Raw genomic sequence first — 144,179 nt, forward strand, 5'->3', positions numbered from 1 at the left:
TGTTCGCTCTTTCACGAGCCTCGATTATGTATACAAAAAAAAAAAAAAGGTACACCCTTGGCTCTAATAGGTGCTATTGCCCCCTTTGGCAGAAACAACCTCAAGTAGGCATTTCTTATAACTGTCTACCAGTCTCTGACATCGGCTGGGAGAAATTTTTGCCCACTCCTCCATGCAGAATTCTTTCAGCTGTGCGATGTTTGAGGGGTTTCTTGCATGCACAGCTCGTTTCAAATCCCCCCACAACATCTCGATGGGATTTAGATCTGGGCTTTGACTTGGCCATTCCAGAACCCTCCATTTCTTTCTTTTCAGCCATTCCTTGGTGGATTTACTGGTATGTTTAGGGTCATTGTCATGTTGCAAGGTCCACCTTCGGTTGAGCTTCAACTCTCCGACAGATGGCCTCACATTATCCTCCAGCACCCTCTGGTACAATGAAGAATTCATAGTGGATTCTATGATGGTGAGCTGCCCAGGCCCTGATGCAGCAAAGCTGCCCCAAACCATAATATTTCCTCCACCATGCTTTACAGTTGGTATCAGGTTCTTGTGGTCAAATGCTGTCTTTGGTTTTCGCCAAACATGTCTTCTGGTACTGTGGCCAAAGTACCTTTGACTCATCTGTCCAGAGCACATTGTTCCAGAAGTGCTGGTCTTTGCCTAGGTGTTCATTGGCAAACTTTAGTGTTGCCCTGATGTTCTTTCTGGACAGCAAAGGTTTCCTCCTGGCACACCTCCCATGTAGATCAAATTTGTGCAGCCTCTTTCTAATGGTAGACTCGTGTGCTTTGACATTAACAGTGGCAAGAGCTACCTGTAGGTCCCCTGATGACATTCTGGCGTTCTTAGATCCTTCTTTCAGCATCTTGCGGTCTGCTCTCGGGCTGAACTTGCTGGGGCGGCCTGCCCTGAACAAGTTGGCAGTTGTTTGGAATCTTCTCCACTTGTAGATGATCTTCCGGACAGTCGAATGATTGATTTCAAATTGTTCGGAGATCTGTTTAAATCCCTTCCCAGACTCGTAGGCATCTATAACCTTCTTTCTGAAGGCCTCAGAGAGCTCTTTTGATCTAGGCATGGTGACGCCACACAATTCAACAACAAAGAGCAAACCAAACTAAATGTCTGAGGTTTAAATAAGACAGGTTCCTCCATGATCCTCTCTAACAATGTTCTAATCATTTGCACCTGAGCTGGTGCACCTGATTCTAATTTTAGGTATTTGAAGTTGTGATAAATGTCGGGGTGTACTTACTTTTTCCACATGTGAAATTTGCATTTATGTTTATTTAAATTATACAATGGACTACAAAATGTAAATGTTTCATGATATTTGTTATATTATATCACCTTGATCTATCAGTATTGTTGAAATGAAGATCAAATAGCTGTATGTTGAAATATGTTGAAAAAGTCAAAACTTTACATGGGGTGTACTTACTTTTTCACGTGACTGTACATACCTCTCGGCTATCCTGCCAACTCAAGATCAGAAACATATAACACTTTTGAAACTTCAGAAACATTTGGCTGGTTTGGGCAAAGTCAGCCCAAAATCTCTTCTTTCATGAATTTCTCTGGGTGGGTGGGGTTAGGTTAGGGCTTTTTTGGCAAGGAAGGGGTTTGAAATATTTTGGGGCCAAAAAGGATGATTTGGACAAGAGTGGATATGTTGTCATTATATCATTTGTAAGCAGAGTATAAACTGTAGAGCATATCATTTATTTGAAGAATAATTAAAATTTATTTTCTTTTACTTTATCAGATCACTACTTACCAATGAATGTTTATTAACGTTCAAGGAATGAAGCATGGAATGTGATGGAGGTAGGGTAAAGGAAAGAAAGGTGGGAAACTCACTTCGCACAAACTGCGCTGATCTTCGCAATCTTGAAGTTTCCTTTTCAGGGCCTTGTAGGCTTCCCACGACTCCATGAGGGTTCTCCTCTCCTCTTCGTGCACTCTCCCCAACTCCATGCGCACTCTCCACGAATCCCTGTGAACTCTCCAGAACTCCTTGCGCACTCTCCCAAACTCCCTGCGAACTCTTCCTGACTCCCTGGGAACTCTCCCTGACTCCCTGGGAACTCTCCCTGACTCCCTGGGAACTCTCCCAAACTCCCTGGGAACTCTCCCAAACTCCTTGCGAACTCTCCCCCAATCCCTGTACACTCTCTCCGACTACCTTCACACTCTCCCCGACTACCTGCACACTCTCCCAAACTCCCTGCACACCCTCCCTGACTACCTGCACACTCTCGCAAACTCCTTGCACACTCTCGCCAACTCCCTGCGAACTCTCCCTGACTCCCTGCGCACTCCCTTTGACTCCCAGCGCACCCTCCCAAGCTCCCTGCGCACTCTCACTGACTCCAATCACATTATCCTCGGATCTCCAGATACTTTCTCCAGATCCACATGAACTATCTTTATTATTTCTTTGGACCATGCCACTATTGATGTACGCACCTTCCCTTATTGACGCTGATAAAATAAAGTAAACGGCTTTAACACTTATGAAGTCTTTCGGGATTTGTTAAACTCACTCGAATCGCCTCCCTTGGGCAATCACACTCAATGCGCTTGCGCAGGCGGTGGTCTGCTGCTAAGCAACAAGGACCACGTGGTGTTTCTGTTCCCCAACTCTAATTTGTTTAAATCTAGCAGTGTTGGGGGATTTTACCCCTAAAAATTATATATATATATATATATATATATATATATATATATATATATATATATATATATATCATACCCTAACCTATAGTATTGATATTTTATTCAAACTAACTTCAATCGCCCTTAAATATCTTATGCACACCTATGCCCAGTTTATACAACCCTCGGCAATCACCACCACTCCACGCCAACAACAATGTTCGCGACAGTCTATATATTACATACTGTAAGGGGGTGAGGTCTGAGCGATCGGTCCAGTGGTACGTGGAGGTGGAGCTGCCGAGCTGGAGGCAAGGCAAGTGTTTCGCTTTGGTAACCCTTCACTCTAATTCTTGCTTTGCCAACACCATCATCATTCCCTGTACTACATCAAGGTACCGACGGGTTACGAGAAAGTTAATCCTGTAGTTCCCGATCTGCTTCAGTAAGACTTAACAACTTATTGAAGGTCCAGACATCCAGTGAAGGTTAAATCCTCCTTCAAGTGCTTGCGTAAATTAATTTTAAACGACTGGACCGAGCTAGCTTCTAAAACCTGATGCGGGAGACTGTTCCAGTCGTCGACCACTCGATTGCTAAAAAACTTGTTCCTAACTTCCAAGCGACTCCTTCCTTTGAACATCTTCAGGCCCCTTAACTGTAGTTAAGTAGTGGCTTGGAGTGAAAAGGTGCTCTGGATCTATTTGATACACCAATGTAATATCATACATATCTCCTCTTCCTCGGCTGAGCGAAGTGTCCCCAGTGGGGAAGGGGAGCGAGTTATGGTGAAAATAAAATATAAAAAAAACAAGAAATATGTCTTGAAATATTCCCAAAATAAGTTGTTGACCTTTTGGCCTATGTTAACCTCAAAAATAATTGGTGGTTTAATTCAGTGATCTGATATGCAAATCCTCTTCAAATTTCAAGTCAATTAGATGAAAATTGACGATTTTAGAAATTTGGCCCATATTGATATTTTGACTTTTAGACCTCAAAAATAATTGGTGGTTGAATTAGGTGACCCGATATGCAAATCCTATCCAAATTTCAAGTCAATTGGATGAAAATGTAGGATTTTTAAAACTTCACCTTAAGTTGTTGACCTTTGGCCTATGTTTACTTTTTGGCCTATGCTGACCTCAAAAAGAATTGGTGGTTCAATTTCAGTGACCTGCTATGCAAATCCTCTTCAAATTTCAAGTCAATCAGACGAAAGTTGAGGATTTTAGAAATTTAAAATTGTTGTTGACTTTTGGCCTGTGGTGATCTCAAAAATAGTTGGTGGTTGAATTCAGTTTGCTGATATGTAAATCCCATTCACATTTCAAGTTAATCGGATGAAAATTGAGGATTTTATAAAAAAAATTAAAAGGTGGTTGACCTTTGGCCTACGTTGACCTTTTGGCCTACGCTGATCTCAAAAATAGTTGACGGTTGAATTCAGTAAGCCGATATGTAAATCCTATTCAAATTTCAAGTCAATAGGATGAAAATTGAGGATTTTAGAAATTAAAAAAAGTGGTTGACCTTTGGCCTACTTTGACCTTTTGGCCCACGCTGATCTCAAAAATAGTTGGTGGTTGAATTCACTAAGCCGATATGTAAATCCTCTTCAAATTTCAAGTCAATCGGATGAAAATTGAGGATTTTAGAAATTTGAAAAAAGTGGTTGACCTTTGGCCTATGTTGACCTTTTGACCCCAAAAATAGAGGATTTTGTCGGACCACGAACTCTACCATTTGGTAAAGTTTCGTGAAGATCGGTTTAAAATTGTGACCTGTAGGCAAGTATAAGTGAGCGGACAGACAAACAAACACAGACACACACAAACTGGAGTGATCAACATACTTGCAAAAACAAATATTTTTTTTGGCCAAGTAACAAACAGACAATATGAAAAATCACTCATAGAGCGACACTTGGCAAAACAGAACAAAGTGGAATGGCACTCAGTAGAGCATCCTTTTAACCTAAAAAATAGTTGGTGGTTGAATTCAGTTAGCTGAGATGAAAATCCCATTCAAATTTCAAGTCAATCGGATGAAAATTGGGGCTTTTAGAAATTTGAAAAAAGCGGTTGACCTTGGGCCTATGTTGACCTTTTGGCCTATGCTGATCTCAAAAATAGTTATTGGTTCAATTCATTAAACGTCTGTTAACTGATGTGTATATCCCATTCAAATTTCAAGTGAATTGTATGAAAATTGAGGATTTTAGAAATTTGAAATTGTTGTTGACTTTTGGCCTATGTTGCTCTTTTGGCTTATGGTGATCTCAAAAATAGTTGGTGGTTGAATTCAGTTTGCTGATATGTAAATCCCATTCAAATTTCAAGTGATTCGGATGAAAATTGAGGATTTTAGAAATTAGAAAAAAGTGGTTGACCTTTGGCCTATGTTGACCTTTTGGCCGAAGCTAATCTGAAAAATAGTTGGTGGTTGAATTCCGTTAACCGATATGTAAATCCTCTTCAAATTTCAAATCAATCCGATGAAAATTGAGGATTGTAGGAATTACAAAAGTGGTTGACCTTTGGCCAACGTTGAGCTTTTGGCCCACACTGATCTCAAAAATAGTTGGTGGTTGAATTGAGTAAGCCGATATGTAAATCCTATTCAAATTTCAAGTCAATCGGATGAAAATTGAGGATTTTAGAAATTTGAAAAAGTGGTTGACCTTTGGCCTATGTTGACCTTTTGACCCTTTGACCCCAAAAATATATAGGATTTTGTCGGACCACGAACTCTACCATTTGGTGAAATTTTGTGAAGATCGGTTTAAAATTGTGAGCTGTAGGCAAATATAAGTGAACGAACAGACAAACACACACACACACACACACACACACACACACACACACACACACACACACACAAACTGGAGTGAGCATCATACTTGGAATTTTTTTTTTTGCCAAACACACACACACACACACACACACACACACACACACACACACACACACACACACACAACTGGAGTGAGCATCATACTTGGAATTCTTTTTTTTGCCAAACACACACACACACACACACACACACACACACACACACACACACACACACACACACACACACACAAACCGGAGTGATCAACATACTTGCAAAAAAAAAAAAAATTGCCAAGTAACAAACACACACACAAGCAAACACAGTAGTACAGCAGACACACAAACCAGAGTGATCAACATACTTGCAAAAATATATATATTTTGCCAAGTAACAAACAGACAGAGGTGAAAACATAACCTCCATCCACCTTCCGTGGATGGGGATAACACTAGTTATCCCCATCCACGGAAGTTCATCAAAAATGACGGGTTGAAACAGCTCATTTGACGATGCAGCTGCTTGAGTATGCCAAAGTCTGAAGCCTGGGCCTGATGTCAGGTGTGCTTATATCTTCTTCATTTATTAGACATCCTACAGACGTAAATGAACACTTGGTTTACTCTGCGCACGTTGGACATCACATGCAGCGAATTTCATCTCATCTTTCCTTTGCCTTGTATTTGTTGTGATTTAAAAAACACAACGCTTCTATACACCGACCTTGAGGCTTGGTTTGCAAGCCACCATCTACAATTCCAATGTAAGAGACAATTACTCTTCTTTTGGGTCTTTGGAGTCCTCAGGGTCCTCAGGGTCTTCAGGGTCCTCTGGGTCTTTTGGGTCATTTGGGTCCTCTAGATATTTTGGGTCCTCGGGTATTTTTGGTCCTCTGGGTCTTTGGGGTATTTTGGGTCCTCAATGTCTTTAAGGGTCTTTGGGGTCTTTTTGGTGTATTGGATTGTTTGGGTCTGTGGGGTCATTAAGGGTATTCAGGGCATTTTGGGTCTTCTGGGACGTTTTGGTCTTTGGCGTCTTCAGGGTCTTTTCGGTATTGGGGTTTTTTGGGGGGGTCTTCGGGGTTTGTTTTTGGGTCTTCGGGGTCTTTTTGGTCTTTGGTGTATTTTGAGTCTTTGGGGTATTTTGGGTCTTGAGATATTTTGGGTCGTTGGGGTATTTTTGGTCTTCTGGATGCTTATGGGTATTTGGGATATTTTGGGTCTTCGAGGTCTTTAAGGGTGTTTTGGGTCTTCGGGGTCTTTTTAGTCTTCACAGTCTTTTGTGTCTTCAGGGTATTTAAGGGCCTTTGTAATCTTTATGGGTCTTTGTAGAATTTGGGGTATTCAGGGTATTTTTGGTTTTTGTGGTCTTTTGGGTGCTTAAGGGTCTTTGGGATATTTTAGGTCTTCAAAGTATTTTGGGTCTTCGTGGTCTTTAAGGCTCTTGGGGTATTTTCAGTCTTTTGGGTCTGTGGGGTGTTATGGGTCTTTGGGGAATTTTGGGTCTTCGGGGTATTTTGAGTCTTCAGGGTATTTGGGTCTGTGCGGTCATTAAGGGTATTCAGGGTATTTTGGGTCTTCAGGGACGTTTTGGTCTTTGGCGTCTTCAGGGTCTTTTCAGTATCCAGGGTTATTTGGGGTCTTCAGGTTTTTTGGGGGGTCTTTGGGGTCTTTTTGGTCTTTAGTGTATTTTGAGTCTTTGGGGTATTTTGGGTCTTAACGTATTTTGGGTCTTCAGTGTATTTTGGTCTTCTGGGTCTTTTCGGTCTTCTGGGTCTTTTCGGTCTTCTGGGTCTTTTCGGTCTTCTATGTATTTTCGGTCTTCTGGGTGCTTATGGGTCTTTGGGATATTTTGGGTCTTCGAGGTCTTTAAGGGTCTTTTGGGTCTTTTTAGTCTTCAGAGTATTTTGTGTCTTGAGGGTATTTAAGGGCCTTTGGGATCTTTGGAGAATTTGGGGTTTTCATGGTATTTGGGGACGTTTTAGGGTATTTGGGGACGTTTGGGGACGTTTTGGTCTTTGGCGTCTTCAGGGTCTTTTCAGTATTCGAGTTTTTTTGGGGTCCTCAGGGTTTTTTGGGGGTCTTTTTGGTCTTTAGTGTATTTTGAGTCTTTGGGGTATTTTGGGTCTTGACGTATTTTAGGTCTTCGGTGTATTTTGGTCTTCTGGGTCTTTTCGGTCTTCTGGGTCTTTTCGGTCTTCTGTGTGCTTATGGGTCCTTTGGGATATTTTGGGTCTTCGAGGTCTTTAAGGGTATTTTGGGTCTTCGGGGTCTTTTTAGTCTTCACAGTATTTTGTGTCTTGAGGGTATTTAAGGGCCTTTGTGATCTTTATGGGTCTTTGGAGAATTTGGGGTCTTCAGGGTATTTTGGGTCTTCGTGGTGTTGGGGTCTTTAAGGCTCTTGGGGTATTTTCAGTCTTTTGGGTCTGTGGGGTGTTTATGAGTCTTTGGGGAATTTTGGGTCTTTGGGTTATTTTGGGTCCATTGGGTCTTCAGGGTATTTGGGGTCTTGAGAGTCCTTGGGATCTTCTCGGTCCTTAGGGTCCACTGAATCGTTTGGATTCTCGGGGTCGTTTGGGTCTTTTGGATCCTTGGGGTCTTTAGGGTTCTTGGAGTCTTTTAAGTCTTTTAACCAGTGGACACACAGTGGTGTTCAAAGATGGTCCATTAAAACCCCACTTAAATCCCTCCTAAAGCGCTACTGAAATTCTTTAGAACCTACCCTTATGAAGGGGAACAGATATCACAGAAATACACAAACACACATTGTGTTTTATATGGTAGATTGTAACAAAGCATATATTATTTAATACTGATAATAATACATCAATAATAATATTTGTAAAATAATGAGAATCCCCCTTCACACGAACACATCTCAGCTTGGTGAATGGCAACCTAATGCTCAATGAAAGGTAACCTAATTAGCACAGCAGACAGGTAAGTTATTATTCAATACCGTGAAGACCAATGGGAGCACTAGTTAAACAAGCGATGTCGAGCGCTCTGTTCCGTTGGAACGATTGCTTGAGCGCTTTGAATCAAGCAAGCCGCTTGGCAAGCGATAGTAAGCCGCTTGTTTAACGGAACACACTGCGGTCTCAGCTTCAAAACAGACGGAAGAGCGAAATGAAAATGAAAATCTGAAGTCAATCGTTTTGAATGTTCGTTGGGCTGCGAAGCGTGTCGGTCTCGGAGTGACGCTCCTCGTCGGATCGTCCAAAATGGAATGTTGTTCAAACCGGACGTTTTTAAAAATAGCCATTTAATACACGCATACGCATAGTGTAATTACGGGTTTCGTAAAGAAATACTTCGCAAGAAGAATAACGTTAACGATTTGAAGACTTTGCAAAATTAATTATTTACCATCCGTTGGAGAAAGGAAGCACCTTCATATCACGTGACTAGTCATTGCTCCGAGGAAGTGAGGTTTGTTTATTGTTCACTTTGTTAAATTGTTTCTACTTGTGTAGAATCTTCTGTTAAATGGATAATTTCATTGTATTTATATTAATAACGAAGAAAAACCCGATTATTCGTTTCTTCTGTGGGTCGAAGGTTTGTATAAGAGCGGCGGGGAATGGGCGGTCGGGAAAAACTCGCGAGTGATAACGACATTTAAATGTACGGATTAGTGATCGGCTATTTAAACCCGATATCGGCTATACTGTGTGGATATATGTTGTGGGATCAAGACCGAGTTACTTATACTTTCTTAAAACACCAAGAAGATTATCGTAAACAGCTGCTAATCGGGAGTGCAACACGGCAATGATGGGCCAAATTCATAATCATTATTATCATCATTATTAATATTATCATCTCCATCATCATATGGGATATGAGGTAGTATATATCCTGTAGTTGCCAGTTGCTACTTCAGCAAAAATTTATTTGGAGTGCAACACGGAAATGATGTGTCAAATTCAACATCAGCATCATCATCGTCAGCATCATCATCATCATCACATGGGATATGAGGTATCCTGTATTGCCAGTCTCTACTACAGCAAAACTTAGTCGGGGTGCCCTACATCTGGCAAATCGAATACAGCTTCATGCAGCTCTGTGAATCAAGTTGGCACCCCTTTACATGAACTTTCTTTACAAGGAGGGAAGGGGGGAGGAGGGAAGGGGGGAGGAGGGAAGGGGAGGGGAGGGATATAGATGGTTACTGGCAATTGATCACATCCACAAATGATGTACTTTACATAACGTTAATAGGAATACATGGCCGTGTAGATGGGAAATACAGTTTGTTTGAAATAAATCACAAATATCAGATGAAAGTGAAAAAAAACCTATGTGGTGTGAATGGCAATGTTCCTCGCTGAAATGTGAAAAAACTGAATTACGTGCGAACGCATAACTGTGAGATTATGGCGGCAAAGTTGGAACATCACGTGATCGCTCTGAGCGAATCAGCGCGCTGCTCTGCCACCGGCTGAGATTCCGTGTATAATGTTCCTCGCTGAAATGCGCTGAGGTAAATATGAATAAAAAATTCGATATATTTTCACTTTTACGTTTTGGCTAACTCGCTCGCGAACCTGACGAAGATCCTGAGCGAGGATCGCTACGCTACATTATGCTAACGCTACGTTAGCTACGTTCGCTACATTGTGGCTAAAAATATGGATCTAAAGATGAAAGAAAAAAAAACCTATGTGGTGTGAATGGCAATGTTCCTCGCTGAAATGTGAAAAAACTGAATTACGTGCGAACGCATAACTGTGAGATTATGGCGGCAAAGTTGGAACATCACGTGATCGCTCTGAGCGAATCAGCGCGCTGCTCTGCCACCGCCTCAGATTCCGTGCATAATATTCCTCGCTGAAATGCGCTGAGGTAAAAATATGGTAAAAAAATATTATGAATTTTTTTTTCTTAGGTCAGCCATGTTCTTCCCAGGCTCAATGGCCATGTCTATGCCAAATATCAAGCACGTGAGCCTCTCCGTTTAGGAGTCTATCGGTAACATTACACACACACACACACACACACATACAAACAGTGTTTTATATATATATAGATGTGTGTGTATATATATATATATATATATATATATATATATATATATATATATATATATATATATATATATATATATACATACATATATATATATATATATATATATATATATATATATATATATATATATATATATATATATATATATATATATATATATTGTTACGGATCGCGGATTAGATGTTATTTACCGAGCGGTGGTATTGCCGCGACCTAACAGTTCCCCCGATTCTTCCCCAACTCACCCGATTCCACCCGACGTTGACCAAATCACGCTATGCTAAATCAATGATTGGAAAGGACACAACGACTGGGATAGATGAAACGACGCAAGGGGTACAGTTCTCAAGACCTCCGGAGGAGGATATAATTAGTGGTGGAGAGAAGGGGTAGATTACAAGGTAATGAGGTAAAGACACAGAAGAGATGGGCACTTAGTTACAGTCTTATCTTATCCCCGACAGACCACAGACAAACGGAACAAGACTGACTTACACAGGGATTGATGGCAGGGAAGGACAGGTAGTCGATAGCACAAGGTGCACCTTGGCTCAGGGACAGGATAAAGCACGGTCCAGTCCAGAGATGCGGGGAGGTGTCACAGCGCTCGGAGGTGGCGTCCTTCTCTCTCCAAGCTCAGCGCGCCTCTGACGTCACCTCCCTCTTCCTGCGCATGCTCAGCGGGGAGTGACACGCCCTCGGCTCGTTGGCTCCGCCCCAGATGGGATCAGTCCGCCGCTTCTATTGGGTGCGGGGGTTACCGGGCTCTGCCCTTGATGAGGAGCTGACAGCGAGCCCCTACTTGGTAACCCCGTCGAGCACATGCTCGATGGCGGCTCGTTGGAAAGGCATGGTGCCCTCCCAACACCCCCTACCAACCAAGCCGGAGTGAGGACGCGCACTCCCCGCGCTGCCGCCGTTGTTGTTGTTGTTGTTGAACCGTGAGGAAGAGCTGTGGGGAGGTATTGGGAGGTCCTAAACTTCCTAACGGTGCCATACAATCACATTCTGGTGCAACGAAGAGTCAGAATTAATGGAAACGAGTCCTTAACTGACATAGACTAAGAATAACTAGCAAGATGTCCTATAGTTGTCTACGTGAGATGCGGTGGACCTGGATGCGACATTTAATGGGGGAAATAGGGGAAGGTCGGGTCTACAGAGTGTTGTTTACAAAAAATGGGACTAGGGAATGGGGGATTGGGGATAGTTGGGAAGTATGGAGGAAATAGGGGAATATTTACAAGCGGATATGGATGGATGCCAATCCCATATCCGCAACTATATATATATATATATATATATATATATATATATATATATAGGTTCAATTTTTTAAAATAAAAATGAAAGTGTGTAGCCCTAAAACATGTTTTTTCGTTTACTTGTTTCTATACTTTGCCACATGGCGCATACCCTTATATATCAAGGGGCCTTTTCTATGCCCCTGGCATTTTACCAAAGAATACATTTTAAATACGAACAGAATGCATTTGTTCATCGTACAAGACTTTATTCAGGACGATATAAAAGACTTGAAAAAGTAAGGGGAAAAAAATTATTCAACCCAAATGAGACTTAAACCCACAATCCCCAACTTGGGAGTCTGATGTTTTATCCATTATGCCATTGGGCCAGTACGTTATATTTTTTTGTAATAAGAGGTATAAAGTGTGTATATATATATTTATATATCTATATATATATTTTTCTTTTAAAGCAAAAACTATGGCACTTAGGTGGAATTTGTTTCAAAAGCCATTAATTAGATGTATTGGCTGATGTACTGTATATTCCAAGTTTCAGTTAGTTTCAATATATAACCTTTGAGATATGAGCACCAACACATTTTAGGTGGATGGACGGACTGACAAACAGCAAAGTGAATTCTAGGGTTTTCTAAATATAACTCAAGAATACAGAAACGGGCATTGCTGAAATTTGGGACATTACCTTGATGTACAAAGCATTTACTCTTGAAATCTGCAGCCAATTTCATCCAGTATAAGCCGAGAAACAAATTTTCATTCCACATGTTAAAGTTGCATACAGAGAAACGATCCCATATAAAGGGAGGGACGCTTTTTGCCTCCCTTCATATATCGGTTTTGACCCTATCTCTCAATTGTGAAGAATCACTTAAACAAGACCGAAAGTCTAATAGCGGCGTAGCCGGGCTTGCTTGATACTTTATTTGAAGATAGACGTAATAACGTAGCGTGACACAAAACTGCCGCTACTTTAATATACAGAAGATATATTTTAACCTCTAGTAACTTTGCAGTCACTACGAAGGGACACACACAGAGCCACACACACAGAGCCACACACACAGAGCCACACACACAGAGACACACACACAGAGACACAAACACAGACACAAACACAGAGCCACACACACAGAGCCACACACACAGAGCCACACACACAGAGCCACACACACAGAGCCACACACACAGAGCCACACACACAGAGCCACACACACAGAGCCACACACACAGAGCCACACACACAGAGCCACACACACAGAGCCACACACACGGAGCCACACACACGGAGCCACACACACGGAGCCACACACACAGAGCCACACACACACAGCCACACACACACAGCCACACACACAGAGCCACACACACAGAGCCACACACACAGAGCCACACACACGGAGCCACACACACGGAGCCACACACACGGAGCCACACACACAGAGCCACACACACACAGCCACACACACACAGCCACACACACAGAGCCACACACACAGAGCCACACACAGAGCCACACACACAGAGCCACACACACAGAGCCACACACACAGAGCCACACACACAGAGCCACACACACAGAGACACACACACAGAGACACACACACAGAGACACACACACACAGAGACACACACACACAGAGACACACACACAGAGCCACACACACAGAGCCACACACACAGAGACACACACAGAGACACACACACAGAGACACACACACAGAGACACACACACACAGAGACACACACACACAGAGACACACACACAGAGACACACACACAGAGACACACACACAGAGACACACACACACACACTCCTATAAAGTAAGGAAATGATACAATAATTTTTTACCAGAAGATGGCTATTCTGATTTTAATATCAAACTGAGTATTTTTTTTTTAATTCTTCATGAACTGAAATTAATTATCAAAGTAGTGATCAAAGCTCTCATTAAAAAATGAATTAATCCACCTCTATTAAAAAATGAATCGGGACTTCCTTCCACTTGTATCCACTTAACAGCACATTCTAGAAATTTCTTTACTCTCTTTTCACTGATTGGAATCACTCTGCTGTGCGTATTGACGGCATGCGTGAAGCAAAACCCCGAAGAACTAACATCAGAATCTTCACCTTCCGTAGCTGCATCTGACGACATGTAAGTCGCCATGACAGCTGTGCCAGTACTGTATGTACAGTCTGAAACGAAGTGTGCGATTGGCTAATTAGCGCTCGTGGCCTATGTTACACGTGCTGTGATTGGACAATATTTTTTAAAAAGATGGTCAACATTTTGGGTGTTTTTTCCACATTTTGAAATTATGTGCAAGTTTTGTGCTCGATGAGTTTCAGATATTAATTATGTAATATTTTTACACAACATATTATAAATGCAGGTAGATATGCGAGGTGGGTCACGAAAGTAAACAAAACAGGGGCTCGGCCCACGGTCTAATTGTATCTCATTTGGTTTGGTTGTAATAAAAAATGTAAACCGAAACAAGACTTTTTGGAAAGCTTGTACTTCATTCATATGCCTTAAGTGATCTTCATATCATTCATGGTAAGTTTACTTAATCAAATGTTTTGAATGAATCAATAAGTTGTTAAACTCATTTTACTCTCTTTTCTTTAAGCACCACGTGCACTCAACAACTCAAGACATTCTTAATTGAACCTCCCAATTTTGAGCTCTTTCAACCAGTGGCAGAATAAAAGGTGTGAGTGAGAATAAAAGGAATAAAAGGCAAAAAATGTGAGTGAGTTAGATTTTAGGCTGCGTAAATAGACCGCGAGAGTTTGGGAAAATTCTGGATACATAATCGTCTCGTAATTCCGAGAATAATCCCTTATTTTATGATACAAATCTAGAGGCCCAGACACTCTCACACACAAACCAGACAAGGAATCTTAAAAAGCCTCAAATGTCTTGACGGAACAGCACGGAGAGCAGGGCAGGCTTGTAACGGGGCAAAGATTGCTGCGGCACAGCCAGTGCAATACGTTGGAGCATTCCTTGAAAAAACAAAAAAAAAGAGAATGTCCGGCTTCACAGACTGCCCAAAGCGAAAAAGAAAGAATGAGGCTCCTGAAATATCTCCCCCTCCGAAATACTCTTGGCTTCACATGAAGCTGAATAACCACTAAGATGGCGGCTTCCCGCCATCGCCCCAATCGGGTCACAGCCAATGTCTCTGGTCTGTTGTGGCAATTCTTGCCAGTGAGTCTGACCAATAGCGAGCTGCATTGTTTCCGCAGTGGGAGGGTTCTCCTGGAGGCCCCTCTCCAGATGACGACATTGAACACATAGGCAGCGTTGTCATTCCCTCAGGTCTGCGTGAGAAGGGAGCAAACTTTATCATGCAACCTCATAATAATGACCCTTTCAAGTGGAGGGGAGGAGTGGCTGGTGGTCCCTCACCACACCTTGCTTGGCCTGGCCCTCACGGTTCGACAGTAATGACAGATCTCACAATGCCCTTATCCTAGCTGAACTTTATCATGAACAACACCATCTTCCAATGGCACACAAAAATGGACAACTTCACTTAAACACAATGTCCTTACAGGTAAAATTGTTTCCAACGCAAGTGCACAATCCATGCTGAGGAAGCACACACACACACACACAATATATTGTTGCAGACGCGGTTTAAAGATGTTATTTTACCGAGCGGTTGGTATTACCGCGTCCGAACAGTTACTCCCCGATTAGAACCCGATTCCACCCGACGTTGACCAGATCGCACCGCAGATATTCAATCGGGAAACCTCTAAAGCGACCGAAAGAGAAGGAAAAGAGAAGAAGACAGTACGGAGGAAGAACAGATTTATTATACACACACAAGCAAAAAGAAAGAGCGACCAAAATTATTTACAAGCAATGGATGGAAAAAGCAGTCACACAGTGCATCGTTAGCTTATTCTATTCAATTTACTTAATCCCAAGACAACGAGTAGGACAGACGACGTTCACACTTACACAGGGGATATTGCAGGCAGGTAGGGCTTGAGGTGGATTGCTGGAGAGGGAGGCAAGGTCGGAGGCAGCAGCTCTCAATTCCTCGCGGTTTTGGCGGGAAAACCCTCCGTCGCGTATCCGCTGCTGTAGACGTCACGCGCTGGCTCGGCACACCTGCTCCTCTTCTTCTGGTGGAGCCGTCTCCCTCCTTTCAGCGCGTCTCTCCAAAGCTGGTTTCCTTTCCGAGTACCTCTCCTCTTTGGCTTGGAGCGTTTCGCATCTCACCGCTCCTCTTGGTGTCGCCTCTTCGCTCCTCTCCCAGGTCATCTGGTAAAGCAGTCCCTTACAGTCGCTTTTATAACTCGGGGCGGAATCAAGCCGCCGGCTGCGAGGGCAAGCCTACCGGGTCGCTCACCGCGGTGCTGATTGGACATGCGACCCTCTGGCTCACTCCTCCCCTCTATGACGAGGTGGAGACACGCCTTTCTTCTCCGAGATTAGCACATGGGCAATGGCGGCTTGCGGGATTGAACACAACTCGCACCCTTTTGAAAGGAACTTTGGAGAGCGGAGATGTTTGGGGAAATTGCAAGGGCCTATGCTTATTTTGTTTGATACAATGCAAAGTCAATCTAGTGGGAAACACATATTTAACCTACATAGAATAAGGAAATAAACTATTTAAAAAGATATATCGTGGCCTGCGTGTAAGTTTCATGGAATTAACTAGGAGGACGGCTGCGACCATTATTTACATTACCAGGGTGTTACCATACTTTTGTAACGTTCACATTGTAACGTTTTCACATTCGTTACACTTCCTCCAAAATTGTTACACTTCTCAAAAACCGTTACACTTCTCAAAAAAACCGTTACACTGCACCCTCCTTTCTTCAGGCCCGTGCTCGGGCCTACTAAACTTTAACTTAGTGTGACACATAGGTGTAATTCCCTCTACAATTAACCTGACCCTGAGTGTGACAATCTTAAAACACCAATAAGTATGTCCCCCTATTGCATTGCACCCTGTCTAACAGACTCAAGCCCACAGCTAACCGAATTACGGAATTATTCTCAAACTATACATTTACGGTGGGGAGCATTATTTACAATGACGTTATTTCTTATTTACAACGCAACCCAGGACCTGTGTTTTTTTTCTTTTTTTCTTTTTAGGGAACAAGAAAAAAGAAATTCCTGTTGGGAGGGAGGAGACAGCACGCATTGCATCGATGCACCAGTACCAATACCACCAAAGCACCCAAAAGCACCAAAAGCACCACTCGGTGCGCAGTCACCATGGTTAATAATAAACACAACAAAACAACTGGTGGTGGTCTTCTCTTTCTCTGCTGGGCCGATGTTCTTCCCGACGTCTTCTGGCTTCATGCGGCCTACTTGGAAATATCAAAAAAGCACAACTTGTGTTCGTTTTTTTTATTTAGGGCCTCAGGGGCCAACTAAGGGTGGTCCACCTGTTTGGCATAGGTGCCACCTTACCGAGGTCCGCAAGCAAGATTCCCTGGCCACTATGGCCGGTCTCCAACAGAGGTGCCCTGCCCCAGAACCTGGGGTCCATCAAGTGGTACTTGGCCGCAGAACAGCGGTCCATAAAGTGGTACATCAACGCAATGCATGCTGGTTCTGGGAATCTCGGGCGCACAATGGCCACCTCACGCACGCTCCCCTCGGCGCCCAATGGCGCACAGGTCATGTGGGAGACAAAATAAAGACAATTGAGCGAGGGGTAAGGTCACAAGGGTACACGTCAATAAGGCAATGCAAGGCGAAATGCGTACGGAGGGCGAAGTGAGAAAGCTCGTCCCTACCGTACGTCACCCCCCTGTCACCTACACTACCCTTGCCCTTACCCCATATGTACAAAATCTACACATTACCAATTCGTCACTACTGTCACGTCTTCCCCATATTTCTCCTATACCAAATTCGTCTCCACAATCCCTCGACTTCAAAATTTGCCATCACCAAATTCATCATCAATCCTCATAAGGAGGAAGAGATTTTCTGGTCTTCATCAATGATCTCTCTGACTCTCTCGAAAATCCTCTCTATCTCTTTGCTGATGACTCCACTCTCTGCCGCTCCATTCCTCTTCCCTCAGATCGGCAGTCTGCTGCCTCCTCACTCTCTGAAGACCTGGACAAAATCACAGACTGGTCAAACAAGTGGAACATGTCTTTCAATCCTGACAAATCTCACACTCTTACTATGTCTCTCCGAAAAGATCGACTGGACAACCCTCCCATCTACTTTCTCAACAATCCTCTCCAAGAAGTTCTGTCGCTCAAGATTTTGGGTCTCACTATCTGCCATGATCTTTCTTGGGAAAACCACATTTCCAAGCTGGCCTCCAAAGCCAGTCGCCGACTGGGCATCCTCCGTCGTGCGAAGTCCTTCCTCGGCACACCTGAGCTCCTCACCACATACAAGGCTTTCATCCGCAGCTCAATGGAATACTGTTCTCCCCTATGGGCCGGTGCTCCTGCCTCACACCTAGCTCGGCTTCACGCTGTTGAAACCAAAGCTTTCAGAATTATTGGAATCTCCCGCGATGAAGCTATCTCTGAGGGCCTTTCACTCACTCACCGCAGGCAGGTAGGTGGTCTTTCTGTCTTCTACCGACTCCTCTCCGGCCTTGCACCCCCAGCTCTCTCTGTGCTCTGTCCCCCAAATATTCCTACAGGTCGCACAAGATCTGCCAGCAACCCTCTGATGGTTAAACTGCCGAAATCTCAGCTCTCCGCTCACCTTCACTCTTTCATTCCTCTTTTCTCCCGCCTCTGGAACAAACTACCTCACTCCCTTCAATCCCACTCCTCCCTCCAGGTCTTTAAAACAGCTGTTCACCACCATCTCTTATCTTCCCCCATCCAAAACCTTGATCTTTTCTACCCCCGCTAATTCACCCCAGATCCACCTTGTTTGAAATTCCAACTTCTTTCCTGGAAGTCCTGGCAGTGTCCATATGTTTTATACCTCTCCCACTGCCCCCTTCCCACGCCCCCCCCCCCCCAAAGCCCTCGCCCTCTCTCAGATCTCTCGATGTCTCCATGTCTCTCGGTCCCTGCTCTCAAATGTTGTGTTTGTGTCCTTCCCCCTCTCTCCCCATCTTGTCTACCGCTCCCTATGTTATATGTTTTATGTGTCGGTTTGTCTTTCTGTGTGATTAATGTTCGCTCTTTCACGAGCCTCGATCTTGTATACAAAAAAAAAAAAAAAAGAGATGGAATTACGCACAATGTCACACCCACGTCATGATGCGTCTCACAATCCAAACATTTGCATCATAAAAAATAATCAAACATGGCATGGTGCGGAGTACCTGTCACCTCAGGTGAGTGGATGCAGATGGTGCGAGGAGATCCTTCTTCCTAACTATCCTCTAAATGATTTTAACACACTTTACACTACCCGGGGTCTTTCCCTGCCAATCCATTGGCCACTTACACTATGGGTTCTAAAAACCAATTCCCATTGACCAAACTGTGGTGCTTCTCAATTTGGGGTCTCACTCCCCCGATTCATCTCCCGGTGCCTTCGCACAATTTCTGGGCTGCGACGTGTAGCTCTCCCAGCAGGTCTACCCACCTGCACACCTCCACCACTGCAGTTGCCACCCGAGCTTACCTAGCTCCTCACCCTAACCTAACTAACTGGGGAAGGCCCTCTCCTGGCTCTGTCACCCCACTGGTGCCCTCTGGCACTGGGCTACCCGGGTCCGTCCTCCGGATCCTCGGGCCCCATCCACAACAACTACCGGCTCCCAGAGCCCACCTGCGGCCTCACCTGGCCGCCATCCTCACAGTGGTGGAGTGCCCAAACCAACTACACACACTAACAGGCTACACGCCCAGCCATTTCCACAACACTAATGCACCCATCCAAAGACCATTCTTTCACCCGCACCACAGATGCCAATATCCAACCACAATTTACCTGTACCCTCTACCTAACACTTACTCTACCCGCCCCGGGTATCCGTGATGGGGGTCCACTCTTCCCCCATTCACACCTTCGCACCATCCACTCCACTCCACAATTTCCACCATTCTCACTCCACGACCATCCATTCCAATACTCCAGATATTCCACACTACCATTTATTCCACACAGCCACATACACCTGTTGTTGCACACCTGTGCCCTCACACCTGGTGCCACCTGCACCCTCCTTTCTTCCTGGACCATTTGGTCAACACAACACGCAATCACCACTACTCCCTCATACACTGCTCCACACACCTGTTCAGTTGCACACCTGTGCAATCACACCTGTTCAATCTTCAAACACACGGCATCATCTCAGCTAACTACTCCCCTCTGAAACTTGCGCTTCCCAGTCGTCCCTTTAAACTATTGCGCTCCCACGTCATTATCATCCACACTAAACTACCTGCGTCCCCAGCTACCTGTCCACTGTAGCTACCTAACCTTAACGTTACCTAATGTCATCTTCGCTAGATCCCTACACACAATATAACCTAACCCACCCGGGCTAGTTTTCACTGCCATCAACCCCATAAACTATAGCTCCTTTGCCCCACCTCTGTGAGGGATGGTGGATTTGCCATCCCTCCACATCGGGGAGGTCCTATCAATTTGGCACACCAAATTCCAACCAATTCAAAAATTTTCCCTTTACTGCCAATTCTACCCACTATTATAAATTTCGTATCAAATCACTACCATCATCATCACAGTCCGCTATATCCTAGCCTCGGTGCGTCATGACATCATTAAACTCGGCTTCGTAAAGCCGAGCAATGAATTCGGGTGGTTTGGTCGCCTGCAGGTTGAATCCGTCCGGCTTTCGGTTCAAGGGAGGTGGTTTGGTTGGACCGAGGTACCACGCACCATCTCGGCGCGGCACCTTGCGGTCCCGGGCCCGATGGCTCAATCTCCCCTGGTCGGAACCCCGTCCCCACGAGGGGGCACCGTACCGCTTCCTCCCACTCGCCCTTGAACCGGACCGGTCGCCTCGCCCTACAAGGCCCGGACTCGACCGTGCGAGGCGGGGCCAAGCCCGAATCGGCAACGACGCTTCGAAGAGAAGCGACGCAGCATCGACCCGCGCCGGGCCTCGCACCCAACAAAGCACCCCACGCCCCGAGTGCTCGCATCGGCTATCCGTCGCCCTAACCGCTAACCCGGTTACCGTCGATGCTTCACTTGCATGCTTACAAGCATACGCTACCCCTTTCACCCTCACAAAACCTGGCGTTCCAACGCCGTCCGTACATTCCACCAACGCTCTCCCTGTTACACACCACACTTCTCGCGCACACTCTTGCGCACACTTTGGTCCACACCTCTCCTCCGTTACGTCCTCCGTAACACTCACCATGGGCGTGCACTCTTGCATCCACCCACTAACGCGCTCGGATGGGCTCTCCCACACTCGCGCCATGACCAATTCAGGTGTGCTTTCTCACACACGTTCCACCACCACCTTACTCTCCGTGTCACACTTCGTACACCCCGACGTGCATTCTCGCTCGCACTCGGTTTCACACTCGCGCTCCGATGTGCCCTCTCGCACCTGCGCCATCACCAACTCACTATTCATGTCACACTCCGTACACCCCGACGTGCATTCTCGCTCGCACTCGGTTTCACACTCGCGCTCCGATGTGCCCTCTCGCACCTGCGCCATCACCAACTCACTATTCGTGTCACACTCCGTACACCCCGACGTGCATTCTCGCTCGCACTCGGTTTCACTCCCACACTTTATAACACACCCACTCGCCGACGCACACTTTTTCCTCCCACGCGTGCCATTTCCACTCACACGGGACCCTTCACCAACGCCCGGATGCTTCCTCGATCCCAAGCGCGCGAAAATTCTTTTGTCGCTAAACATCCTCCTGCAAAATCTACCCGCACAATATACAGCACGACTCACCTGGGGGATCCTTTTCTCCACGCGAACCTGCAAACTTCCATTCGGGTTAAGCACAGCATCGTGATGTGAGCAGGGACTTTGTACATAATCCATTTCTCCCTGCAATTCCCGGGCTACCTCCGTCATCTCTTCAATTTTAATTCCCAGCACTGCTTTTTCTTTATTAACCTCGGCGACTGCTGGCTTTAATAAAACACCCTCCTCTACCTCAGCGGTCGCCGGCTTTTCCAAACCCCGTGTCGCGATTTCTACCCCCGTCATTGTACCCGTGCTTTCCTCCGCTTCGCTCAACCGGCGCTTCTCGACCCGCGTTACTTCCTTGTGCACCCCTGGGACCCTTTCGCCCACCATGCGATCCATGGTCTCCCCACATTTTTGCATGCGGTCACCCATTCTGTTGGTTATTGCTTCAATTTGGTTTCCCAATCGCTCACTGTTAGCATCCATCCGGTTCCCCATTACCCACAATTGCTCACCCCGAGCTTTAATTTGCTCACTCTGCAGGTTGAGGGACGCCTGCATTTGTACCATAAATTGCTCCATGAGGGCCTGCATTTGGGCCGCGCTCATTGGTTCCGCGGCCGTGGCCCCCTCAACCACGTGCGCGAGAGCGCCATTTTGTGCGTCTGAAACCTCCGCAACCACATTGCCATTTTTCTCCTCATTGCTCTCCTCCTCCCTTTCTTCCCCTAAGTCCTGGGTTACCCCTAACCCGTCTATCTCCCCCACCGACATCCGATCGCCTTGATTGTCCATGGCGCGATCTCAAAATTCGGGTTTTATAAAACAAAATAAATTTCGGCAGCTTGTAATTTTGAGCGTGCTTCGGGTCCGATCTCACTCCCAGACACCAATTGTTACTTAACACAATTGGTGTTCCAAAATTTGGGCCTAACAAATTTAGTCCCAGGTCCGAATCCAACTCCTGACAACCAATTGTTGCAGACGCGGTTTAAAGATGTTATTTTACCGAGCGGTTGGTATTACCGCGTCCGAACAGTTACTCCCCGATTAGAACCCGATTCCACCCGACGTTGACCAGATCGCACCGCAGATACTCAATCGGGAAACCTCTAAAGCGACCGAAAGAGAAGGAAAAGAGAAGAAGACAGAGTACGGAGGAAGAACAGATTTATTATACACACACAAGCAAAAAGAAAGAGCGACCAAAATTATTTACAAGCAATGGATGGAAAAAGCAGTCACACAGTGCATCGTTAGCTTATTCTATTCAATTTACTTAATCCCAAGACAACGAGTAGGACAGACGACGTTCACACTTACACAGGGGATATTGCAGGCAGGTAGGGCTTGAGGTGGATTGCTGGAGAGGGAGGCAAGGTCGGAGGCAGCAGCTCTCAATTCCTCGCGGTTTTGGCGGGAAAACCCTCCGTCGCGTATCCGCTGCTGTAGACGTCACGCGCTGGCTCGGCACACCTGCTCCTCTTCTTCTGGTGGAGCCGTCTCCCTCCTTTCAGCGCGTCTCTCCAAAGCTGGTTTCCTTTCCGAGTACCTCTCCTCTTTGGCTTGGAGCGTTTCGCATCTCACCGCTCCTCTTGGTGTCGCCTCTTCGCTCCTCTCCCAGGTCATCTGGTAAAGCAGTCCCTTACAGTCGCTTTTATAACTCGGGGCGGAATCAAGCCGCCGGCTGCGAGGGCATGCCTACCGGGTCGCTCACCGCGGTGCTGATTGGACATGCGACCCTCTGGCTCACTCCTCCCCTCTATGACGAGGTGGAGACACGCCTTTCTTCTCCGAGATTAGCACATGGGCAATGGCGGCTTGCGGGATTGAACACAACTCGCACCCTTTTGAAAGGAACTTTGGAGAGCGGAGATGTTTGGGGAAATTGCAAGGGCCTATGCTTATTTTGTTTGATACAATGCAAAGTCAATCTAGTGGGAAACACATATTTAACCTACATAGAATAAGGAAATAAACTATTTATAAAGATATATCGTGGCCTGCGTGTAAGTTTCATGGAATTAACTAGGAGGACGGCTGCGACCATTATTTACATTACCAGGGTGTTACCATACTTTTGTAACGTTCACATTGTAACGTTTTCACATTCGTTACACTTCCTCCAAAATTGTTACACTTCTCAAAAACCGTTACACTTCTCAAAAAAACCGTTACACTTCTCAAAACCGTTACAATATATATATATATATATATACATACATACACACACACACACACACACACACACACACACACACACACACACACACACACACACACACACACACACGGCCCAGTGTTCGGGTTTACTACGAGGGGGTTAGCCTCCATTCCCTTCCGAACTTACCGGACCTGCAGCTGCCGCACACGAATAACTTCTTCCCTCGGCAGGTTGTGAACTAGCAACTACGAACACCAATTGGTCCGTCACGCGATAGCTTACCTGTACCACGCGACAGTCGCAATCAGGGAACATACAAATCGACATATACATAGATATCGTGCATATAGACATACAATACATAGTGTGTGCATATAGACATACAATACGATTATTAAGTAGTCGTTGAAAGGTAGCAGGACCGTGTTTTTCAACCCAAAGGGAAGAACCTTGTACTGATGGCGTGGCGAGGTCGTCCCGTACGTACCCTCCAGTGTACCAAATTTAGACGGCTGAGCAAAACTGTTGGTAACCACCGGGGTAATGCTAATTCTGTTACGGCCGATTGTTAACCTGGGTGTGAGCAATGGCAGATCAATGGAGGAAAAGACTTTCACAGACAGAGAGAAAGGAAACGTTTAACGATTTGATTTATTTACAAATATTTACAGTTTATTTTTTCAATAGGAAAGGAAAAAGGATGAGAAGCAGAAACTTAGCTTATTCTGCGCCTTATTACGATCACTACGAATATACACCACATGGGCCCAGCATACATACACGAGGGGGCGGGAGGGAAACGAACAAACGTTGGAAACCTGCTAGCACAAAGGGCTACGATGCTCCAGATGCCTCTCCTCGCGACGCCTTCGTCCCGGTGTCGCCACCGAGCAGCATGAGCAGGTAATGGCGATCGGAGCACGAACACGAGCAAGGAGTCCCAGCAAGAACAAGGGCAGGTAGTCCCAGTACGAACAATGGCAGGCGAGGTCGTTCGCCAGCACGGACTTGGGTAGGTGAGTGTCGATCGTCAGCACGTACTTGGGCAGGTGAGGCAGGAACGTGCAGAAAGAGTCCAAGTCATGCACACGTGCACCGATAGTGAGTCCAGCAGCCAACAGAGAACAATGAATACGTGCAGATTGAGCAAAGTCAAAGGCGAAGAGTAATGCAGGCACGTACTGAGTGAAGCCGGCAGAAAGAGCAAGATAATGATCATGCAGGCATGTGCTCAGTCACAAAGTCCAGGCCCAAGAGAGAGAGTAACACATGTAAAGGCCTGTGAAAGGGTCCGGCCTAGAGCGGAGCACAGGTGTACTGCCGACAGAGTACAAAAGCCAGGAGCGAGAATAATGCAGGCATGTGCTAGGTGAACCCAGTAGAGAGAGAGAGAGAGAGAGTCATAGAGAGAGAGTCAGAGAGTCAGAGAGAGTCATGCAAGAACGTGCTAGGTCAACAATGTCCAAAAACCAAGAGAACGTATCATGCAGAGGGGGCAGGGAGAGAGAGAAAAACGTGTGCAAGGCCTTTTGTCAGGCCCATATTGAGGGTGGGGGGGGGGGGGGGGGGGAATGTTCGAGGGTGTCCTGGCTCCCGATTGATGGAGCCCGTTACTCTGCCACACAAACCCCCCCGAAGTTCCTCAGGCCCTGATTGGTGGACTGTCGCTTCCCCTGCCCCCACAAACTCTCTCAAAGGGACTTTTACCTGGTGCTTGGATGGTGTGCTTTTGAGCCTGCATGCATTGCCTGGCAAATTACCCCTTATGAGTGGAGGACCTGTGTTTCCCTCCCCAACGCATAAAGACATACTAAACCGAAATAATGGGAAGGGGCTAAGATAATGGTCTGCTATGAAAAAACTTTTCTAAGGGACCTGCATGGTCATCATATCATCATGGTAGTTGCCATTACTTCTCAACGGTTTCCCAAAACCACAAATATATATATACATATTGTGTGTGCTTCCTTATTCTGTATATATAGCACGACAGTAGTGAGCACATTCCTTTTGTATGTTACCATTTATCAATGACAAGAAAAAGATATTTGGCTACAGTGAAATGCATTTCGTCACTGTCAATGAAGGTAACCAAGTAAATCCAGTGTTGGATTGTGTTTTTGTCGCACTCGGCCTTTGGATGATGACTATGCTCGTTATGAAAAATGTGTGTGTTTATCCTTTGCTTGTGATTATTTGCACGGCAGGTCCTTTTCTCCTTCATTTATTTTTAACACGATGGCATTCAACGCTTTAACTGTGTTCCTTGCTGTACTTGGAGCGACCGCCCAGCCAGAAGATTACTTCCAACGTTAGTCTAATACCACTCTTCTGATCTGCATTCCCACCATTTGGTTGAAGTTGTCATGCAACGCATTAATTTGCACTCTCATAAATCTCTTTGGTCTCTCTCAACCACCCCCCCACCCCCTCCTCCTTCCCGTCCTCCTCTCTCTCTCTCTCTCTCTCTCTCTCTCTCTCTCTCTCGCCCTCGCTCTCACTCTCACTCTCACTCTCCCTCACTCTCAATTATTATTTCACTTCATGTCCTTTTCACCTTCAGACCATCTTGAACAGGACAAAGCATTGGTCACATTTTCGCTGATATCTGCTGGCACTGCAGATATTAGCTGGGTGTCTGAAGATTGCTATCATGTGAGTTATCCTAAATATTTTCATCAAACTTGGCAAGAACGTTTCTGGAAATGATGATGATGAGGAGGAGGACATATGGTGGCATGTTCTCTGTGGTGTTAGATTGTCGTAATCTTAAGGACATGAAATTTGGTTTGCTCAAAATCAATGATTTCTGGGCTGACAGGATAGCTCAGAGGCAGCATACACGCTTTTGAGCAGTAATGTGGGGATAGAGTCGGTACCGAAGTCCATTTTTGGGAGGACTCGGAATCGACTCTTCGGGACTTAGACTCAGGGAGGTGAGGACTCGAGCACTTGACCCGATCCAAGCTCGCATCCAGAAAAATTTTGCGTATTTATTGCTCATTTCAAACCGAAAGTTTGTTGCATTTTCATAACGAAATGAAGCTCATGCATGCTGCAAGTGGAGGTACAAGATATGATTGCCTACGATTTATAAGGGGCCGTTAATAATATGATTTATTAGGTGCAAAAATACGTAATCAAACAGAAAACCAATTACTGCACTGGAGTCATCAGGAGGAACCCGAAAAGATAAAGAGCAAAGATGGAGTCATCAGGAGGAACCCGGATATGGTTTGGGTTTCAGCCACATCTCCACTACCCTCAAACCCATACAAGTACAGCCAAGTGAGCGTTATATAAAAATTCTGCAATAATTCACTTCTCCCTAGACAGATAGATAAAGAAATAGAGAAATAAAGAGTAAAATAGATAAAACTAGAACAGCACTCGGTAGAACGCATACTTCTGCCAGGCTGAACAGGATCATGAATCTGGCTTCGGACCTGAACCAAAATCGAATCGGCTTGTTCTTGTCACCAAACCAACTCATCCCCTAAGTCCGCAACTTTTATAAAACGTCCACAACTTTTATAAAACGTCCACAACTTTTATAAAACGTCCACAACTTTTTAAAATATCATGTTATATATCGCTTTTCGCCCGATCTCTCAATGGTGAAGAATCACTTAAGAAATTAAACAATTCTCGTATCCGAATTCATATAATTATACATCTTCACCAAAATCGAATTGATTCGGTCTTGTCACACACCCAACATGTCCACCATGTTTCGTCCAAATCCGTCCATAACCTTTTGAAATATCGTGCTTTAGGCCTTTTACTCAATGGTAAAAATCACTTGAAAAATTATCTGATCCGGATTCCCCCCCTTCCCCTCCCCCTCCCCACCTCTCAAACCCCACACCCTCTGCTTCCTATCCTCTTCCCCCACTCACCCTCCCTCCCCATTCATCCTTTCTCCATGGCTCGGAAGAGTTTTCAAAAGGGACCAAAAGTAATACTCACACCCAACAACTACAGATCAAAACTATGGCTGATCAAATCCCATATGCCAAAAAAATTCCAAACAACGCACAGGAATCCTCAAGGTTAATTCACTCTGGAAAAAGCATCGGCGGCGACATTGTCTCTGCCCTTTACATGCCTAATTTCCAAGTTAAATTCTTGCAAAGACAAGCTCCATCTCATCAACCTCTGATTTTTATTTTTCATTTTTTGAATGAAGGTTAAGGGGTTGTGATCAATGAAAACATTTATAGGAAAGGTTGTAGTTCCCAGATACACCTCATACAGTCACGTGAAAAAGTAAGTACACCCCATGTAAAGTTTTGACTTTTTCAAATTATTTCAACATATAGCTATTTGATCTTCATAAAGGTGATATAATATAACAAATATCATGAAACATTTACATTTTGTTGTCCAGTGTATAATTTAAATAAACATAAATGCAAATTTCGCATGTGGAAAAAGTAAGTCCACCCTTGGCTCTAATAGGTGGTATTGCCCCCTTTGGCAGAAACAACCTCAAGTAGGCGTTTCTTATAACTGTCTAGCAGTCTCTGACATGGCCTGGGAGAAATTTTTGCCCATTCCTCCATGCAGTATTCTTTCAGCTGTGCGATGTTTGAGGGGTTTCTTGCATGCACAGCTCACTTCAAATCCCCCCACAACATTTCGATGGGATTTAGATCCGTGCTTTGACTTGGCCATTCCAGAACCCTCCATTTCTTTCTTTTCAGCCATTCCTTGGTGGATTTACTGGTATGTTTAGGGTCATTGTCATGTTGCAAGGTCCACCTTCGGTTGAGCTTCAACTTTCTGACAGATGGCCTCACATTATCCTCAAGCACCCTCTGGTACAATGAAGAATTCATCGTGGATTCTATGATGGTGAGCTGCCCAGGCCCTGGTGCAGCAAAGCTGCCCCAAACCATGATATTTTCACCACCATGCTTTACAGTTGGTATCAGGTTCTTGTGGTCAAATGCTGTCTTTGGTTTTCGCCAAACATGTCTTCTGGTACTGTGGCCAAATAGCTCTACCTTTGACTCGTCTGTCCAGAACACATTGTTCCAGAAGTGCTGGTCTTTGCCTAGGTGTTCATTGGCAAACTTTAGTCTTGCCCTGATGTTCTTTCTGGACAGCAAAGGTTTCCTCCAGGCACACCTCCCATGTAGATCAAATTTGTGCAGCTTGTTTCTGATGGTAGACTCATGCACTTTGACATCAACAGTGGCAAGAGCTACCTGTAGGTGCCGTGATGACATTCTGGGGTTCTTAGAGACTTCTTTCAGCATCTTGCGGTCTGCTCTCGGGCTGAACTTGCTGGGGTGGCCTGGCCTGAACAAGTTGGCAGTTGTTTGGAAACTTCTCCACTTGTAGATGATCTTCCGGACAGTCGAATGATTGATTTCAAATTGTTTGGAGATCTTCTAACATCCCTTCCCAGACTCGTAGGCATCTAAAACCTTCTTTCTGAAGGCCTCAGAGAGCTTTTTTGATCTAGGCATGGTGATGCCGCACACTTCAACAACAAAGAGCAAACCAAATTAAATGTCTGAGGTTTAAATAAGACAGGTTCCTCCAAGATCCTCTCTAACGATGTTCTAATCATTTGCACCTGAGCTGGTGCACCTGATTCTAATTTTAGGTATTTGAAGTTGTGATAAATGTAGGGGTGTACTTACTTTTTCCACATGCGAAATTTGCATTGATGTTTATTTAAATTATACAATGGACTACAAAATGTAAATGTTTCATGATATTTGTTATATTATATCACCTTTATCTATCAATATTGTTGAAATGAAGATCAAATAGCTGTATGTTGAAATATGTTGAAAAAGTCAAAACTTTACATGGGGTGTACTTACTTTTTCACGTGACTGTATATGTATATATGGGATTTTAATTTGGGGATCCTGGAATTGAAACAAGTACTCAGTCTACACTGTCACCTTACTTTTAAGATAGTTTTAATTGCTCTTCAATAATCACCTTCACTTTCTGTGGATTAATTGCCCCAGTGGATGGCTTTTTTTCTTCTTTTTTTTTGTATTACTTTGTACATCAAATGGTCCCCATCCCAAAGCACATGAGGTTGGAACAAGCAATTTTTCATGGAGATAATGTTTATGGGATACGACAACTCTTATATCACCATGATTTGTTTGGTCATGCAGGTCAGTCTGGTTATCCTAATAAAGTTTCCTATTTATTTTTCTCTTCTCTTTAAAATTTTCCCAGTGTCTCAAACAAGAATTGATCTCTGAACTTCATCCTCAAAAATCATTCAAGCACATGATGGACACTCAGCATCCACTTACGATTTTCGTTACAAATCATCCAGCATACAGCACGCAGCAGGTGGAGTCCAGCACGCAGCAGGTGGAGTCCAGCACGCAGCAGGTGGAGTCCATCACACAGCAGGTGGAGTCCAGCACGCAGCAGGTGGAGTCCATCACACAGCACACAGTTCCAGCGACCTGCAGGTATTTCAAGTTCCTTGCAAAACAAGTAAAGATTGTGAGTGTTTGCATGACTTTGGCTATGAGAATGAAAAATGATGGCAGAGTGCGCATTACAGCGTGAAAACTTGGCTGGGAGAACAGGGGGAGTATACAGTAACAATTCAAGCAACACATGATGCCGGAGGTATTGGGCCAAATCGAATGGAGGTTGCTACTCATCCGTCCTTGAACTGTACTCTCACCCAGACACAGACGCCAATCAATTCTAACATACGTGAGTAGTAAGCTTATCTGTAAGTAGCTTCCAGGCTACTCAATCATCATTCCTTGCCCTTGCATTTCCTTTGAAAGGATATATTCTGATTCTGACCTGCTACAGACCGAGTTTGTCTGAGCAAAAATGTTGCAAAAGTGTCACAACATCACATTTGTCTCTCCTGGATTCTATGGATTCTAAAGCCGTTAACATTATTGGCATCTTTCGAGATCAGGCAGAAACATGGCTGGCAGAATAGCCTGGAGGTAAGCGCACTCGCCTCTGAGCTGTGTATCCTTGGTTCGAATCTCGACCCAGCTATAAACTGTCGTCCTCGTATTTCACAGGCAGGGCGAGGAATCGGTGTGTGCCATCCCTCAGATCAGGGGTTCCCAAACCCAGGGTAGTGACCCAAATTTGAAAAAGCCTCCTCAAAATCTCGGTTTTTGAGGGGAGGTTTTCACGTCGAAAGTGTCCTCTCCTACAATATTTATCATAGGTACCGAATAATTTCATAATTCATTATTTCATTATAATAATTTCATAATTTAAGTAGGTACCGGTACCATTTGGGTCATGAGGCGAATGTGATTTCAAATTTTGGGACGTGGACAAAAAAGTTTGGGAATCACTGCCTCAGATTTTTTTTTCTTTTGTATACAACATATGTATACAAAATGTTACCTGGTGTTGGCTTAGCGGTTAGGGTGCAGGCTTGGGATCCTAGGATCTTATCTGCCAGCATTAGTTGATGGACGTTATTCACGATGTCCTTCGCAAAGAGTAGGCGAGCTATCAGGGCCAAAATTCCAATTATGGATAAATCTCAAAAGCCAGGATTACTGCTCACCTCCACTCTTTTATTCATCTTTTTCTCTCTTTCTCTCTCTCTGTCTCTCTCTCTCTCTGTCTCTCTCTCTCTCTCTCTGTCTCTCTCTCTCTCTGTCTCTCTCTCTGTCTCTCTCTCTCTCTGTCTCTCTCTCTCTCTGTCTCTCTCTCTCTGTCTCTCTCTCTCTGTCTCTCTCTCTCTGTCTCTGTCTCTGTCTCTCTCTCTCTCTGTCTCTCTCTCTGTCTCTCTCTCTCTTTGTCTCTCTCTCTGTCTCTCTCTCTCTCTCTCTCTCTCTGAGTCAGCACTACACCACCATCGCAGGTCATCTTCCACATCACCCACGGCTATTCTCTCCTGTTCAATTATCCCTCTTTGGGTTGGGTTCTATTAGATACATATGGTGGATGCAGATCCAGGAAAAAGGGGAGGGATCATAAGGATCTGCATCTCCTGAAATCTCAAAAATTAGATAGCCGTTAGCATAGATGCATAGTAACATTTGACTTTTTCTGGCTGTAAACCCCAAACAAAAAGACAATATAATTTTAGCAAATAAGGTTGCACCTCTTGAATTAATTATACTAGGGCATGCCCGTACTATATATATATCTAAAATTATATCCCCCCCCCCCCCCTCTATTTACATGAAATGGTTTGGTCCAAAGCGAACGGCTTGCGAGTACGGTGACAATCCCCCCCCTCTATTTACATGAAATGGTTTGGTCCAAAGCGAACGGCTTGCGAGTACGGTGACAATCCCCCCCCTCTATTTACATGAAATGGTTTGGTCCAAAGCGAACGGCTTGCGGAGTTTGGTAAAGAAATCGCCATAGCATGCACAAACGCACAGGAAAGCGAAAGAATCGCAAATTAGTTTTAATTAGTTTTAAAACATAGTTTAACGGCAACATAGTTTGCCAACGTGAAATAAATGAATACGCTCTCAAATGTGCCGTCCGAGGCAGAGTCTGTTCGCCACGTTCGGCACACGTGATAGCTCGCTGCTCTCTGATTGGTTGAATCGTTTTTTGGACATAGCTCGGTAACTACTTGTCCGATTAATATGAAACCTTGAAAAGGCACATCCTCGGGTCCCCAGCAATATACCTGGCAAGTTTAAAGTATATCGGACCCGTGGTTGTCGAGAAACAGCGGTCACAGACATACAGACATACAAACATACAAACATACAAACATACAAACATACAAACATACACACAGAGATTACTGGAATTATAGATAGATAGTCAAACAACAGAGGGTCCAGACCATCACTACTCCCGGCCCACGATTCCCCCCCTCCCCATCCCCCGAATCAGGTCTCCTCCAAAAACATTGTGCGTGTGCGTCTCGTTGTTGAAGATAAGACAGGCAGGCCCAAATCAATCATAGATCAGTCCAAAATAACCTTACAACATGGCATTTCACAATGTTATACCTGGCATTTACCACCACTGAAGCTGTGCATATTCCCAAAAGCAAACTAACACGATATTAGGAATCCAATAAGCAGTTGTGAAATATTCACCCGACATCTGTTCTTGCTGCCACAATAATTGTGTTAATATGGTGTAGATGTTTCTTTAAAATTTGAGACCTGACGGCTGGAGTTGATGAGCTATCACAATCAATTAATGAGATGCAGTTATGCAACATGTGCGGTGGATTGAATGGATTATTTGGATTACATTTTCTTGTCTATGTGCGCTTCTTTATATTGAAGGAGCTGTGCTCCAACGCGAGTCGAAAGAATTGACGCGACCAAAGACGGAATTCGTCCGAGTTGCTTTATTGAAACAAAACAGCTCAGGTATTCTGACCAAAAGCCCGTTTATCGGGCAGCAATATATATACACATTTATGTCGGGAAGTTTGCCCGGCAAAAGCTATACCGGGCATGCCCGGGTGTCAAGGGCGAGCCTTGGAAAGGCGAGTCTGGACCTGCCCGGGCGTGTTCGGCTGCGGCCTGGCAAGTCGAGGCTGGGCGTGCCCGGGCGCTCTGGACGAGCACTGGAAAGGCGAGAGCGGGCATGCCCGGACGCTCTGGGCGAGCCCTGGAAAGGTGATAGCGGGCATGCCAGGACGCTCTGGGCGAGCCCTGGAAAGGCGATAGCGGGCATGCCCGGACGCTCTGGGCGAGCCCTGGAAAGGCGATAGCGGGCATGCCCGGACGCTCTGGGCGAGCCCTGGAAAGGCGAGAGCGGGCATGCCCGGGAAAGACGAGACCGGGCGTGCCCGGGAGGTTCGGGCGTGCCCGGGAACAGTGAGTCCGGGCATGCCCGGGAGAGGCGCGTCTGGCCGTGTTCTGGCCGGTGCAAGGCGATTGTGTGCATCCAGCGGTAACCGCTACACACGCCCCTCCAGAATCGACCTGCACCGGCAGGGTCAATTTAAGGGGGGTCCGGATGACCCGGCCGAAGCGACCCCTGGAGGGTCGTGGGGAGGGGTCCGACGTGGTGGTGGGTGGTCGAGCGGGGGGAACTGTGGACGGGGGGCGGCCTCGCCGTGGAGGAAGGGCCAACCGTGGTGGTAGCGTCGGGCACGAACTCGCCCGGGACGCGGAGCGGCTGGCCGTAGACGAGCTCGGCGGCGGACGCCCGGATGTCCTCCTTGCGGGCCGTGCGGAGGCCCAAAAGGACCCACGGCAGCCGCTCGGTCCAACCGTCGTCCTGAAGGCCGGCCATGAGTGCGGCCTTCATGGAGCGGTGAAACCGCTCGCACAACCCGTTGGCTTGGGGGTGGTAGGCCGTGGTGCGGTGCAGCGTGACCCCCAACGAGCGGGCGACCGCGCCCCAAAGTTCGGACGTGAACTGTGGGCCGCGGTCGGACGAGATGTCCGCCGGTGCGCCGAAGCGCGCGACCCAGGTGGCGATGAACGCCTGCGCCACGTCGGCGGTGGTGGTGGAGGTGAGGGGCACGGCCTCCGGCCACCTGGTGGTCCTGTCCACCATGGTGAGCAGGTGGGTGAACCCCCGCGATGGAGGCAGGGGGCCCACCAGGTCCACGTGGACGTGGTCGAAACGCCGTGCAGGCACGGTGAAAGGTGCCAGTGGGGCCTGGGTGTGGCAGTGGACCTTGGCCCGCTGGCAGGCCGTGCAGGCGTTGGCCCAGTCACGGACGTTCCGTCGAAGGCCGTGCCAGACGAAACGCGCCGACACCAGCTTCTGAGAAGCTTTCCGGCCCGGGTGAGAAAGGCCGTGGATGGAGGCGAAGATGCGGCGCTGCCAGGAAACGGGCACGATGGGGCGAGGCTGGCCCTGGGAGACGTCGCAGAGCAGGACGGTGCCCGCGAAGGGGATGTCGGCCAGGCGGAGGCCCGTGTCCGCCGCCCGGAGGGCCTGCACCGAGGTGTCGGTGGTCTGGTCGGCCGCCATGAGCGCGAAGTCCACGCCGAGGTGGACCGCGTTCGCGCTGGCCCGAGAAAGACAGTCGGCCACAGCGTTGTCTTTGCCGGCGACGTGCCGGATGTCCGTGGTGAATTCCGACACGGCGGAGAGGTGGCGCTGCTGGCGGGCCGACCACGGCTCCGTGACTTTTGCCATTGCGTAGACCAACGGCTTGTGGTCGACGAAAACCGTGAACGGGCGGCCCTCCAGGAGGTGTCGGAAATGGCGAACGGCCAGGAATAGACCGAGCAGCTCGCGGTCGAACGTGCTGTATTTTAACTCGTTCGGCCGGAGCTGCCGGCTGAAAAAAGCGAGTGGCTGCCAAACCCCGTCCACCCATTGTTCATGGACGGCGCCCACCGCGTCGTTGGAGGCGTCCGTAGTGAGGGCGATGGGCGCGTTGAGCACCGGGTGAGCCAGCAACGTTGCGTCGGCGAGGGCCCGTTTTGCGCTCGCGAAGGCCGCGTCCATGGCCGCGGACCAAACGATGTCATGCTTGGCCGGCTTGCCCCGGAGGGCCTCGTAAAGGGGCCGAATGAGCTGAGCAGCACGGGGCACGAATCGGTGATAAAAATTCACCATGCCGAGGAACTCTTGTAGGGCCTTGATGGAACGGGGACGCGGGAACGTGGTGATGGCCTCGACCTTGGTCGGCAGTGGCACGGCCCCGGTCTTGGTGATGCGGTGGCCCAAAAAGTCAACGGTCGTCGTGCCGAAGTGGCATTTGGCCGGGTTGACAATTAAGCCGTGCTCGCTGAGGCGACCGAACAGTGTTCGGAGGTGGAGGAGGTGCTCGGCGCGGGACGTGCTGGCGACGAGGATGTCGTCCAGATAGACGAAAAGAAATGGCAGGTCGCGCAGCACGCCGTCCATTAAGCGCTGGCTGCCGAAGCAGAGGGTGACGTTGCGCGGGCCGAAAGTGCGTATGGCCGAGCCATTAGCAGCGACCAAAGAGGGGCCGCAAACGGCGTCCCGCCTGTCCTGCTCGGAGGCGGGTATGACGCTCAGTTGGGCGCCGGTGTCACAAAGGAAACGCCGCCCGGACGCTTTGTCCCGAATAAAAAGCAAGTTGCCCGAGTGGCCGGCGCTCATGGCTGGGAATGAACGCCGGCCCGGCCGTTTCCCGACTTGCCGAATGTGCACGGGGGTCGGCACGTCCGAGCCTTGTGTCCGAACCTGGCGTGGTAATAACACCACGCCTGGTCAGGTGGAGGCCCCGGCCGTCGTGTCGGAAGCGGTCGGTGCGGCGTGGCGGCCGCCAGTTTCACCGGCAGTTCGGCCTCCAACCGCGCAGGGCGCTCGGGCGTTGCCTCGGATGGCGGCAGGCTCCAGGTAGCCGCGCCGATGTGTTGGCCCGCCGAGGAGATCTTATCGGCTTCCCTGGCGAGGGCGCGGGGATCGGTGATCGACGTGCGAGCCAGGGCGAGGCGTACCGGGTGAGGCAGATGGCGAAGGAACAACTCGCGGAACAGAAAATCCGGAGAGTGCTCACCGAGCAACGAGAGCATATAGTCCATGCGCTCGGACGGGCGCGTGTCGCCGAGCTCAGGCAGGTCGAGCAGGCGCCGTGCGCGTGCCGCCGGTGAGAGGGCGAAAGCGTCGAGGCGGAGCGTCTTCAGCGCGTCATACTTGTCGGCAGCCGGCGGGTGCTCGAGGAGGCTCAGGGCGCGGGCCGCGGTGGCGGAACCGAGCGCTGCCACGACGTGGTGGAAGCGGGTGTCGTCCGCGGTGATGCCTCGCAGGGCGAACTGGGAGTCCGCCTGGGCGAACCAAACAGCCGCGTGAGCCTCCCAGAAGGTAGGCAGTTTAAGAGTCACTGCCGTGTCCATGTCGGTAGGTCACCAGTGAAGGAGCTGCGCTCCAACGCGAGTCGAAAGAATTGATGCGACCAAAGACGGAATTCGTCCGAGTTGCTTTATTGAAACAAAACAGCTCAGGTATTCTGACCAAAAGCCCGTTTATCGGGAAGCAATATATATACACATTTATGTCGGGAAGTTTGCCCGGCAAAAGCTATACCGGGCATGCCCGGGTGTCAAGGGCGAGCCTTGGAAAGGCGAGTCTGGACCTGCCCGGGCGTGTTTGGCTGCGGCCTGGCAAGTAGAGGCTGGGCGTGCCCGGGCGCTCTGGACGAGCACTGGAAAGGCGAGAGCGGGCATGCCCGGACGCTCTGGGCGAGCCCTGGAAAGGCGATAGTGGGCGTGCCCGGACGCTCTGGGCGAGCCCTGGAAAGGCGATAGCGGGCATGCCCGGACGCTCTGGGCGAGCCCTGGAAAGGCGATAGCGGGCATGCCCGGACGCTCTGGGCGAGCCCTGGAAAGGCGAGAGCGGGCATGCCCGGGAAAGACGAGACCGGGCGTGCCCGGGAGGTTCGGGCGTGCCCGGGAACAGTGAGTCCGGGCATGCCCGGGAGAGGCGCGTCTGGCCGTGTTCTGGCCGGTGCAAGGCGATTGTGTGCATCCAGCGGTAACCGCTACAATATTGTCATTATTTATGCTTTCCTAAGGGGATTACTTGGTTCCTTTCCATGAATTGCATGTTGTGGATGCCCTGAGTTTATCGGGAAGCAATATATATACACATTGGGAAGCAATTATAATAACACTTATTATTGTGTTGTTGCAGCATTGTGGGTGCTCTTCGCTCTATTGTTGGGTTCCGTTCTTGCTGTTCTTCTGAAGGACTTTTTGAAGTGAGCCATCTGCTTGCAACGGCTTCGCTCGTTTACGAGTCCCCTTCCCTATCTCATGTCACATCTCTCTATAGTTCAACCCTTTTCTCTCATCGATGATCATGTTTTGTCCTCGAGTTTCTCAGATCTCAAATGAAAATTTATTTGCTCCAGTTTAACCCTCATTTTCTTCCTCTGCTTTCCTTTAGGATTCTTACAGGTTCTACAATTCCTTCCCTTTACCGAGACTGACACAATCACTTGGCAATATATTTGCTTTGACAAATAAATCCACTTGATGCTTCCACCTTGATTTCCCTTTCTAACAACTTGCTGTTTCCTTTCTTTAATAGATTCGCTCTCGTTATCCTCTTTGTTTTTGGTTTCTTCCCTTTTCTGGCTTCTCACATGGTACATCAATGATCCCTTCTTCTTTACCTCCACCACCGAAGGTGGATGGAGGTTATGTTTTCACCCCTGTCTGTCTGTCTGTGAACAAGATATCTCAAAAAGTTGTGGATGGATTCAAACGAAATTTGGCAGAAAGGTAGTCTATGTGACAAGGACGAAATTATTAGGTTTTGGTGAAGATCCGGATTCGGATCCGGCTTGTATAATTTTTAAGTGATGCTTCACCAATGAGACCTCATTCTTCTTCACCTCAACTTCACCTTCACCAATTCATTCATTCATTCTTCACCAATGAGAGATTGGGCCAAAACCGACATATAGCAGGATATCTCCAAAAGTTATAGACGGATTTGGACGAAACTTGGTTGAGAGATTGTGTTTGTGACAAGAAAGACTTGATTCAATCTTGGTAAAGAACTGAATATGGATTCGGATATGAGAATTATTTGATTTTTAAAAGTGTTGCTTCACCAATGGGAGATTGGGCCAAAACCGACATATAGCAGGATATCTCCAAAAGTTATGGATGGATTTGGACGAAACTTGGTGGAGAGATTGTGTGTGACGAGGACAAATCGATTCGATTTTGGTGTAGATCTGATTATGGATTTGGATACGAGAATTATTTAATTTTTAAGTGATTCTTTAGCATTGAGATCAGCTTCAGCAACGGGCGAAAAGCGATATCTAACATGATATTCAAAAAAGTTATGGACGAGTTATGAGTAAACTTGGTGGATGAGTTGGTTAGGTGACAAGAGAAAGCCGATTAGATTTTGGTTCAGGTCCGAATCCAGATCCGGCCTATCAGTGGGATACAAAACATAAACTGTTCAGCCTGGCGGATGTATGCGCTCTACCAAGTGCCGTTCTAGTTACTCATGTTATTCTTCATATTCACCCCATTATTGTTCTTCTGTTTGAACCTGATTCATTAGAACTACCAATAATTTTTACTCAAGTTCTTACACCTGACTGTCCTGCCATGGCCCTTAGGAGGCGATACCAAGACAGATTCCACAATTTTGAGCAGCTATTCAACACGGTTAGTGCATTTTTATGCCTCTGCCAACGAAGTCAGGCATTTTGTTGTCACGTTGTCTGTCCGTCCGTCCGTCCATGTCCGTGCATCCATCTGTGATACGTTTTCGTTACCGCGATAACTTCAGAACGGCTGAAGGGAATTAAGTCAAACTTGGTACAAGTATGTATCATGATGTAAAGATAAATGGATTCGATTATGGTGTCAAGATGTCAAAGGTCAGAGGTCCCATTATGTAAAACTTCTGTTCCTGCTATAACTTGTGAACCAGTGATGGGATTTTGACCAAACTTAGTATAAATATATTTTATGATGCAAAGATGAACTGATTCGTTTTCCGCGTCAAAGGTTAGAGGTCATGTCAGGTAAAAATGTGATACTTGAGAACAGCTGAAGGGATTTAAATCAAACTTAATACAAGTATGTATAATGATGTAATAATGTGGACGGAGGCATATCAGTTGACGTCACGACGTCGAAGAGTGCTGTTCTAGTTCTTGATGATGTTGTATTTGGGTTATTTTGTTTGCTTCCTTGAAAAGTGAGTGCATGTATGAATATATTGCTTGCATCTTGGAAAGAATTGGGACTAAATGTTCTGTTTGTTTCAGGAACCGGATAACGCAGATGCTCAAGAGGTTAATTTGGTTCCTGTTGATCGCACCACTATTTCCCGCTTTGTGTGTATGGATGCCTTCAGAGGGTGAGTTGGAGAATTTGAGTGTGTGCACATACATTTGTGCATGCATGTGTAGTGTGTTTCTACATGTCATGGTACACATAGCCAAACATAACCATTCTGGATAAAAGTTATTGAAGTTAGTGTTCAATTCCAATAAAACAATTAATTTTAGCAAATATTTTTTATTGTACTCATAGTAGAAATGGATGGCAGATTAAGGGAGTGGGGTAAATAACAATCATAAACAGGAGGGTAGGGTAGTTGGGAGAGCCAGGCTCATGCGATGTTTCTGTGACATAGTATATAATTAATATCCGATTTTTCACGAATATTTACACAGCACAGTGTGGGGATGTTTTGCCTTTATAAAACACATATCCCACACAGGAGACTCCCACCCCTTCCCACACATGTAATGTTTTTTGAATTGGACCATCAAGTGCACCGAGCCATTTCAAAAAAGCCTTATTTATAGAATTACAATTCTTCCATCATGCTTTGAATACAATAGGCTATGAGCCAAGGGGGTTGGTCAGTACCATACAGATGGAGTAAGGCTCATTGTGATTTTTAGCAAGATATATGTCCCTAGATATGAAAAAAAAGTGATAGCAGTGTATAACTCTCGGCAATCTCTGTGTTATCACCCGAAATATTATTATACGCCTGCTTCGCTTCGCCAAAAAATGTGATATTTGCTAAAATTGGAATAAATATGTTTTTAAGGACCACAGAGTGCCAATAATTTGCATACTGGATGCCAACTAATATAGTAATAGAAATATAGAACATTTGTGGGGGTTATTTATCAAAATATTGATATAATGACAAAAAATATGTTACATTTAGTAAAAAAGTGGTCGAAATCGCTTCGAGTTCAGAATTCACATTGTACATTTTTGTCAATATTTCAAAAATGAAAACTCCCAGAGTAACATTTGACCCCTCAAAATCTTCCCAAGGAACCACTGCATTGGAATATATCATTACTTTGTAATATGGTGGTTGTTTGGGGCACATATTTTGGCAAAGTTCAAAATATGTTCAACCATACCCCTTAATTTTGATATTTTGGAACGAAACATAGCTTTTGAACATTTTAGGTTTATTCGTCTACTACTTTTGGTATCTCAGTGTAATTTTTGGTATTAGCTAATATCCTAAAGTAGGTTTGTAACATCAGCTACATTATATTTCACAATGCATGCAAACTTGCTCCACACTCGAGGTTTATCATGATCTCTCGAACAAATACAGTACAACAAATACAAATACAAATACAACAAATACGATTCAGTATACAAAAAAAAAAAAACGATCTCGATCTCGGCACTCTGTGGTCCTTAAAAACATATTTATTCCAATTTTAGCAAATATCACATTTTTTGGCGAAGCGAAGCAGGCGTATAATAATATTTCGGGTGATAACACAGAGATGGCCGAGAATTATACACTGCTATCACTTTTTTTTCATATCTAGGGACATATATCTTGCTAAAAAATCACAATGAGCCTTACTCCATCTGTATGGTACTGACCGGTCAATTTGGGGGGTCTGGCTCATAGCCTACAAAGAAGAACCACCTTTAGAGGCCATTTTTCTCTGCAGAGAAAGGGTTGGCCTTTTTTGGGCACCGTGGTCCCCTTTTTGAAGCGATGTTTTACAGCCGGATGCCCTTCCTGCCGCCAACCCTGTTAGTTGCCTCTTGCGACACACGGGGAATTACCAGTTAGCTGGTACGCAATTTGCCGACCTCAGAAGGATGACAGGCTGAGTCAACCCACCCCCCCCCCCCCCACCCCCCCTCGGCATGAATTCAGCGATCGACCGGGATCCAAACCCAGGATCCTGGGATCCCAAGCCAGCACCCTAACTGCTGAGGCTTTGCTTTGAATGAGGACAGTTTTTTATTCCAAAGCAATATGATGTGAAAAGGATCCTAATGTTACTTTATACAATACCAGTTATTAAATGTATCTTCAGGATATTGATTTTGTGTTCTTCTATGCTTATTTTTGCAGAATATCTATTGTTCTTATGATATTCGTCAACTATGGAGGAGGTGGTTACTGGTTTTTCAAACATTCTCGCTGGAATGGTAAGCAGTTTGGGAGCGATGCTTGGAGAAGTGCAGCTTGAGTGCTGGCGATTGAAATGAAAGTATTTTATTGAACTAACTCACCTTTTACTCTTAGGACTCACATTTGCTGATGTTGTGATGCCCTGGTGAGTATGTGTAGTTTTAGTATCGAGTTTTTTTTTTTTGTGATTTGGGGTCGTATTTTCAATCAGAGTTGTTGACATGCATAAAAAGAGGAATAAGCAACATCAGATGAAACATAATAGCAGCGGAACATAGCTTCCATTAAAAAATGGCTTTGTGACCACTAGGAGGAGGTTGCAAAATATGAAATGCAAGGTTGTAGCAAGTCAATAACAACCAACAAAATAGGGGTTACACACTATTATCAAATATACATGAATGAAAGTGTTATAGAATATAAACTAGAGTGAAGCTGATGGTATCCCATTGCAAATCCCCATGCTTCCCACCTAAAGCAAAGTTGAAAGATGGCAAAATCTTCCACCAACAATGACCCAATATCAAAATTTGAGGTAAAAATGTTTTACCCGTTTTGACCACTGTGACCTTAAGTCCCCACCCCAGGGAATAAACCGGGAATCAAATCCAAAAAATCGTTACCTATTTCATGTGTCTCCCAATGTTAATTGCATATACAAAGTTTCATTACAAAATGTTTTAAAATGTGCCCGTAATTGCATTTTTTGCCATTTGACCTTTTGACCCCACTCCAGGGGCGGGGCCGAAAATGAGGCTGCTATTTCACCTTCATGGCATGTTGTGATTGTAGTTTGGTGAATTTTTAACAACTAAACAACGAAATTTCTCATCTAACAACAAAATTTCTAACGAACAACTCGGCTGAATGTACAAATAATAACGTGAAACATAACCAGACAAAACAGCAATGAACTAACTAAGACCCAATCAACAATAATACTTAGCAGTAATTTTTTAATTTTTTTCGTATACAAGATCGAGGCTCGTGAAAGAGCTAACATTAATCACACAAAAAGTCAAACCGACACATAAAACATATAATAAGGGAAGCGGTAGACAAGATGGGGAGAGGGGGGAAGGACACAAACAACATTTGAGAGCAGGGACATCGGGAGATCTGTGGGAGGGAGAGGGCTTGGGGGGAGTTGGGAGAGGGATAAAACATATGGACACTGCAAGAACTTCCAGGAAAGAAGTTGGGATTTCAAAAAAGTGGATCTGGGGTTAATGAGCGGGGGTAGAAAAGATCGAGGTTTTGGATGGGGAAAGATAAGAGATGGTGGTAAACAGCTGTTCACCTGGAGGGAGGAGTGGGATTGAAGGGAGTGAGGGAGGTTGTTCCAGAGGCGGAGAAAAGAGGAATGAAAGAGTGAAGGTGAACAGAGATATAATATAAAGTGAGTATCAAACAAACTTACCTCCAAATAACACGGCCTTTAATAATCATGGTGTATGAGTTTGTAAGCGTCCACGTTATGTGATAACGGAGTTAAAACAACCAAACCTGCTTGAAGGTTTATCTCAACCTGTTGAAGTTCAACCTGCTTGAAGGTGTAGCATTCAGCCAGCAAGTAAGTGCAGGCCTGGTGCTGATGCTGCCCAACAAACCATAGCGGAGTTAAAACACAGTACAGTACACTCATAACTTCTGTGAAACACTACTTGCAGTTAAGTTTCTGTATGTTGGTGTCAAATGCAGGAAATGTTGCTTTCATTCCAAATTAAAAACCTCAATGAAATGTCTCCCAAAATGTTAAATTACCTTTTAGAAAGATGAAATCCTGCATGAAGGGTGTGGTACACATTTGGGAGAGTAACCTCCACCTACACCATGGCTCGAAGCAAAAGTTATGGTTTTGGCACATTGTGCTCTGCTCGAAACTGATGGACGTGACTGGCTAAAAACTGTTAAATTTGAATTTGAATGCAGGAGGAGGCCATTAGGCCCATCTGGCCTGTGCAATGGTTGCCACCATATGGTTTTGTGTGTGCTCTGTTCTTTTGAAATGCTGAGCATCAAGCAAGGAAGCAGCGTCTACCATTTTTAAAGTGCTTGGTATGGCTCGGCCGGGGTTCGAACCACCGATCTCTTAAACTCGGATTCGACGCTCTAACTATTTCACCACCGTGTCTGCTAAATTAAACTCTATCAAGCTGTCTTAGCTACAGCTCACTGAAATAAACTGACAGCTTTACATTCACCATATCCTTCATACCTGCCAATGATAACTCGGCATTCTCAATTTGTTAGTTCCGAATGATAGTCTGGACAAGGCCTTTGAGATAAACCTCAACTCTGAGTAGATATGACCGCTATGCAAAATTTGGCTTCATTGTTATTGGCCAAAGGTTTGCTAACTGTTGAGGCTAGAGATTGATGGATTATGTTGGGAATATTGTACATTAAATAGCCGGCTTCACTGCACTTGGTGATTCAGGAATCGCTGTCATAACCTACTTTTGAATTACTGCAATATCAAGAAAGATGGTGCGAAACCAATAAATTTCCAACATAATGATGCAATTGTTGGTGCGGGAGGAAAGGTGGTTGGGAGTGTGTGGTTGTTCCTTTTATACCTCAGGTTCGTGTTTGTGCTGGGTGCTTCTGTGGCACTGGCCTTGAATCCTGCACGTCGCCGCACCTCACGATCACGAGCGATGCTGAAGGTTTTGTGTCGCACAGTTACCTTGATAACCCTTGGGATCCTCCTCATCAACCAGAAACCCTGCAAAAAGTCTTGTATGCAAACAGCATTGAACTCCACATGATGGATAGTGTTTTTTTTCTTGTTTATTTTTAAATTAACATAAAAATATAATTACCTGTACTGTAAGATAAAATGTGCTTCACCATGAATACCCCAACTTCCCGTGACATGGGTCTTTCCTCGCCATTTTTATTTAACACATGGGAAATCACAGCCCCTACCAACCCTATATGCCCAAAGTATCACATGCTAACCAAATCTCTCTGACCACATCATAATGTACAAGCATTGCGCAGTTTGAATGCTCTTTCATAATTATCCCTCCATTTGCAAGGAACATCTTTCCTCAAAAGCTCGATCAGTGGACGTAGTGTCGTGGCTGCGTTTTGGAATGAATTCACCGTAGTACTTTAAGAGGGCCAAAAATGATCTCAGCTCTGTGATGTTCTTGGGACGAGGCGCATTATGGATTCCTCGACCTCTGTGTCTGCTGCCCAAGTCATGCCTTGAAGAGGTGTCCAACCTGCTTGAAGTTGTAGCATTCAGCCAGCAAGCAAGTGCAGGCCTGGAGCTGATGCTGTCCAAGACAGCAATAACACGCTTTATTCGGTCTACTTCCACAGGTGCACTTTCTAAAGCAACCATCTAAAGCCTTTCGAGCATGTTGCTTCTGAGCATGCTGTTTCCTTGTTTCACATTTGAGCGGATTTTTAGCTCAAAGCAGCTCTGTCGGTTGGCAAGAACAGAGAATCCGCCAACCTATCCTCGTCACCAGTTCTGTGGTACATTCAGGACAAGGACAAAGTCGCGAGTGTACAGGTTGTCTACCAGAAAGCAACTGTATGAACAACGAGGTTTATTATAAGCGGAAATGTCCAGCATGAACATGAGATGGCGATATTGGGGAAATGGCAACCCAATTGTTTTGAGAGACAGCAGTTTGGAGGCAAGGGAGTCGATTCGGCACATTGATGTCGAACGAGCTCAATAATTACACCACTTTTCATACTTAATAAATATTTCGCTCCATATCTTTTGGTTATGAAAATGAAATGTTTATGAAGTTCTATAACCCCTGCATCATGTTTTGATCATATTTTCATTGTTCTTTTCATTTGTTTTTGCACTGCAGTTCTTTTTACCACCCTTCGACTTCCGGGGGTGCTACAGCGCCTTGCCATCGCATTTTTTATTTCAGCGTCAGTCTTTTTATCGCTTCCAACTCCCATGGTACTTTTACTCTCTGACTGTTTGCACCAACACTGTGACGTCACTTTTGCATGTTGATTTGTATCATACAAGTGAAAGACCCATCCTTATGGACAAGTTAATTCCCCCAGAATTGGCATATTTTAGAATGACTTGTAATTGGCCGCCTCCCACTGGAAGTGGTGCTACGCCAGGCATTTTTACATGGAGATACTTTGGGTCTGTCCACCACTCTGAACCTCCGGTACTATGATTTGTTTTTTGTTTTTACTCCCTTAAACTGTACCATGCACAGCCCGAATACAACCAGCAGTTTTCAACTCAAACCGTCCAGTACTTTATTAGTGCATATACAGTGCATTCAGAAAGTATTCAGACCCCTTCACTTTTTTCACATTTTGTTATGTTGCAGCCTTATGCTGAAATCGTTTAAATTCTTTTTTTCCCTCATCAATCTACACTCAATACCGCATAATGACAAAGAGAAAACAGGATTTTAGAAAGTTATGCAGATTTATTAAAAAGAAAAAACGGAAATATCACATTGACATAAGTATTCAGACCCTTAACTCAGTACTTAGTTGAAGCACCTTTGGCAACGATTACAGCCTCGAGTCTTCTTGGGTATGACGCGACAAGCTTTGCACACCTGGATTTGGGGATTTTCTGCCATTCTTCTCTGCAGATCCTCTCAGGCTCTGTCAGGTTGGATGGGGACCGTTGGTGGACAGCCATTTTCAGGTCTCTCCAGAGATGTTCGATTGCGTTCAGGTCAGGGCTCTGGCTGGGCCACTCAAGGATCTTCACAGAGTTGTCCCTAAGCCACTCCTGCGTTGTCTTGGCTGTGTGCTTAGGGTCATTGTGCTGTTGGAAGGTGAACCTTCAGCCCAGTCTGAGGTCTTGAGCGCTCTGTTTCAGGTTTTCATTAAGAATATCTCTGCACTTTGCTCCGTTCATTGTTCCCTCAACTCTGACCAGTCCCTGCTGCTGAAAAACACCCCCACAGCATGATGCTGCCACCACCATGCTTTACCGTTGGGATGATATTGGGCAGGTGATGAGCGGTGTCTGGTTTCCTCCAGACATGACGCTTAGAATTGAGGCCAAACAGTTCAATCTTGGTTTCATCAGACCACAGAATCTTGTTTCTCACAGTCTGAGAGTCCTTTAGGTGCTTTTTTGCAAACTCCAAGCGGGCTTTCATGTGTCTTTCACTGAGGAGAGGCTTCCGTCTGGCCACTCTGCCATGAAGCCCAGATCGGTGGAGTGTTGCAGTGATGGTTGTCCTTCTGGAAATTTTTCCCATCTCCACACAGGATCTCCGGAGCTCAGCCAGAGTGACCATCGGGTTCTTGGTCACCTCTCTTACCAAGGCCCTTCTCCCCAGATTGCTCAGTTTGGCTGGGCGGCCAGCTCTAGGAAGAGTCCTGGTTGTTCCAAACTTCTTCCATTTAAGAACTATGGAGGCCACTGTGCTCTTGGGAACCTTCAATGCAGCAGAAATTTTTTTGTAGGCTTCCCCAGATCTGTGCCTCGACACAATCCTGTCTCTGAGCTCTGCAGGCAGTTCTTCGACCTCATGACTGGGATTTTGCTCTGATATGCATTGTCAGCTGTGAGACCTTATAGACAGGTGTGTGCCTTTCCAAATCATGTCCAATCAATTGAATTTACCACAAGTGGACTCCAATCAAGGTGTAGAAACATCTCAAAGATGATCAAGAGAAATGGGAGGCACCTGAGCTAAATTTCAAGTGTCATAGCAAAGGGTATGAATACTTATGTGAATGTGATATTTCAGTTTTTTCTTTTTAATAAACTTGCAAAACTTTCTAAAATCCTGTTTTCTCTTTGTCATTATGGGGTATTGAGTGTAGATTGACGAGGGAAAAAATGAATTTAAACGATTTCAGCAAAAGGCTGCAACATAACAAAATGTGAAAAAAGTGAAATGGTCTGAATACTTTCTGAATGCACTGTATATGGTTTCATGTGAAGGTTCATTCGACATAACGATGAATATGAAACACCCAACTCTGCAGAACGTTTCCATAATGATTTTTTTCAGATTTGTTTTAATGTTTTGAATTCCCAAATCACAAATGTTTGGTTGTCCGCTGTGCTTGCTATCGAGTACACTTCCAGTCTGAAATTCCTTTTTTCCCCAAAGATGAAGATTTGATTTTGATGGTGCTGGCTTTCCAAAACCCTCCTCAAAGCCTTCTTACACCTGTTTCATCGTCTTGTTTGTGTTTCTCCTCTCATGGTACCACACTACTCCACCCTTCCTCTCTTCCACTGTAAATGGACTGGTGTCTGCCATCTTGGTTTAATGTATTATTTGTATTATCTGAAAAAAAAAGAAAACTACAAATACATGGTGTAAACAAATCTTGTATAAGCAGATAAAACCGTGTCCTGGGATTTATAACTCACCCTGTAGACTTTCCTGAATCTGATCATTCCCTTTCTGCTGTCTACCTTCCCTACAAGTTTAGTGTTATGAGCAAATTTAGAAAGCCGACTCTTAACCCCACTATCCAAATTGTTGATGTAAAATTATGAATAACTAGAACGCCACTCAGTAGAGCGCATACTCCCGCCGTGGGTCAAGTTGGAATAATACGATTTCACAAAAGTTTGAGGAAGTAGTTCAGTGACGACACAAGACAAGACAACACAAGACAGACACTGCATAGATATATATTTAGAATATATAGAAGATAATGTTAAAAAAAACAAGGCAGTTTCACTTACATTTTCGGATTCAGCATTCAATTCCATATAGGTGAGTGTATTTTGAGGCATGTGTGACTTCAAATAAAATTGTAAGCCAGGAAAAATGTTCGTTTCATTCCTTAGGGATACAACATGTAAAACTGGCCCAAACGTCAAAACAAAACTCGTTCATTTTAAGTCGTACAAGCTAATGCGACCACTCATTCTTCTGGGAAGAATCCCGTGCACATGCTGGTCACACTTATAACTCACCTAAGTCTTTATAAGTTCATGAAATACTGACACCGCGATTAACATTCGCTAAGGAGTAAGGTAAATGTTGATATCTCTTCTGAGGTAAAAAAAAAAAAGAAGTTTTAAAGCATTATACGTATTATACATTTTATGAAACGGGGAAAGCTAATACACACTTTGGTGGTTTTAAAATGACAGAATATGTCTTTATTAGAAAAAAAAAAGAAAAAGAACCTTGAAGACGACGCTGCTAACAAAATACACCGCTCTAACGCATAACCACGAGTTTAAACTACATTTACAACAAATATGAAAACTATTTCCATATCACAATGTTAAATATAGAATATATAGAAAATAATGTCAAAAAAAAAATGAGCCCAAACTTCCAATGGTAAACAATCCTTCAAAAAATTCCAAGATCTGGAATAATATCCTGAGCTTCACCAAAAACTAATGAATTCTTCCTTATCCCAAGGGCAATCATCCCACCAACCTTTATCCAAATCCGTTCAGAACTTTTCCAGATATCCTGTTCACAAACACACGCACACACACACATGGACACGATCGAATGCATTACTCCCTGGCGTGAGTAACAAGTACAGATACATTCAAAGTACACCGCGCCCATGCCAAATAATTAAATATCCTCCAGCGCGGCATTGCCGGGGCGCCTCTGGTGCCCGGCAATACCACCGTGCAGCTCATAGAGACTTTATTTGGAAGGAGAGGTGCACAATAATTGATTGATTAATTGCATAATTAAAATCAAGAAAAGATTATCATAAAATATTTTCTTAATCAATTGGCTAATAACATAACTAAACCATTCGTGCTTCATCCAACGATGTATCTTTTAGAAATTTAATTAAATAAGTCATTAATAAAAAATTAAATAATTAATTGATTAATCAATAAATAATTAATCGATTAAATGATTAATCAATAAATCAAAAATATCCTTTTTAGCCACATCACCTGGTCACTGTCATGTCCAAATATTAGCTTCCTAGCTCAAAAGGTCCTGAGATATTGCCCAGATGAGAAAGAAAATAAATAAATGATTAATAATGAAAATAAATAAATAATAATCATTTAAAAAATTAAATAGTTAATCAATTGGCACATAGAATACATGAACCACCACCATTTCATCCGAATCTGTAACTTAAAAAAAGGAATTAATTAAGTCATTCATCGAATAATTAAATAATTAATCTATCAATTAATTAATCAATAAATCAAAAATAGCCTTTGCAGCCAAATCACTCGGTCATTGGCATGTCCAAATATCAGCTTCCTATCTCAAAAGGTGCCTGAGATAATGGTCAAAAGAGAAAGTAAATGTATAAGTACTTAATTAATCGCTAATAATTAAATAACTCATCAATTAATTGATTAATCAAAAAGCAAAAAATACCATTTTTGACAAAGTGCTTGCTCACCATTGTGCCGAAATTTCAGCTTCCTAGCTCAAAGGATGGCTGATATCGCCCAGACAAGCAAACAAGAAAGCAAGAAAACAAACAAGAAAGCAAGAAAACAAACAAGAAAGCAAGAAAACAACCAGAGTGAAAACTGAGTACTCCCTTTCAGCGTGCGTCACTGCCGAGCCCCCTTCGGTGCCGGCAATGACGATATGCAGCGCCTGGAGATGGCATAGGAAAGGAGCGGTGTACAAAAATAGGCCCCTGAGTGGGCTGACAGTCATACTGCCCATGGCCAAAAAAAGTATGTGGACACCCGCACATCACACCCGTATGTGCTCGTCGAACATCTCATTCCAAAATCATGGGTATTAATATGGAGTTGGTCCCCCCTTTGCTGCTATGACAGCCTCCACTCTTCTGGGAAGGCTTTCCACTAGATGTTGGAACATTTCTGCAGGGATTTGCTTCCATTCAGACACGAGCATTAGTGAGGTCGGGCACTGATGTTGGGCGATTAGGCCTGGCTCACAGTGGGCGTTTCAATTCATCCCAAAGGTGTTCGATGGGGTTGAAGTCAGGGCTCTGTGCAGGCCAGTCAAGTTATTCCACACCGATCTTGACAAACCATTTCTGTATGGATTCTGTATTATTTCGCTTTGTGCACGGGGGCGTTGTCATGCTGAAACAGGAAAGGGCCTTCCCCAAACTGTTGCCACAAAGTTGGAAGCACACAATCGTCTAGAATCTAGAATGTCATTGTATGCTGTAGCGTTAAGATTTCCCTTCACTGGGACCAATAGGCCGAGCCCGAACCATGAAAAACAGCCACAGACAATTATTCCTCCTCCACCAAACTTTACAGTTGGCACTATGCATTCGGGCAGGTAGTGTTCTCCTGGCATCCGCCAAAACCAGATTCGTCCATCGGACTGCCAAATGGTGAAATGTGATTCATCACTCCAGAGAACGCATTTCCACCGCTCCAGAGTCCAATGGTGGCAAGCTTTACACCACACCAGCTGATGCTTGGCATTGCGCATGGTGATGAGGCTTGTGTGCGGCTGCTCGGCCATGGAAACCCATTTCATGAAGCTCTCGACGAACAGTTGTTGTGCTGATGTTGCTTCCAGAGGCAGTTTGGAACTCGGTAGTGAGTGTTGCAACCGAGGACAGACGATTTGTACGCGCTTTAGCACTCGGCTGTCCCGTTCTGTGAGCTTGTGTGGCCTACCACTTTGCGGTTGAGCTGTTGTTGCTCCTAGACGTTTCCACTTCACAATAACAGCACTTAGTTGTCTAGGGAAGCTCTATCAGGGCAGAAATTTGACGAACTGACTTGTTGGAAAGGTGGCATCCTATGACGGTGCCACGTTGAAAGTTACTGAGCTCTTCAGTATGACCCATTCTACTGCCAATGTTTGTCTATGGAGATTGCATGGCTGTGTGCTTGAATATATACCTGTTAGCAATGGGTGTGGCTGAAACAGCCAAATCCACTAATTATATGGGGGTGTCCGCATACTTTTGGCCATGTAGTGTATCTTGAGTTTGTAGTTCTGACCTCTGACCTCACACACCTCTACCTACCACTTTAATCGCTTCACTGTGCAGGTTTAGGAGATTCGTCCAAAGCAACAACTCACACAATCATAAATCTTGAAGCCAGGCTGGTAGAATAGCCAAGGTTTGCACACTTGCATCTAAGCTGTCTCGCCTTGCTTTGAATCTCTCGGACCAGCTGTAAACTGCCATTCTGGCGTTTCCCAGGCAGGGCAGAGCATCATTGTATGTGCCATCCCCCAGATAGACGTTAGGCCAGGTGTCCCGTCCCGTCTGCCAGCATTAATTGGAGAACATTACAGATCCCAGTCTTCTTCGTGAAGAGTAGGCGAGCTATCGCCGACACCATGGACAAATTACAAATTCCTGCTCTGGCCTAAAGGGGGCACTGCATCAGCAACACAGCTACACTCCCAGCAACGATGCAAAGCTACATTCTGCACACAAAATGATGATGATTTCACGTGATACATCTTACCACATACTTGTTTACTTCTCCACTCGCGTTTGTAATTTCATTGACACTTGTTATGCATTCATCCACTCACTTTCAGTCACAACAGCCTGGATTAATATGCTTGATGTCACTCCAGCTTGTGTCTTCTGTCCCTTTCCTTTTTTTCTCATCAGGACAATGGCAGGAGGGCTTATTATCCAGAGGTCATCATTGTTCTCACTCTGCTCACTTTATGCTCAATGTGGCTCAGCATCACATTTCTTATCACTTTGCCATATGGATGTCCCACGTGAGACTCGCTCTTGTCTTTTTATGTCTTTTTTTTTTCCATTCTCTCACAAACACTTTCATTCATGATAGGCCATTGACAGTCAGGCCGTTGTTGCAATCTGTTAAGTTAAATATTCATGCTTTAGTGATCCCACGTGACGTGCAGATATATTTTCCTCCACAGTGGCTACCTTGGTCCTGGTGGGATTGGAGATTGGGGTTTGTACCCAAATTGCACTGGAGGGGCAGCAGGATTCATAGACCAACTTATCATCGGACCATCTCATCTTTACCAGCACCCAACTTCCACGGTATTCCAAACTGAAGTCCTTTGACAGTTTTCCTGCTTATTATAATCTTCAGATTTCTTTCCTTCTTTTTATCGACTCTTTAGTTGCATTGTAATGCTTTGTTTTTATACCGATTGGTTATCTCCCAACATTTCCTCAAAAACCTGCAATAACCTCCTGCAATGCTTGCAGTATTCATCATATTGCACAGATTCCTTTTTATTAATTGCTCAATGATATCCATGGTCATTCCATTCTCATGCCTTTGCGATCCTGAGTGCTCCATTTCCCATCATCACTCTGTTTTACTGTTTCCTTCATCCCCATTACCCTCCCTGCTGCTCTTTTTTTCCCCCCAGACAACCTACCTGACCTCTGTGCCCTATGATCCAGAGGGAATTCTGGGGATATTAACCTGCACAGCTCTTGCTCTGATTGGTCTACAGGTGGGTGTGACCGAATTATTCATATTCTACCGAACGATGTAGATGCTATTTATCAAAGGAAATGTAAAATTTTATTTAGCTCGTCTTATTTCGACATCCATTCTCGCAGTGACATGATAGCCACAAAGCAAACCTGTTCTAAACAAAATTACCAACAAGTAGAACTACATTCAAAGTACTACTGTGTTCAAAAAGTATCCGACCTTTATTTTTCGTGCGTAAAAAAGAAGAAGCTAGGGAGGCGTTGATTGGTGCACATATGTAGGCGATCCTAATGCGCACGCGAGAATTTTTTCCCACCTGCAGAAGCTGTCATTCGACGGCAGACCGCCGATGAGTGAGGACATGTAAGTGAGCGCCGTCGGATTTTCGTTTTTGACAAAATGACGGAAAAACTTGAACAACGCCACTGCATCAAATTTTGTGTAAAGCTTGGCGATTCCCAAGTGGAAACGATCCGCAAGATTCAACACCGTTCATTCCATTATGAAGGAGGATTTGGGCTTCAGGAGAATCTCAGCGAAGTTCGTACCAAAGCTGCTAACGATTGAGCAGAAGCAACTCCGTTTGGAGATCGCACAGGACATGCTGGAGACTGTGAACAGCGATCCCAGCTTCCTCAACACAGTGATCACTGGCGATGAGTCCTGGGTTTATGGGTACGACCCAGAAACCAAGTTGCAACTGATGCAAGTTTGATGAAACACAAAATTTGATGCAGTAGCGTTGTTCAAGTTTTTCCGTCATTTTATCAAAAACGAAAATCCGATGGCGCTCACTTACATGTCCTCACTCATTGGCGGTCTGCCATCGAATGACAGCTTCTGCAGGTGGGAAAAAATTCTCGCATGCGCATTAGGATCGCCTACATACGTGCACCAATCAACGCCTCCCTAGCTTCTTCTTTTTTACGCACGAAAAATAAAGGTCGGATACTTTTTGAACACACTACGTATACCACCGCGATGCCAAATAAATAACATATCCTCCAGTGTGCCACATTGCCTGGGCACCTTCAGTGCCCAGTGATGCCACAGTGTAGCACATGCAGACGGAATTGCGAGGGAGCAGAGCAATAATTGATTAATTGTGCGAATAAAATAAATAAATAGTAATCGTAAAATAATTAATTTCTTAATCAATTGGCTAATAGCATACCAAAACCACCACCGTTTCATTAAAATCTGTAACTTTTTGAAAATCAATTCACCAAGTAATTAATTGAAAAATTAAATAAGTAATCAATTGATTAATCAATACATCAAAATACACTACAGTCAAATCACTTGGTCATTGTCGTGTCCAAATATCAGATTCCTAGCTCAAAAGGTGCCTGAGATATTGCCCAGATGAGAAAGAAAATAAATAAGTACTTAATAAATCGATAATAATCAAGTAATCAATTGATTAATCAAAAAAAAAAATGTTTCGGTCAAAGCACTTGTTCACTATTGTGCCCAAATTTCAGCTTCCTAGCTAAATGAATGACCATTATCGCTCGGACAAACAAACAAAACAAACGGAGTGAACAACCGAGTAGGCCCTTTTTGCGCACGTCATCTAAGCTCAGGTGGCATCAAAATGTGAAAAACTTGAGGGGGTGAACACTTTTGCAGGCCACTGTATCTTATTTTATCAATTATATTTTTCCCCCATTATTATTCTCTACATTCCCACTTGATTCCCTTTATTCTCTCGACATTGTATTAACAAAACCCCATCCACCACTCAATTATCCTAACTTTTCCCTTGATTCCACTCTCCAGGCTGGTAGATGGTTGATCTCTCTCCAAGGCAACATCAAACATATTCTAATGAGGTTCCTGCTCTCTGCTGTTGCACTGGTAAGGTTTGAAGAGAATTATGAGTACCAAAGCCTGTGATCAGGGGAGCTTTTGGGACCAGAATCATGGTCAAATGTTTGATTATAACTTTTGTCTTTTACTTCCTCATTCGTTTCTCTTTTCACTCTCCCACCTCAAATCCCCCATCATTTTCCAGGCCACCCTCGCTGCAGCTCTATGCAAGTGTTCCAAAGATGGAGGCTTTATTCCCATAAACAAGAATCTCTGGTAATTCCAAAACAACTCCAATGATAGTCATTGTCAAGTACTCCCCATGGGGAAAAAACATATTCGTGATGTCATCAGTGCCTTCATTATGATGTCATAATTAGACAAGTAGAACGATTGATTTGATCAGTTTGAAATTTCATGAGATTGATCCACACAAATATTATGGGAGAATTAAATTAATGACGTCATCGTTCACGTGGTTCGGAAGCCATATTGGATTGAACATAAATGTACATCAATAAACCACGCAAACACAGCAGCTAACAAACACCACACAAACATGTCCTGGTGAGGGTCTGCAATCTGTTTTCTCTTTGTTTATCATCGCTTTTGATATTTCAATTGCTGCAGAAATAGCCGACTATCCATTGGAGATGCATTTATGTTTGATCTCCATCCCAAATGTCATTACCACTTTGTAAGGAAATGCCATAACGAGTGGAATAACCCATAATCCATGTGCCATTCAAAATGGCGTGTAATATTGAGGAAGTAAAATTGCACAAATAATTTGACGATTTGTACAGTCACCTGGCCTTTGAAATGTTACGGGTGTAGTACTGGTGAACTTTCCAATATGCCTCTTTTTTTAAAAACTATGTTTTTACGGTTTAGATTCATACATATTGTATAAACTCATTCATTATTTCCTTTAAAATATCTAATGTTATCTTTACACGCAATTTACAAGAAATATAATATTTTGCATGAAATTTGTTATAACTTTAATTTGCATCATTCTTTTGGGCTGAAATTTGGACAGGATATTCAGAATATCACTTCCTTTAAAATGGTGAAGGCTTTTGTTTATGGGAGTAGCCATTGTGGATTTATTGAAGGACAACCAAGTTTTATCTGGTAATTGGCATAATTAGCTAATTAGTGAACATTTGACATAATTTCACAAAATCCTCTCATCAGGTAGTAGAGTAACACATGTATAATACATGTACCAAGTTTTGTGTGAAAAGAATGATAGGTGACATAGAAGATAGAAGTAGAAATGTGTTCTTTGTTTTTCCTTGTTTTTTATTGACGGTCTAATTTATGCAAATTATATGCATGTAATATGACAAAGAAGCGTTGAAACTGGTCTGAGTTAAAGCCAAGATTATATCTTTCAAGAAAAACTGAAAATTAGATATTAACGACTTTGTTTTTGTGTAAAGGCCTCTCAAAGGTACCTATGTAGTTTTCTCAATTTTTCACCAGTACTACACCCTTAAGTCCAATTGATTTATTCAATGCTGTGCTGCAGGTATACTTGTAGTATACCAGCAGTTGTGCCAACAGTAAACTGTACGGATCCAACTGGAAGCCAAATGCAGTCATCATTAGTCGAGGGCCTCAGTCTAAATGTACAAAAGGCCGTCTCAAATGATTGATAAAATGTACAGTATGTTGCCTGCAGCTTTTATGCTCAATAAACAAAAATATTTTCCCATCAAGATACAATTCCTTCATGGGAGCACCATCACCTTTATGGAAATAGTATTAACTCGACTTATTCTTCCTTTGGTCAGGTCTCTCTCATATGTGGCTCTCTGTGGTTCCTTGTCCCTGGTTATGCTGCTTCTCCTGTACTTTCTCACCGACAAGTTTCACTACTGGAATGGCCAACCTTTCATCTACCCTGGTACTACTATATCCCAGTTGTCAAACCAGAATAACCTGCATGCTCAACCCAACACAAAATTGCAATCGTTTTCTTCTACAATGCCACCCATGACCACCACCAACCTCCTCTTCCTCTTATATTTTTCAGGAAAGAATGCCATCTTGCTGTATCTGGGGCATGAGATGCTACGGTCGTACTTTCCCCTGGCCTGGCCACGGCCTAATCGGCTTGACCATGCATTTTTGCTGGCCCAAGACGCAACAACTACGTTGCTCTGGGTCATTGTTGCTCTTGTGCTGCACCGCAAGGGAGTATTCTTGAGGGTCTAATACACTCCATTTACCCCAAATCACATTTCCCATTTGCCAAACTATAATACAAAGTACTTTTTGACCAATGCAAAGTTTTTTTTTGTTGTTTTTTTTTACTTTCAAAGCAAGAGTTCTGGGAGCTGCCATTTTGGTAAAGCACACACTTCCTGTACACCAGCTAATATCAAGACAAAGCATTTACCTTCTTTTGAAGTTTTTCAGTTTATTAGCATTTAAGAGAAAGACCAATTCTACAGACTGTAGCAAGGGACAAATCAAAGTAAAGGATAGAATGTGACCAATGAAAGGAACAGATTAGTGGTCTTCAGACTCATCTTCGTAACCATCAGGCAAAGCGTTCAAGTGTCGATTGTGGAACAGAGTGTGGTTTCCATCTCCCCAGGGGAAACTCTGAAAGAAAAGAAATGCAAGAAAAGGGTTAGCCAATCAGACGGAAAGAGCCGAGCACAATCAATCAATTCCTCGTTCGCATAAAATGCCCCGCAATCCATGCCCAAAGGCAAGATATTTGGAAATTAATGATAAAAGGTTTATGTTGCAGCTATGCCATTCTCAAACACTAGAATTGAACAGCGAATTAAGGCTCATGGGGAAACTTGGACATTACCTCACATGCAGGATCCGGACATTATGAGGCAATACTTTCACACAAATTGCATCAACAAGGGGACAAATTAACATACTGTATATTTAGTATTCCTGCAACATGAGCAATGCTCTCAAGCTGGTAATGTCAAACAGGCCAAAGCCAATCTCATGGAATAATTGCTTTGAGATGTAAGATATATACGTAGGTTGTAGCCATTGCAGATAACGTGCAAACTCAGCCAGGCCTCTCCCCACAGAAGACTATGCAAAGCTACATCCATCCATCTTCCGTCGGTGTCCGATTCCATTTGGGACCACAATTCAGCACAATGTAACACGTATAATACATAAACACAAACCTTTTGTCAGGTCTTTACGTTTACGTAAACTCAACATTTAGCTCATTAAGGGTCGTGGTGATTTCAATTATGTCGTATCAATACACAAACAATCTGTTAAGCCATTCTTACCCTATGCAGATCCATCCTATTCTGTAGTTTTACTACTTTCAAAAGGGAACTTTTATTTTACTAAAGCCTTAATTGCCACAATCGGTGTGTTTACTTTCAGCAGCATTATTAACAGACAGTTTCTTTCAAAATTTTATATACATCCATGCAGTCAAGTGTAAGGTGTGCACAGAGGGAGCTGCAGATGGCAGAAATGTTGAGATGGATCTTGGAGACGGCATGAAGCTGGAAGGTGTGAAAACATTTTGCTACCTCGGAGACATGCTGAATGGAGAAGGTGGATCAGACTCGGCTCTTCTCGGATCTTCCTCGGATCAGACTCGGCAACGGTTGCTCGAGTGAGATGTGCATGGAAGAAGTTTCGGGAACTGAGTGGCGTGCTGATGAGGAGGGGAGTGTCGTTGAAGCTGAAGGGAAAGGTGTATGCTGCATGTGAGAAGTGTTATGATTTATGGGAGCGAGACATGGGTAATGAACGTAGAGCAGCAACGAAGGCTGGAAAGGGTGGAAATGCGAATGGTTTGGTGGATGTGCAGAGTATCGTTGAGAGAGAGGAAGACAGATGATGAATTGCGAAAGATGATGGGAATAGAGCCTGTGATGGATGCTGTGAAGAGGAACAGGTTGAGATGGTTTGGTCATGTGTTGAGGAAGGATGAAAGTGACTGTTTGAGAAGTGATGGAAATAAATGGAGAAGGAAGTAGAGGACGACGAAGACCGAGAAAGATTTGGCTAAAGGTGGTGGAAGAAGAAATGCGGGCAAGGGGGTTAACAAGGAGAGATGCAGAAAATAGGGGAAAATGGAGAAGATTGTCATGGGGCCCGCAAGGCTAACCCCCACTCTAGCAGGGGAAATGGCCTTAAAATGCCTGTTGTTGTTGTTGTTGTTGTTATATGCAGTCAAACAGTGCAGAGTTAATCATGTGCACTCTTGTTTATAGAGAGGTAATCCACAAGGTCTCTACACCTGACACTTGAATCTGCAACTTTGAAAGCAAACATTCTCACCCATGGTGCTGTGTTATTCCTGGTCAGGTGCATTGTGTGCCTGATTTCTTACTTGGCATTATTGCGTCTATTGTGCATACGATGTGAAACACAAATGGTATATCAAAAACTAGTGGCAAAATGTGGGGGGCAGAGGGGGTTGAAATCTTCGCATCCACCATCGCCAAGGAAATTAAAATACTTAAAATGCTCCAGCAACACTTGGTGCAGTGGAGAATCATGCACTGCTGGGTTAAAGCAACATTTGAAAATAGAATCGCTGAAATGACATCACTTCCTATGTGCTGTCCACCATCAAACACAGATTACTCAATGGAGGCTTCAGACTGTAATCATACTTGTACTGGCTGAAGCGATTTTTGGACCACATCACCTGCTTCAGCAGTCACAGAAGGTTGTGTGCAACGATGGGCACAAAAGGATGATCAAATCATTGATTAAAGCAGATTTTGTGAACTTCTCTCTCTTTCTCTCACATAGGAAGCAGTTTCGAACCGTTGACACTTTCTGCACCCCTTGCACCTTCATAAAAGTGTTGTAACAACGCAATGAAAGAAAGGGTTTCAAAAGAAAAATAAAAATGCGATAGTTTACAAAATGAACCCAAAACAAGAATCCGAGTTCAGGGCCAAATGCCTCAACAAAATTTTTCAATAGATATCGCTACAAAAATGTGAATTTCTGTATTTTGTGACATTTTCCTTTGATCGATTGATGCAAAAATTGTTGTTATGGGACTCAGAATTTAATGTACGGTTATTATTTTATCATAAGAATCATTTGGTATTTGCAAAGTTAGTTGAATAGAGAATGGTAAATCGGTCGATAAATCAGAGTAAAACCACAGCTACCAATTTGCCACAGGGTAGAACAGTCGATGTTAGACAATATCACGAATGAGTGGCAGGGCAAAGGTTTGCCACAGCGGGTGGGAGGGAGCAGTGCCTGAATAAGTTATAGTGTTGGACACCAGGGCAACAATGTCATTGGTCCTTGAGAGACTACAAAACGTGCGCAGCAGACCACAGTAAGGCGGACGTTAAATGGCAGACAGAGTGAATCAAAGAGGAGACTGAGGTTTCTCGGGGTGATTCCACCTTCGAGTGACAAGGTTGACAGAGCATAAATAAATAAAGGAGGCATCAACTTGTGTTGAGATGACATGGAGAGACGGCAAGAGCATATCAAGGCTAGGAACATTTGTAACGTCTCTGCAATAGCTTCACTGTTCCACTCAAGGGCTCAGAGAAGAACTCAGAGACTCAGCATTTATCAGAGCTCCAGCCTGAGTGGGACAGCCTCGGCTGTCTGGAGCATCCTTTTCTGGGTTAGTGCGGTTCTTTAAGGCTTGCAAGCATTATTATTCCTATTCCTCCTCCTCCTCCTATTCCTATTCCTCCTCCTCCTCCTATTGCTCCTCCACGTGACATCATTCTGAACTGCTACGGTTTGCAAGGAAACACTGAATGCAGTTTCTTTGCAAAATTCCACTACATAGAACTTGCATGTACTAATCTGACTGCTTTGTTCTCAGTTTATTTTGCCTTTGTGGTAAAACAACTGTGGTTGTTACCTCTAGTGCTCACTACACAGTCAAGTCAACCATATACTGCTTCATTCTAAATTGGTTACAACTGCCTCCACTGCTCACTGCATCATCAAGTCGATCATCACATGCACAACCTGACTGCCCTGGCTTCAGGAATCAAGAGATTGTGCTGGCATTTATGTGAACTGTTACATGTGTACATAGCTTAACCTATCCTAAGATAATCGAGGAAATTTGGGTAAAATGTACAAACTGTTAATAAAGGGTTCGTTTTCTATCACGAACACCGTTTCCTTGGTATTTGGTTAAACGGCCTGATTACTCCAACCACCCGGAATGTCGTTGCCGCCACCTTCTTCGGCGAGGTCATCTGATTACACCTCGTAGGTGGTCATGACCCCCACACACAAATACATATTTATCTCAGTGCAATACGGATTCCCTATGTTGACAAGTTCATAACGTTTGAATTTGTTTTGCCTTGTCAAAGAAATTCCTTTAGTAGCTCACTCAGGAAGCTATACTGGGATAGCACAACAATTACAGTGCAAAGTGAAGAAGTGATGAATTACACAACCTCCTTTCTGGTCTTTCTTTGGCGTTATTTCTGTTCTTTCTTTCTCTGTTTCTCTGTTTCTGTTTCTGGTCTTTCTGTTCTTTCAGTGCTTTGTCCCTCTTATGTTTCTACAGGGCTCTCATGGTCAACTATCAACCCTGTTCTGCTAAAACTCCCTAAATCCAGGATCACTGCTCACCTTCACTCCTTTGTTCCTCTTTTTTTCCCCCACCTGTGGAATGAACTTCCACATCCTCTTCCAACTCACTCTGCCCTCCAAGTCTTCAAGAAAGCTGTTCACCACCATCTCACATCGTCCCCAATCTAAAACCATGATCATCGTTAACCCCACCCAAATCCTTCCTAATTTTCCAGTTTTTCCTCCTTGAAGTTTCATTCTCCATCCATGTGTGTTTTGCATCCTGATCCTTTCAGTGTGCTAGCTCTTCCACGAGCCTGGACTATGTATACAAAAAATGTTTTTAAAAGAAAGGAGCAAATAAATACATTAGAGTTAAAAACAAAAGTTTTTACTATTTTAGTAAATAGTTTTTTATAGTTTTTACTTATAGTTTTTATTTATTTATAGTTTTTATAGTTTTTTTAGTTTATAGTTTTTTATAAAGTTTTTTTATAAAATATAGTTTATAGTTTATATAGTACTTTTTTTATAGTTTTTATAGTTTTATAGTATAGTTACAATAGTTTTTACTATTGCTTTTATGATGCACTTCTTTTTTTATCCTATTTACATCTTGGAGCCAGCAGGTGGTTGCATAATCCTAATGAATGTTTTACTTGCAACGCCATCTTTGCGGCCGCACCATCTTAATATCAGGATAACAGATTATGATGGTTTTGAAGTAGTTCGATTTGTCGATGACATTAAGATCCGGATCCATCCACCTTTGGTTATAATAGCAGAGGACTTTGAATAATGGAAGGTCCACCTTCGGTGGTAGAGGTAATAAAAGGCACACGTTTTGTCCCCTGCCCCACCGACAAGGTCGGAGATGGGGGACATTAAAATGAGCAACGTCCGTCCGACCAGTCATTTGTCCATGTACTTTTATGTACGTGATATTTCAAAAGCCGTTGAACATTTAGTTTTCATATTTCAGATGTCTATTCATCATGACACTATCTCAACCCGATTAGATCACGGCGGTGTTTGGATGAATTATGTTGCCATAGCAACCATCTCTATTCTCTAACTTGGCTTGTGTACACGATATTTCAAAAAAACATTCAAAAGTTAGCTTTAATATTGTTACGGTTTTTAGAACCCATGTCCTTCACGTTCATTGTTCACGGCATTAGAAAAATTGGGGTATGAGGAGGTATTATCCGGTATCCGGATTGGGGGGGTGGGGGGGGGGAGAGGTAGGGGTTGCCCCCAAAATAGGTATTATTTGTTTGTTTAAAGTCTCACGACTATGTTAGCATGATTCTACATGCTGCTCTGCCTTCTAGGAACCATTCAAATTGGTTCAAAATACCCTTATTCAGTTTTATTCAGCAGTATACTGTTTATTCTACCAGGTGAGCACCAAGGGTATTGCCCCTATGTTTAAAAATTTTTTGCAGTCAATTGCAGGTTTAAAACATTTTCAAAAGGCATTCAGAGTTGTACACACTGGTGAACCCTACTCCTCCTCCCCCCCCCCCCCCCCCCAACCCCCACTTTGAAAATGTAAATAATTTTGGAGGACCCCTAATTGCACAAATAAATTTGGTGATTGCAAAGCAGGAAGGAGTTTTGTTTAATGGTCAAATCTCACGAGATAAATCATTTTGCCAAACATTACAAATAAAAAACTAGAACAGCACTCAGTAGGGAGCATACCTCTGCCTGGTTCGCTACATCACTCAATGGTGAATAATCACTTTAAAAATTCGACTAGCTGGATGCAGATCTGGATCTTCACCAAAATTGAATCGATTCCTCCTCGTCACACACACAACAAGTCCAACAAGTTTTGTCCAAATCCATCCATAACTTTTTGAGATATCAGGATTTTGAGATAGCAGGCTATGTATAGTTTTTGGCACTATCTCCCATTGGTGAAGAATCACTTAAATAATGAAATGATTCTCATATCCGAATCCATATTCACATCTTCACCAAAATCGAATCGCATCGTCCTTGTCAGACACCAAACCAGTCCACCAAGATTTGTCCAAATCCGTACACAACTTTGAGATATCCCACTATGTATTGTTTTTGGCCCTATCTCCCAATGGTGAAGAATCACAAATTCTAGTAGCCGGATCCAAATCCAGATCTTCACCAAAATCTAATCATTACGTCGTCACATACACTACATCTCTGCCAAATTTGGTCCGAATCCATCCACAACTTTGATATTTTGTTCACAAAGAAACAAACGGACAGGGGTGAAAAATAACCTCCATCCACCTTTGGTGGTGGAGGTAACCAGACCAGTATCATGGTAGGTGTTCAAGATTGCTTTGGCCATGAGGAAGAGTTCAAACATTGTTTTTTCTTCTTTTTCCTTTTTTTACGATCACATGATCATTAAATACACAGACAGGAATATAGCAGTTCACATACCACATTGCGAATGCGCATGTGCGGGTAAGGGATGAATTCAGGCCTTTCATGCCCTCCGCGGGTCTTCAGATAGGCGTTCAGCATACACACCCCCACACCAGGTAGGGCCACCGTGAAGGTGAGGATCTTCCATGTGCGAGAGCTGCCTGAGGGAGGGATCCCAGGACAAAACGGAACTAGTTCACAAAAAAATTAACCTTCCATTCGCCCCCCCCCCCCCCCCCTCCACCAGAGCCACACATGATCTAAATTCGAAGCCCAAGAGATTGTGTGAGCTACCGTCTTGTATTTAGGTGCCAACTTTCAAAAGAATCAGCCAGGTGACAAGGGTGGAGCACAAAAAAAAAAAATTGAAAAAAGTTAATGGACGGACAACACAACGGCCTATGGTGGTGTCAACGGCCTATGGTGATGTCAACGGCCTATGGTGGTGTCAACGGCCTATGATGGTGTCAACGGCCTATGATGGTGTCAACGGCCTATGATGGTGTCGAAGGGCTATGGTGGTGTCGAAGGGCTATGGTGGTGTCGAAGGGCTATGGTGGTGTCGAAGGGCTATGGTGGTGTCGAAAGGCTATGGTGGTGTCGAAGGGCTATGGTGGTGTCAAAGGGCTATGCTGGCCTATGGTGGTGACAACCACCTATGCTGGCCTATGGTGGTGACAACCACCTATGCTGGCCTATGGTGGTGACAACCACCTATGCTGGCCTATGGTGGTGACAACCACCTATGCTGGCCTATGGTGGTGACAACCACCTATGCTGGCCTATGGTGGTGACAACCACCTATGCTGGCCTATGGTGGTGACAACCACCTATGCTGTTATGGTGGTGACAACCACCTATGCTGGCCTATGGTGGTGAGAACCACCTATGCTGGCCTATGGTGGTGACAACCACCTATGCTGGCCTATGGTGGTGACAACCACCTATGCTGGCGACAACCACCTATGCTGGCGACAACCACCTATGCTGGCCTATGGTGGTGACAACCACCTATGCTGGCCTATGGTGGTGGGGCAACCACCGATGCTGGCCTATGGTGGTGGGGCAACCACCGATGCTGGCCTATGGTGGTGGGGCAACCACCGATGCTGGCCTATGGTGGTGGCCGTGGTAGTCTATGGTGGTGGCCGTGGTCGTCTATGGTGGTGGCCGTGGTCGTCTATGGTGGTGGCCGTGGTAGTCTATGGTGGTGGCCGTGGTAGTCTATGGTGGTGGCCGTGGTAGTCTATGGTGGTGGCCGTGGTAGTCTATGGTGGTGGCCGTGGTAGTCTATGGTGGTGGCCGTGGTAGTCTATGGTGGTGGCCGTGGTAGTCTATGGTGGTGGCCGTGGTAGTCTATGGTGGTGGCCGTGGTAGTCTATGGTGGTGGCCGTGGTAGTCTATGGTGGTGGCCGTGGTAGTCTATGGTGGTGGCCGTGGTAGTCTATGGTGGTGGCCGTGGTAGTCTATGGTGGTGGCCATGGTAGTCTATGGTGGTGGCCATGGTAGTCTATGGTGGTGGCCATGGTAGTCTATGGTGGTGGCCATGGTAGTCTATGGTGGTGGCCATGGTAGTCTATGGTGGTGGCCATGGTAGTCTATGGTGGTGGCCATGGTAGTCTATGGTGGTGGCCATGGTCTATGGTGGTGGCAACCCCTACTTGCCGGACTTCCGTAGGGCGGTCCCGCAAGGTCACCGTCGTCTCGACAACGAAGTCTCACCGATGACCTTGATTTTTACATGCAAACACAAAATGTATTAATATTCTATTTCTACCAAGTTATTCCCGACATCTTCTCCTTAGTTAGTGTTACTCTTGGTGAAGACAACGACACTACTTATTTATATCATAATAGAATTTAAAAATGCAGAAACCCCTCGAAAGCCGCAATAACACCATCATGACATGTACGATGTAATAATACAATAAGCGTAGTACTCACCCTTGTGAGCTCCATTATCGGCGGCAGCAGCGGAGAAAGTGCGGACAACGCCAAATATCCGTCGCAGCCCCAAAGAAGCCATGACGAAACAGCCCAAATCGAAATACAACTCCGGAATCCGGATTCCTATTTTCATTATTTATTCCTTACTTCGTGGTTCCTTGTACGTTGTTTTTGATGTGGAATTTTTCTTTGATATGTATACACCACACAATGAAATATCCGCTTAACGTCATATAATATAATAATGCACAATGATCATCGTTCCGACCGAGCTAACAATCGTCTATTATACACCACAAAATGAGCGCCATCTACATATGACGTACACAAGGAAACCCAAAAACATGAGCCCACTCAGTCGATCAGGCCTATGTTGTATTGTTGTTACGTGTCGTGTTCAGACGTCAGAGGTAAAACACCAGGAGGTACTCGAAGACAACAGGTTTAATGATCGACTCGATACAGATTAAAGACGTCGCTCGATCGACCAATCCGGCTCGGCCAAACTCCCTCTTTTTGTTTTGCCAAGTTCGTCCTGGCGTGGGACATTGCAAAACTGTCTGATGGTGCTGTGCGTTTTATTTATTTTGGAAATACATGACAGAGATAGACCTGAGCCTCGTCCTGGGTCTGTTGTAATGACATCAACAAGGATAATGGATATAGAACCAATGCACTTGCTCTTTGCTAAACCACTGCTGAATACGCCTGCCTTGCATGGGAAAGATCAACTCATGCAAACAAGATGGATGCCGTTCTGAATGCAAGCTGCCGATCTATCACAGGTTGTTTAAAACCAAAAAAACACCAACAGCCGATATATATTGGCGGTTATAGCTCCCCCTGATATAAGAAGAACGGTAGCCAGCAAGAAAGAGCGACTCCGTCAAACATCAGATGAGAGGCACTCTATGCGTGGTCATACACCTACACTCAGTCGCCTCAAGTCAAGGAAGAGCTTCATGAACAGTGTCGTTTCATAACAACCAACCCCATCTGAAGCCCACATCACTTTATGGAAAGACCGGCTCACCAGTCTCGAACAACCCCCAGCGATGGAAAATCCTCCCCCCCCAGGAGCTAATTACTCCCGCCAGGGAGTAATGCATTCACTCGTGTGTGTGTGTGTGTGTGTGTGTGTGTGTGTGTGTGTGTGTGTGTGTGTGTGTGTGTGTGTGTGTGTGTGTGTGAACAAGATATCTGGAGAAGTTCTGAGCGGATTTGGATGAAAGTTGGTGGGATGATTGCCCTTGGGATAAGGAAGAATTATTAGTTTTTGGTGAAGCTCAGGATATTATTCGCGATCCAGGAATTTTTTGAAGGATTTTTTTTACCATTAGAAGATAGGGCTCATTTTTTTAAACATTATCTTCTATATATTCTATATTTAACATTGTGATATGAAAATAGTTTTCATATTTGTTGTAAATGTAGTTTAAACTCGTGGTTATGCGTTAGAGTGGTGTATTTTTTTAGCAGTGTCGTCTTCAATGTTAATTTTTTTTTTCTAATAAAGACATATTCTGTCATTTTAAAACCACCACGTGTGTTTCATAAAATGTATCGCTTGATACGTATAATGCTTTAAAACTGTGTTTTGTTTTGTTTTGTTTTTACCTCAGGAGAGATATCAACATTTAGCTCAGCGAATGTCATTCGCGGTGTCAGTATTTGATGAACTGAAAAAGACTTAGTTCCAGATTTGTCAATGGCTGAGGTATATTAACAAACGAATAAAACAGATTTTGCAAAATTCCAACTTTTAAAAAAAAGATCGCATATTCACCCAGGGTTGTGAGAGGCTGAAGAAGAGGAAACCTCGCATGGGCTTCCCAGACCAAATAAATAATTCTGGGTCTGGCTCTGCGATTTTCAGGTTTATTACTCCGCCAGGGAGTAACGCATTCGATCGTGTCCGTCCGTGTGTGTGTGTGTGTGTGTGTGTGTGTGTGTGTGTGTGTGTGTGTGTGTGTGTGTGTGTGTTCGTATCTTCACGTGTTCGTGTGTTTGTGAACAAGATATCTGGAAAAGTTCTGAACGGATTTGGATGAAAGTTGGTGGGATGATTGCCCTTGGGATAAGGAAGAATTGATTAGTTTTTGGTGAAGCTCAGGATATTATTCCTGATCCAGGAATTTTTTTTGGAAATTATTTTGGGAAAGATTTTTTCTGTTTTACTGCATTAAAGCTTTTATTCTTATTTTTAAATGAGGGTTTTCTCCTCTAATTCCGAGATGTATCAAAATAAATTATCTGACAGTTAGGGCTTACTTTCTTTTTCATTTATTGTTTTGGGGAGGGGGGATGGTAAACAAAACGTATTATTCCAAACAAACCCACAGCGGGAGTATGCGCTCTACTGAGTGGCGTTCTAGTTGCAACTGGATAACATGGAAATGCCTTAACAGACTTAGGACTGGTGTAGGTCGTTCAAAGGTGTCACTAAACAAATGGGGATATACAACCAGCCCGACAACTTGCGAATGTGGAACTGAGCCACAGACGATGAAACATCTCCTGCAATGTCCATCGCCAGAGGAACCCTGCACTGTTGCAGATCTTGCCGAATTCAACAACTAGGCGCAAAAATGTGTCCAGTTTTGGCTGGACCATGTATAGACTATCCGTGGACACGATAAGATAAGATATTGTTCTTCGACCATGCAGAACACCTACTCGTGTAACTACTACTTAAAATTCCCTGTAGTCAAGAGGAGCTGTATTGAACAGCGCACTCGAAGAGGAAGTACCGGTACCCAAAAAAGTCATGAGTAAAAAAAACTCAACAAGAGCACGGGATTATATGAGGAAATAATATACGAGTTATCGGAGTACAGAATTATTGGTCAGAGCAAAGATCCACCAATAATTCAATGGTTGACACCTACCGTCTACCAAATGTTTTCTAGATACCGGTGCTAGGTTGTATGCAGCAACCGCTCAGGGTGGTAGTAGTAGTACAACGACTGAAATCTCAAGACTTATTGAGGGCAGGTCTGAAGTATTGTTGAGGGAAAGTCTCAAGTCACAGAGAGAGTCTCAGTCAGCATCACAGAGAGTGTCTGCTGTTCATCTTCCGCTCCAATCGGTTCATCTGACCATTTGCTTGTTAAAGTGGACATCTCTCTGGCCATTCTCAGAGAGCCTCCTCAGCATTGACGAGTCTGGCATTTCACTCAGGCCAACTGGCAGGTCTTCAAGCAGCCATAAATCATCTGGACTGGTCTCCCATCTCTACTGCCTCTGACATCAACTGATCCTGGGAATTCTTCCAAAGTAAAGTGCTCTCTCTCTCTCTCATGCACAGATTTATCCCAACTCGTCTTCAGTTGTCATACCCTTCCTGCCATCCATGGTACACAGAATCTTGTGGTGAGGCAGTTGCCCTGAAACAACTTGCCTTTACCTCTTGGAAGGCTAATCCAACGGAAGGCAATCTCATTTCCTTTCACAAAGCTCAGAACAAGTGTGTGTCTACCCTCAGGAGAACCAGGAAACAATATCTCTCCACTCTCAAGAGTGAACTCTCAAACCTGTCTCCCTCTTCCAAATCCTGGTGGCATCTTGTCAAATCTGTTTCTGGTGTTTGTTCCTCCTTTATCCCCTCTCTTACCTCAAACGGCTACACAGCTGACTCCGCACGTGAAAAAGCTGAATGCCTCAACTCTGTGTTTACCTCAAAATCTTGTGTCCCAAACCCGTCTCTGTCTATACCCACTGTACCCAGTCATACCCAGCTGCTCCTGGACTCTGTGTCCTTCTCTCCTGACAAGGTGGTGAGTTTCTGTCAAACCTCGAATCTGATTCTGCAACTGGACCAGACGGCATCAGCCCACGGGTCCTAAAATCCGGCTCTGCCGCTCTTTCACACCCTCTCTCTGTTCTCATCACCCTCTCTTTTGCTCAAGGTCATCTGCCATCAGCTTGGAAATCAGCCAACATTACTGCTTTACACAAAAAAGGTGCAAAAACAGATCCTTGCAACTACAGACCAATCAGCCTGCTCCCAATTATCAGCAAAGTCATGGAATCCTTCATTGCTTCGGATATAAAATCCTTCCTCTTCTCCAATGGCTTGATCTCTGATCACCAATTTGGATTCAGACCAGGTCACTCTACTCTGGACATGCTGCTTCTGCTGTTTCAACAATGGATGGAGGTCCTCAATGTCAAACAGGAAATTAGAGCTGTCTCCCTTGACATATCACGTGCCTTCGATACGGTCTGGCATCCTGCTCAGCTCACCAAACTCTCCTCCTATGGTATCCATGGAAATCTCCACGCTTGGCTTGCAGACTTCCTCTCTGGTCATAGTCAACGTGTGGCCCTAAATGGATTTGTCTCATATCCCCCTTCCTGTTCAGGCTGGAGTTCCCCAAGGCAGTGTTCTGGGCCCTGTGCTTTTTCGGGTCTTCATCAATGATCTCTCGACTCTCTGGAAAATCCTCTCTATCTCTGCTGTTGACTCCACTCTCTGCTGCCCCCATACTTCCTCCCTCAGATTGGCAGTCTGCAGCCTCCTCACTCTCTGTAGATCTGGACAAAATCACAGACTGGTCAAACAAGTGAAACATGTCTTTCAATCCTGACAAATCTCACACTCTCACTTTGTCTCTCCAAAAAGACAGTCTGGACAACCCTCCCATCTACTTTCTCAACAATCCTCTCCAAGAAGTTCTGTCACTCAAGCTCTTGGGTCTCACAATCTGCCATGATCTTTCCTGGGAAAAATATATTTCCAAGCTGGCCTCCAAAGGCAGTCGCCGACTGGGCATCCTCCGTCGTGCGAAGTCCTTCCTTGGCACACCTGAGCTCCTCACCACATACAAGGCTCTCATCCGCAGCTCAATGGAATACTGCTCCTCCCTCTGGGCTGATGCTCGTGCCTCACTCCTAGCTCAGCTTCACACTGTTGAAACCAAAGCTTTCAGAATCATTGGAATCTCCCGCGATGAAGCTAACTCTGAGGGCCTTTCACTCACTCACTGCAGGCAGGTTGGTGGTCCTTCTGTCTTCTACCGACTCCTCTCTGGCCTGGCTCCCCCAGCCCTGTCTGTGCTCTGTCCCCCAGATCGGCAAAAAAGCCCTGTCCTACAGGTCGCACAAGAACTGCCAGCAACTCTCTTCTGATGAAACTGCCAAAATCAACTCTCTGATCACCTTCACTCTTTCATTCCTCTTTTCTCACGCCTCTGGAACAAACTCCCTCACTCTCTTCAATCCCACTCCTCCCTCCAGATCTTTAAAAACAGCTGTTCACCACCATCTTTTATCTTCCCACATCCAAAACCTTGATCTTTTCTCGTCTCAAGTCTTATTGAGGGCAAGTCTCAAGTCTTATTGAGGACAGGTCTCAAGTCTGATTGAGGACAGGTCTCAAGTCAAGTCTCAAGTCTTGAGGACAAGTCTCAAGAAATATATTGAATTCAGCACATAACGTATTGTTATGTCGGTGGGGTAGAGTGATATAAAGATTCAGGTAGATCTGCATAGGTAGGTGCTCCGATGATCGTAAGTAGAAAGAACCATTTCAATGTACATAAGTCAGGGACCTGTGTTGACCATGTGTTCGGAGTAAGCTTGTATAGATGTCCCTGTTACTAGGAATGGGGCGTGTTAACTAGTGTAGGGATTATGTTAATTCCCCTGTGTGTGACCCCTTGTGATTTATCCATTGTCCTTATGGCACTACAGACTAAACCAATAGACACTAGTCAGGCCCATTAGTACACGAATTAATAAATGACAATAAAACCCAACCGGAAGCCAGGCATCAAGCACCAAGGCAAACAATCCCTCATTTTAAAGAACTCTCCATAGGGAATAACATTTGTTAATGATGATGTCATAGGTGCCTCCATTATGACGTCATAATTCGACAAGTACAAAACTTCATCCTGTCAAGATGAAATTTATTGAGCGTCATGCAGGCATAAATTGGTGGAGAAAAAAAAAATGATGACGTCATCGCTCACGTGGTTCGGCGATCATCTTGGAAAAACCGAAAAACATTGCACCTCTATATCTCCGAAAGCGCTTAATAGAAAAAATTGAGACATGGCTCATTGTAAAGAACTCTCCATGTGGAATAACATCTCTGAATGATGATGTCATAGGTGCCTCCATTATGGCGTCATGATTTGACAAGTACAAAACGTCATCCGATCAAGATGAAATTTCTTGAGCATAATCTAGGAATAAATTAGTGGAGAAAAAAATAATGATGGTGTCATCGATCACGTGGTTCGGTCGCCATATTTGTTTTAACACAAAAGCCTTAAAAACCACTGAAAATACATCCTGGCGAGGGTTTGCAATCTCTGATCGCTCTTTTTCTTGTTTAACTTGAGGAACACAGCGTGCACTGAACACACACAGTGAAACTGAATGCCAAGCCATTGTTTCGCTATCACAGTGACATGTTAACTCATTTTGTTACAAAATTAAAAGGAGATAAAAAGGGCAGCGTTGCATTATCACAATGAGTGTTACATTTGCACCGAGTAATGATTAATTTTATTGGACAAACAAGTTGTGGAACATCTTACCTCTGGTTAAATAAAAGTGTACAGTAACATTTTAAAACTCAACATCAATTTAGATATATCAAAATAAAGTAACTTTGAATTCTAACATCTCCCACACATTAAATCAATAATATCGGACTCTGATAGAACCTAATTTGGAAATGGGAATTTCAAACACACCTTCCATGTTCATTTTACATCAGTGTTGTAAACCCATACTTGACAAAAAAAAGAATTATGTCGTGCTTTGACATCATAATATAGATTGTGCAGCAGTATGCTTCGATTTGAACATCAAACGAAAGCAATCATGACCTTTTTAATGGATCAGATTGAGTTTTGGGTGGAGGAAGTAGGGGTGGTAGAAAACGTATTTAATGGAATAACGAAACAAAGATATGATGAACGTGTGTGACGTTTGTGAATTTCTTGACATGGTAATGATTTTTATTCCGGTTCTTCCACTTCGTTACTTATTGGAAAAACTTGCCAGACAGAGAAGCAACCAATCACCGAGTGAAGCAACTACCATAACTTGGTAGTTTTTAAAATGTTTTATCTGGGAGCCATTCCCGCACTAAAAGTTATTCGTTCATGTTACTGATTCAAGTTCATGTTACTGATTTTACAGATTGAGCTCTTCATTTGTGACATTTCCTGGTCAGACATAATAATTGCACATCCTTTCGCTATCTTTAAGATCACCAAAACTGCAAACAAGTAGAACTCGCACCCACTGATCTGCATCGTCTGTGATCCCACAAGCGCTCCTCCATTCTCTTCAAAGCTGAAGTTCATCTTCCATGTTCTGCTTGTTTAACTTTTCTTGCATATTGTAAAGTAGGGTTTGCATTTTCATCAACTATGGAGGGAAAGAAATAGGGAAGCGAGGAGACAGCACAATTCATATATATAATTGGACAGATAGTCCGCAAACAAATATTATATGAGCCTTTACTGGATTTTAAATGACGAGTTGGCCTCTCAAAAATACATCAGTCAATTTTTAATTGGAATAGTCCAGAAAGCCGTTACATACTCAAAGCAATATTCAAAACGGGGCACTATACTGTCATTGAATATAACCGTCATTCATATTTGCATCACCGGGCTGGTTTGCCTCTGCTGCTGCTGTAATGCACCGAGATGAAGGCATGGATTTCGAATTTGGGAAGGGTACCAGCACACAGTATCCTCCTCTTTTTACAAGGCCTGTTCATCTTTTAAGAATGCTTCAAATGAGCTTTACCCGATCAGAATGCTACCAGATTTTGTCGCAGGTTTGAGTGACCACAGTGCGGTCATTCTTGTTTCTTGTTACTTTCGCCATCAAAGGTGGACGGAGGTTATGTTTCCACCCGTGCATGTCTGTTTGTCTGTCTGTGAGCAGGATATGTCAAAAAGTTGTGGACAGATTCGGATGAAATTTGGTGGACAGGTTGGGTGTGTGACAAGGACGAAATGATGAGGTTTTGGTGAATATTCGGATCCAGATACTAGAATTATAATTATAAGAGATTCTTCACCATTGAGAGATAGGGCCAAAAACGATATACAGTGGAACCTTGACTTACGAGTTTAATTCGTTCTGTGACCGAGCTCGTAACTCAAATTGCTCGTTTCTCAAATCAAATTTCCCCATTAAAATGCATTGAAATGCTATTAATCCGTTCCAGCCCGCCAAAAACCACACCAATTTTTTTTTAAATATACAGTATATATAAAAATATCTCGCGCTTTATATTTCACCTGTATGCAGCATACAAGTTGGCAGGATGGCCTGGACTGGAGGTACGCACACTTGACTCTAAAGTCTAAACTGTCCAGCCTGGGTTTGAATCCCGACCCAGCTATAACCTGTCATGGGTGAATCACAGGCAGGGTGATTCATCAATGTGTGTACCGCTAAACTGGGCGCCCCGTTTGCGTCCCATTAGTTGTTGGATGTTAAGGATCTCACCGTGTTTTCCACAAAGAGAAGGTGAGCTATCGCCGGCACTCTGAACAAGTTGTGGCCTGGCATGGCATGAACATGAAAACATGAACATGAACATGAAATGTTCGACATGAACATGAAATTTTCCAAAATAACCAAAATGCGAAAACAAAAATGCAGCGCTATACGACAGAGATACTGTACGTGCACGGCAAGATAACCACGTGACCGGAACCCACCTGGCGGCGTAAACTCAAAATAACCAACATGCGAAAACAAAAATGCAGCGCTATACGACAGAGATACTGTACGTGCACGGCAAGATAACCACGTGACCGGGTGGCGAAAGCTCGTAACTCAGATCTCGGCTCGCATCTCAAAGCAATAAACCGCCCGAGCGACGGCTCGTATCTCGAAAAACTCGTAAGTTGGGGCACTCGTAAGTCAAGGTTTCACTGTATAGCACAATATCTCAAAAAGTTGTGGACGGATTCGGACGAAATTTGGTAGATGAATTGGGTAGCTGACAAGAACAAGCTGATTGGATTCTGGTTCAGGTCCACGTGCAGATCTGGCCTATCGGTGGGATAAAAAAATGTAAACTGGACAGCCTGGCGGAGATACGCGCTCTACCGAGTCCAATTCTAGTTACCCTGCGCTCGCGAAGCGAAAACCGAGGTTAAGCATCCAATTACGTACGTACGTGTGCCGTGTGCCGCAAACCCCTGCATGGAAAAAATTGAAACGTGGCTCATTGTAAAGAACTCCATATGGGGAATAGGTGTTGTTAACGATGACGTCATTGATGCCATAATTATGACGTCATAATTCGACAGGGACAACGCTTAGTCTGATCAGTTTGAAATGTATTGAGCGTGATCTATGCAACAATTATATTAGAGAATATGAATTTATGATGTCATCGCTCACGTGGTCTGGCAGCCATATTGGATCAAAGAAAAAAAATGTTCAAAAACAGAAGAGTTGGCTCAGAACAAGTTGACTGCGCAGGGTAAGTATTCAATGAATACCATCTAGTTTGTTCATGGAATGCATGTTTTGCTCGAAGCTCAATGTACCTGAAGCTCCAAATCAAATAGTAGTTTGAAAATTTTTCTAAACTCAAAATAAAAGAAACCTGAGCCAGAAAGACTGTGGTCACACAACAACAGTTAATGTTAAACCATTACAGAATGTGTCAACAAACCATGAATAAAGTTGTTCTGAAATACCATTTGAATCGACATGATACAGTGTACTTTACTCCCTACTCCTTACAAATCTGCGGAACATATACAATCTGCTGTTTGTGGAACTGTCAGCAATTTACCATGTGATCCAATCAAAACCACCCTTCACTGTATATCCATGCCCTCACAAAGCCACCATTTATAGTATCACCTGATTCTTTCCAACACAACAAACTTAATATACCTTGAGATCCTTACAAAACAACCAGCAGCTTACCTCCTGCTCCTTTTGTTGAATCATCTCCTCAGTTGTTGTTGGTACACCTCCACCCATCCTGTCCATCGCAAGAGCAGGGTGTTAATGGTGTTAGTATATGATATGTACATCATGTTTTGAGCAACATATTCTCCAATAATTTGGCCTTTAGACCAGATTAAATTAGGTTTTAGAAAATACAGCTGAATTGTGCAGCTTCTTGTCTTTCATCACAAGGGCTTTACTTATCCCAGGCCTTGTAAAACATACAATAGTAACGTTTGTGAGAAATACTATAGTTTATCATATATTTACTATAATATGCTCTACTAAGGATGGCCCCAAGGTATGCACACTCACCTCTAAGCAGTATAGCCTGGGTACGAATTCCGACCCAGGTATAAACTGTTATCTCTGTGTTTGAGTGGCAGGGTGATTCATCAGCGTGTGTGATATCCCTTGGATGGACGTTAAACTGGCATCCTATCTGCCGACATTAGTTGATGGATGTTAAAGATGCCATGCCATTCCCTGACTACCTTTACGTGACTCCGTATTTGAGAGTACTAGGGCGTGCCCGTACGTGGGTGCAAAAAAACATGCGTGCAAACAACAACAACAAAAAAAAACTTTGAAACCACGTGGCAGTAACGACCACAGAACCCCCCCCTCTATTTACATGAAATGGTTTGGTTCATTCGCAAAGCCAAAGCGAACGGCTTGCGAGTACGGTAGAACCCCCCCCCCCCCCCCCCTCTATTTACATGAAATGGTTTGGTCCATTCGCAAAGCCAAAGCGAACGGCTTGCGAGTACGGTGACCATACCTTGGGAACCACTTGTCCGATTAATTTCAAACCTTGAAAAGGCACATCCTCAGGTCCCCAGCAATATATCTGGCAAGTTTCAATTAGATCGGACCCGTGGTTGTCGAGAAACAGCGGTCACAGACAAACACACACACACACACACACAGACACACACACATACACACAGAGATTACTGGAATTATAGATAGATGGTATATCAGATTGGATGCTGTACTAAATGACTTATTCTATAAGTTGGAGGCAATAATTAAAGCAAGTATTGTAGCGGTTACCGCTGGATGTACATAATCGCCTTGCACCGGCCAGAACACGGCCAGACGCGCCTCTCCCGGGCATGCCCGGACTCACTGTTCCCGGGCACGCCCGAACCTCCCGGGCACGCCCGGTCTCGTCTTTCCCGGGCATGCCCGCTCTCGCCTTTCCAGGGCTCGCCCAGAGCGTCCGGGCATGCCCGCTATCGCCTTTCCAGGGCTCGCCCAGAGCGTCCGGGCATGCCCGCTATCGCCTTTCCAGGGCACGCCCAGAGCGTCCGGGCATGCCCGCTATCGCCTTTCCAGGGCTCGCCCAGAGCGTCCGGGCATGCCCGCTATCGCCTTTCCAGTGCTCGCCCAGAGCGCCCGGGCACGGCCAGCCTCGACTTGCCAGGCCGCAGCCAAACACGCCCGGGCAGGTCCAGACTCGCCTTTCCAAGGCTCGCCCTTGATACCCGGGCATGCCCGGTATAGCTTTTGCCGGGCAAACTTCCCGACATAAATGTGTATATATATTGTTGCCCGAAAAACGGGCTTGTCAGAATACCTGAGCTGTTTGGTTTCAATAAAGCAACTCGGACGAATTCCGTCTTTGGTCGCGTCAATTCTTTCGACTCGCGTTGGAGCGCAGTTCCTTCATTGGTGACCTACCGACATGGATACGGCAGTGACGCTTAAACTGCCTACCTTCTGGGAGGCTCACGCGGCTGTTTGGTTCGCCCAGGCGGACTCCCAGTTCGCCCTGCGAGGCATCACCGCGGATGACACCCGCTTCCACCATGTTGTGGCGGCGCTCGGTTCCACCACCGCGGCCCGCGCCTTGAGCCTCCTCCAGCACCCGCCGGCTGCTGACAAATACGACGCGCTGAAGACGCTCCTCCTCGGCGCTTTCGCCCTCTCACCGGCAGCACGCGCACGGCGCCTGCTTGACCTGCCCGAGCTCGGCGACACGCGCCCGTCCGAGCGCATGGACTATATGCTCTCGTTGCTCGGCGAGCACTCTCCGGCATTCCTGTTCCGGGAGCTGTTCCTCCGTCAGCTGCCTAACCCGGTACGCCTCGCCCTGGCTGGCACGTTGATCACGGATTCCCGTGCCCTCGCCAGGGAAGCCGATAAGATCTCCTCGGCGGGCCAGCACATCGGCGCGGTTACCTGGAGCCCGCCGCCGTCCGAGGCGACGCCCACGACGCCCGAGCGCCCTGCGCGGTTGGAGGCCGAACTGCCGGTGCAACTGGCGGCCGCCACGCCGCACCGCCCGCTTCCGACACGACGGCCGGGGCCTCCACCTGACCGGGCGTGGTGTTATTACCATGCCAGGTTCGGACACAAGGCTCGGACGTGCCGGCCCCCGTGCACTTTCGGCAGGTCGGGAAACGGCCGGGCCGGCGTTCATTCCCAGCCATGAGCGCCGGCCACTCGGGCAACTTGCTGTTTATTCGGGACAAAGCGTCTGGGCGGCGTTTCCTGTGCGACACCGGCGCCCAACTGAGCGTCATACCTGCCTCCGAGCAGGACAGGCTGGACGCAGTTTGCGGCCCCTCTTTGGTCGCTGCTAATGGCTCGGCCATACGCACTTTCGGCCCACGCGTCGTCACCCTCTGCTTCGGCAGCCAGCGCTTTCAATGGACTTCCTCTGCGCGCACGGGCTGCTGGTCGACGTCAAACGACGTCGCCTTGTCCACGCCGAGACCTTCAGCTCCCTGGCGTGCACAATGAGCAGCTCCGCGCCGACCGAACTGGCGTGCGCCCTCCCGGCAACGAACGAGTTCGCTCGCCTGCTCGTGGAATTCCCGGCCCTCACGCAGCCGACGTTTTCGGCCGTCGCGGTGCGACACGGGATCGAGCACCACATACCCACTACGGGCCCGCCGGTCTACGCCAGGGCCCGCCGCCTCGACCCAGCCAAGCTCGCCGTGGCAAAGGCCGAATTCGACGCGTTGGAGCACCTCGGCATCGTGCGGCGCTCCGATAGCGCGTGGGCCTCGCCACTGCACATCGTGCCAAAGCCGGGGGGTGGATGGCGCCCGTGTGGCGACTACCGCCGTCTCAATGACGCTACCACCCCCGACAGGTACCCGATCCCGCATATTCAGGACTTTTCCGCCCGTTTGGCGGGACGGGTCATCTTTTCGAAAATTGACCTGATACGGGGCTACCACCAGGTACCTGTCCGGGCGGCCGACGTCCCGAAGACGGCCGTCATCACGCCGTTCGGCCTGTTCGAATTTTTGCGGATGCCGTTTGGCCTCAAGAACGCGGCCCAGGCGTTCCAGCGCTTGATGGACGGCGTGCTGCGCGACCTGCCGTTTCTTTTCGTCTATCTGGATGACATCCTCGTCGCCAGCACGTCCCGCGCCGAGCACCTCCTCCACCTCCGAACACTGTTCGGTCGCCTCAGCGAGCACGGCTTAATTGTCAACCCGGTCAAATGCCACTTCGGCGCGACGACCGTTGACTTTTTGGGCCACCGCATCACCAAGACCGGGGCCGTGCCGCTGCCGACCAAGGTCGAGGCCATCACCACGTTCCCGCGTCCCCGTTCCATCAAGGCCCTCCAAGAGTTCCTCGGCATGGTGAATTTTTATCACCGATTCGTGCCCCGCGCTGCTCAGCTCATGCGGCCCCTTTACGAGGCCCTCCGGGGCAAGCCGGCCAAGCATGACATCGTTTGGTCCGCGGCCATGGACGCGGCCTTCGCCAGTGCCAAACGGGCCCTCGCCGACGCAACGCTGCTGGCTCACCCGGTGCTCAACGCGCCCATCGCCCTCACTACGGACGCCTCCAACTACGCGGTGGGCGCCGTCCATGAGCAATGGGTGGACGGGGTTTGGCAGCCACTCGCTTTTTTCAGCCGGCAACTCCGGCCGAACGAGTTAAACTACAGCACGTTCGACCGCGAGCTGCTCGGGCTATTCCTGGCCGTTCGCCATTTCCGACACCTCCTGGAGGGCCGCCCGTTCACGGCTTTCGTCGACCACAAGCCGTTGGTCTATGCAATGGCTAAGGTCACGGAGCCGTGGTCGGCCCGCCAGCAGCGCCACCTCTCCGCCGTGTCGGAGTTCACCACGGACATCCAGCACGTCGCCGGCAAAGACAACGCCGTGGCCGACTGCCTTTCGCGGGCCAGCGCGAACGCGGTCCACCTCGGCGTGGACTTCACGCTCATGGCGGCCGACCAGACCACCGACGCCTCGGTGCAGGCACTCCGCGTGGCGGACACGGGCCTCCGCCTGGCCGACATCCCCTTCGCGGGCACCGTCCTGCTCTGCGACGTCTCCCAGGGCCAGCCTCGCCCCATCGTGCCCGTTTCCTGGCAGCGCCGCATCTTCGCCTCCATCCACGGCCTTTCTCACCCGGGCCGGAAAGCTTCTCAGAAGCTGGTGTCGGCGCGTTTCGTCTGGCACGGCCTTCGACGAAACATCCGCGACTGGGCCAACGCCTGCACGGCCTGCCAGCGAGCCAAGGTCCACCGCCACACCCAGGCCCCGCTGGCACCTTTCGCCGTGCCTGAACGGCGTTTCGACCACGTCCACGTGGACCTGGTGGGTCCCCTGCCCCCCTCGCGGGGGTTCACCCACCTGCTCACCATGGTGGACAGGACCACCAGGTGGCCGGAGGCCGTGCCCCTCACCTCCACCACCACCGCCGACGTGGCGCAGGCGTTCATCGCCACCTGGGTCGCGCGCTTCGGCGCACCAGCGGACATCTCATCCGACCGCGGCCCACAGTTCATGTCTGAGCTTTGGGGCACGGTCGCCCGTTCGTTGGGGGTCACGCTGCACTGCACCACGGCCTACCACCCCCAAGCCAATGGGTTGTGCGAGCGGTTTCACCGCTCCATGAAGGCCGCACTCATGGCCGGCCTTCAGGACGACGGTTGGGCCGACCGGCTGCCGTGGGTCCTTTTGGGCCTTCGCACGGCCCCCAAGGAAGACCTCCAGGCGTCCGCCGCCGAGCTCGTCTACGGCCAGCCACTCCGCGTCCCAGGCGAATTCGTGCCTGACGCTACCAGTCCCTGGTCCGCCGCTCGCCAGCGCTCGGACCTCCAGGAGGCCGCCCGACGATTTGCCCCCGTGCCGACGTCCCGCCACGGTGGCCCCCAGTCCTACGTCCCCCCCGGCGCTTCGCACAGCGGAGTACGTCTTTGTGCGTCATGACGCGCACCGGGGGCCACTCCGGCCGCCGTACGACGGGCCCTTCCGGGTCCTGCGACGGGGCGACAAGTCTTTCATCGTCGACTTCGGCGGCCGGCCGGACCGGATTTCTGTGGACCGCCTCAAACCGGCGCACATGGACGTCGACCGACCACCACGGTTGGCCCTTCCTCCGCGGCGAGGCCGCCCCCCGTCCACAGTTCCCCCCGCTCGACCACCCACCACCACGTCAGACCCCTCCCCACGACCCTCCAGGGGTCACTTCGGCCGGGTCATCCGGACCCCCCTTAAATTGACCCTGCCGGTGCAGGTCGATTCTGGAGGGGCGTGTGTAGCGGTTACCGCTGGATGTACATAATCGCCTTGCACCGGCCAGAACACGGCCAGACGCGCCTCTCCCGGGCATGCCCGGACTCACTGTTCCCGGGCACGCCCGAACCTCCCGGGCACGCCCGGTCTCGTCTTTCCCGGGCATGCCCGCTCTCGCCTTTCCAGGGCTCGCCCAGAGCGTCCGGGCATGCCCGCTATCGCCTTTCCAGGGCTCGCCCAGAGCGTCCGGGCATGCCCGCTATCGCCTTTCCAGGGCACGCCCAGAGCGTCCGGGCATGCCCGCTATCGCCTTTCCAGGGCTCGCCCAGAGCGTCCGGGCATGCCCGCTATCGCCTTTCCAGTGCTCGCCCAGAGCGCCCGGGCACGCCCAGCCTCGACTTGCCAGGCAAACTTCCCGACATAAATGTGTATATATATTGTTGCCCGAAAAACGGGCTTGTCAGAATACCTGAGCTGTTTGGTTTCAATAAAGCAACTCGGACGAATTCCGTCTTTGGTCGCGTCAATTCTTTCGACTCGCGTTGGAGCGCAGTTCCTTCAGTATCATAATTTTTAAAAAAGGTTTGCAAATAGGCTTTGGTTATTTCTCATGTGTTGCACTTTATTTACCACATGTAATGATTTATTTTATAATTTGCTGACAATGTGAGGAATTGAAATTGAGTCTAGGGTTTGGTGGGAGAGCCAGTACTGCAAGGCAAAGTGGGTGCAGGTGGCTTGGGGGTGGAGACAAAGGCTTCACAAGCAGGTGGAGTGTCACTATGCTCTCTTGGGTGAAAGGTGAAAAGGTGAAAGTGCCACCTGACCATAGTGAAGCCAACGTCCAAGGGCGAAAGCCTGGGCAGACCAGGCAAAGCACTGCGGTGTCCCGACGGGAATAAGCTGGCAAGACCAGCAAGTCTTGCCAATGGCCCAGCCAAGTAAAAACATCATGAAAGTCTGCAAGGGCATGTGTAAAGCTATGCAAGCTATGCAAGCGCCACGTGGTTGCTGATGTCCATAGCAATGGCCTTTGTGAATGGGAAGCACAGGTCTGTGTGGGGTTGTGTGAGGCACAAGGTAGTAAACATAACTGCGCAAGACCTAAGATGTTGGTGGCCAGGACATTCGTCAGTCCGAGTGCAACTCAGACTGGTCGGTGTCCATGACACTGGCTTCTGGTCCTGGCTCGGACTCTTGACCACCTGCTCGTTCACCTTCCTAACCCTTTTGTCGAGATGTAATGAAATCTACAAAAAAAAAACTTGTCTACTATCGTCCAGTGGCTTACATTTACATCAGCTTAGTGTAATAAAATATGGTAAAAACAACCTTTTTGCAAAAGTACTATGATAGTAAACTATATTAATTTTCTGGAGGGGAAAACAATGACCACAATGCCCTTTTTTGTTGTTAGTACTATCATGGGATGCAGGTGGTATGCAGGTATCCGAAACAGTGAGATTTGTGTGTGTGTGTGTGTGTGTGTGTGTGTGTGTGTGTGTGTGTGTGTGTGTGTGTGTGTGTGTGTGTGTGTGTGTGTAATATCAGCCAGCAGGTGTTACATGTTCGACATTTGTAGACGTTGAGAACGAAATGCTTCGTAGTGATGTTCTGCCGTGCTGTCCTTCAGATCTTGAGTGTGAGTTTGAACAAGAACACTCCGCAAAGTTGCACTCTCCGAGTGCAGATTATTCTCGACTACGGAGGTGAAAGATAGAGAAGAGATGAGGGTGAAAAAGTCAAAAAGATGTTCTCTTGTTGTTATGTTTCCTTTTCCGGATATCTACGGAGATTCATATCCAAAATAAAAGTTCAAGTTATTTGTCAACCGTGTGAGCTGATAAACCTGTAAATGTTGTTAAACGTGCATTCCCCAGATTCCTAAAACCTCATCACACAGAACATTGTAGAAGTGCAAGGCAAATAGGTTCCATCTATTTGCTCACAGTGAATCGTCCAAAAGGAGAACCCAAATAATACCCACAACTCATCAGTTGTATCAATCTCAAATCTATGTCGATGTTCCATTGTGCATTTCCTCTTTTGGCCTGTACCTTATGCTGCACTTGCACTAATGCCATGCACCGATAAAACGTTTATGTGACTTGTGATAAATTCCAAAACTCAATCCATGAAACTCGACCCAGAAATCCTGAGCATCAATCATGGAAAATTGCATGGCTGAAGGCTTTAAAAAGAATTTGATAACACTTTTGAGAAAAATTGGTGTAAAATGGACAATGGTTTATATGCCAGTGGAAGGCATAGCAGAAACTATTGTATAAAGCATTAAAAATTTAAGTCAGGGATTAAAAAGCTTCTAAATAACATATCAAGAAAAGCAAAACCAAATAACAATCAATTAGTTGTCATCCTACATAGTGATTATAAATCTGTTCTGCGTAGTCGTTAGATATTCCATAACATCCTAAACATATCTATCTATATCTCCCTTACACTCATCCCTTCTCTCTCACCCTCTCACCCTCCACAATTCCCCATGGGTAGAGTCGTCCTCTGACCTTCCGACCATTCACTTCTACCACCATGTTGCTGCCAACTACGGCAAAAGGTACAATCTCCTGCAGCAGACAGAGAAAGGGAGAAGCACAAAGTTAAAGAGGCATAGAAAATAAAGGAATGCAACAAATATCTAATCCAACAGATATTCCAATACAAACAAGAGCGAGAAATGCTTTGCAATACATGTCCCCTACCGATGTCCAAAAAGGGCATAACTCTGTGAAAAATTGACAAAACCCCCATGATACTCGAACTTGGTCTGTAACTCGTCATAATAAAGCCATGTACCAAGTTTCAGTTCAATATGTTAAAGGATATGGGGAAAAGTCTGGAAAACCAGAGGTGGGATGGACGGACGGACAGCCAGACAGACGGCGTGCAAACCTATAGTCCCCTCTGGTGATACCAGTTGGGGACTAATAAGCAGGCATACACAATGTTACCGAAGGAATTGGGACAGTAAAGAATCTAGAACGGCACTCGGTAGAGCTCAATCCCCCGCCAGGCTGAACAGTTTGTTTTGTATCCCACTGATAGGCCGGATCTGGATTCGGACCTGAACCAAAATCGAATCAGCTTGTTCTTGTCACCTAACAAACTCGTCCACCTAGTTTAGTCATAACTCGTCCGTAACTTTAAAAAAAGCATGTTATATAAATCGCTTTTCACCTGATCTCTCAATGCTGAAGAATCACTTAAAAAATAAATAATTATTGTATCCGAATGCATATCCGGATCTTCACCAAAATGAAATCTATTTGTCCTTGTCACACGCACAACTGGTCCACAAAGTTTCGTCCAAATCCATCCATAACTTTTTCAGATATCCTGCTATTTATCGGTTTTAGCCCGATCACTCAATGGTGAAGAATCATGAAAAAATTAAATAATTCTCGTATCCGAATCCACATTCAGATCGTCTCCAAAATCGAATCTGTTTGTCCTTGTCACACATCCAACCGGCCCACCAATTTTCGTCCAAATCCGTCCTTAACTTCATGAGACATCCTGCTATATATAGTTTTTGGCCCCATCTCCCAATGGTGAAGAATCACTTAAAAACTACTACTAGCCGGATCCGAATCCGGATCTTCACCAAAATCTAATCATTTCATCCGTGTCACATACACTACCTCCATGCCAAATTTCGTCCTAATCCGTCCACAACTTTTTGAGATATCTTGTTCATGAACAGACAAACAAACAGACAAACAGAGAAGTGAAAACACAACCTCCATCCACCTTCGGTGGCGGATGTAATAAGCAGTTATTAAATTATACATTTCATTAATACACCGGTTTAACTCTCACAGGAAAGCTTGGTGAAGAGATCCCATGTTGTACAAGGAGAAGTCTTTATTTGAAATATTATACAGTATAATTGCGAGTAACACATTGTATCAAATGTTGGTGCAATACCATGCCATTCTTCCTTCAGATCAAGAGGAAGTTAAGTCATGGATGGTAGTCTGGTGATTCTGGAATTCCAGTGTTATTCCAAGACATTCCAGATTAGTTTAGTCAGACTAGGTCAGGGCTCTGTACCTGGTCCTCATTATAGGTTTTTACTTTGTTGTCCTCGAACCTATTCCTAACAGACGCAGCAGTATCCCATGATGCACTGCAATGGTGGGATTTCCATGGGATTTCACCAGAGCATTACATCAATGTTTGGAGTGCAGCACTGTCCAAAACGTCATAGCAAGACACCTTTATGAAGCACGCACTGCTTTGTGTACAGCGTGGGAAATAATACGCACACACAGGTTGGGAGAGTTCATTTCAAGTCTTCTTGTGCTGTCCCAATACTTACTGTAATATAATGTTAGTACAGACTCACTTTCAATTTCTGGTTTTCCTGCTTGTACTCCTCCTCCTCCTCATCCGATTCACAATCAGGAAATTCATATGTTCGAATGCTGTGTCTCGCAAGGTCATCTCTAATCTACAGACATGCCAGAACGACAATTTGCAAACACAAAAAAGTGATATGGGAATAGACTTGGAAAATAATGGGAGCGGAGGGATTGGATTGAACGAAACAATTTTTACGGCGTAGCCCATAGGGCAACAGTGTTTGTCCGTCTGTCTGTATGTATGTATGTATGTATGTATGTGTGTATGTATGTATGTATGTGTGTATGTATGTATGTATGTATGTATGTGTGTATGTATGTATGTATGTAAGTAAGTATGTATGTATGTATGTATGTATGTGTGTATGTATGTATGTATGTATGTATGTATGTATGTATGTATGTCCCCCTCAAACATATACCAATCAGAGCTGAGGATCTGGTCACATGACAGGGTGATGTGATTACATCTAATGTCATTACCGTGGTACGGCGGCAGACTCTCCACACACCGCCATTTTGATTTATATTTTGTTCAGGCTGAACATATCATCGACCCTGTCGTATATCACAATCAACATGCTCTACATTGACGTTTTTCATTCAGTGTGAAACACAAACAAACCGATTGTTAAAATGACCATCAAATATCGAAAGCATCGGCTTTACGTCTCTTCCAACAAAACGTACGTACCCAATCCTTGTAGGGTATAATCTAGATTACAGTAGATCTTCCCTCAGTTCTGTAAGTAATACTTACCTCACAGATGTCTGGATTCCTCCAAATTTCTTTCTTTAATGTTATAAACAGCATTAGCGACTGTTTAAAAAGCGAATCATGTGTGTTTGTGGTTTATAATATTTTACAAGCCCGGCTACGCCGCTGTTAGACTTCCGGTCTTGTTTTTATTTTTAATTGGTGTATTCTTCCATTCCTCTTTTAGTCTGGTCTGTTAGGGGAAAAATTGTGCAGATTTGTCTACAAGCATGACATTTGGCACACTCGTAGTTTTTGACATGCTGAATTCAAATCTGCCAGGAGCCAAAGCCAATTCGCAATGGGAGCGCCATATTTGACACTTCAAAATGGCCGCCACTCAAAAACTGACTTTTCCGTTACTAGCCAACCAAAAGTCACATAATTACAATTAAAAGCACTTTTCTAGGGTTTTGGACCTCACTGATTCTAAATCTGATGTCTGTTTGACAGTAGCCTTGACAGGAAATTTTACTTTTTTTATTATTTATGTTTGACAATTTTTTTAAATTTAAATTTTTTTATTTAAATTTTATTTTATTTATTTTATTTCAGGTGCCTGTCGTTCTGCTGTGGGAATAGAAGAATATAATAGAAGAATAGAGAATAGAAGTCCTAGCTGTACTGGTGGTGGATGGCAAGGATGGATGCCATCAACTGGGAGCTTTGCTGTGTCTGCCAAGAAGAAAAGGATGAACGGTTGCAGACGCCAACGGAAGAGGGCCTTGCTTCAATTGAGAAAGATCTGAATGGTTTTAAAGCCATTGGTGTCATGCCTTCTTGTTTGAAAGTGTCATGGGCTCAGCTTGATGAGGGCCAGGGCATTGCTAAGATGCTTCAGACACACAATGCCAAATATCACAAAGTTTGCAGAACCTACTGCAGTAACTCTCGCCTGAGAAGCTTCACTGAAAAAGAGGATTCTAGTGACCAAAACTCACCTAAGAAACTACGGTCCAGTTTTGCAGTGTCTTCTGCTCCTCAGAAGTCTCCTTGTTGCATAATATGTGAGGGACAGGACCAAAAGAATCTACGTAAAGTTGAAACATTTAATGTAGACACAAACTTAAAGACCTGGGCTCAGAGCACCAACAATTTCAATCTTCTGGGCAAACTGATTGCCCACGCAGCTGATGCCCACGCTGGTGACACTTACTATCATGTACAGTGTTACTTGCACCTGAGAGACTCAGCTCGTGCTGAGGATCGCAGATCATCTGCATGTCCTCCTGCCCCTCACTTCAATTCAGTTGCCATTGCGCAAATTGTTGCTTTAGTCGAGGACTCTGACTCAGTCTTCAAACTGTCTGCTTTGCGACAGTTATATAGAACACTTGTGGAGCAACAGGGAATTCCCTGTTCTGATACCAGGGAACCACATGCCACACGGTTCAAGGAGTATCTTCTGAAGCTGCTTCCTGAGTCGACAGAGTTCTCCCAGGGCAAGGAAGTCTATATCTCTAGCAACCAGAACGTTGGAGATCTAATAGCTGAAGCCCATAAGTCCCAGATAGGTCAGGATGATGCTTTGTTGTTGATGCGAGCAGCAGTAATACTTAGGAAATGCTGTCTCCAGAGGCAAGAACCATTTACTGGTTCTTTTGCCTCTGATTCCCTGACATCTCCCATCCCTGGACAGCTGAGAAGCTTCCTCAACATCCTGCTCCAGGGCCCCTCAATCTTGCGTGAACAGAGCAATGAGGAGTTGCAGGCGCAGGTACAAGGCAGGGCAAGAGTTGCAAGCGCCATTGCCCAGCAGATTATTTATAATACCTGCAGTGGTTCACATCATGCCACAAAGTTCAGCAACATCCGTCACAACAAAGAACATGAGACCCCTTTCCCTTTGTACCAGGGCCTCAAGATGCTGTCTGGGACACCTACCCAGAGGACAACCTCAAAACCCTGACACACCATCGTCGTGGCTTAGGCCCATGTACCAGGATTGGGGATGGCCAGACCCGTATTCCAAAGAAGGACTGGAACACTGGGTTCCTCAAGAATACTGACAACAAGAGGGAACTGTTCCCCTTCCTGAGTGCACAGCTTGTAAAGCAGGATCTGGGTGGGAGACTTCTCCTCAGCACCAACAAGGAGAGTGTTCTCTCCAACAAACAACATGACGTGTCTGGTCTTCAGCCATGTAACCACACTGAGGCTGATACCAGGATACTGCTCCATCTTGCCCATGCAGCACAGCAGCGCCACCAGGTTGCCTTGGTGCGCACAGTCGACAGTGATGTGGTCATCCTGGCCATTCATTTCTTTTCATCACTTGGGCTGTCCCAGTTGTGGGTCTGTCTCGGCAGTGGGAAGAAGATGCGTGACATTCCTATCCACACTCTCTCTGCCCAGCTGGGACCATCAACGTGCCTGGCACTGCCACTATTCCACGCGGTCACAGGCTGTGACACTGTGTCACACTTCCTGGGATGTGGTAAGAAGTCAGCCTGGTCAGCCTGGCAGAGCACACCAGGACTGACGGACACCCTTGTTGCCCTCACCAGTGAACCCCAAGAGCTCAGCCCACAGTCCCAGCACATGCGCACTCTAGAGCGCTTTGTTGTAGTCATGTACAGCAAGGGCTGTGGTCTGGAAAGAGTCAATGAGGCTAGGCTTCGACTCTTCACAAGTGGGAAGAAGACACTAGAGGCCTTACCACCAACACAAGCTGCTCTATATCAACACATCCGCAGAGCAATGCTGCAGGCCAGCTTCTTCTGGAGTCAGGCAACGTCTGTTTACCAGGACATCCCTGACTTCCATGACTGGGGGTGGCACAAGGACAGCAGTGGTGGGTGGTTGCCCTTCTGGACAACCCTTGAGGACAGCAGCAAGGCCTGTTCCATCCTTTTGCAGTGTGGCTGTGCGAAGTCATGCACAGGGAACTGCAAGTGCTGCAGAGCTGGCGTTCGTTGCACAATTTTGTGCAAATGCGAAGGTGGATGTGTGAACAATGAGAATTCATGAATCAGTGTGACACCAGTCACAGCACGTGATATGATTGATACATTTATTGATTGATTGATTTACTATTAATATATGTAAATTAATTAATTAATATTAACATAGTGCTTAATGGTTATTAGCCTGATTTTGTTGATCAATAAAGGATACCTTGATCTCTTGGTTTTACTTCCTGATTTATGACTTTAAGTGTCAAAGTTATGCAAAATTTATTATAATATTCACCGGCGGCCATATTGGATCTTCCAATTTGGCGATCCCTGTCAAGGCTACTGTCAAACAGACATCAGATTTAGAATCAATGAGGTCCAAAACCCTAGAAAAGTGCTTTTAATTGTAATTATGTGACTTTTGGTTGGCTAGTAACGGAAAAGTCAGTTTTTGAGTGGCGGCCATTTTGAAGTGTCAAATATGGCGCTCCCATTCAGAATTGGCTTTGGCTCCCAGCAGATTTGAATTCAGCAGGTCACAAACTACAAGTGTGCCAAGTTTCATGCTTGTAGACAAATTTGCACAATCCCCCCATAAAATCCCCCTAACAGACCAGACTATTTGTAACTAACCCTCAAAGGGAAACGCAAATGGTATTTTTTTTCTTCTGAAAATCATTGAAAATCATTATATTCATGGTCCAATTTAAGCCTGGTGTTGACTTAATGGTTAAGGCGGCTGCACCCCACACACTCAAACCGTCCCCTGAAACCACACACTCAAACCGTCCCTTGAACCCACACACTCAAACCTTCCCCCTCACCCCACCCCACCCCAAAGCCTCACCTTGCCCCCACAACGTCTTCCATCCTATCCTCCACCATCCAAATCAGTCCGTCAGTCCCTCCATCCGTCCGACAGTCTGTCCATCCGTAAACACTTGAAACTTCTTCTCCGAAACCGCTGATGGGATTGCGACCAAATTTTGCACAAATTATATTTGTTGTGTTGTGACTAAAGTTTGTTCACGGCATTAAAAAAATTGGGGTCTAAGGGGGTTTACCGGGGGTCAAAGTGCATCCAGGTTTGAACCCCAAAATAGCAATTCCCTTTTTTATCTGAAACTACACGCACTATTTCGATGAAACTTCACCACAACCTTCATTACCCGTGATGTAGCAATGTTTGCTCAAGGCATTAGAAAAATTGGGGTCTGAGGAGGTATACAGGATGGGAGGAGGGGGGGGGGGGGAGTGTTTGTTGCCCCCCAAAATCGGTCTTTTTTTGCTTGTTTGTTTAAAGTGTTATGATTATGTTAGTATGATTGTACATGCTGCCCTGTCTTCTAGCAACCATTCAAATTAGTTTAAAATACCTTTAGTCAGTGCAGTATACTGTTTATTCTGCCAGGTGAGCGCCAGGGGTATTGCACCTATGTTTCATGTAACAATCACCTGATGTTTCAGTGTGCGCAATTCCGTGTATGTGAGACAGTCGGCTTTTCCAATGACAGGAAGGATGTTCACTCTGTCATGCAGAGCAGTTAGACATGCAACATCCACAGGACGCAGTCTGTGAACACACATACAAACACCTAATTAATTGGGTTTCATTTGTAGTTATCATGTTGTTCCGTCAAATTGTCCCACTTCTGGTAACATTCATGATCAGATTTCCCCAAACATCCCTAGGCAGAGGCAGCTTGGTTGCAGCCTTTACCTTTACCTTTACCTTTACCCCATCAATTCAGGGTTACAACCTTTACCTTTACCTTTACCCCATGTACACCAAGATTGAATAGTTATGCTTACTTAGATAGGACAGCATCCGAGGGTAGAGGTTGTGGGAATATTGAACGAATACAACAAAAACTAGGAAACATCTGAAAATGCAAAGCCTGTCCTCGTCCGCTCTCTATTTAGACTTCTTCGGTATGCTAAACATGAGAAAAAGAGCTAAAAAAAAAAATAAAAAAAATTGACGATTTTAGGCGACCATGACCCTTTGACCTTTTGATCTAAAAAAAATTCGGATTATAGCTTTTGATTGGTGAACCAATTCAGTGACCCAATATTCAAATTCTTTAAATTTCAGGTCAATCGGATGAAAATTGAGGATGTTATGTGACGCTGACCTTTGACCTTTTGACCAAATTATTACTTTGACTTCTCCATATTCTCATAATAAAACTTTGTTGAAAACTGGATGATAAAACCTCAAATCGTTTAAAAAAATTATGGCCCGGACAGACACACATAAGTGATTGCAAAACCCCGTTTCCCGCTGCGCAGGGGATGGGCAAATGATAAAGACAAATGAAACGGTCGATACCACCCACACTCGAAGAAAGCTCGATGATGCGGAGATTGTGAAGAAGAACAAGTGGGACACATAAAATAAACAAATGCATTTAGTGAAAGGGGCTGTCATATACTGCCGAGTGAGACACACACACATTCTGCTAATAAGATGGTGACACTTCCCTTTAGAAAGTCTCAAAGCTCAGAATAAAATCGAACTCATGTCGCACATTATAGGACCTTGTGATCGGAATGGGCACAAGTGTGGAGAAACGTGTCACCTGCCATTTGTGACATCAGCTACTAATATCTCATGTTCACCCCTAATCTATCTGTGATTGACGAATGATCATGAACCTTATTCACCTGTCAATATGATGTCACCTTGTCTGCTATTCCTCGGTCAGTGGGGAAACCTTTTACCATGTCAGTCTCAACATTTGTATTAAAATTGCATTTTGCCTCAATATTTACCCTCGCCTGAGGATAAGGTATTGCATTTGAGTCCGTTTGTTTGTTTGTCTGTTTGTTTGTTACTTGGCAAAAAAAACTTTGTGTATGTTTGTCCGCTCACTTATACTTGCCTACAGGTCACAATTTGAAAGCGATCTTCACGAAACGTCACCAAATGGTAGAGGCCGTGGTCCGACAAAATCCTGTGTATTTTTGAGGTCAAAAGGTCAAAAGATCAACATAGGCCAAAGGTCAGCCACTTTTCTTTTTTAATTTCTAAAATCATCAATTTTCATCCGATTGACTTGAAATTTGAATAGGATTTACATATCAGCTAACTGAATGCAACGACCAACCATTTTTGAGATCAGCATAGGCCAAAAGGTCAACATAGGCCGAAGGTCAACCACTTTTTTTTGAATTTCTAAAATCCTCAATTTTCATCCAGTTGACTTGAAATTTGAAGAGTATTTACACATCAGCTAACTGAATTCAACCACCAACTATTTTGAGATCAGCGTAGGCAAAAAGGTCAACATAGGCCAAAGGTCAACTAATTTTTTTTTTAATTTCTAAAATCCTCAATTTTCATCCGATTGACTTCAAATTTGAATGGGATATTCATATCAGCTAACTGAATTCAACCATACACTATTTTTGAGATCAACATCGGCCAAAGGTCAACAACCATTTCAAATTTCTAAAATCCTCAATTTTCATCAGATTAAATTGAAAATTGAATGGGATTTACGAATCAGGTAACTGAATTCAACCAACAACTATTTTTGAGGTCAACATAAGTCACAAGGTTAACATAGGCCAAAGGTCAACTACTTTTTTTTCATTCCTAAAATCCTCAATTTTCATCCGATTGACTTGAAATTTGAATAGGATTTTCATATCAGCTAACTGAATTCAACCACCGACTATTTTTGAGATCAGCATAGGCCAAAAGGTAGATCAGCATAGGCCAAAAGGTAGATCAGCATAGGCCAATCAGCATAGGCCAAACATAGGCCAAAGGTCAACAACAATTTCAAATTTCGAAAATCCTCAATTTTCATCCTATTCACTTGAAATTTGAATGGGATTTACACATCAGCTAACTGAATTCAACCACCAACTATTTTTGAGAACAGGATAGGCCAAAAGGTCAACATAGACCAAAGGTCAACAACTATTTCAAATTTCTAAAATCCTAAATTTTTATCCAATTGACTTGAAATCTGAATAGGAATTGCATTATCAGCTGACTGAAACCAACCACCAACTATTTTTGAGGTCAACATAGGCCAAAAGGTCAACATAGGCCAAATTTCTAAAATTGTCAATTTTCATCTGATTCACTTAAACTTTGAAGACGATTTGCATATCAGGTCACTGAATTCTACCACAAATTATTTTTGAGGTCAAAAGGATGCTCTGAGTGCCATTCTCCTTTGTTCTGTTTTGCCAAGTGTCGCTCTATGAGTGATTTTTCATCTGTTTGTCTGTCTGTTTGTTTGTCCGCACAGAATCTATATAATAATAGCGTAAGGACTCGACTAAATCCCTTTTACGCCGCACCCCGTGACCCGATGCCCACGGCACTAATGGATTTACGATCTACGAACCGTGCTCTTTGTTTATCACGTACAGCCATACTCGAAAAATCTGAATTAGCCGACGTTGGGGCCCAAAAGCATGCGATTAACTGCCGATACGACGCCATCTTACGACGCCATCATATTGGCGTCTGCTGGGCGAAGGCGAAGCAAGCCGTCCGCTGATTGGACAGACGAAGGCGAAAGCAAGCCGTCCACTGAGTGGAAAATCCAGAGCATGCATTTGTGCCGGTGTCGGCGATCGTTGTTCATATATGCACTCTTCATTCTCATCTTTCTTCCTAACTCTTACTCGGACAAGCAAAACCCCTATGCCATCCATAATGGTACACTCTGTCTCTGTGAGCTGTCTCCCTCGACATATCACGTGCCTTCGACACGGTCTGGCACCCCGCTCTGCTCACCAAACTCTCCTCCTTTGGTATCCATGGAAATCTCCACGCATGGCTGGCGGACTTCCTCTCTAGTCGTCGTCATCGTGTGGCCCTGAATGGGTTTCTCTCATCTCCTCTTCCTGTTCAGGCTGGAGTTCCCCAAGGCAGTGTTCTGGGCCCCGTGCTTTTTCTGGTCTTCATCAATGATCTCTCTGACTCTCTCGAAAATCCTCTCTATCTCTTTGCTGATGACTCCACTCTCTGCCGCTCCATTCCTCTTCCCTCAGATCGGCAGTCTGCTGCCTCCTCACTCTCTGAAGACCTGGACAAAATCACAGACTGGTCAAACAAGTGGAACATGTCTTTCAATCCTGACAAATCTCACACTCTTACTATGTCTCTCCGAAAAGATCGACTGGGCAACCCTCCCATCTACTTTCTCAACAATCCTCTCCAAGAAGTTCTGTCGCTCAAGATTTTGGGTCTCACTATCTGCCATGATCTTTCCTGGGAAAACCACATTTCCAAGCTGGCCTCCAAAGCCAGTCGCCGACTGGGCATCCTCCGTCGTGCGAAGTCCTTCCTCGGCACACCTGAGCTCCTCACCACATACAAGGCTTTCATCCGCAGCTCAATGGAATACTGTTCTCCCCTATGGGCCGGTGCTCCTGCCTCACACCTAGCTCGGCTTCACGCTGTTGAAACCAAAGCTTTCAGAATTATTGGAATCTCCCGCGATGAAGCTATCTCTGAGGGCCTTTCACTCACTCACCGCAGGCAGGTAGGTGGTCTTTCTGTCTTCTACCGACTCCTCTCCGGCCTTGCACCCCCAGCTCTCTCTGTGCTCTGTCCCCCAAATATTCCTACAGGTCGCACAAGATCTGCCAGCAACCCTCTGATGGTTAAACTGCCGAAATCTCGGCTCTCTGCTCACCTTCACTCTTTCATTCCTCTTTTCTCCCGCCTCTGGAACAAACTCCCTCACTCCCTTCAATCCCACTCCTCCCTCCAGGTCTTTAAAACAGCTGTTCACCACCATCTCTTATCTTCCCCCATCCAAAACCTTGATCTTTTCTACCCCCGCTAATTCACCCCAGATCCACCTTGTTTGAAATTCCAACTTCTTTCCTGGAAGTCCTGGCAGTGTCCATATGTTTTATACCTCTCCCACCGCCCCCTTCCCACGCCCGCCCCCCCCCCCCCCCCAAAGCCCTCGCCCTCTCTCAGATCTCTCGATGTCTCCATGTCTCTCGGTCCCTGCTCTCAAATGTTGTGTTTGTGTCCTTCCCCCTCTCTCCCCATCTTGTCTACCGCTCCCTATGTTATATGTTTTATGTGTCGATTTGTCTTTCTGTGTGATTAATGTTCGCTCTTTCACGAGCCTCGATCTTGTATACAAAAAAAAAAAAAAAAACTCTATCCATACACCACATCCTCCCTTCCGTGGATGTTCCACGGGTTTCGGCTAGTAAATATGATTTTCTCTACAACCGTTGGCCCGATTGACAGGAAATTTTCACCATACGTGCAATTCCATGTGTATAATTTTGTAATTATAATTATGACATCATAGGTCACGTGGTTTGGCCGCCATCTTGGAAAACCGGAAAAACATTGCACTTCTATATCTCCGAAAGCGCTGAATAGAAAAAATTGAGACATGGCTCATTGTAAAGAACTCTCTGTGGGGAATAAAATATGTTAATGATGATGTCATAGGTGCCTCCATTATGACGTCATAATTCGACGAGTACAAAACTTCATCCGATCAAGATGAAATTTATTGAGCATAAATTGGTGGACAAAAAATAATAATGATGATGTTACGTGGTCCCCTCGGTGACTACCTGGTCTCGGTGACCCCCGGACCGTGAGAGGACCTTCGCCAGCAAGTAGTATTATATATATGAGCTTTCGTAACGCAATCAACAGGAATTCCAATCAAAAGGAAACCCCACACCAAGGATCCGGAATAATCAATGATATATTCCCCAGGCAATCAACCATCAACAATCAACAATCAATATCCCAAAGATGTAACTCATCTACAATAACTCTAAGATGGCCATCTTATACATTCCTCACGTGAGCCCCACTCCTGTCTCCCTCCGTGGTCAATGTCTCTCACAATGTCTCTCTTCTCCGCACACGGGCGGTTGAACGAACCCCGGGCGGACGTGCTCCAAACGTGCCGTCTCGTACCGGGGACAGCTGCTGCAGCGCACACCTCCTTGCCAAGCCACGGGGCAAAACCCAGCGCGGCTTCCAACGCGCGCGAGGCCCCAAAGTGCGACCCGTACGCGTCCTTGTAGACGGGGCAAAACCAAGCGCGGTTTGCAACGCGCGCGAGGCTCAACGTGCGACCCGTACGCGTCCTTGTAGACGGGGCAAAACCAAGCGCGGTTTGCAACGCGCGCGCGGCCCAACGTGCGACCCGTACGCGTCCTTGTAGACGGGGCAAAACCAAGCGCGGTTTGCAACGCGCGCGCGGCCCAACGTGCGACCCGTACGCGTCCTTGTAGACGGGGCAAACTGTGCCGGCCGCTTGGTTCCGTGCACGAACTCACAGGGACTTGACGTGTCAAAAGGTAGTTACGCGTCCAGGTAACTCCTCTCGCCAGACGGGTTTCGGAACGCCGCTTTGTCCACGCCGCGCAAGGTCGCTTCCACCTTTTTTCGGAGCGGGGCCAGGAAGAATAATAACCGTCCTTTTTTCTCCTCGTGTCTTTTCTTCTTCCGTTTCCGGTCACTTCCGTTTCCGGCCACTGGTTCAGAAGGGCTCCTGACCCTCCAATCACAACAACCCTTAATATACTACACACGGATAAGCAAAGACCTGAATGGTAATCCACATACATTCACATAAATATGTAACACTCCCCCCCTTCAAGAAAGAAAGTTTGAACCCAGCGAAAACTTTCTTTGCCGGCCAATTTGGAGAAACAAACCAGATCACTCAACCCCCCCCCTCCCCCCAGATTAACTCAATCTGGACAAAGCGTCCGCCACGACATTGTCCCGGCCCCGTACATGTTCAATTTCCAAGTTGAACCCCTGCAAAGCCAAACTCCATCTCATCAACCTCTGATTTTTATTTTTCATTCTTTGAATGAAGGTTAAGGGGTTGTGATCCGTAAAGACCTTTATGGGAAAGGGCGTGATTCCTAAATACACCTCATAATGTTGAAGCCCTAGCAGGAGAGCCAGGGTCTCTTTCTCCACGGTGGCATAATTTGCCTGATGTTTATTGAACTTTTTGGAGTAGTAGCACACGGGGTGGTCCACCCCATCCTCATCTTCCTGTAACAAGACCGCTCCAGCCCCCACATCGCTTGCATCTACGGCCAACTTGAAAGGTGCCTGAAAGTCCGGAGCGGTTAGGACCGGAGAGCTCATTAGTATCGCTTTGACATGGGCAAAGGCCGCCTGACATTTGCCATCCCAAACGAATGGGGTCTCCTTTCTCAACAAACTCGTTAAAGGGGCTACCACATCCGAAAAATTCTTACAGAACCGCCGGTACCACCCCGCCATACCTAAGAATCTCATCAGCTCTTTCTTCCCCTTTGGGACTTGGAAGCGATCGATAGCTTCTACCTTGGCGGTCACTGGTTGTACTTGACCCTGCCCTACTACATGGCCGAGGAACACTACCTGTGCTCTTACAAATTCACTCTTGGCTAAGTTGATGGTCAGACCTGCCTCGGACATCGTCTGAAAAAATGCATGGATTTGCTTAATATGGTCTTCCATGGTCATGGTGTGGATGATTACATCATCCAGATATGCCTCCACCCCCTCCAGGTCTGCAATGAGCCTATTAATCAGTCGTTGAAATGTCGCCGGCCCGTTCTTCAACCCAAAAGGGAGGACCTTGTACTGATATAACCCATTCGGAGTGACCAAAGCTGAGATTTCTTTGGCTCTATCGGTAAGAGGGATCTGCCAATACCCTTTCAGCAAGTCAAATTTGGTAACAAATTTAGCTGGGCCTATTCGATCAATACAGTCGTCAATCCTCGGGAGCGGATAGGAGTCGGTCTTGGTCACTGCATTCACCCGTTTTAAATCCGTACAACACCGGAAGCTGCCATCGGGTTTCGGAACCAACACACATGGGGAGCTCCATTCACTGTTGCTTGGTTCGATGATGTCATTGTCCAACATATATTGCATCTCCTTCCGAAGGTACTCCATCTTCACCGGGTTCATCCGATAGGGGTGTTGTTTCACTGGAGTGGCCTCCCCCACCTCGATATCATGATATACTAAGTCCGTACGACCAGGTACATCTGTGAACAAATGTTTAAATTCGAACATTAGGCTGGACAGTTGTCCTTGCTGTTCCCTTGTTAAATGACCTAACTTCTCATCCAAATGATTCAACACTTCGGTGTTCGTCAATTTGGGGCAGGCCTGGTCATCCAATTTATCAAACTTCACACCGGCGTTTCCGTCCATTGTCACCGGTACGACCGGTGAGACAGGAACTACGTCTTCCACCGGTTCCCTCTCATGATATTTCTTCAGTCGGTTGACATGACACAACTGTCGCTTTTTTCGTCGGTCGGGAGTGGTCACCACGTAGTCTGTCTCATTCACCCTCTCCTCCACTGCATAAGGACCGAAATATCTAGCCTGGAGGGGCTGACCTGGAACGGGCAGCAATACTAACACCCGGTCCTGAGGACTGAAATTCCTTATCTGCGAGGTCTTGTCATGTCTCTCCTTCATTTTCCCCTGGGCCCTTCTCAAGTTCCATCGTGCCACCTCACACGCCTTTGCCAATCGGTTTTTTACTGTGGCCACATACTCCCTCATCGGTGTCCGGGACTCCTGTAGTAACCACTGTTCTTTCACCAATTTCAACGGTCCCCGCACTGCGTGTCCAAACACCAGTTCAAACGGGCTGAATCCCAAGGAATCCTGCACGGACTCCCTCGCCGCAAACAACAATAGGGGTATCCCTTCATCCCAATCCTTGGCACATTCAAAACAATACGTTCGGATCATATTCTTTAAAGTCTGGTGAAACCTTTCCAGGGCCCCTTGGCTCTCGGGATGGTAGGCGCTGGATCTTACTTGTTCCACCCCCAACAGGTGTACCACTTGCTGGAACAGTGTGGACATGAAATTGGTCCCCTGATCCGATTGAATGATCCTAGGTAGGCCAACCCAAGTGAAAAATTTAATCAAGGCCTTTGCAATAACTGCCGCCGTTATTTTCCTCAGAGGCACTGCCTCGGGGAACCTGGTGGACGCACACATGATGGTCAGTAAGTATTGATGTCCAGCTTTGGTTTTGGGTAAAGGGCCCACACAGTCCACAATGACTCGGCTGAATGGCTCTTCAAAAGCTGGAATTGGCTTTAACGGGGCGGGGGGGATTTTTTGATTCGGCTTTCCCACCAGCTGACAAGAATGGCAGGACTTGCAGAACTCCGCCACATCCCGTCGCAGTCCCGGCCAGAAAAAATGTACTAATATCCTGTCACAGGTCTTGTTCACTCCCAGGTGCCCGGCCCAAGGGGTCTCATGTGCCAAACTCAAGATCTCCTTCCGGTACAGCGGTGGCACCACAATCTGATAGTGAACTTTCCACTCATCGTCTGCGGGTACCTCCGGGGGCCTCCATTTCCTCATTAGGGTTTCCCCCTTCATGAAATACCCCACAGGTATCTTCGTAGCCTCTTCTTCCGTAACGGCTTTCTCAATTAACCTCTGGATCTCCGAGTCTTCGTGTTGTTCTTCCACTAGTCTCCTTCGGACCAGCGCGGTTTGCTCCACTTCGTTCTCCGCGGTCTCCGACAGACACTCCACGTCCCCTTGCGTTCCAGACGCTACCCTTTCTCGAAATTCCTGGGAATCCCTCCCCTGGTTATTTCCCTTTTCCGAGTTGTCTTCCCGTACCTCTAAGGGTTCCAACTCCCCCTCTCTTTCTTCCTCCTTCTCTTCCGCGTGCTTTCTACCCATAGCCCGAGTCACTGCACAGGATGGAAAGATACCCGGAATCTCCATCTCTAACCGAGTGGTGTTATTTTCCTTACTGGGCTTGTCCACCATTATTGGATTACCCTAAACTCGCCCCCCGGCCAAATCATTCCCGATAATAAAAGAGATTCCCTCCACAGGAAGGGTGGCTTGTAAGCCTACGGTGACCGGCCCGGATACCAACTCAGAACTCAACTGGATGACATGAAGCGGAGCTTTAACATAGCCCCCGACCCCCTGTAAAAGCACACTAACCCCAGTTGCCGTCTTCTCCGACAATGGCAAAATGCCCTCCAGCATCAACGATTGGTGTGCTCCTGTGTCCCTCAATACCCTAACTGGCTTCTGGTTACTCGGGTCGCCATCCAGCGACACGAACCCCTCTGAAATGAAATGTTTGTAGCCCTCCTGAACAAGGTTCTCCCGGGACGCCGTACCTTTGACAGGGGAATCTTCCCCCAGCTCTGCTCTCCAAGAATGATTTCTCACACTTGCCAGTGCATTCGGAGTCGCACTAGACTGATTCCGTTCCGGGTTCTCCCTTTTTCGGAGGTAACATTGGGACATCAAGTGTCCAGTTTTATGGCAAAAAGCACAAGTAGGCCCGGGGGAGAACCTCGGGGTCGGCCTTGAGCCCCCCGAAAAATAAGTTTGTCTTGGGCCCGTAGCCCTCGGATTTCTAACCGTTGGGGTATCATAGTTGTCCCCATAATCATCTCGAGGCCGCCGCCATGTAAGGTCGTTCTCCGCACCGGGTGTTCCATAACTCCCCTGCTGAAGTCTAGGCGAGGAGTTAGGTTTGTGGACCCCTATTCGGTGGGTTAAGGCATAATCATCTGCCATGGTGGCTGCGTCCCACAACTTCGGTACTTTCTTTTCCTGCAGGTACACTTTGATGTCCTCGTGGACACACTGCTGGAATTCCTCCACCAGGATCAAGTCCCGCAATGTTTCGAAGTCTTTCCCGACTCCTTTTGACTCACACCACCGATCAAACATGTTTTCTTTCACTCTGGCAAACTCCACATGGGTCTCACTCTCCCTCTTCCTGGCATTCCTGAATTTTTGCCTGTAAGCTCATAGGCTTTGAGGATGTGCTTCTTCAGTACCTCATAATCTGCACATTGGTCCATTGGTAGCGCCGAATAAATTTCCTGAGCTTTCCCCACCAGCACACTTTGCACGAGTATGGTCCATGCCTCCTCCGGCCAGTTTAATTGTTGAGCCACTTTCTCAAAGTGTGGAAAAAATTTCGCGACTTCTTTTTCACTGAACGGTGGAACCAGCCTCACATGTCTGCCCACATCCCAGGTTTTCTGGTTAGGTGTCGACCCCGTCAGCAAGGGTGGTGCCTCTCCCCGTTCTCTCATTAACTCCAGCTCCTTGAATTTGATTTCTTGCTGAAGCTCCATGTCACGTTCCTTTAATTCCCTTTCCGCTTTTCTCTCCTCTGCTTCGAGGTCCCTTGCAGCTCTCCTTTCCTCTGCTTGTTCCTTTTCTCTTCTTTCCTGGAGTTCTCTTTCCACTCTCCTTTCCTCGGTTCTTTCTTGTGCTGTTTTCTCTTCCAACCTTTCCTGGAGTTCTCGTTCCACTCTCCTTTCCTCTGCTTTTTTGTCTTCTAACCTTTCCTGGAGTTCTCGTTCCACTCTCCTTTCCTCTGCTTGTGCTTTCCTTTCTTCTTCTGCTCTTTCCTTTTCTGCTTTCCTTTCTTCTTCTGCTCTTTCCTTTTCTGCTTTCCTTTCTTCTTCTTTAATCCGTTCCTGGCTCCGTAACTGCAACTCCAGTTTCCGGAGCTCAACGTCTTCTGGTTCTTCGGGTAGCCACTCCCAGGCTAACTCGTCCCATGTTCCTAATCCCACCATAGATTGTATCACCGTGGCCTGCAACTCTGCCTTCCTCAAATTAGTTCGGACCTCCAAGTTAAAATGTTTGGCCAATTTCAAGAGGTCCGACTTTAGCAACGCTCGGAACTGTGCCTCACTCGGTGTTACCCCAAAGTTCTGTGCCACAAACGCCATGGTGCCTATCGTTAACACCTGTTAACCTTCACCCAAGATTTTACCCCAATTTCTCAAAAAAAAAATTTACCAATTAATAATTAATTAATTAATTTTAATTAATAAAAATTATTATTTTATTACTTTATACAATTTTAAATCCCGGACGAGCCCCCAATTCTGTTACGTGGTCCCCTCGGTGACTACCTGGTCTCGGTGACCCCCGGACCGTGAGAGGACCTTCGCCAGCAAGTAGTATTATATATATGAGCTTTCGTAACGCAATCAACAGGAATTCCAATCAAAAGGAAACCCCACACCAAGGATCCGGAATAATCAATGATATATTCCCCGAGCAATCAACCATCAACAATCAACAATCAATATCCCAAAGATGTAACTCATCTACAATAACTCTAAGATGGCCATCTTATACATTCCTCACGTGAGCCCCACTCCTGACTCCCTCCGTGGTCAATGTCTCTCACAATGTCTCTCTTCTCCGCACACGGGCGGTTGAACGAACCCCGGGCGGACGTGCTCCAAACGTGCCGTCTCGTACCGGGGACAGCTGCTGCAGCGCACACCTCCTTGCCAAGCCACGGGGCAAAACCCAGCGCGGCTTCCAACGCGCGCGAGGCCCCAAAGTGCGACCCGTACGCGTCCTTGTAGACGGGGCAAAACCAAGCGCGGTTTGCAACGCGCGCGAGGCTCAACGTGCGACCCGTACGCGTCCTTGTAGACGGGGCAAAACCAAGCGCGGTTTGCAACGCGCGCGCGGCCCAACGTGCGACCCGTACGCGTCCTTGTAGACGGGGCAAAACCAAGCGCGGTTTGCAACGCGCGCGCGGCCCAACGTGCGACCCGTACGCGTCCTTGTAGACGGGGCAAACTGTGCCGGCCGCTTGGTTCCGTGCACGAACTCACGGGGACTTGACGTGTCAAAAGGTAGTTACGCGTCCAGGTAACTCCTCTCGCCAGACGGGTTTCGGAACGCCGCTTTGTCCACGCCGCACAAGGTCGCTTCCACCTTTTTTCGGAGCGGGGCCAGGAAGAATAATAACCGTCCTTTTTTCTCCTCGTGTCTTTTCTTCTTCCGTTTCCGGTCACTTCCGTTTCCGGCCACTGGTTCAGAAGGGCTCCTGACCCTCCAATCACAACAACCCTTAATATACTACACACGGATAAGCAAAGACCTGAATGGTAATCCACATACATTCACATAAATATGTAACAATGACATCGGTCACGTTTTTCGGCCATCATATTTGTTTTAACACAAAAGCCTTAAAAACCACTGAAAACACATCCTGGCGAGGGTCTGCAATCTCTGATTGCTCTTTCTAGTTGATTACAAAATAGTGAAAAATGTAGACATTCAGTTTTATTTAGAGTTGTTGTTTGAGCTTGGTGTACTACTACTACTACTACTACTACTACTACTGCTGCTGCTGCTGCTGCTGCTGCTACTACTACTACTACTACTACTACTACTACTACTAAGGCCCCAATTAATCCCACATTATTATGGGGAAGGCCAAGCCTGATATGTTCAGTTGAAGCAATTTTAGGAGGAACTTGTAATTTGTTCAGGGTGCCGATGATATCTCACGTGCTTTTCACAAATAAAATGCTGTAGGAACATCCATCAATGCCAGCAGATGGGACACCTCACTCAAACACCGCTTTCATCTTTTCGTCTTCCCATTTGTTAAATTCTTGCCAAGTTTTCCATCACTCTTTTATTCTCATTATAGCAACTTGTGAGATGTGGGCAACACTGCTTCTGTGCAGAAATTCCCAAGTTTCCCAAGTTCCCAAACACTGCTTCTCGGCAGAGATTCCCAAGTTTCCAAACACTGCTTCTCGACAGAGATTCCCAAGTTTCCAAACACTGCTTCTCGACAGAGATTCCCAAGTTCCCAAACACTGCTTCTAGACAGAGATTCCCAAGTTCCCAAACACTACTTCTCGACAGAGATTCCCAAGTTCCCAAACACTGCTTCTAGACAGATTCCCAAGTTTCCCAAGTTCCCAAACACTGCTTCTAGTCAGAGATTCCCAAGTTCCCAAACACTGCTTCTAAACAGGGATTCCCAAGTTTCCCAAGTTCCCAAACACTACTACTCGACAGAGATTCCCAAGTCCCCAAACACTGCTTCGAGAAAGAGATTCCCATGTTTCCCAAGTTCCCAAACACTGCTTCCAGGCAGAAAATGGAATGTTTCCCAAGTTCCCAAACACTGCTTCTAGACAGAGATTCCCATGTTTCCCAAGTTCCCAAACACTGCTTCTAGACAGAGATTCCCAAGTTCCCAAGTTCCCAGCACCCTTCCCAGATTTCCTGGAGAATATGGTGGTGGCCTTCTCATTAAACTGCTGCAGTTACTCAAGTGATAGTTAATAATATGAGTTCCCTTACAAGGAACTTCGACGCAGGAGGAGGCCATAAGACCATCAACCTAAAATTTGTTGTCCATGCTCTATTATTTTTAAATTCTGAGCGCCAAGCAAGGAAGCAGCAAGTATCGTTTTTAATGTCTTTGGTATGACTCAGCCAGAGTTCTAACCTCCGACCTTCGAGACTCAGAGAGGACACTCTAACCGTTATGCCACGGAGGCTGGTGCAAATTATGCCATCTAAGCATTATTGGCGCTGAGGAAGCGCCTTTAGCGATTGACTTCCAGCCAGTGTAACGCTAATTCCTGTCACAGGAATTCGGAGATCATATAAGTGGGCGTGGCAGTTCCTGATTGGTTCGTGTTGGGGAACGCCTTCTCGCTGCCGACGTGACGTAAATTAGCGCACGCGCACTGGTGATTGGCGCTGAGGAAGCGCCTTTAGCGATTGACTTCCAGCCAGTGTAACGCTAATTCCTGTCACAGGAATTCTGAGATCATATAAGTGGGCGTGGCAGTTCCTGATTGGTTCGTGTTGGGGAACGCCTTCTCGCTGCCGACGTGACGTAAATTCGCGCACGCGCACTGGTGAAGCTTACTCGATCTTACTCGATCCCATATTACATGTACTTTCATTGCATACAAATTATACTTCCTCCTAGAAATTCCAAGCCCGAACCTCAGCGCAATCCAAGAGGATTCACTTGTTCCACCTGTAGACACCATTCATCCCCAGTTTCCCCTTCCTCTGCTGTGTTTGAACTTGTATCCAACTTGTTCACCCCGTGTGTCGTCTTTCCATTCCCCTTGCTCTCATTCTTCCCCTCACCCGAATGCGAAACCTTAACGCTGCTGCGTTCAGTGGGATTTGAAAATTGAACCTCTGGAATGCAAATCCAGTGTCTTTAGGACAACACCAGTATACCCTATATTAGTTGAACTTTCAACTTTTTTTCTCTCAAAAAAGATATTAAGTTCTTACCCTCTTCCAAAAGGAGAAATGAAGTAGAGGCAGCAATGGACGCGAGAGTCGTTGATGTGCCGTCGATTTAAACCCGATTCATCCTGTAGATATTGTCCCAGTCGATCCTCCACACATTTCACCACTGCATCCCAGCTGCAAAACAGAATTCCAAATTAGAATTTCACCTGAAACATTGTGAATCAGGACCAGAGGCTCACTGTGAGGATAAAGTAGAAACCTGCAGACTAAAGCTTATTAAGGATCCTAATCGGTTTTCAAGATTGTTGTACTAATTAAGAACCATAAAGTTAAGCCTCTTTGGAATATTGTTTTCTGGAAAAATTTAAGTTGATGTTGTCCCATTTATATGCATCAATTCCTACGATGTATCTTATCAAGAGGCAACTGTGTGCCAATACTGTTAGGGTTAGGGTTAGAGTTAGGGTTAGGGTTAGGGTTAGGGTTAGGGTTGGGGTTATGGTTAGGGTTAGGGTTGGGGTTAGGGTTAGGGTTATGGTTAAGGTTAAGGTTAGGGTTAGGGTTAACCAAATTGATAACTTCTGTCTGTACTATATACGTAAACCAATTATCAACATTTTAGGACTTTAAAAAAAGTTGGAAATAGTCACACGTCCTGACTGGGACTAGTACAACTTTAAATGGCAGATAATATAGCTGGAATCTCAACATTGAATTTTCTTAACCGAATGTTGAAAAAGGTATGCTATCCGCTGTGGGAAGGCAGGTGAAGCGACGATGCCCTTGATCAAAGCAAAGCGTGCGTCCTCTCTCTTACTTTGAAGAGGAGCTCCTGCTCGAATCCATCTCTTCACCTTCTCTCCCAAGGCAGTTCGCACATACCTCTCAACTTCTGGTTGAATAAATTAATTGTCCTTATTTTTCTGCTGATGCAGACTGACGCTTTTTAAGTTTTCCATTGAATCTGAAAAAGTTTGGACAAGTGGAAAATTTAAACTTTTCTTCACATCTTGGAATGTTCCATTACCAATCAGCTTGCGGAGCAGCCTGGTGTTTGCTTAACGGTAAATAGGGGGCTGGCTTAAGTTCTTAGGGTCTTCAATTGGAGCCCCTGTCATGCCATTGAATAATTAACACCAGGTGGGTCGACTCTACCTGTCATCCTTTGAAATAAATGGTTGATAAGGAACGATATAAAGCTGATTGGTAATGGAACACACCCCTGGATTGTTACACACACCAGTTTGTGTTGTTCACAGAATCTGCAAAGCCGGGTGTGTCGATGATGGTGAGACGCATTCGAACTCCTTTCTCTTCAATATCCATTGTATGGTTCTCCAAAGATACTGTTGGTTCTATCCTCTCTGCAGAAGATGGAAATAACAATTATAACACATAGTTTGTGGAGTTTTCATGAAAACAATGATTGTAGAGTTTGAACATCTGAGAGTGACTTGAAATCAATCATAATATTTAACCAATAAGGATGATTCAAGTATGGCCGAGGCTTTTGTTTTTACAATAGAATTTGTGTAAATTAATGATTTGGGGGTAAATATGTCTGTTTGTTATTGATAATCCACAAGTTTACTACTTTAATGCACATGTTGTCAAATAAAGATGATGGCAAATGAGATACACAAAGAGGGTGCATGCAGCAGTCAATAATGACAATTTTCTTTGTGCCTGTTAAGGACATCCATATTTGACTGATGTTATCATTTACAGATGGATGTGAAAGTCCAGAAAATGAAGCATCTGCAATAAAAGCAGCCAATCCAATCAAGAACACAAACAACAAGTGAGTTGAGGATCTCGTTTAAGTTGACTGAAGAGTTTGTCAAGCCATGAATGGACATTATTGTTCCTGCACTTGAGTAAATTGATCATAAGTTAAACTTCCAAAACATTGGTATTGCAAGTCATGATTTGTGCCAAAATGTCAGCTTGTTTTTTGAAGTTACTTGTGACCCGTGATGAACCTTGTGTGGTGCCCCTCTCAATCTCGGGCTGGCAGGATGGCCTAGAGATACGCACATCCCCCCTGAGCTGTCCGGTCTGGGTTAGAATCCCGACTGACCTAATACTGTCATCCCGGTGTTTCACAGGCAGGTTGATTCATCAATGTGTGTGCCACCCTTTGCATGGACACTAAATGGACATTTTGTCTGCCGGCATTAGTTGGTGGACATTAAAGATCCCACGGTACCCTTTGTGAAGAGTTGCCAAGCTGTCGCCCACACAATGCTCAAATTCCAACTTCCTGCCCTAACCTGAGTAAATTAGCTCATACACACACACTCAATTAAAAATGTGACCTTGTTTGAACTCAACATGCTGCCCTAAAAATGCATCATGACTTGGGTCAAACTTCTCTTGGCCTTTTCTACATGGAAGTCTGGTTTAAAACGACATAAACCACCCAAGGAAAACTAGTAACGTACCTTCGGCAGTAGGAACCTTTCGATCTTTGTAGAGATCAGTAAGAAAAAGGCTGTTAATGAGGGTAGATTTCCCCAAACCTGATTCTCCTGTGGAACACACACACACACACACACACACACACACACACACACACACACACACACACACACACACACACACACACACACACACACACACACACACATTGTAATATGATCACAATGTTTAAATAAAAGGGTACAATTTTGGATATTAAAGCCATTATCTATATACAGTGTTGTAATATTTTCTTTCAAGTGTTTTTGTGTTTGTTTGTGTAAACTTTTTGTGTTTGTGCGTATGTTGTGCGTTTGTACGTTATGCTTTCATGGCCGAACCATAACACCTAGAAGCCCCAACTTTTAGGTGTACAAACTTCAGAATATGGGGGAGGTTTTAAGCCCCCTCACCCTCAATCCTTTCAAGGAAATTGTTTTTGTGGTTCTGAGTTGTTAGGGTTGTTAGGGTTGTCTGAGCCAATCTCCAACTGATCTTGTTTAAGTGCTGGGGGTACCCAGGTTCAAGCCAAGGGCACCAAAATACCTCCCTAAAATCCCCCCCCCCCCCCCCACCGACAAGGACAATCTCCATCTGTATGTATGTGTGTGTGTGTGTGTGTGTGTGTGTGTGTGTTGTGTGTGTGTGTGTGTGTGTGTGTGTGTGTGTGTGTGTGAAAATCATAGAAAATAAATGGCTAGGCCAATCTCCACCAAATTTTGAAACTGTGCTCGGGGCCACCCAGGGTTGAGCAATAGGCACAAAATAATAACCCCCTACTACAAGGCGCTGCATGGGGAAAAGCTACGTAAGGGTTCGAGCACATGTAGTGTATTGAAAACGTTGAAATTTTGTAAATAATTTAGTTTGTGTGTTTTTTGTGCTTTTGTTTGTTGTTCTTTCACGGCTGAAGCCACCACCGGGAAAAAATCTTACCCAGCCAGGTAGCGCCTTGTGACACTACCCTCCCCGCCAGGTAGCCCCTGCTAATAACATACACTGCCTATAAAGAAAGTCTACACCCCCTTTCAAAAATTTCACCTTTTGTTGCCTTACAGCCTGGAATTTAAATGCATTAAATTAGACTCTTTCCACCTTTATTTACATATCGTAAGCCACAACTTCCAAGTGAAAAATAAATTCTATAAATATCAGAAAATTAATGAAAAATACAAAACTAGATTATCTTGGTTGGATAAGTGTCCGCCCCCCCCTGAGTTAATACTTGGCTATAAGCACCTTTGACAGGAATTACAGCTGTGAGTCTGTTGGGATAGGTCTCTCCCAACCTTGCACACCTTGATTGGGCAATATTTGCCCATTCTTCAGTACAAACTGTTCAAGCTCCGTGAAGTTGTGTGGGGAATGTTGATGAACAGCAGTCTTCAAGTCATGCCACAGATTTTCAATTAGGCTTTAGGTCGGGGCTCTGACTGGGCCACTCAAGAACATTTATCTTTTGTTGGCTGTGTGCTTTGGGTCGTTGTCATGCTGAAAGCTGAACTTCCTTGCCAATTTCAGCTTTCTTGAAGAGGGCAGCAGGTTTTCCAATAGGATTTTTCTGTATTTTGCTCCATCCATTTGCCCTTCTATTGTGACAAGTGCCCCAGTCCCTGCTGATGAGAAACATCCCCATAACATTATGCTGCCACCACTATGCTTCACAGTAGGGATGGTGTTCTTTGGGTGATGCTCTGTGTTGGGTTTGCGCCAAACATAACGTTTTGCATTTAGGCCAAAAAGTTATATCTTGGTTTCGTCAGACCACAAAACATTTTTCCACATGGCTTCAGAATCTCCAGTGTTTTTTTGCATACCTCAAATGGGATTAAAGGTGGGCTCTTTTGAGTAATGGCTTCTTTCTTGCCACCCTACCATTCAGGTGAGACTTGTGGATTGTTTAGGATATTGTTGTCACGGATACTGTTGTGACCAGTCTTTGCCATAAAGGCCCGTAGCTCCTTTCAAAGTTGCCATTGGCTTCTTGGTGGCCTCTCTGATCAGTCTCCTCCTTGCTTGGTTATGCAGTTTGGAGGGACGGCCTGATCTAGGCAGGGTCTTGATGGTATCATACACCTTCCACTTCTTAATGATTGTACTGGTTGTGCTCCAAGGCCTTTGAGATATTTTTAGACCCATATCATAATCTGTGTCTTTCCATAACTTTATCCCGGAGATCTTTTGAAAGCTCCTTGGTGCTCATGGTTGAGTCTTTGCCATGAAATGCACTGCCCAGGAGAGGAAACCTACAGGAACAGCTGATTTTAATCTGAAATAATCAGAATCACATAATTGAACAGAGGTAGAGGTATAGTAGAGGCCAATTAACTTGGTATGTGATTTTGAAGGTGATTGGCTACACCTGAGATAATTTACAATTGCTATTATAAGGGGGTGGACACTTATCCAACCAAGATATTCTAGTTTTGTATTTTTAATTAATTTTCTGATATTTATAGAATTTGTTTTTCACTTGGAAATTGTTGGTTACAATGTGTAAATAAAGGTGGAAAAAGTCTGATTTAATGCAATTTCATTTCAGGCTATAAGGCAACAAAAGATGAAAATTTTGAAAGGGGGTGTATACTTTCTACAGGCAGTGTGTAATTGTAACTAAAAATCCAAGTTGTGGGGAATAAGAAAAGGTTAAAATTCTGTTTGAAACCTGCTTCCACTTCATGTTGGGGTCTTTATAGCAGACTTGTGTACGCATATTCCATATATCAATATACATGTCCTTACATTTCCTTTTTTGATACGAGATTGACATTTATTTGATCTTCTTCAAAGACATCATGCAGGAGGGGTGGCCATTTAAGAAATACCTGATAAACCCGAAAATGTTTCATTTTTCCAGAAGTTTGTTTAATTTTTGTTGCCATTATTCTTCCAAAGTCATCATTGGTGAAGTCAATGTAAAAATTTGTCTTTACAGCGTTTTGATGAACAACTGAGTGAAGCGATGAATAACTCATTGAGGCAATGAATATTGCAAGGGGGCTTGAATGGGTTACCTTGATAGGATGGAGTTTCGAAGAGACTTTAAAATGCAGGTGTATTGTCAGTCACCACTCATTTTACTATTATGTCGCTCATGTTCATCAAAGCATTGTGACAGAGTAAAATATACTTTCGTTTCATTTGAAAGTAACATTTTGAAAGACAAATCGTCTTGTGTCATAAATGTAACGTTGTTTTTAGATTTTGTCTGACTTTTAAACCAACCAATGGCAGCTGGCTTTGCGGTTGTGAAGGTTAATGTTATTTCATCGGTTTTAGCTTCCACTTCCACATGAATAACAAGGGCGTTTTGTAAGATAATGCACTAAATGAACACACAATTTGGAATGTGAACCTTGTGTGACGTCACAAAGCAATTGCTCATTTGGGATTGCCAAAACAGGTGTCCACACATGATAACATGGTGCTCTTTTCCACTGTTTAAGATAAACAGGATGTTCGCTTTATGTGAAAGTTGTATCACAACAAATTGTGTATTACGGTGCTATGAGCTCACCAACGACCATCAAAGTGAATTCGAATCCCTTCTTCACGGTCTTCCTGTGGACCTGCCCTGGCAGGGCCGAAAATCCGACGTACTCTTTCTTCTGGGGATTGGTGGAAAACACAATTTGTTCGAGTTAGACCATGAAAAGGTGACCTAGTTTGAACTCAACATGCTATGTTTGTCAACCTACTACGCAATACGAGGGATCCCAGTTCAAATGCAACTATCAGCATCTTCATTGGGGAATTTTACGTGTTGAATTTATCAAAGTGTATTCGTTGTAACTTTGCAGGATTCTGGATAAACCTGTTGGTTGAGCTAATATTAACACAGAGTGGATGTTGCCAAGTTAATGGGCAAGTTATAACAAGTCTCGTGTGCATATGCACCTTATAAACATTGATGCAACCAGCATGGCGCTGTTCAGTGCACTTGGTGGAACTACAACATCGTATTGTATTATCAAAAGGACAGGGGTCATATACCTTGACCAAAAAAGGGAACAACCACAACCAAGTGCAAGATGCAAAATGTATGACGTCAGGGCAAGCGTTCGTCCAACACTAACATACAGACGACAGTCTGATGCAAGAATCAAAAGGCTACCTTTATGGGCAATACATTGAAATCATATATATATCTTACAACCAATTGATATGTTTACAGAAATAAACTATGAACTGCAAACGACTTCCACTGTATAAAAGTTTCAATAGGTTTCCAAATAATGATGGTTTCCGACACACAACCCGGATAGTCACAAAGCTGAGTCACACAAACACTCTGTCGCTTCACCATGGATTAGTGTAAGCTAGATGCAATTCCTTCCTCTTCATATCAATAGCTTTACCATCATAAAGTCTTTGCTTTGTTGTTAAGGTGCAACAAGTGCAGTAAAAGTTTACAAATTCACTTACCTCTATATTAGAAACAGCAAAATGCACCAAGGAAGGACAGAGAGGGGGTGGGCAGAGGATGAAATGATCGAAATCAGTGCCATCGTTAAATGTACATATTTTAATCATCAACCAAGAATGACAAGTAAAGAATAAAATGGGTGGTTTATGTCCAAAAAAAAAGAAGAAGCTGGGAATGGTATTTACCAGTCATGTTGAACAGTTTGTTGTGAAGATGTCAAATGGAGACCGAGTGAGAGGCAGATGAATGGAGTAATAAAGTGGAGAAGGAAAATCGACAGAGAGGGATACGGATCGAGAAAATGACCGGCAGACAGCTGAAAAAAAGAGAAGCAAACACAGATAGTATCTGTCAGAGAGCCACAAGCCACTCCCTGCTCTTCCGCATTACCAACCAAACAGACACACCTAGCTCAAAGAAAACTCCATTTCACAAACTCCAAACCCCAGGGTGTGACTGGGGGGGGGGGGGGGGGGGGTAGTCCTTGAGCCAACCGGCCATATTTTGAAGTGAATGCTCCGGCGGGGGGAGTAATTCTCATTATGATTTTCCATTAGACCAATGTCTCAAGTGTCAGAAAAGGTGTGATGGACATCTGAGAACGGTAGCTTAGTGCCCGGATGGACGCCATCTTTGAAACCACCCAGCTCGAAAATGCCCATTTGGTGGGGTACATTGTTGCACGTGTATCTGGACTTCTATACTAGCTATCGATGTGCGGTTGACGACTAAATATACGTCCGATGTGTACCGTCTAAATAAAAAATAATATGAAGCATTTTGTTTTAGATTAATTATTATAAAAATCAATTATCGAAAAAAAATCATATATTTTTCAATATTTTATTATTAGACTTGTACTTTTTTTAGTGAAACAACACTGGTATGATTTTCCAAATTATGCATTGTGCTACACCGTTTATCTGTCTATAAAAATAACTCAAAAACTAAAACATATCATCCACCACGAGTGTACACAAAAAATATATGAAAAGGCATGCACTTTCCACAAACCGAAACTATGTCAGTTGGAATTTCCCGCCGATAATCAACCCACAGAACCCAGTGCCGAAAGTGACGTCAGTCTATTCTATATCTATATTCTATATTCTATATCTCAGTCTGAGATTTGTTGCGGTGACCTGATTAAATTTCTGAGGGGGGGGGGGGGGCGTGGGTGGCTTAAGAACTAAAAGTGAACATGTTAGATGGCGCCACATACAACTCTATTATAGAGTTGTATTGTGGCGCCATCTAACATGTTCACTGACTTGGATGAGTATGTCTATGTAAGCTGGCGAGCTTTTCGGATATCGGAGTAATCTAACGTCAGTCTTTTTGTTCTTTCAGCTGAGATGGCCGGTGTCGAGGCGAAACGGGCGAAGATTGAACCTGAGTCCGGAACGTGCATCCTGTGCAGCAAGAAGTCGCCACTCTCTGAACTAAGCAAGGCAGCGGGCAACAGTTCTTGGAAGACATTGTGTGACGCAGCCGCAGTTAGAAACTTTTATCCAATTCTAAAGCTAGTCCAAGAAGGCGCAGTTGAACTTCCTAATATTCCAATATTATACCATAGGGCTTGTAGATCAGACTTCACTCACAAAAACCACCTAGCTACTTTGACCAATGCAGCTAGAAGTTCTTCAGTTGATACTGGCGATGCGGTGCGACGGCGATCATCACGGGAAGAGACAGGATCAACTTCAACGGTCTACGATGATAAATGCATTTTTTGCCAGCGTGCTTCAAAATTCATAAAAGGCAGTCGTACCCGTGAAACAGTTGTCTTGGCTGTTGAACTTCGAGCAGATAAGACAATAAGAGATGCTGCGACAGCTCGCAATGATGAGAGAGTTTTGGCATTGACTACACGAGATATGGTTGCAGCTGAGGCTCACTACCACTTCTCCTGCTATAGAAACTACACACGGCCCCAAAAACCTCAAGTAGAAACTGACATTGAAGATAATATCGAGAAAAAAGAAATGATACGATGTATATTCAATTTCATTCGCACTGACTTGTTCTTGAACCCGAGGATTGTTCCAATAGTTGATGTTGCAACAGATATCCTGTCTTCAGATACATTTTCAGTTGATGTTCGTGACTCCATCAAGAAGAATCTGCAGCGCACATTACAAAGAGAGTTTGGAGAATCGCTCATCTTCTTCAATGTGAAACACCGTGTATACTTGATGCCCGATAATCTGACAAAGCGAGAGATTGCTGCAGAGTGCGTAAACCTGAAAGCAGAAGTGAAAGCATTTGAACGAACGGACGGTGAAAGTAACATTGTGCGTGCAGCTACTTCACTGCGACACCAGATCAAAGATGCTCATTACAATGAACGTTGGCCGCCTCAGCCAGCAGAACTCACTTCAGATTACGTGAAGATACCAGATTCTCTTCGTGTATTTCTGCATACTTTGATTTGCGGGAGTGGGGGTAGCTCTGCGCGTGCCGACACACTGGTATGGTCGATGGCTCAAGATATCATCAATGCTGTACACCGGGGTACCATCAGAACATCGAAGCATGTCCTACTTCCGTGGGTCATGAAAACGATCACCGGTAATACAGAGGTCATCAGAATATTGAATCGACTCGGGCACGGATGTTCGTACACAGTTCTGGAAGAAATCGAGACAGCGCTATGCATAGACAAATTAGCAAGTGTGGAGAAAGATACAGTACCACTTCCGTCACATGTGCACCCTTCGGTCCCGACTGTATTAGCATTCGATAACATCGACAGGCTAGAGGAATCGCTGAGTGGTGGCGGAACATCGCATCGCGTCAACGGTATCATCGTCCAACCGAAGTCGCAGTCGTGTTTGCCGCCCCAACCTCCATCGGCAGTATCCAAAGCAGATAAGAAGCGATCTATCCCGTCATCCAGCGATTTAGTTCCAATATACAGCGGTGGGAAACGAGAGGGCCCACCTGCAATCAAGCCTGCAGATCTTTCTGACACTCTTGCAGGCGCAACATCCCTTGCGCAGCGCCGAAATCACGTATGGATTATGACTCGCATGCTGGAACCATGCGACCAGACAATCAGTTCGTGGACTGGTTTCAACATCATGACTAGAGATCGTGTTCAGGTGACGGAAGATGTAGTTGGCTACCTGCCGACTATAAACGCGCCTGCCACAGATATGGCAACAGTGCAAGAAATCCTCAGAGAAGCTCTGAACATCATGTCATCACTTCAGCTTGAGCGTATACCGGTGGTGCTAGACCAGGCACTATTTGCTAAGGCGACCGAAATAGCATGGAAAGATGTCGATCGATATGGAAGAATCGTGCTCATGATGGGGAACTTCCATACCATCTGTAACTTCATGTCGAGCATTGGGAAAATGTTTAGAGATGCAGGCCTTCAGGATGTAGCTGTTGAGTCAGGAGTAATCGCTGAAGGTTCCATCAACAGGGTTCTGGAAGGCAAGCAATACAACCGTGCTGTGCGACTCCACAAGTTGATGTACGAGGCACTAATGCGCATCATTTGGAAGGGCTTCCAGGTGTGGATAGAAAGCAATCATCCTGACAAGGAACCCCAGATTCGAAGCACTGACCTCAAAATTCGCAGCATCAAGGAGGATGTTTGCCACGAGACTCTCGCTGCTGCTCTCGATGATGATTCATGTGTACAGAGCTTTGACATGTTCGCGAAATACCTACATTTTCTGCGAACCAAACATGGAGACCTGGCTCGCTTCTGGATGATGTATATTGATATGGTAGAGACCCTGCTGGGGTTGATTCGTGCGGATAGAGAAGGCGACTGGATGCTTCACTTGGCTTGTGTCAGAAGAGTGATCCCTTGGTGTTTCGCAATGAACAAGGTGAACTATGCTAGATATCTACCAGTGTACTATGCACAGATGACGCAACTCCACGAAACATGCCCCGAGTTGTACAGGCATTTCAATCAAGGCTACTTCTCCGTACAGCTTAGACCAGGGAATCCATTTGCCAGAATCGCTGTTGATCAGACAACAGAAGAAACAGTAAACAAAGATACGCAAACAGCTGGAGGAACACGAGGTTTTAGTCTTCGACAAGGGGCTGTGTCACGATACTATCTAACTGCAGAAAATCGGGCTACTGCACTGAGGCAACTACGAGAAACTATCCTTGTGAATGGCAGCGACACATCTCACGCCAAGCACCCTGACTTGTCTACTTCTCGCATCAAACGTGATGAGTCTGGCGTCACAGCTATCTGTGATCTACTGGAAAATGACTGGACCAATCCATTCGCCGATGATCCGTCATGTCTTCTCAGTATATCTACCGGAGCGGCTGCGAGGGAGGACGTTTCTAATGACCTACTCAACACCCTGCAAAAGGGGGAAGCGGCGTATCAAAGCTTCCAGAAACGTCTTGAAGAGGGAACAGGCTTTCATGACACATTGAACAAGCTAAACTTGAAGACCTTTGGTAAGATCAAGCAGAAAGTTGTGAAGGGCACAAACAAGGAGATCGTCCTGAGAGCTGACAGACAACTGTTTGCCACCATGATACTCATCGCCAAGACAAGGAACCTCGACATGCAACTTGTCCTTTGTCACCCACTAGGGCCGTTACCATGGTCTTTGGCAAACGTTGATGGGTCAATGAAAAAAACGAACAAAGCTGCACTTGCGAAACACATGGAAGGTCTTGTGGAACCAGCCGAGAACGTTGACAAGCGAAGTGCAACAATAATTGATGCGATGGCTCTCATACAAAAGATGCATGGCGAGAACGACACGTTCGAAGAACTATCTGACCGCATCCTTGCTGCAGCGCTTCACGCTGGTCAAGGCAGTGAGCGCATCGATGTTGTCTTTGACACATACACAGAAGAATCCATCAAAGCAGCTGAGCGTGTGAACCGCGGTTCAAATGAAGGCATCAGTTTCAGCGAGATCAGACCCGCACACAAAATCATGAACTGGCGGCGTCTCCTTGCTTGCAGTCAGACAAAGGAGAAACTGGTTGTGTTTCTGGCGGAGTCGTGGAAACATGAAACAAATCGCGAAAAGCTAGGCAACAGAACACTGTATGTCACCTGTGGTGAAAAATGTCTGGTACTGACCCGCGATAGGTGGAAGTTGGTGCAAGCACTCGAATGTAGCCACGAGGAAGCAGACACGCGTATGTTTCTCCACGCAAAGCACGCCGCTACCCACTACAAGACGATCATCTTAGTGGCAGATGACACCGACGTTCTGATCATCAGTCTTCATCTCAGCAGAACCATCGATAGTCAGCTCTTCATCAGACGAGGAACAAAGGTTCGAGTCAGAATGATCGACGTTGGAAAGTTGGCTGCGGTATTGGGGTCTGGAGTTTGCAGTGCATTGCCAGGGCTTCATGCATGGAGCAGGTGTGACACTGTGAGTGCTCTGGCTAGCCAAGGAAAGATAAAGGCTTTGAAGCTTGTGCAAGCGAATGAGCTGTATCTTCAAGCATTCACAGATCTGGGATCTTCGTGGAATGTACCAACAGACGTCTTCAATAGCATTCAGGCCTTCACGTGTCAGCTGTACGCCAAGAACACGAAGATCGTCGGTATTAATTCGCTCCGTTATCACATGTTCTGTGCAAAGAAGGGCCAGATCGAATCTGGACAATTGCCGCCTTGTGAAGACTCCTTGATGCAGCATACGCTTAGGGCCAACTATCAGGCGGCTATCTGGCGACGCAGCCTTGAAAACCTACCAGACGTCCCAACACCATCAGCAGGACATGGTTGGGAACTCGATGATGGCGGTTCGCTCACAATCCGATGGATGGCGGGTCTACCAGCTCCAGATGTCGTCTTGAATCTCATCTCATGCACATGCAGAAGGACGTGTCGACCGTCAGATTGCTCCTGCATACTGAATGGGTTGAAGTGCACTGTTGTGTGCAAGCTGCAGGGATGCTCCAACATGGTGCAGGATGATGCTATCGTGGCTCAGGATGCCAATGACTCTGATGGCGACTCTGATGATTAACTTTGTGTGCACTGTATATTGTATAGCATATGTTGTTCTCTATTATAATGCAGGCCAAATTGCCTGAAAATCTTTATAGACAGATAAACGGTTTAGCAAAATGTATAATTTGGAAGATCATACCGGTGTTATTTGACTAAAACATGACATGTTCAATGATACCTCCGCTTGCTTATTAGGAATATACATCGTATGGTGTTAAAATCAGCTCCATACGTCTTTCCAAACTCTAGTAATGAATAATTAATATAATTGGCGGCCATTTTGAAATCCAAGATGGCCACCAAAGTGCAGATTTCCTATGTAACAATTTCCGCCTGCTTATTAGATATCGTATGGTGTTAAAATCCTCTCCGTACGACATTCCTAACTTGCGTTATCGTCAGAATAGATAATGCCAGCGGCGGCCTAAGTCATTTTATGCCTCTTTACATTTATTTGTTGTAAACTCGTGGTGGATGATATGTTTTAGTTTTTGAGTTATTTTTATAGACAGATAAACGGTGTAGCACAATGCATAATTTGGAAAATCATACCAGTGTTGTTTCACTAAAAAAAGTACAAGTCTAATAATAAAATATTGAAAAATATATGATTTTTTTTCGATAATTGATTTTTATAATAATTAATCTAAAACAAAATGCTTCATATTATTTTTTATTTAGACGGTACACATCGGACGTATATTTAGTCGTCAACCGCACATCGATAGCTAGTATAGAAGTCCAGATACACGTGCAACAATGTACCCCACCAAATGGGCATTTTCGAGCTGGGTGGTTTCAAAGATGGCGTCCATCCGGGCACTAAGCTACCGTTCTCAGATGTGCATCACACCTTTTCTGACACTTGAGACATTGGTCTAATGGAAAATCATAATGAGAATTACTCCCCCCGCCGGAGCATTACTTTTGGTCTGGCTCAAGGACTAGGGGGGATTACTGAGTTGTAACATAGTTGAAATAACAAAATGATGCGGTCAGGTTGGCATGTGTGTATATATATATATATATATATATATATATTATATATACAGACTTGGCATTTAATATGGAATTTTTTTTTTTCTTGACGGGTTTACTTTCTTAACTCAGTATATCAATCTGTTTACTTGAGTTTATTTTACACTTTGGTGATTTATTTGTTAAAAGAACCATGTCACTGATTGTCTGTCGCAGCAAGAAGTCAACAACAGGATTATATCACAGGTGGCGTGGCAAAATGTACGGACAGGTGCATTTGATGAATGGCTTCACAGTCGGGTATACAAGGGTTGTTGCGTTCTGTATTAGTGGAAAACAACTGCTGCACGTCTCCAAAAGTTATTGCCGCTTCCTCTGGAGATGGTCCGTCAACTCGACAATGCTGTTTGTCATGGAGTGGTGGCTTTACGAAATTACGGCATGAAACAGCGTGCTATTGCTCGGCAGTATGGCATCACTCAAGGTCAGGTGTCAAATATCCTGAAACGAAATGCTCAGAGGGGTGTCCCTACTCCAATACCGAGGCCAGGACGTCCCCGCAGAACCACAAGGAGGGATGATCGCCAACTGCACCGGTTAGTCCGCAATGGCCGTACCAAGTCAGCTAATCGGCTTAGGGCTGAGTGGTAGCAACTGACAAATGTGCCTGTACCCAGAAGGCTAGTCAACCAATGACTGGTTCAAGCAGGCTATCGTGCCAGGCGTCCTCTGAGAAAGCCACGCCTGACCAATCAACACCGCCAGCGCCGATTGCAGTGGGCCAGAGAGCACCGTCAATGGCAGCCAGAACACTGGAATCACGTGATCTTCAGTGACGAGTCTAGATTTCTGGTCTATCGTCAATATGGCCGCGTCCGAGTGTGCAGACAAGTGCATGAAGCCTACAACAAAGATTGTATAGTGCCAAGAGTCCAAGCTGGAGGTGGTGGGGTGACCGTTTGGGCTGCTTTTCATGCAGGGGGAAAAACTGACCTGGTTGTTCTGAATGGAAACCTGAACCAGTTCAAGTACAGGGCCATTCTGGAAGAAACATTGCTTCCATTTGCTCATGCAGCCTTTCGAGGAAACTTTGTCTTCCAAGATGACAATGCACGGCCTCATCGTGCTCGCATGATCCAACACTTTCTTGCTGACCGTGGTGTAGAGCATATGGAATGGCCTGCCATGTCCCCGGATATGAATCCGATAGAGAACTTGTGGGCAGAATTAACGCGTCAAATCGACCACTTGGACCAGCAGCCGACCTCTGTGCATGAATTGCAGCAGACTATTGTCACTGCATGGCAAGCGATTCCTGTCCAAACCTTGACAAATCTCGTGAACAGCATGCCTCAACGTGTACGTGCTCTCCTCAATGCTCGTGGGGGTTACACGAAGTACTGAACTGTAATTTTACTGTCCGTAATCCCAGTCGTAATTTAACTTTTGTTTTTGTTAAAAAAAAATTTGGCTAATGTGCAAAATAAAGAGATACTTCTGGAAAACGTACAGAAGTTTAACACAGTACTGTCCATGAATTGAGTTCGATATCAGTTTACATCACTTTCAAGGATCAATTTATTTATTTCGAAATGTCAAATGTGGTTTTTGTTTCTTTTAAAGGTCACATTAACAAAATATAGAATAATTTCAACATAATTCCAATGAACTTTTGGTTCTAAGACATCTTGAAAAGTAAGTTCACCCCCACAAAAAAAATATTCCATATTAAATGCCAAGTCTGTATATGACTCCATGGTAAGATCTGCAACCTTTAATTGAACAAACAATGACTCAACGTTTCGATTAACAACATGTGACAAAGCCACACGCCTCCGTTAATCTTCCTCAAGAGTGATAAAATCATCTCAACATCCCCTTATATGCAAAGTGGGCGGGGTATATGCAAAGTGGGGTGGGCAAAGCTGGACAGCCAATTAAACCGTATCACACCGCTCTCGTGAACGGAGACGTTACTGACCAAATTCAAAAATCAACCGCATATTAACGGTTCAAAATAATCCTGTAAGCAATGCTGGATTATAACTCAAGTGTTTAGAAAATCAGGAACAATCATTACATTTAATTAAAAGTTAAACTTGTAAACAATTAAATTGTAAATTAAATTATCACTGTAAATATATTAAAGCAAAAAAAATTTAAGATAAAATAAAATTGTCATAATATCAAGATTAAATTGTGTAAAGGGGAATATGCGGTAAAGGGGAATGTTTCGGCAGACAGCCGAAAGGGCCACATGTGATGATCGTCTGACCTTTATCATCTGATCATCTTTATCATCATTTTTATCATCTGATCATCATCATCATCAATCATCTGACCTTTATGTATGTATACCCTATATAGAGATAGGGTATACATACATAAAGTATGCTGTGTGCCCACGGACGTGCTGGGACCGTGGAGAGCACGCTGGGCCGCCTTTCCTGGACGACCAAGGCAGCGCGTGAACATCATCCTGCCTGCAATTCCCCTTTGTGAGTGTGATCGTGCCCGTGTCTGGGTTAATATAAGACTGACTAAGTTCTGCTCTTTGTCTGCTTTCTACCGAATTGTACATTGTGTAAATAATAGTAATTAAATCCTGTTATTCCTTTATTCGACCATTTCGTCCCTTCCATCATTGACTAAGCGTGGTACGAATAGAACCGCTCGAATCGGGTTCCAATACGAGAAAACTGCACGGACCATGTGGTACGCAATCCGCTCAGTGTACTAAAATTACACGTGGCTCATGCGAGGCTTGCTTCCCCGCTTCCATGGCGGTGCAGGTATTTAGGTACGTGCGAGACTTGGTCCCGAAACCCTACCTTGCGTTTGCCCGGAAGAGGCGTTTCAAGCCTCGGTTACGCCGGCCCAGAAAGAACAAGAGGCTTAATGTCCCCTTGGTAAGGGTAGGAAGGGCGGCGGAACACCGTAACAATATTGTTGCGGATATGAGGATTGTGTTTTTTTATTGTGTTGTATTGTATAGTAAATTGTTGTAAATATCACCTTCTGTAAAATGTAATGATTCCTTGTAAATACCTCCGTTATGTAAAAAGGTCAAAGGGCGTCCCATAATTAGTCCATAAAGCATACACGTCAGCCAATCATAGATTTCCCCCTGGTTGATAGTTATATCTTTATTATGTGTATTAGGGTAAGGCCTTGTCTCCCATTAAGATGACACTCCATTGCACCAAGTGAAATAGATAGATTCCCTTCATTCTTCATTCCCATTCCCAAAACCTCCATTTCCCCTTTCGTCATTGCCAAGCCTCAATTGCCAATTACATCCCCTCCAAAACCACCATTGAACATGTGCTCGGGTCGGGGAAGAAGGGGCGTGCCCGCCGTTGTCATCAAGGGTGGAGCCAGAGGGTCGCGCGACCAACCAGGGCCGAGGTGAGCACACCGATGGGCGTGTCCAAAAGGCCGGCGGCTTGATCACCGGAGGCGTTATAAAGGCGCGCGCGCAAGAAGCAAAGTGGGTGGTCGTCAGCAGTTGTCGGTGGTGAGGAGTGATTGGACCAAGAGAGAGAAAGAGTGGTTGGACCAAGAAGGAGAACATAGAGAACATCCAAGGAGAGGACATCCCGGAAAGCACAAAGCCTGCTATTCGTCGCCTTGCTCGCCAAAGTTGGACCAAGCAAGAGAGTTGGGCAAGAAGCAAGCACGTTGCTCAGTGGTGTGGTTGGACCAGACGAGTCCTGGCAAAGCACGCGACGTCCCCAGAGCAGCCGCAGCCACAGCAGCAACGACAGCAGCGTGGGGCCTTGACGGCAGTTCCGGAGCAGGGCCGCGAAGGAACGGCGGCGGTCAAACGCGCCGATCGTGCTGCAGTACCGGTGGACCTTCCTCTCCCTCCAGCCATCCACCTCCCGCCAGTCCTATCATCATTCCCCACGTGAGTTTGTTTTGTTTGTTCTGTCCTGGGTATTTAATTAAGCTTGTATAAGGAATTTACACTGTGTCTCTAAAATCTTCTGTATATTATTTTATTATCTTTCCTTCTCCTTGGTTTTTTTGAGCCTGTATATAGTAGGAATAAATTTAGTAGTATTTTCAACCTTTTTTTTCGTCTTCTTCTTCTTCTTCTTCTTCACATCCGTGTCGCTTTTGTCTTTTCCATATTGAATATCTGTGGCGCGATCCGGCCAACGTTCGGGAATCGGGTTAGTCGGGGTAACTGTTAGGCCGCGGTGCCATCCGCTCGGCAAACCAACATCCTTATCCGCGGGCCGTAACAATATATATATGTATATTTATATATATATATATATATATATATATATATATATATATATATATATATATATATATATATATATATATATATATAAATATAAATATATATATATATATATATATATATATATATATATATATATATATGCATGGCTCAGATAGTGGGTACACTTTACTATGCTTGCATGAATTCCCCCAGAAAATAAAAATGAGGTGCCTAGATACAAAACTAATTGTCAGATGTGAAGGCAGACACCTTGGTGGACCTGTAGAAACCAGCAATACAAATGATTTTTTTTTTTTTTTTAATAATATGAATATAAGTACGTCAAAAAATGGCCTTTATAATAAAAAGAAATGTTACATTTGTGCTCTTTAAAATGCTTTTCTCATTGCATGTGTCGTTCCTGTTGATTATTTTCAATGTAGTTACTCTTAAAATAAAACTGGATGTCACTACTATGTGTTGATAATGTTTTGTGTTCAACAGTCAAGTTTCCAATGCGTTGTAGGTCCGCCAGAAAAACAAGATTCGCACATAACGCTTGGTGTCCGTTGCAACAGAGAAAATGGGGGAGCCAAGGCTGATATTGTTTCCTTAAATTTCCGTCCCAAATATGGCCTTATTTATTGAAAATAAGTGGGAAAACAAGAAGAGAAAAAGAGGAGGTCAATGTTGTGATCGGAAAATAAAAAATCTGGACAAATAAAATTCTTCGCAATTTTTGTGTCAGCCCCGTCACGTGCGTATCACTCTCTCCTCATCTGAACGATAGATCGCCGTCTTCGGAAAATCATGCTTGTTTACCAAGTTTCCTGCTCGGTGAAAACAATAAGACCACACACGCGCGCTTGCAAACGATCATTCTCCGGCAAGCTCAGCATTCGTCTGCGTGTCCGTGTCTCCTCACTAGCGTGACGTGCGAATCAGAGTTTACAATTTCGACTCGCGGAGCTCGCCGTCGTCCGATCATTCTTCACTTTAACCAGTATTTGAATGTTTTCAGTTGAATAAAGACCTGCAAGGTAAGAAGTATGAATCTACTTTATTACCGAAAGGAAAGTTTTGTTAAAACTCTGAAGAAATTGCATGAATTTTTACGATATATTGTGCAGAAGTTCATGGCTTTTCTGTCTAATTTTCCTTATGCCTCTCTTGGTTGGCTCGTGCTGACGCATGTTACGCGCCATTGTGAAGATCAACATCATCCCGATATTGTTCTCTACTGAGTTTCTCTCATGAAGTACTGCTTTTCATTTGGTGAGGCAAAAATAATTTGTCTCCATGAATAAAAATGTGTGTTTAGGTAAATTTAAGCTATCATATTCGGCACGTCATGCTGACACCGAAGTTGTAATACCGCACATAACTTGGACAAGCATCCTGCGATGTCCACGTTATGTGCCGAATGGCTTTCATTTCTATCGGTGAATCTCGACTAAATGATCAGAATTTGTCCACATTTATTGATTTACGATCACTGTTCATCACAATTTTTTTAATTTTTTTTTTGTATACTGAATCGAGGCTCGTGAAAGAGCTAACATTTATTTCACAAACAAATCAGCCAGACAAACAAAATATATAAAAAGAGGGAGCGGAAGACAAGATGGGGAGAGAAGGGGAAGCACACAAACACAACATTTGAGAGCAGGGAGTTGTGTGGGAGGGAGAGGGCTTGGGGGGAGGAGGCGTGGGAAGGGGGGGGGGCGGGTGGGAGAAGTATAAAACACAAGGACACCAAGGACTTCCAGGGCAGAAGTTGGTATTTCAAAAAAGTGGATTTGGGATGAAATTAGTGGGGGTAGAAAAGATCAAGGTTTTGGATGGGGGAAGATAAGAGATGGTGGTGAACAGCTGTTTTAAAGATCTGGAGGGTGGAGTGGAATTGAAGAGAGTGAGGGAGTTTGTTCCAGAGGTGCGAGAAAAGAGGAATGAAGGAGTGAACGTGAGCAGCGAGTCTTGAGTTTGGCAGTTTAACCATAAGAGGGTTGCAGGCAGATCTTGTGCGACCTGTAGGAATATTTGCGGGACAGAGCCCAGAGAGAGCTGGGGGGGGGGGGGGGTGAGGGGGAGAGTCAGTAGAAGATGGAAAGACCACCAACCTGCCTGTGGTGAGTGAGTGAAAGGCCCCTGGAGTTAGCTTCATCGCGGGAGACAAACAGATAAAGAGTACAAAGGATATAAAATAGACATGTTAAGATGGTTAAATGCAACAGACTGCAACTTGGTAAAGTTGTTTGGTAGAGTTGTTTCAACACCATATGTGAGGATAAGGTACTGTTATTAATATCTAGCTCATGGTGATGTTGAAATTGGTCATATTAGCCAAAGAATTTCAATTGGGTTAAAGTGTAACATTACAACATCAAGTTTGGTGTCCGAGTTATGTGCACGTCCTCGACACATCTTTTCATGCTTCTGGAAATATATTGACTTTTTAGGGTCCATTAAAATACTTCCAAATGTGTGTGTATTCTCCTATGTCTTTCTAACAATTTTACACTCATTTTGCTGAACATTTTTTTTTTTTTTCTAAGTATGCATATTGTGTGGTGTTGGCCCATGCTGATGATATGCACATAAACCACCTTTAGAGGCCATTTTTCCCCGCAAAGCGGGGGTTGGCCTTTTTCGGGAACCGTGGTTGTTGTTGTTTTTCGGTCCCCTATTTGAAGCAATGTTTTACGGCCGGATTCCCTTCCTGACGCCAACCCTTTTTGCCGCCTTTAACGACAAACAGGGAATTACCAGTTCTAACGGTGTCCAAATTTCATTTGCCCAAAATTTTGTGACTGAAGCAAATTTGCTAAAATATTTGTTGAGCATGATGCCCATAGTGATCAAGATTGAGCTTCATATTACATTTAAAAAAAACAACACACACACACACTGCAAATAACCGATTAAAGTGGACCCCGAGTTATGTACATATCAAGATAAGCCTGTATTGAGTGTGTTGTATGTCTTCGCTAATAATTTTTTAACCGAACATGCTGCAGGTCTGAAATTCTAGATTTAGATACTTAAATACACTTACATTAACATAATAGGTTGCATTTTATATTCCCTTGAACAACATATTTTGCCCTTAATGTAACAATGGGTGTACCCACTATCTGAGCCATGCTCATATATATATATATATATATATATATATATATATATATATATATATATATATATATATATATATATATATATATATATATATATATATATATATATATATATATATATCAGTCACTATGCGACCTTCATATCATCAGTGGAGAACCGCCAGCAAGGTGTCCCATACAGCTGCTGCTGCACCTTGCTGGGAGCGATACGCACCGCCTGCCATCGGTGACGTTATCTCTGGTATCCACTCATCATATGGAGTCGACCTCGACCTATATATATATATATATATATATATTGTTGTGGATATGAGAATGGTTTTTTTTTTGTTGTTGTTGTGTAAATTGTTGTAAAATATCGCCCTCCTTACTCCAGTGTTGTATAAAGGTCAAAGGGCGTTCCCGTAGTTAATTCCATAAAGCATACACGAAGGACACCATATATCCCTGTTCAGTAGTTTATTTCCTTATTCTGTGTATTAGGTTAAGGCTTTGTCTTCCATTAATTAATACTCCATTGCACCGAATTCAAATAGATAGATCCCCTTTCATTCCCATTCCCAAAACCTCTACTGCCAACTGCATTTGCCGCCATTACGGCGTGGTCAGCTCGGGGAAGAAGGGCGTGCCCGCCCATCGTCATCAAGGGCGGAGCCAGAGGGCCGTGCCGACCAATCAGGGCCGAGGCGAGCTGACCGATGGGCGTGTCCTGGACACCAGCGGCTTAATCGCCTGAGGCGCTATAAAGCACGCGCGCGAAAGCCGAGAGGTGGTTGTTGGACCAAGCAAGAGAGAAAGTGGTTGTTGGAATAAGCAAGAGAGGGAGAGGTGAATTAAAAGAGTTGCGCCAAAGGTTCCAAGAAGGAGTTGCGCCAGAAAGGATCCCTGAAAGAGCAGCGGCACGCAGCAGCTTCAGCCACAGCAGCTTCAGCCACAGCAGCTTCAGCCACAGCAGCTTCGGGGCTTTGACGGCAGTTTCAAGCGGGGCCGCAAAGGAACGGCGGCTGCTAAACGCGCCGATCGAGAAAGGGCGGCGGCTGCTCATCCCCGACCCGACCGTGCTGCGGTTCCAGCTGAACCTTCCGCTCCCTCCAGCCATCCACCTCCTGCCATTCCTGTCATCATCCCCCGTGTAAGTGTGCTTGTAGTCTGTCTTTTGTCTTGTCCCTGGGTATAAGTAAGCTTGTATAAGTGAATATTTGCACTGTGTCTCCTTGATTCCTTCTGTCTTTATTTTATTATCCTTCCTTCTCCTTGGTTTCTTTTGGTTGTAAATAGTAAATAAATTATATTTGTATTCCTTACCCTTTGTCTTTCTTCTTCTTCACATCCTTCGCTTTAGTCTTTTCCCCATTGAATATCTGTGGCGTGATTTTGGCCAACGTTCAGGAATCGGGTTAGTCGGGGTAACTGTTAGGGCCGCGGTGCCATCCGATCGGCAAATCAACATCTTATCCGCGGTCCGTAACAATATATATATATATATATATATATATATATATATATATATATATATATATATATATATATATATATATATATTGTGGATTTGAGAATTGTGTTGTGGTTTTTTTATTATCGTTGTAATGAAGCTTGTGTAAATATCACCTTCCGTGTTATGTGTAAAGGTCAAAGGGCGTCCCTTAATTAGGTCATATACAATCACGTAGCAAATCATAGATCTCCCTGTTCAGGAGTTATCTCCTTATTATGTGTATTAGTTTAAGGCTTTGTCTTCCATTAGTTGACACTGCATTGCATCAAATTGGAACAAGGTAGAATCCCTTTTCAAATTCCCCAAAGCCTCCATTTCCAACCGAATCCCCTTTTGTCAGCCATTGCCAACTGCATTGGGCGGTTTTCTGCGTGCGGTTTTCTGCATTCGCCGCTGCTGCTTTGGGACCGTGTTTTTCGCCGCAAGACTCCATTGAGCACGTGGTGAGATCGGAGAAGCAGGGGGAGGAGCCGTATGAAGGGCGTTGGCCACCCATCGTCATCAAAGGTGGAGCGAAAGAGCCCGTGCCAGCCAACCGGCACTGCAGTGAGCGACCCGGTCGGCGTGCCCTGGGAGCCCGCGGATTGATCTCGAGGCGCGATATAAAAGCGCGCGCGCAAGCCTTTTGGGAGAGACGGCAGATGCGTGAGAGAGTTGGCAGTGCACCAAAGCCCAGTCGAGTCCAGTCCAGTTGAGGAGGAGCGGAGAGTCCAGTGGAGCGGCTGACCAAGGAAGCCCCCACAGCAGATGAGTGAGGAGTCCACCGCCGCTGAATCCACCGCAGCTGGGTGGGGTTGAGTTTCTAACGGCAGTTCGACCCGCGGCCGCGAAGCAACGCCGCCGGACGAACGAGAGTGTGGAGAGTCGGCGGCTGCTCCCTCCCGGCCCGATCGTCCTCTGGTCCGAGCTGAACTTCCCTCCTTTCCAGCCACTCGTGCCTGCCTTCATTGCCCATTCGTGTGAGTCTGTCTTTGTTTGTTCTGTCCTGGGTTTGTAAGTAAGACTGCCATAGGTAAGCTAGTGTTGCACTGTGTCCTTCTGGTCCGTCCCTCTTTCTGTAATTATTTTCTTATTCTTCCTTCTTCCTTGGTTTCTTTGATTGTGTAAATAGTAATTAGCAAATAAATCATATTCGTATTTCCTACCTTTGTTCTACTTCTTCTTCACATGCGGTCGTTTTTGTCTTTTCCCCCATTGAAAACCTGTAGCGCGATTTTGGCCAACGTTCAAGAATCGGGTCTAGTTTCTGTTAATAGTTCGTGCCGCGGTTGCTAAAACCGCTCGGCAATTAACATCTGTCTGCGGTATGAACGGGGCTGCGCACCTGCCTGTCTGGAGGTAGCTGTGCAGCGTCAGGGACCCCGTCGGTCAGTCAAAGATGAGGGGATTAATCCCCTCTCGGTAAGGGGAAAAGAGGCCGACGTTGGGTTCCGTAACAATTGGTGTCAGGATTGTCGGATTCGGATCTGAAGCGCGAATAGTGCGCTCAAAATTTCGAGCGGCCAAAATTTAATTTTAAAAATCTCAAATTTGAAAAATCCTGCCATGGATGGTCAAGGCGATCGGGTGCCGGTGGGGGAGATAGAAGGGTTAGGGGTAACCCAGGACTACAGGGAGGAAATGGAGGAGGAGAGCAATGGTGAAGTGGTTGCGGGGGTATCAGGTGTGCAAGATGGCGCCCTCGTGCACATGGTTGTAGAGGCACAAAATGGCGGCTCGCACGTGGTTGCGGCAGCTGAGCCCGCGCCACGAATGAATTTGGACCTCTTTATGAAGCAGATGATAGCCGTTATGGTAAAGACAGACGATAATTTCAGGGGAATGGGGCAGCAAATGGGGAACCAACTCGTGGGATTGAGGGCTGATAGTGAGCGATTGGGGGGCCAAATGGGGGCAATGAGGGACGAAGCGAGGGGTACCAGTGCCCAAATTGGGAAGATAGACAGCAAATTTGAGGGGTTAGACAATAAATTTGAGGGGTTAGACAATAAATTTGAGGGGTTAGACAATAAATTTGAGGGGTTAGACAATGGGATAAAAGGGGTGAAGAATGGGTTAACGGGGCTAGAAGACAAGATGGAAGACAAATTGCGGGAAATAGGGGAGCAATCCGCCCGGGAAATCAAACAGATGGGGAACCAGATAGAGGAGGTGAAAATCGGGTTGGAAGGTAAACTGGATGCTCAGAGGAATGAATTGGAACAGATGAGGGCAGCCTCTACTAAAGAGATGGGAGAAATGGGGGAGGAGATAAGACGAGGTGTAAGCGAGGGTGTCTCGAGGGTACGCGAGGAGGTAAAGCGAGGTGAGGTGCGTATGGAGAAAGAGGTAAGAAAGGGGACGGCAAAGTTAAAAGGGGGCATAGAGGAGTTGACGAGGGGAGTAGAACAGCTGATGGTGGGACAAAAGGAACTAGTGGAGCAGGTGGAAAAGAACACTGTGGTACTAGGAGGGTTGAAAGCGACACAAAAAGAAATCAAAAATGAATTAATAGCGACGAAGAGGGAATGTCGGATGGTACATACATGAGGGGCTGCCAAAGAGGTTGGACGAGGTAACGGAAGCGATGGAGACGAAGGACCGGGAGGTGAGGACGCACATAGAAACGGTCAAGGTGGCCTTAGAGGACGAAATTGAGGAGACGCACCAGGAAATAAAAGAGGTGAAGCAAAAGTTAGAGGATGTGGAAGAGGGGGTGAGTGAAATTAAGAAGAGACGGAGGGAAACTATGAAGGAGATAAAGGAGGAAGTGATGGAATATGTGCAATGTCGGTGCTCAAATCATGATGGTGTGCTTGCTAACCAAATAAAGAGTTTGCAGGTGGCGGAGGAGGAGCGACGACGAGGTGCCGAGGTGAGTGGCGATATACTCGGAAATGTATATGGTGTGAGGGGAGATTCAGTCGGCTTGGGGGTTGGTTTGGACCCGGGTGTTCGTGAGAGGCCGCTGGTAAGGTGTGCGACAGGTACAGAGTGTGAAGGATGAGGTGTGCGAGGATGTCCGACTATGGGGTGTGTGAGGAAAAAGTGCGCGCCGAGGAGTGAGTGTGCTGTCGAGAGTGAGTTGGTCGTAGCGCGTGTGCGGGGGGCAACATGGAAGCGCGTAATGGGGAGTGTTACAGGGGATGTAACGGAAGAATGCACACCTGTGGTGAGTGTTACGGAGGATGTAACGGGAGAGTGTGCACGAGAGAAGTGTGTAACAGAGGAGTGCGTGAGTACAGAGTGCGCTATCGAGAGTAAGGGTGAATGCGCGACCGAGTGGGGTGGTGAGAGTAGTGCGAGTGACATGGAGCACGAGTTGGTTGTGGCAGGTGAGAGAGAATGTAGACCTGGAATGGAAGGATGCACACCTGGAGTGGTCGAGCGCGTGTGGGAATGCACACTGGAGTTAGTAGTGAGGCATGTGATTGGGTGTGCAGGTGAGTGCACACCCGTGGTTGACACAGAGGATGTGACCGAGGAGTGGGCGCGAAGAGGTGTGTTGGTGAGGTGTGCAAACGACGAGTGTGTGTCAAGGTGTGCGGTGGTCAGGTGTGTGACAAAGTCTGTGAGCGGAATGAGTGTACCTGGGTGTTGTATAAGAGGAGGTGCAATGACGAAGAGCAAGGAGACAGCTGGATGTGTGAGCAAGGAACGGAACGCGGGGTGTGAGCATGCAAGTGGAGCATCGACGGTAACCGGGTTAGCGGTTAGATCGACCTGTAGCCGAAGCGAGCCCTCGGTTCGTGCCGGGCTTCGTGTGCCGCGGGAACCAGCGGGGATCGTAACCACGGCGGTTTCGAAAGAACCGTCGTACGCGATCCATGCCGGGCCGCGCGCTGAACGGCCGCGTCCGTGCTCCGCTAGGTGGAACGGGCGGCCTGGTAAGAAGGGTCGGGACGGCGACCCCTTTTGGTTGCGGCGTTCCGGCAGGGCGAGATCGGGTCATCAGGTGGGAGACCGAAAGGCTCCGCGCCGAGGTGGACCTTGGGATCTCGGCCTCAGTGAACCCCCTTCCCTGCACCGAATGCCGGACGGATCCAACCGCCGGCAACGAACCACCCGCATTCATTGCTCGACTTGGCGAAGCCAAGTCCTGAGCATGTGAAGAGGCACCGAGGGCGAGTTAAAGGACATTTGGTAGGGATAGGGAATTTGTGATTGGAAATTTTTGATTGGTTGAAGTTTGAGAGCAAAATTTATAGTGGGAGATACCCGATGTGGTGGGATGGCAACTCTGCCATCCCTCACAAGGGGGTAAAGGAGCAATAGCTATGGGGTTTGGCAGTGAAAGCCCGCCGAGGGAGGGTTTGGATAATGTATAGGGACCTAGAAATGACCATAGGTAACGGTAAGGTTAAGTAGCAACATTGGACAGGTAGTGGGGACATAGAGAGGGAAGTTGGATTATAATGACGAGGGAGTGCAATAATGTAAGGGGCGACGGGGAAGCGCGAGTTTTAGCAGGGCACCAGGTAGAGCAGATGATGCCGTGTGTGTGAGAATCAGAAGTGTATTGTGAGAAGAGTAAGGTGATTGTGGATTGTATTGAACGTGAAAAGGTGTATGGAGCGGTGTATGAGTGAGTAATGGTGATTGTGTGTTGTGCTGAGCAAATGGCTTGGGAGGAAGGAGGGTGCAGGAAGCACCAGGAGTAATGGCACAGGTGTGCAAATTACAGGTGTATGGAGAATGGTTGTGTGGAATACATGGAGTATGGAATATATGGAGTATGGAATGGATGGTATGGAGTGAGTATGGTGAAAACTGTGGAGTGGAGTGGATGGTGCGAAGGTGTGAATGGGGGAAAAGTGGACCCCTATCACGAGTACCCGGGGAGGGTAGTTTAAGAGTTAGGTAGAGGGTACAGGTAAATTGTGGTTGGATATTGGCATCTGTGGTGCGTGGTGGAAGAATGGTGTTTGGATGGGTGCATTAGTGATGTGGAAATGGCTGGGCATGTGGCCTGTTAGTGTGTGTAGTTGAATGGACACTCCGCCACTGTGAGGATGTCAGCCAGGTGAGGCCGCAGGTGGGCTCTGGGAGCCGGTAGAGTTGTGGATGGGGCCCGAGGATCCGGAGGACGGACCCGGGTAGCCCAGTGCCAGAGGGCACCGAGTGGGGAGAGCGCCAGAGGGCCTTCCCCAGTTAGATAGTTTAGGGTGAGGAGCAGGTAAGCTCGTAGGCAACTACAGTGGTGGAGGTGTGCAGGTGGGTAGACCTGCTGGGAGAGCCACATGACCCAGTCCTGAAATTGTGCAAAGGCACAGGGAGTTGAATCGGGGGAGTGAGACCCCAAATTGATGAAGCACCACAGTTTGGTCAATGGGAATTTGGTTCTTAAAACCGCATAGATTAAGATGGCCAATGGTTTGGCAGGGAAAGACCCCGGGTAGTGTAAAGTGTATTAAAGTCACTTAGGAAGTAGTTAGGATTAAGAATCTCCTCGCACCATCTACATCCACTCACCTGGGGTGACAGAACTTCACACCATGCCATGTTTTTATTATTTTGTTGTGCAAATGTTTGGATTGTGAGATGCATCGTGACGTGGGTGTGACATTGTGCTTTGTTGTTCCATCTCTCCCTCCTTATGAGGATTGATGATGAATTGGTGATGGCAAATTTTGGTTAGAGGGATTGTGGGGACGAATTTGGTATAGGGGAGATATGGGGAAGATGTGACAGTAGCGACGAATTTGTAAATGTGTAGATTTTTGTACATATGGGGTAAGGGCAAGGGTAGAGTAGGTAACAGGGGGGGTGACGTACGGTAGGGACGAGCTTTCTCACTTCGCTCTCCGTACACACCTCGTCTTGCATTGCCTTGTTTGATGTGTACCCTTGTGACCTTACCCCTCACTCACCTGTCTTCTATCCCCCCCTGTCTCCCACCCGAGGACTGTGCTCTCTGGGCACCGAGGGGAGCGTGCGGGAGTCCGCCATTGTGTGCCCGAACTCCCGCAACCAGCTGCTTGCATCGATGCACCACCTTATGGACCACATGTCTGTGGCCGAGCACCACTCATGGACCCCACGGGTTGGGACATGGCCCCTCTGCTGGAACCGGCCATGATGGCCCGAGATCTTGCTGGCGGACCTTGGTAGCATGGCACCTATGCCATACAGGTGAACCACTCCTAGTCGGCCCTGTGGGCCATAATTAAAAACAATGGACACGTTCTGTGCTTGTTTTATTATGTCCAAATAGGCCGCCAGCAAGAAGAGGAAAAGACAACAACTGGAAGAATAACAATGGCCAGCAGAGGGAGCCGAAGAGGAAGACCAGCACCAGGGGTTTGTTTATTTTTATTATGAACTGTGGTGACTGTGCACTGATTGGTGCTTTATGGTGTTTTGGTGCGTTTTTGGTGCTTTATGGTGCGTCGATGCAGGGCAGGCTGTCTCCTCCCCAAAAGAACAATCACAGGTCCTGGGTTAGTTTTGTAAATACAAGTAGCGTCAACTGTAAATAATGCTCCCCCATCGTTCATGTTGTAGTTTGAAAACCATCCGCAATTCGGTTAGCTGTGGGCGTAAATCTGTTAGATAGGGTGTAATGCAGCAGCGGGACATATTTATTTGTGTTTTAAAACTGTCACACTCAGGGTCAGGTTAAAAGTAGAGGGAACTACACCTACGTGCCACACTAAAGGTAAAAGTTTAATAGGCCCGGAACGTGCCTAAGAGGAGGAGGGTGCAGTGTTGTGGATTTGAGAATTGTGTTGTGGTTTTTTTTATTATCGTTGTAATGAAGCTTGTGTAAATATCACCCTCCATGTTGTGTGTAAAGGTCAAAGGGCGTCCCTTAGTTAGGTCATATACAATCACGTAGCAAATCATAGATCTCCCTGTTCAGTAGTTATCTCCTTATTATGTGTATTAGTTTAAGGCTTTGTCTTCCATTAGTTGACACTGCATTGCATCAAATTGTAACAAGGTAGAATCCCTTTTCAAATTCCCCAAAGCCTCCATTTCCAACCGAATTCCCCTTTTGTCAGCCATTGCCAACTGCATTGGGCGGTTTTCTACGTGCGGTTTTCTGCATTCGCCGCTGCTGCTTTGGGACCGTGTTTTTTGCCGCAAGACTCCATTGAGCACGCGGTGAGATCGGAGAAGCAGGGGGAGGAGCCGTATGAAGGGCGTTGGCCGCCCATCGTCATCAAAGGTGGAGCGAAAGAGCCCGTGCCAGCCAACCGGCACTGCAGTGAGTGACCCGGTAGGCGTGCCCTGGGAGCCCACGGATTGATCTCGAGGCGCGATATAAAAGCGCGCGCGCAAGCCTTTTGAGAGAGTCGGCAGATGCGTGAGAGAGTTGGCAGTGCACCGAAGCCCAGTCGAGTCCAGTCCAGTTGAGGAGGAGCGGAGAGTCCAATGGAGTGGCTGACCAAGGAAGCCCCCACAGCAGATGAGTGAGGAGTGAGGAGTCCACCGCTGCTGAATCCACTGCAGCTGGGTGGGGTTGAGTTTCTAACGGCAGTTTGACCCGCGGCCGCGAAGCAACGCCGCCGGACGAACGAGAGTGTGGAGAGTCAGCGGCTGCTCCCTCCCGGCCCGATCGTCCTCTGGTCCGAGCTGAACTTCCCTCCTTTCCAGCCACTCGTGCCTGCCTTCATTGCCCATTCGTGTGAGTCTGTCTTTGTTTGTTCTGTCCTGGGTTTGTAAGTAAGACTGCCATAGGTAAGCTAGCGTTGCACTGTGTCCTTCTGGTCCGTCCCTCTTTCTGTAATTATTTTCTTATTCTTCCTTCTTCCTTGGTTTCTTTGATTGTGTAAATAGTAATTAGCAAATAAATCATATTCGTATTTCCTACCTTTGTTCTGCTTATTCTTCACATGCGGTCGTTTTTGTCTTTTCCCCCATTGAAAACCTGTGGTGCGATTTTGGCCAACGTTCAAGAATCGGGTCTAGTTTCTGTTAATAGTTCGTGCCGCGGTTGCTAAAACCGCTTGGCAATTAACATCTGTCCGCGGTACGAACGGGGCTGCGCACCTGCCTTTCCGGAGGTAGCTGTGCAGCGTCAGGGACCCCGTCGATCAGTCAAAGACGAGGGGATTAATCCCCTCTCGGTAAGGGGAACAGAGGCCGACGTTGGGTTCCGTAACAATATATATACAGTCATCCCTCGCTATATCGCGGTTCACTTTTCGCGGCTTCGGTACATCGCGGGTTTTTCTCGCTAGTATATGTAAAATTATATCGCCGATTTTTCGCTATATCGCGGGATTTTGCGGTATAAATGTATTTTTATATACTATTATTTTAAATATTTTTGTGGTAAAATAAGCATTTTCTAGCCTAAAAAATTAAAAAACGTAAAGAAATAAGAAAAATACAGTAATTAAAACACATTACAAGAAATAAAATACTGTACATAGTGTACAGTAGAAGGGTAGACAAAGAGTCGTGCGTATGGAAAACGCAGATGCGGCAGTTTCCACTTGCGCTAGTTACCCACGTAATGGGTAACTGTAATGCTCTTTCTGGCTGGGCAGTACATTCATCATCGTCATCACCTTCATCGTCATCAGTACTGCACAGCTAATTCATCATCATCTTCATCACGCAAGTTGTAGTATTGAAGAGCCGGGGCTCTTGCTTGATACGGATGAAATGACGGGCAAGACACAAACTCGTCCGAGAAGATATTTATTCTCAAAACCAACTCGGGAACACTGACAAGCCCGTTTATCGGGCTGCATTATAAAGCACAACCAGAAACCGAAAGCCACGCCTCTCAAGCGTGGCGTGCTTCGGTGGTCACGTGATCAACAGGTGTAGCTGATTATACCCGCAAAGCGCGGCACGCTTTAGCGGTCACGTGACCAGCCACTCTCGCGCCGGGGATCCCCGCCGGTGACGTCACCGGCTGGAGCAAGGAGATTCTGATGCTGGTCTTGCTTGGGGGACCCATGGGTAGCTACAGTATCTTCAATGGTGAGTACCCATTAGAATTTTATATGTTGTTAAAATTACGTATGTTTAAGAGTGTAAAAAGTGTTTAAGAGTATAGGAAGTGTTTATAAGAGTATGGGAAAGGTTAATAAGAGTGTGGGGAGGGTCATAAAGCTTTAAAATATATATAAATAATAAAATAAAAATATGGTCGCTACTTCGCGGATTTTCGTCTATCGCGGGGGGTTCTGGAACGTAACCCCCGCGATAAACGAGGGATCACTGTATATACATATATATATATATATATATATATACATATATATATGTATATGTATATTGTTACGCAACCGTGATTAACACCACAGTTACGGATGGCCGATTGCTAGACTTTACACTCCCGAGGCGAAAACTCAATGGCGGATTCAACCTCAACACAAAGTTAAACGCGCGGAAGGGCAGACACAGCAAGCTCCGCAGCCCTATCTATTAAAATGAAACACCCAGGAAAACTGCGTTCAGATATATACAGAAAATAATATAAGGATTTATTATTTATAAGTAAAGACAGTGAAAAAGCCCGCGCCGGTAATCTATCTATAATTCCAGTAATCTCTGTGTGTGTGTATGTGTGTGTGTATGTGTGTGTGTATGTGTGTGTGTATGTGTGTCTGTGACCGCTGTTTCTCGACAACCACGGGTCCGATATACTTGAAACTTGCCAGGTATATTGCTGGGGACCTGAGGATGTGCCTTTTCAAGGTTTCATATTAATCGGACAAGTAGTTACCGAGCTATGTCCAAAAAACGATTCAACCAATCAGAGAGCAGCGAGCTATCACGTGTGCCGAACGTGGCGAACAGACTCTGCCTCGGACGGCACATTTGAGAGCGTATTCATTTATTTCACGTTGGCAAACTATGTTGGCGCTATGTTGGCGTTAAACTATGTTTTAAAACTAATTAAAACTAATTTGCGATTCATCGTAACTGCGATATGCGACCTTCCGGACAGTCAAATGAGGACGTCACTTCCGGACTTACGGATAGTCATAGTGACGACGTACTGATGCTGAACGTGGCGAGCAGACGCTGTAAGGTACGATCGATTGTAGTACACGTTTATAATAACTCTGCCGATACAGGCCCGATTAACTGCAGCGCCATCCGAGGTGCGGCGTCGGGACGATACATTCATTGTACGGTCACATCACGCACTTACGGGCACGCCCATGGGCCCATGGGCACGCCCCATGCATGCATGGGCGAAGACATTTTTTTTTTTTTTTTTGGCAAGGAACGGGCACCCACGTACGGGCACGTCCTAGTACTAATAACTCGAATAAGCCTAAATTTGGATCCCACACACAACAGATATCAAACACGATACGAGGGAGGTGAATACGAAAATAACACGTCTTTTAGTTTTATGCAAAGTGTATTCGCGGGTACGGCCTTATCTCGTCCTTGTCGTCTTGGTGACCGCCGTCCAACACCCGGCTCCTTTCGTCCCGCGGCACGCCTCACTCCAAGTTCCACGGCCCCGCGGCCCTCTCCGTCCGCCTCCAAGCGCCACCAGGCCTCGTCGGTTCAACGGCCCACCCACACCACGAGCTCCTTTGCTCCAACGGTCCAACGCAGGGCTGCACAAAGCAAACGAACTCCACTTGACTCGACTCGACTCTCTTCGGGAGTGCTGGCAGCCAAGTCCAACTGTTCAGTGCCAACTGTTCAGTGCCAACTGCTCAGTGCCAACTGCCAACTGCTCAGTCCAACTGCCAACTCCAACGAACTCTCTCTCCCAAATGGCGTCCGACCGTCGAATATATCTCTCGCCGATGACGTCACATTGGCGCACTCCTCAGCCAATAATAGCCTCCCAACTCGCCGGCTCGCCCAGGTCACGCCCTCTGCGGCATCGCTTCCACTCTCCCGTCCCCGACCCCGCGGTCCTTGTGTTATAACACGTGCCAGGCGAGGTTTGTAGGCCTTGGAGGTGTAAACGGTGGCGGCCAATTGTGGCGGTGTTTTTGGCCTGGTTTCCCGTCCATTTGTTCCGAAGTCATTGTCAGGGAAAGGAATTATTTAATGTTGCGCTAAGGACCTAACTAATGTTTATGTGGTTTGCAGTGCCATAATGGACAAAGGTTTGACTACTAGGTGAAACTCACAGGGGCGTTACCTTTAATCCCTCACTATTTAACACTCGAACCTCCAGGTAGATCCACAATCATACATCTTCCCCCGACAAACGCCTAAACATCAAGAACTTATTACATGTAGAGTCCCTGTCACGACAGCCGAATACCTACCTATTCAGATCTACCTAGCTCTAGATGTTGCTCTACCAAATTCATAACACAGCCCCCCCCCCCCCCCGGAACCGTAGCTCCTGCAAGGTTCACCGCAGGCGCTACCATTCCAGCCTTAACACTTACTGTCACACACTTAATTAACCTATGAAATAAATCAGGAAGGGCTGTGGGAAGTGAGTCGGACTACCTACCTACACTTCCTTAACATGCTGAACCCCTTAACCATCATGCAAGTATGTACATTTTCTTCGTTGTTCCTGTGGAGGGAGGAAACAAACAACACACAACACTAACTTAACCACAAAACTTAACCATCTTTCCAAAACTCAAAACTCTAACCTTTGTACATACCCCGGTCTACAGACCGCGTCCCCCGGTGGATGCCACAAGACACAACCTTACCTGCGGGGCCATCCCCAATGCATCCCCCTAAATTTCCACGGGCCCTGTCCAGATGTTACAGGTGAGTGACACGGCTCGGTGGATTTCGCCCACATTCATGCAACACAGACCCCTTAACCACTCATTCTCATTCCATAGGTCATCAAGGCATTTCAAAAATCAACAAAGCACTTATTTCAATACACCCCCTGCAGGACCATGGCATTGATGTCATTCACATGTGTGTGCATTCCTCAACTAGGCAGCGGGGAGGTACCGCACAAAAAGATGGTGGGGGCGCATCAGGCTGTGGTGCCCGCAGTCCCAAAAACAAGTCAACCGACTTACAAGTTCATTGCCCCCCCCCCCCTTTTACCTCTTGGCCCCGTGACAGCCCAACAGCCCCTTTCCGCCGTTACCTCGCCGGTGAGGGTCTCCACACACACCAGGCTCCTTTGCCTCCTGCTTTCGCGCAGCAACACGGGTCACCGGGGGACTTCCTCACCCCGCGGCGCCCAACCAGACCCTCCACCGACGAGCTCCAATTTCCAGTTACCACCGGCTGCCAGGGGTAATTGCCGCAGAGGGGGGCCCGCAGGCATCGCTCCTCAGAGCTTGCTCTGTACCTGCGGACACACACACCTTCCCCACCCACAAGACCCCAAAACACACTTCCTCCCCCGCTGCCATTCAATTCTCCACACAACTCAGCACAATTCAGTACAATTCTTGGTGTAAAAGGTGTTACAAGGCTTGCCATGGCCTGCCACATGTGAAATCCCCCAGTTCACATTTAAACCATCACACATTTCCAAAAGCACATTTCCAAAAGCACAAGTATCGCCCCTCATTATCTCCAATAATCATCACTCACTCTCCAGGTTCCACTCTCACGACCACATCAAAACACCTAACCACAATACAAAAACATACGCCACCCACAAGACACTGTGGCTCCCATTCCATCCCCTCACCGGCCATGTCATCACTCTCACCCGCCTCCCAACTCCAATTTACATGTCCCCAATTTCCAAAGCAAGTCCTGAAGCCTGGGACAGTACTCCTCAAAACACTCACCTCAAGTGTACACAGGGGTCCCAGCCACTTTGATTGACAAAATAATAGGAAAAATAGGAATTCTGATCACAAAAAATAGGAGTTTAATAGGAAAAAACTAGGAAGTAATAGCACAGATTTCAGCATTGGAACAACATCGGTAGCTTTATTGCTGCAAGATTTATGCAAATACATGTACATGTATGGGCATGGACACACCCCCAATGAACTTGGGCCCACCCGTCTTAACATCGACAACAAAAACTATGACTTCTTCTTTTTGGCAGCCACCATGGACTCTATCAAAGTCTGCTTTTTCTTCTCCACTTTTCTCTGCGCCTCCCTGGTTTCCACCATACGAGTCTGTGTCTCTTGAATCTTTTTCTGAGCAGACTCAAGCATGGCCTGAGCTACTGCAATTTCAGTCATGTCACCTTTCTTAAGCGCCACCTTAAGCTTTTTATTTGCTTGATCAAGCAGACTGTTGCTAACAGTCAGTGACATCTGCTGAGATGACTCTTTTGCTGCCAGAGATTTCTCTGTTTTCTTCAAGTCCTCGCTCTTACGAGACAGCTCCGCTGCCTTCTCTACAGCAATCTTAGCTGTTCTCTCTCTTTCTTCTTTCTCTTGCCTGGTTTTCTCCCTGGCTTTCTGTTCATCTTCCTTGGCTTTTCGTTCTTCTTCAAGTCTCTGCATATAGTGCATGTGAGCAGAACGTCCTAACGAGAGGAGTCCCTTTGTGACTGGGACCATTTCGGGCCGGTCACCATACAATCTCATGCCATCCATTGTTGCACGGAGACCATTGATTGATGCCTCGCTCAGACTAACTCTCTCCTTGGTGACACTTTTCCCACTGATTGAGAACGCGCGTTCCACGTCACTGTTTCCGTGAGACAGTGCAAGGACAATCCTTATCATTTGTCTCACTTGGGGGAATTTACAGTTTCCCGTACAGCCTTTTAAAGCCAACACTTTTCCCCAGTAACTGTCCACTCTCTTCATGCAGACTTCTTCTTCATTCTCCTGTGTTTCCTGGGACCAGTCAGTAGGAATGGCTTCCTCTTGGTACACCTTCCATTCATCTGCAATGCTGTCACTGTCAATATTCCTCTTCAGCTGTCTGGACAGGCTCTTGGCTGATTCAAGAGACCATGCAGCAGTCCTGTTTTGTGGCTGCAGACATCTGGCATTCTTCAGGATTTTGTTTGTCAATGGAAGCTTCTTTTGTAGGTGTACTATGGCTGCCTGGTAGCACTTCCTCATCCCAAGATACATCCTTTCCCTCTCAGAGACTTTCAACTTAGCGATACACCGTCGGGTATCCTCTCCCACACCCATGGATTCATTCTCCAGCTGGTTTGCAACAATGGAAACATCAAGGTTTGAGATGTCTTTCACAGCATCAACTGAAGGAGTCTTCATAATTCTTCTGATCAGTTTTTTGAGCAGGTCATGGAGTTTGTCATATAGAATGTGCACAAGTGGTTGCTCTGACTGGAAGAAGGTGAGGAACTCTGCAAATGTTGCTGCCAAGAACTTCAGGAAATGCAGTTGAGCTTTTATTTCCGGTCGCTGTAGTTCTGTTTTGATTCTTTTGTACCTGGGTTTAAACATGTCCTTTGGCTGCTGCTTTGGAAGAAATACCAAGAAATACTCTTTGAGAGATTCCCAGATCTCTATCAGCCGCTCCACTGCAGGTCCCAGTGTCAACCACCTGCACTCGACATGCTTCAAAGGCTTTTTTGGAACAGCACCCAATTTATGCTGAATGTCTTGAAAATCAACAGATCTTGCAGCAGAGCCTTTGAACCAGTAGAAAATGTCCACTGCAAGCTCAGTTAGGTTTCCACAGTACTCTGCAAGTCCTTTGGCAAAAGCATTGTGTACTGTATGGAGAGTACATGTCCCTACATCAAGGAGACCAGGGCCCCTGTTGTCGAGAATGGCTTTGTCAATCTGTCTCCACACAGTGGTGCTCACATTAGGCCCATCACTGCCGAGCATGATAATATCCTGAAGCTGCAGTTTCGATTCATCCAAGGCAGAGATTATTTTCCTGGACAAATCTTCTCCAGTTGCATGACCCATGAGGTAAGTTTTGAGGTGAAATACTAATATCTGTTCCTCGGCATCAGACCAATACCGTACACGGATTTCTAGTTGCTTCAAGTTCTGTTTATTGGTGGTTTCATCATACATGAGGCTGAAGCCAGAAGCTGAATTCTTAACATCAGTGACTATCATGTCCTGAAAATAAGGACCTGTGGCTTCGCTAATGAGATATGAAACTTTCGATGAGCTCATTGAGAAACCATCCGGGATAACACCAGGAAACATTGCCTGCAGAAGATCCTTCAAACCGTCACAGGAAGAGTAGCTCAGATTCGAACGAACAACTTTCAATGTCCATAGAAGTTCTGCTTTTGTAATAGCGTCTTTTTTGGACATACAGACTAAAGCTGCACGACTTGGCTCATCTGTAGAAGCTGACCCTGATGCTGAAACAGATGAAGTTGATGGTTGAACGAATGTCAGCAACGTCTGTGACCCACCCAGCAGTTCCTTCGCACACTTCAGGTGCCCTTTGTTTTGGGCATGTTGTGTCAGTTGTTTCACACCCTGATTGTCACACCTCACTTCCGAATGGCACAACGAGCAGTAAGCTGAGAACACTGAGGACTTGCTAGGCTGACACCAGTCAGAAAGCCTACATCCATGTCCACTTTTCAACCACTCTGGGTTAAATTTAGTTCTCCCACCAGGCATTATACTGCTGGGAGTATACCTGTCAAAAAGAAAACAAATATGAGATAAGATTAAATGAATTAGCATAGAAAATCCTAACCTGTTAACGCATGAAGTGGAAAGAACTGTGAACCAAACAGTTTTTTTTTTCAAAACTGAAACATAAGTTAGTAAAATAATGAGAACAAACAAAGTAATTTAAAGGCAAATCAACAAATTTCTTACCGGTCTGCAGATTATACCTGAAACAAGAAAGATGATAAATAACATGTCCTAACATGTTTACCACCCGATAATTGCATTTTCTCCACTGCTGAATAGCTTGAACACTAATCTGAGTTCAAGCTAAGCGATGACAATTCAATTATGTATCTTTGGTATTGTTGTTGTACTATCTTCAGAAGATTATGAAACAACAAGACTTTAACAGTCTTTATTGTTTTTTGTTTGTTTGTTTGTTTTTTTATTGTCCTACATTGCTTGCATTACCTATTGTGCAGCATTGCGTATGTAAATTTTAATTCTACTGTAATTTTGTTAAAAGCTGAATATGCAACTACCACACGAAAGTATACAGAATTAAGTTGTAATCCCTATTTTGTGTCGTGGTCCTTCTTTATTACCTTCGCAAAAGCGGAAGGTTATGTTTTGATCGCTGTGTATTTATTTGTATGTCTGTGTGTGTGTGTGTGTGTGTGTGTGTGTGTGTGTGTGTATGTTATTCGCATAACTCAAAAAGTATTCAACCGAATTGCATGAAATTTGGTGGGATGATTGGTTATTATACGGGACACATTTGATTAGATTTTGGGAGCAATCGGGTCAAAGGTCAAGGTCAAGGTCACGAAAAGGTCAAAATCGTATTTTTGTTGTTCTGTTCCCTACA

General features: G+C 45.5%; 4 protein-coding genes across 7 annotated transcripts in view; 1 reads left to right on the top strand and 3 right to left on the bottom strand.

Annotated features, from left to right (window-relative positions):
• Positions 1 to 2,561, bottom strand: part of LOC137430118 (polycystin-2) — a 121,229-nt gene extending 118,668 nt beyond the window's left edge. For all 3 annotated transcript variants that reach the window (XR_010985001.2, XM_078780254.1, XM_068120687.2), the window contains exon 1: positions 1,864 to 2,561. Coding sequence is in view for 2 of the 3 variants with exons in the window: in XM_078780254.1 (XP_078636380.1) it covers positions 1,864 to 2,452 (589 nt within the window). In the remaining variant the exon portion in view is untranslated. The remainder of the gene's footprint in view (positions 1 to 1,863) is intronic.
• A 6,353-nt stretch (positions 2,562 to 8,914) lies between these two features.
• On the top strand, positions 8,915 to 60,888 carry HGSNAT (heparan-alpha-glucosaminide N-acetyltransferase). The gene is made up of 21 exons (XM_068120676.2): positions 8,915 to 8,927; positions 10,390 to 10,472; positions 16,939 to 17,064; positions 26,021 to 26,124; positions 26,377 to 26,468; positions 30,027 to 30,271; positions 30,367 to 30,524; positions 37,347 to 37,413; positions 38,800 to 38,848; positions 39,457 to 39,548; positions 41,550 to 41,626; positions 41,724 to 41,754; positions 44,194 to 44,351; positions 45,452 to 45,549; positions 52,125 to 52,240; positions 52,406 to 52,532; positions 52,871 to 52,957; positions 54,724 to 54,801; positions 54,959 to 55,029; positions 56,556 to 56,668; positions 56,798 to 60,888. The coding sequence occupies exons 4-21, from the start codon at positions 26,052 to 26,054 to the stop codon at positions 56,977 to 56,979; spliced, it is 1,914 nt and encodes a 637-aa protein (XP_067976777.1). The 5' UTR covers positions 8,915 to 8,927; positions 10,390 to 10,472; positions 16,939 to 17,064; positions 26,021 to 26,051; the 3' UTR covers positions 56,980 to 60,888.
• Positions 57,165 to 65,818, bottom strand: COX6A1 (cytochrome c oxidase subunit 6A1). Its single transcript, XM_078780264.1, has 3 exons — positions 65,659 to 65,818; positions 63,730 to 63,875; positions 57,165 to 57,372 (listed from the first exon to the last, which is right to left on the bottom strand). The coding sequence occupies exons 1-3, from the start codon at positions 65,792 to 65,794 to the stop codon at positions 57,277 to 57,279; spliced, it is 378 nt and encodes a 125-aa protein (XP_078636390.1). The 5' UTR covers positions 65,795 to 65,818; the 3' UTR covers positions 57,165 to 57,276.
• A 6,342-nt stretch (positions 65,819 to 72,160) lies between these two features.
• LOC137430108 (septin-5) lies at positions 72,161 to 112,417 on the bottom strand. 2 transcript variants are annotated; one of them, XR_013623834.1, is made up of 11 exons: positions 112,284 to 112,417; positions 111,190 to 111,282; positions 107,657 to 107,743; positions 106,453 to 106,576; positions 105,252 to 105,386; positions 90,605 to 90,722; positions 85,480 to 85,584; positions 83,594 to 83,698; positions 82,679 to 82,814; positions 75,592 to 75,649; positions 72,161 to 73,050 (listed from the first exon to the last, which is right to left on the bottom strand). XR_013623834.1 is itself a non-coding variant. In XM_068120674.2 (11 exons), exons 1-11 carry the CDS (start codon positions 112,288 to 112,290, stop codon positions 72,970 to 72,972), a joined length of 1,041 nt encoding a protein of 346 aa, XP_067976775.1. In that variant the 5' UTR covers positions 112,291 to 112,417; the 3' UTR covers positions 72,161 to 72,969. The 2 variants fall into 2 exon arrangements, 1 of the variants encoding a protein (XP_067976775.1); XM_068120674.2 differs by having other exon boundaries at positions 83,602 to 83,698.
• Positions 112,418 to 144,179: the final 31,762 nt, after the last annotated feature.

This window comes from Myxine glutinosa, chromosome 6 (genome assembly GCF_964187855.1).
Source record: "Myxine glutinosa chromosome 6, kmMyxGlut1.1, whole genome shotgun sequence".
Taxonomy (NCBI): domain Eukaryota; kingdom Metazoa; phylum Chordata; class Myxini; order Myxiniformes; family Myxinidae; genus Myxine; species Myxine glutinosa.

Bases quoted from the DNA above. Each gene is read 5' to 3' on its own strand.
- HGSNAT (XM_068120676.2), top strand. From the start codon at position 26,052: ATGGCATTCAACGCTTTAACTGTGTTCCTTGCTGTACTTGGAGCGACC. The intron at 30,272-30,366 runs GTATTTCAAGTT...TGCGCATTACAG, and splicing joins ACAGTTCCAGCGACCTGCAG to CGTGAAAACTTGGCTGGGAG. The intron at 45,550-52,124 runs GTACTTTTACTC...TTTTCTCATCAG, and splicing joins TATCGCTTCCAACTCCCATG to GACAATGGCAGGAGGGCTTA.
- LOC137430108 (XM_068120674.2), bottom strand. The intron at 106,577-107,656 runs GTACGTTACTAG...CATCTTCTGCAG, and splicing joins AAAGGTTCCTACTGCCGAAG to AGAGGATAGAACCAACAGTA. The intron at 83,699-85,479 runs GTGAGTCTGTAC...TGTCTGCTGCAG, and splicing joins AGGAAAACCAGAAATTGAAA to GAGATTGTACCTTTTGCCGT.
- COX6A1 (XM_078780264.1), bottom strand. From the start codon at position 65,794: ATGAAAATAGGAATCCGGATTCCGGAGTTGTATTTCGATTTGGGCTGT. The intron at 63,876-65,658 runs GTGAGTACTACG...TCCCTCCCTCAG, and splicing joins CGATAATGGAGCTCACAAGG to GCAGCTCTCGCACATGGAAG. The intron at 57,373-63,729 runs GTATGTGAACTG...CTTTTCTTTCAG, and splicing joins ACATGCGCATTCGCAATGTG to AGTTTCCCCTGGGGAGATGG.